General features: G+C 28.2%; 20 protein-coding genes across 32 annotated transcripts; 11 read left to right on the forward strand and 9 right to left on the reverse strand.

Annotated features, from left to right (window-relative positions):
- The first annotated feature begins 3601 nt into the window (after positions 1-3601).
- Positions 3602-4986, forward strand: LOC146721904 (uncharacterized). Its single transcript, XM_085486045.1, has 2 exons — positions 3602-3747; positions 4629-4986. The coding sequence occupies exon 2, from the start codon at positions 4629-4631 to the stop codon at positions 4839-4841; it is 213 nt and encodes a 70-aa protein (XP_085342171.1). The 5' UTR covers positions 3602-3747; the 3' UTR covers positions 4842-4986.
- A 638-nt stretch (positions 4987-5624) lies between these two features.
- Positions 5625-20681, forward strand: jef (major facilitator superfamily domain-containing protein 6 jef). Of its 2 annotated transcripts, none has more exons than XM_085486043.1 (11): positions 5625-6432; positions 7151-7718; positions 8143-8487; positions 8737-8858; positions 9040-9271; positions 9561-9692; positions 10660-10929; positions 11145-11403; positions 15090-15383; positions 15973-16038; positions 16340-16407. In XM_085486043.1, the coding sequence occupies exons 1-11, from the start codon at positions 6023-6025 to the stop codon at positions 16348-16350; spliced, it is 2709 nt and encodes a 902-aa protein (XP_085342169.1). In that variant the 5' UTR covers positions 5625-6022; the 3' UTR covers positions 16351-16407. The 2 variants fall into 2 exon arrangements, with proteins under 2 accessions (XP_085342169.1, XP_029167322.2); XM_029311489.2 differs by having other exon boundaries at positions 5626-6432; positions 15973-16085; positions 16340-20681.
- On the reverse strand, positions 13335-23188 carry LOC114937831 (uncharacterized). The gene is made up of 5 exons (XM_085486046.1): positions 23106-23188; positions 21396-21509; positions 14241-14489; positions 13922-14107; positions 13335-13792 (listed from the first exon to the last, which is right to left on the reverse strand). The coding sequence occupies exons 3-5, from the start codon at positions 14485-14487 to the stop codon at positions 13614-13616; spliced, it is 612 nt and encodes a 203-aa protein (XP_085342172.1). The 5' UTR covers positions 14488-14489; positions 21396-21509; positions 23106-23188; the 3' UTR covers positions 13335-13613.
- Adar (adenosine deaminase acting on RNA) lies at positions 20815-32916 on the forward strand. 3 transcript variants are annotated; one of them, XM_085486044.1, is made up of 8 exons: positions 20815-21539; positions 24895-24968; positions 25933-25993; positions 26128-26958; positions 27211-27596; positions 27688-27982; positions 28202-28392; positions 28522-32916. In XM_085486044.1, exons 1-8 carry the CDS (start codon positions 21218-21220, stop codon positions 28618-28620), a joined length of 2259 nt encoding a protein of 752 aa, XP_085342170.1. In that variant the 5' UTR covers positions 20815-21217; the 3' UTR covers positions 28621-32916. The 3 variants fall into 3 exon arrangements, with proteins under 3 accessions (XP_085342170.1, XP_029167321.1, XP_029167320.1); XM_029311488.2 differs by lacking the exon at positions 20815-21539 and adding an exon at positions 23931-24039; XM_029311487.2 differs by lacking the exon at positions 20815-21539 and adding an exon at positions 24319-24817.
- A 433-nt stretch (positions 32917-33349) lies between these two features.
- LOC114937791 (uncharacterized) lies at positions 33350-39590 on the reverse strand. Of its 2 annotated transcripts, XR_014925463.1 has the most exons (10): positions 39254-39590; positions 37151-38870; positions 36526-36796; positions 35856-36259; positions 35015-35550; positions 34484-34758; positions 34275-34304; positions 34002-34151; positions 33522-33688; positions 33350-33431 (listed from the first exon to the last, which is right to left on the reverse strand). XR_014925463.1 is itself a non-coding variant. In XM_085486042.1 (9 exons), the coding sequence occupies exons 1-9, from the start codon at positions 39348-39350 to the stop codon at positions 33626-33628; spliced, it is 3546 nt and encodes a 1181-aa protein (XP_085342168.1). In that variant the 5' UTR covers positions 39351-39590; the 3' UTR covers positions 33350-33625. The 2 variants fall into 2 exon arrangements, 1 of the variants encoding a protein (XP_085342168.1); XM_085486042.1 differs by having other exon boundaries at positions 33350-33688.
- Positions 39591-39820: 230 nt separating this feature from the next.
- Positions 39821-42821, forward strand: Pbp49 (proximal sequence element A Pbp49). The gene is made up of 5 exons (XM_029311394.2): positions 39821-40417; positions 41299-41476; positions 41722-41997; positions 42088-42329; positions 42459-42821. The coding sequence occupies exons 1-5, from the start codon at positions 40221-40223 to the stop codon at positions 42742-42744; spliced, it is 1179 nt and encodes a 392-aa protein (XP_029167227.2). The 5' UTR covers positions 39821-40220; the 3' UTR covers positions 42745-42821.
- LOC114937775 (protein O-mannosyl-transferase TMTC4) lies at positions 42807-46619 on the reverse strand. The gene is made up of 11 exons (XM_085485999.1): positions 46473-46619; positions 46159-46384; positions 45424-45607; positions 45150-45329; positions 44618-45075; positions 44165-44548; positions 43875-43982; positions 43597-43738; positions 43397-43511; positions 43071-43253; positions 42807-42955 (listed from the first exon to the last, which is right to left on the reverse strand). Exons 1-11 carry the CDS (start codon positions 46498-46500, stop codon positions 42819-42821), a joined length of 2145 nt encoding a protein of 714 aa, XP_085342125.1. The 5' UTR covers positions 46501-46619; the 3' UTR covers positions 42807-42818.
- Positions 46620-46700: 81 nt separating this feature from the next.
- On the forward strand, positions 46701-50181 carry LOC114937817 (nonsense-mediated mRNA decay factor SMG9). Its single transcript, XM_085486000.1, has 8 exons — positions 46701-46962; positions 47047-47093; positions 47372-47558; positions 47648-47947; positions 48056-48200; positions 48522-48639; positions 48708-48819; positions 49054-50181. Exons 1-8 carry the CDS (start codon positions 46817-46819, stop codon positions 49130-49132), a joined length of 1134 nt encoding a protein of 377 aa, XP_085342126.1. The 5' UTR covers positions 46701-46816; the 3' UTR covers positions 49133-50181.
- NC2beta (negative cofactor 2beta) lies at positions 49157-53967 on the reverse strand. Of its 2 annotated transcripts, XM_085486002.1 has the most exons (3): positions 53878-53967; positions 52378-52480; positions 49157-50050 (listed from the first exon to the last, which is right to left on the reverse strand). In XM_085486002.1, the coding sequence occupies exons 2-3, from the start codon at positions 52446-52448 to the stop codon at positions 49540-49542; spliced, it is 582 nt and encodes a 193-aa protein (XP_085342128.1). In that variant the 5' UTR covers positions 52449-52480; positions 53878-53967; the 3' UTR covers positions 49157-49539. The 2 variants fall into 2 exon arrangements, with proteins under 2 accessions (XP_085342128.1, XP_085342129.1); XM_085486003.1 differs by lacking the exon at positions 52378-52480.
- Positions 50496-52019, forward strand: LOC146721907 (uncharacterized). Its single transcript, XM_085486001.1, has 5 exons — positions 50496-50820; positions 50915-51137; positions 51211-51371; positions 51455-51701; positions 51777-52019. Exons 1-5 carry the CDS (start codon positions 50582-50584, stop codon positions 51885-51887), a joined length of 981 nt encoding a protein of 326 aa, XP_085342127.1. The 5' UTR covers positions 50496-50581; the 3' UTR covers positions 51888-52019.
- A 928-nt stretch (positions 53968-54895) lies between the features above and the next one.
- On the forward strand, positions 54896-62030 carry ova (ovaries absent). Its single transcript, XM_085486004.1, is given in 8 exon segments — positions 54896-55546; positions 56469-56737; positions 56899-57039; positions 57156-57353; positions 57480-57656; positions 57741-58239; positions 59859-59974; positions 59976-62030. Coding segments are annotated over 7 exon segments (1881 nt in total). The 5' UTR covers positions 54896-55546; positions 56469-56494; the 3' UTR covers positions 60483-62030.
- Positions 60561-64985, reverse strand: PIG-T (phosphatidylinositol glycan anchor biosynthesis class T). Its single transcript, XM_029311334.2, has 8 exons — positions 64479-64985; positions 64183-64360; positions 63674-63908; positions 63435-63602; positions 63053-63347; positions 62137-62289; positions 61681-61927; positions 60561-61536 (listed from the first exon to the last, which is right to left on the reverse strand). Exons 1-8 carry the CDS (start codon positions 64651-64653, stop codon positions 61281-61283), a joined length of 1707 nt encoding a protein of 568 aa, XP_029167167.2. The 5' UTR covers positions 64654-64985; the 3' UTR covers positions 60561-61280.
- A 287-nt stretch (positions 64986-65272) lies between these two features.
- Positions 65273-75608, reverse strand: eEF1delta (elongation factor 1-delta). Of its 2 annotated transcripts, XM_029311391.2 has the most exons (9): positions 75543-75608; positions 72188-72335; positions 70833-71276; positions 67871-67978; positions 66965-67058; positions 66154-66365; positions 65777-65846; positions 65570-65695; positions 65273-65488 (listed from the first exon to the last, which is right to left on the reverse strand). In XM_029311391.2, the coding sequence occupies exons 2-9, from the start codon at positions 72293-72295 to the stop codon at positions 65334-65336; spliced, it is 1317 nt and encodes a 438-aa protein (XP_029167224.1). In that variant the 5' UTR covers positions 72296-72335; positions 75543-75608; the 3' UTR covers positions 65273-65333. The 2 variants fall into 2 exon arrangements, with proteins under 2 accessions (XP_029167224.1, XP_029167226.1); XM_029311393.2 differs by lacking the exon at positions 70833-71276.
- On the reverse strand, positions 72558-75602 carry Snm1 (DNA cross-link repair protein snm1). Its single transcript, XM_029311392.2, has 2 exons — positions 75543-75602; positions 72558-74166 (listed from the first exon to the last, which is right to left on the reverse strand). The coding sequence occupies exon 2, from the start codon at positions 74143-74145 to the stop codon at positions 72955-72957; it is 1191 nt and encodes a 396-aa protein (XP_029167225.1). The 5' UTR covers positions 74146-74166; positions 75543-75602; the 3' UTR covers positions 72558-72954.
- A 314-nt stretch (positions 75609-75922) lies between the features above and the next one.
- kz (putative ATP-dependent RNA helicase kurz) lies at positions 75923-85750 on the forward strand. 2 transcript variants are annotated; one of them, XR_014925435.1, is made up of 18 exons: positions 75923-76292; positions 76938-77117; positions 77208-77492; positions 77570-77918; positions 78098-78333; positions 79095-79446; positions 79677-79920; positions 80002-80182; positions 80334-80566; positions 81460-81680; positions 81905-82150; positions 82215-82404; positions 82548-82685; positions 82759-82962; positions 83858-84076; positions 84145-84242; positions 84428-84570; positions 85527-85750. XR_014925435.1 is itself a non-coding variant. In XM_029311420.2 (17 exons), exons 1-17 carry the CDS (start codon positions 76227-76229, stop codon positions 84502-84504), a joined length of 3519 nt encoding a protein of 1172 aa, XP_029167253.2. In that variant the 5' UTR covers positions 75923-76226; the 3' UTR covers positions 84505-84631. The 2 variants fall into 2 exon arrangements, 1 of the variants encoding a protein (XP_029167253.2); XM_029311420.2 differs by lacking the exon at positions 85527-85750 and having other exon boundaries at positions 84428-84631.
- A 72-nt stretch (positions 85751-85822) lies between these two features.
- On the forward strand, positions 85823-97271 carry mas (trypsin-like serine protease domain-containing protein masquerade). 4 transcript variants are annotated; one of them, XM_029311403.2, is made up of 11 exons: positions 85823-86267; positions 90488-90801; positions 91046-91079; positions 91981-92477; positions 93266-93448; positions 93857-93977; positions 94054-94233; positions 94839-95094; positions 95402-95679; positions 96327-96481; positions 97053-97271. In XM_029311403.2, exons 1-11 carry the CDS (start codon positions 86165-86167, stop codon positions 97218-97220), a joined length of 2289 nt encoding a protein of 762 aa, XP_029167236.1. In that variant the 5' UTR covers positions 85823-86164; the 3' UTR covers positions 97221-97271. The 4 variants fall into 4 exon arrangements, with proteins under 4 accessions (XP_029167236.1, XP_029167239.1, XP_029167237.1 ...); XM_029311406.1 differs by lacking the exon at positions 85823-86267 and adding an exon at positions 88606-88851; XM_029311404.2 differs by lacking the exon at positions 85823-86267 and adding an exon at positions 89451-89796.
- A 711-nt stretch (positions 97272-97982) lies between these two features.
- Positions 97983-104812, forward strand: S1P (membrane-bound transcription factor site-1 protease). Its single transcript, XM_085485883.1, has 12 exons — positions 97983-98896; positions 98991-99332; positions 99499-99683; positions 99943-100237; positions 100817-100971; positions 101386-101666; positions 101734-101836; positions 102004-102262; positions 102351-102625; positions 103240-103538; positions 103733-104006; positions 104222-104812. The coding sequence occupies exons 1-12, from the start codon at positions 98366-98368 to the stop codon at positions 104589-104591; spliced, it is 3369 nt and encodes a 1122-aa protein (XP_085342009.1). The 5' UTR covers positions 97983-98365; the 3' UTR covers positions 104592-104812.
- On the reverse strand, positions 104127-106390 carry LOC114937779 (replication termination factor 2). Of its 2 annotated transcripts, none has more exons than XM_029311398.2 (4): positions 106309-106390; positions 106115-106191; positions 105445-105828; positions 104127-105359 (listed from the first exon to the last, which is right to left on the reverse strand). In XM_029311398.2, the coding sequence occupies exons 2-4, from the start codon at positions 106181-106183 to the stop codon at positions 104964-104966; spliced, it is 849 nt and encodes a 282-aa protein (XP_029167231.1). In that variant the 5' UTR covers positions 106184-106191; positions 106309-106390; the 3' UTR covers positions 104127-104963. The 2 variants fall into 2 exon arrangements, with proteins under 2 accessions (XP_029167231.1, XP_029167232.1); XM_029311399.2 differs by having other exon boundaries at positions 106265-106375.
- A 1222-nt stretch (positions 106391-107612) lies between these two features.
- Positions 107613-113717, forward strand: Vha44 (V-type proton ATPase subunit Vha44). Of its 2 annotated transcripts, none has more exons than XM_029311446.2 (8): positions 107613-107874; positions 108956-109272; positions 111466-111652; positions 111735-111833; positions 112004-112212; positions 112300-112444; positions 112527-112665; positions 112851-113717. In XM_029311446.2, the coding sequence occupies exons 2-8, from the start codon at positions 108987-108989 to the stop codon at positions 112944-112946; spliced, it is 1161 nt and encodes a 386-aa protein (XP_029167279.1). In that variant the 5' UTR covers positions 107613-107874; positions 108956-108986; the 3' UTR covers positions 112947-113717. The 2 variants fall into 2 exon arrangements, with proteins under 2 accessions (XP_029167279.1, XP_029167280.1); XM_029311447.2 differs by lacking the exon at positions 107613-107874 and adding an exon at positions 108299-108462.
- Positions 113718-114126: 409 nt separating this feature from the next.
- LOC114937772 (lanC-like protein 3 homolog) lies at positions 114127-119632 on the reverse strand. Its single transcript, XM_029311390.2, has 3 exons — positions 119169-119632; positions 117663-118039; positions 114127-117444 (listed from the first exon to the last, which is right to left on the reverse strand). The coding sequence occupies exons 1-3, from the start codon at positions 119596-119598 to the stop codon at positions 116896-116898; spliced, it is 1356 nt and encodes a 451-aa protein (XP_029167223.1). The 5' UTR covers positions 119599-119632; the 3' UTR covers positions 114127-116895.
- Positions 119633-122792: the final 3160 nt, after the last annotated feature.

Below are 122792 nucleotides of genomic sequence, written 5' to 3' on the forward strand. Positions count from 1 at the left end.
AATTTCACTGTGGTAAATGATGGTGCAGAGTCCCCATACACAGAATCCAACTCAACTTTGATTTGCGTAGGCGTATTGCCTTTCAAAAACAAATATTTAATGACAGCTCGATACTCGATTTTGTCCATTTTCACAAAAACACTCACATCAACTTACTCAAACGATTGTTACATAAAAACTGCGAGTCCAAAATAGCTGAAACTTCGGTGAGTAACTGTCAACAGATCAACAACAAAATTCACTAGCTTTTATTTACGAGTGTTGCCATCATCACGTTGAGGTCGGAAACTTTTCAGACCACCCTCGTACATTATACACTATACATTATATGTAATAATTACATTTTAAAAATTAGAGGTGTATCTTTTTGTTCGTAAATTCAACTTTATATAGATTTATATATTAGTTTTTTATTTATTGGTTTTCTTTTTTATTATACAGCAATTTTTTATATTATAGATTTAATTTAATATACATATAATTTAATATAATATACATATATATGTATAGTGTATAATGTAAAATAAAATCTATTAAATTAAATCTATAATATAAAAAATTGCTGTATAATAAAAAAAAACTAATATATAAATCTATATAAAGTTGAATTTACAAACAAAAAGATACATCTCTAATTTTTAAAATGTAATTATTATATTAGAAAAAATATAGTTGTATCTAAACAGAGAAATATATAAAGTTTCTGTTTCCGAAAATCAAAGCAAGCATGTGTCATTAAGAGAAACATTTTGAAAAAGTAAAGTTCAATGAAAAATTTTGTATAAAAAATTAAATTGCATATAAGTTGTATTGATCAAACTTCGTAATCTTTTTGATTTGAAGTAACATGGATTTCCCACAATTAATATTGATAATATATATCAAGTGATAAGTGGACATCTTGCCCCCCAGGAGTGATATATATCAAATTGAAAGATAATTGTAGTCATATAGACATTATCTTTTTAAGATCACAAATCTTAAATCTATCGAAACAAGATTTCTATTAATAATCATCTATATTGAGCAATCTCTTTACTTTGAAGTGGTTTTCTCTAAATGAGTAGATTTTTTAAACATCTTTTTTTTTAAGGAAACACGTGTTGGATTAAATTATAAAATTATATTTAATGAAAATTCTGTACTTGGATATGTATTGCAAAAATGCTTAGTTATATTGCAAAAATGCTAAAGTTATATCGCTCTGAATGCAAATATTTTTCTAGATCGCATATATAAAATCTATATTGTAATATAATATTATATATGACAAAATTATTATAATATTATTCAGCTCAAACGCAAATAATCTTTAGTCAGCAAATGTAAATTTTTAGTCCGTAGACGATATATTAAATCTTATTATCTCACATATCCATTTTATTCTTCTTTTTTCTTCATTTAATATATATATATGTATATAATATTTCTAATTTAATCATTTATAATATATTGTGTAAACATAACAGAGATTAACTACATTAAAATAAAAGTAAATAACTTGAAAAATATTATAAAAATATATTATATATATAATTTATAATATATTTTTTTAATTTTATATATATAAAGAAAATAGAAGATAATATGTAAAAAATGTTTTTGCTATAAATTTGATTGAATAATTTATTATGCGAATAAATTTAATATATTATATATTATACTCGCGTAAAGCTCATTTAAAAGTTGCATGCATCGTCTATTCTGAAAAACAACGTCTTGTATATCAATCTTATACTGCAATCTGTATCAGACCCCACGTGATCGGTACTGATTACTAATCGTCACTATACGACGCAATGTCTGTACATACGCGAGGGTTTTTTATCGGAATAATCAGCATATCACGATCACGACGTTCTAGCGTTCTTCTTATTTACAACGGCACGAGACTGTCACGTGAGTTCCAGCTGTGCAACTCTCTTATCAATATCATGGGATTTTTGAACTCCTGCTTACGACAGCATGCGCCATGCTGTCCTCGTGAACAAATTGAATCATTGCAAGACGACACAAATATCGGGCAAAGTTTCCGTTCGATGAGTAATCTTATGAAAGCATATCGCTTGAAATGTGTGTATATATATATATATATATGTTTAAGAAAATATGTAATAAAATTTCTTATATTTTCATGATATCTCTGTGGAGCTTTCGCTAAAATCTCAATATCCTTTTAATCACAAATTTTTGTTTATCAATGCAGAATTATTTTTTGATAAAACTTCCAGTTTTCACTAAAATCTGGATGTCCTTTTAATCCCAATTTTTGTTATCGATGCGGAATTTTTGTTGTTTTGATAAAATTGAAGAATAAGTACCACAGCACTCGAAAGCCTTTTATGCATTATAAGATGAATTGAAATATTAATTTTGTGACGCGTTATGTTTTTACGTTATACCTATAATGAGATACATCATGTATAGATAATAATCGTAGATGCGATATCTACAGACTTGCTGGATTTAACATGATCGTGAAAAAGATATGAGGATGTATTATCAGACTCCGTTTTATATTTTTAGACATTAAACTGACTTCACGTCGACTTGATTGATTAATAATAAACATTGAGATGGAAAGTTTTCTTTCTACTATTATTTGACTCTTTTACTTTTCACCCAGTATTAATTACGTAATTAAATAAGGTTGATTATCTGAAAAGAAAAAATATATTATGAACTAATATACTTTTACAATATTTTTCCACGTTTGCTTTTATTTTAATGATAGTTAATCTCTGTTATGCTTACACAACATATTACAAATGGTTAATTAAAAAGATTAAATGAGAAGAATAAAGAAGAATGTGGAATAATGCGAGATGATAAATTAATGATATCATCAATGGACTAAATTCACATTTGCCAGCTAAAGATTATTTGCGTTTAAACTAAATAATAGTGTCATCGTAATTTAATTAATTTATAAAACTTTATTCCAACTCAACATTTAATTCATAGTGTATGGTTATTCATTGTTTTATTTGTAATATTTTTTTATTGAGATTAATAATCATTTCCTATCCGTATAAATGAAACTTTACTCCTCGTTCTCTTATACTTTGCCCAGTTACATCATTAAACAAACTAATTAATATATAGCGATAAGTCGACGACCGATGCGGATACTAATAAGTGACGTACTTTGTTTATTGTTATTGTTCGTTTCCTCATGCTCACTGCATTCATTATCTCTGCATCGTTATCACATTATATCGTCTATGATTTTACGTCAAACTACTGTCGGACGTCAATTTTCCCAATCGTGCAATATTCTAGCAAGGCGTGTAATGTACATAGTTCATATTCCACGCTGCCTAGCTCTTTGCCCGTGAATGCGTCAGCGTGTTGCACTAGAGTTTATCAATATGTTGCTTAAAAGTTGATAAAAGAAAAACTAAATAAGACCCCTGAGACACATACGTCTCTCTCGCTTGCGCTTATCTCCCTACTTTTTTCTTCCTCTTCATCCTTGTACAGAACAAAAATTCCCTCCCAACGAGACGCAGCATAATGATTGTTGTGAATGACGCACGAATCTCTTATCTTAATAACTCGTGACGTTGTATTTGTCGTATAAAACACCCGTCGTGCGGCGATTTACCATCAGTACTAGTCTTTTACGTCTACACGAACAAATGAGGTAGAACAGAGTCTAATATCAATTCTTCGTCTTCCGATTAACTTTCAAAGTTACATCAACGTTCTAGTCAACAGCTGCAATTTATTAACACCGGACAAAAAGTAAGTCTATTTTTCTTTTATCTCATGTCAAATTTCGAGCAATTAAGTACAATGAAAAAATAAATTTGTTAACTTGACTAAATCTTTCAACTAAATATTATTATTTTGTTAATTAAAGATATAAAAATATTTAAATTAAATATAACATTAAATCTAACAAAACGCATATTTGATTTAAATACTAATATGTGTTCCATTAACAAAATAATAATTTAGTTGAAAGATTTAGTCAGTTAACAAATATTTTTTTCAGTGATAGACTGTGTGAATTTTTATAAATGCTTTGATATTCAAATATATATAAAAAATATATATTATTTAACAAACATAAATCGTACTCACAATCAGATTGTGAATATGCAGATTTTTTGTTCAGTCTTTTTTAAAAAAAATTTAGTATTATTAAAGATAGTCTCTAAAGATTCGGTGCTTTACAGACTAAAAAATTTTTAACTTGACTAAATCTTTCAGTTAAATATTATTTTGCTAATTGAACATATAAAAATATTTAAATTAAATATAACATATTAAATCTAACAAAACGTATATTTGACTTAAATACTAATATATGTGTAATTAATAAAATAGTACATAATTTTATTTTAATTAGTTGAAAAGTCAAATTAAACAAAATTTCTAGCGTAAAAACATAATCGTAAGCTTTTTTGCAAAAAAGATCTCTCTTCTTTTTCTCTCCCTCTTTACAATTAATAAAAAAATGTTTCGATAACGAAACGTCTATATATACATACAAGTAAAATCATTATTTTTCATTTCTTTGTATAAAGACACGCTTTCGTAAGATATATCTGTAACATATATAGTTATCATACCTTGTATTTCAAAGTTCAATCATCTAACAGATAATAATTACTCCACAGATGTTGGTTGGTGGTGCTGTTAGTTACGTCGCTGGAAAGCAGGCGGTTCGTACAGTTTATTGGCGAACCGCGAACAATGGCCGTCTTTTGAAGACAGCGAAAACCTGCATGTTTCAAGGGCCACCTAAGCCTGCACCATCGTCAACGGCCGCCTCTTCAGCGTGTCCCGCACAGTCGCACATGGGCCTGATACACATACCCAAAGTTGTCTGAAAATGAGATCATTATGGAAATTATTCATTGTATAAAACATTAATAATTATTATAAATTAATAATTATTTAATCTCAATGTATATATTTATATAAGATAATATGACGACGCAATAAAGCGATAATTATTTATTTTCTTTCGTTAAATATGGCTGTTTGTGTTTTTATCCACACATCACAAAATACTTTTATACATAATACTCTATATAGTTTGAAAAAAATTAATATTATAAAACAATGAATTTTTGCGACGTTAATGACAGATTTGTCAAATTTGGCATAGAATTTTTCAGTGGTAATAATTTCGAAGTTATAAACAATCAAAAGAACGGTGAACTTGAATTGAAGAAAATCTTGAGCTAATATCTTTAGTTAATCTCAATATTCTCAGCAATCGCGTATATCAAAATAATGAAAATATTTCTCTTCTAATGATTTCTGATTCCGAAGTGCAATAACAGAATTTGGAATCTAATCTGTGAGAGAAAAAAACTTGCTTCTTCGTCAGAAATGAAATTTTCCCTCATTTATCTTAATTATAATCAATTATAAAACTAATATATATATGTATCATAATTAGTTTTGAAAATACGTTTCAATTTTGATGTCTATAATTGTATACAAATATAAAATTCATTAAACGATACATCTGCAATGATTATCTGATATAAAATTTAATCTAATTTTGTCAAAATTAGATCAAATGCGACCAAATAAAATCTAATGTTGCTCTACTATCTTTCGAAGAAAAAGAAGAAAAAAGAATTTGATGCAAGTTGTAAGATGACAGATAAATTAGAGGAAAAGCAAAAATAGTATCCGCCGAAAGACTAGACGTCGATATGGCATTAAGGCACACATATCGCGTCGGTAGGGACAGTAAGAGGGTAAAAGTGTTACGCCGGCGCAGTGGCGTATTTATCGATTTTGGAAGCAAAGCTGCCCCAACATTGCAGCCCAACATTGATTTGACCACGAAGGGTACCGGTTTGGTACTTGATATATAATCGGCGAGTCCACGTAGAATTAAACGAGAAAAGGAAACAACCTGGTTGCTCCATGGTGAACTCCAGAGCTTGCGAGTTTGCATCTCGTCCGGTGAACGTGTTCCGCTGGTAGTCAGAATTAGCTCTCTATCCGCGGAGAGCGTTTCCGTATCGCAAAGGGCAAATAAGAAGAAATCATGCAGAACTATGGTCACGAGGATTACGGCTACGGAGCGTCGAACGATGCATCCAACGTGCAACCAGGAAGCAGAGTTCTCCCTCATGTTCCATCGGCTCGGCCGATGGTGGACCCTCAAGCCGAGGGTGAGGTCGACCCCAGCCAGTATCCTCAGCCAAAGGAAGCCACGCATAAGATACGCGGTAAGAGCGATATCTTGGAGTATCTCTTCGGCGCTGTCGATCAAGAACTCCTCACCGTGAAGACCTTTTACTTCTTCTTCTACTCGGCCTTCGGTTCCCTGTTTCCGCTCATGGGGGTGTACTTTAAGCAAATGGGGATGAACGCTGGACAGTGCGGTCTTCTCATCGGTCTCAGGCCGTTCATCGAGTTTCTCAGCGCTCCTTTTTGGGGATCCTTGGCCGACAGGTGAGTCCTTACATGGCGCTGTCATTTCAATCAAAATATATCCATTAGATCTCAACATTAAAAGATTGTCAATCGAAGAGCAAGATTACATAATTACCATATGGCTTCATCAAAAATGTAACTTGAAAATCGTCTTATAATCATTTTTTTTACTGAGATTGAAAATGTGTTTTCAAATATTAATTTAAAATTGCATAAATGTAAATTGAGGATTTAAGGTTCCATACATACACACATATTTAAGTATTTTAAAATGATGCCAGGTTTGCAAATAATGTTTATGAAGTCATGCGCAATCTTTGCTCAAGAGTAAATGTAGTATATATATAAGTTTATCGATATAACGATTATTTTTCTGAAAATACATAATTGTAATTTGCTTACTCAAGTTTTCTCATGTATCTTCAATAGTATTCTGTAATATTTAATAATCATAATTTCTGTAGTTATAATTTTTTTTAATAAATGCAGTGCTCAGTGCAAAATTAGCAAATATTTTTTTCTAATTGCCAGAAAAGCATTTTTAAATAATTACGTGTGCAATAACGAAACTGTAAACTTTACATGTAAGCCATTTACCTTATTTTTTCGTTTAGAATCATATTTTTTGGATTACATAATTTATTATAAAATACAACAATGTATAAAATTAAATTAAAAATTAGAACAAAAAATAAAAAATAATAAATAATGTATATCTCTCTTTGTTTATTCACAGATGGCAAAAAGGCAAACTTATTCTATTAGCTTCTCTTTCTTGCTGGATCATCTTCACTCTACCTTTGGGTTTCGTTCAACCACCGCCAACTTCTTGCATGGTTAGATCAAATGATACTTATTATCTGGAAGCGTCCAGCAGAGAGCAGAGAATTGTAAAGAGATCGACCGATTTAGATGAATTGTATTATCCCGAAAATAAAGAGGAGTATCTAGAGATCGCGTCTAATGTCGTCTTCGAAAGATTGCGACGAAGCACAGACGATAATGAAATATTAGATTACACGAGGAAACCAAATTCTTTGAAAGGAACTAATATGTTCGGTATACCTTTTGATATCGTGAAAAATGATATTACATCAAGTTTCGATAACGATGGCTCCATTGCGTACAATTTGGAAACCAACAGAGTCAAGAGACAAATATCTCGCACAGCCAGGAATGTCGGAAATCTTAGATATTTAAGACACGAGGACAATGCCGATTCGGATTCGGAGACCGTTGATTTGGAGACACTGCAGAAGAACAATCGTCCAGCTGATATCTTGGAGTATAAACAGTTCATGAAGGTATATCTTTTTTTCTATAATGTATAAAAGAAATATAAAAATTGTAATATCGATATACAACAGAATTAAGGATGTATTTTGCAACCAAACATAGTTATAAATTGAGCAAATATTGTATTTGTCTCGTATAATGAACAAACAATCGCAAGAATTTAATATCAATATCTAGATCAATAATATCAATATCTAGATAGCAAGCATACGTCATTTTGACATTTATTGACATTTATAAGTTCACTACTTGGGCAATTATAAGTGATTAAATTATTGCAATTGTTTGTTCGTTACACGAGACAAATATTGTGATAATAGCACATTCGTTTTGATTTTTTTAACTATTTTTCTTTAATTAATTATACAATTTTTATTAATATTATTATAATAAAAAAATTGTATAAAATAAATATATATATGTTTCATGTAGAATGAACAACCAGTTAATAGAGGAGTCCCAAAGAAAGCTCACGTTTATATCAAGACACGTGTGAAACCACCACCGGAGAAAATAATGGTAAAACGAGATGTAGAAAAGAAGCTGCCATTCTTGAATGAAAATGACATGAAACTTGATGACAATGAGGAAGAAACCGAAAGCAATATGGACGTGTCATTAATGAGAAGTCGCAGAAGTATAAGAATGCTTCACGGCCCTTTCATGGGACAGAATCAATTGTCTCCTCTATCGGTTACCTATGCTGCGAATTATAATGAAAAAGAGAATAAAGGATGGGTGAAACCACTCTTTAGTTCCATAGTCTATAGATTACCGGTAAGTTACAAACTTGATTCTCATTTTATGACGCAATCTCTTAAAAACAATAATAATTTATACCTATGTGTGTACAGAATAAAAATATAAATATAATTGTAATCGATTTACAATAGCATATTAAAAAAGATCTGCAGACGAAAGATCCCAAGTAGCAAAATGACGTCATTCGACGTCAAAATGACGTACGCTTGCTACTTGGGACATTAATAATTTAATAATGTGTTGATTATATAAATATGATTTTAGGATATTCAAAAAACCTTCTTTCTTCTGCTACTGTTGGTAGTAGTTGGAGAATTTTTCTCTGCACCTGCTATAACTTTAGCCGATTCAGCTGTTATCACTTTACTTGGTGAAGATGCTGACAGGTAATATCAATATATCCTTTCAGTTTAATGCTAAAGATATTTCTTTTTGAAATTTTCAACAATTAACTAATTATAATTTTCTCACAAATATACCTTCTTGCTATTTCCAGTTTGCAAATGACTATATTCGCACTCGCACATGTCTAATAATCTTAAGGTTAATAAATTATTTACTAACCAGATATGGTCATCAACGTATGTTTGGAAGTCTCGGATGGGGTTTGGCCATGTTTTTTGTTGGCATCGCTCTTGATCATAGCACCGCATTTCCGGATCATCCCTGTAAGCCTGATGAGAGAGAAAAAAATTATACAATTTGTTTTGCGATATTCAGCGTTTTAATGGGCGCCGCGTTAATAACAGCAACGCAAATTAATTTCAAATATGATTTTGCGTCTGCTGAGTATCCGCAAGTGAGTTCATTTTAATATCCGTTATAATAAAATATTGCTGCTTAAGAATTTTACTAAAAAGATGGATAAAATTAGATAATTTTCTTAATTTATATAAAGATAAGATTTTTCATCTAACATACATTAGAAATTTTTCATCGTTTATCTCTTTCCTTTTTCAAACAGTGAACGAAAAATGCTAATTTCTTTATAAAGAAATAAATCTTACATAAATCAGATTATAATTTTATGTATATTTGTTACTTAAAGTTTTACGTTTAAAATGATAACTTTATTAATTATATTTTAGGAAGTTGTGGGTCCAGCTGAGCAAACACAAGAAGAAAAACTTCAAAGTCAATTGTCTCAGCAGCTTAATCTTCCTGGACTTCAGGATTCTTCTGCTGCTATAGATCCTAAACCTCAACCTCCCGAAGGAAAGGTCTATATCTAGTTTTAATCAAAATAGATAAACATTAATAAGAATATTTTTAAGTCAGCTCTCCAATTTTTAAACCACCATATTCATCTCGACTAAAGAGCCAAACGCGATGTTATTGCGACAAATTAAGATAAGAAAATTTAGAAACTTTCGGACCAATATTTTTCTCGTCTATTTCTTTACAGGGGATGTTAAGAGAAGGAACAAGGGGAATTTCTGAGATCCCAACCATAGGATTCAAATTCCTTAGTTTCCAAATTTTCTTATCTTAATTTGTCGCAATAACATCGCGTTTGGCTCTTTAGTCGAGATGAATATGGTGGTTTCAAAATAGATAAGTTTATTCAAAATTACGAAAGCAAAGTACCTCATTAAGCTTACGTTGACAAATTATTATTCTCTCTTTCGTATTAATTTTAATTTTGTCAATTGTTTCATATTTCTTCTTTTAATTAAAAATTAATCTTTTCAAATTCGTGAAAATATTGTTGCATTAAATTTGTCAATTTTATAATTAAATTTTGTTACTAAAATTCTTCAAGAAAATAATTAATATAATTAAATTCCATCATTAAATTTCTCCCCATCTTAAATTATTGATCAAAGTAAATAGATATATATTTTATTTGCAACGTGATTTACGTATATAAATAAACTTAAGATTTATCTGGTCTAGATTAACCTGTATTAATTAACGAAACAAAATTTAAAAATATATAAATATATTATATTTACATATATATATATATAATTATATAAAAATATATATTATATATTTTTATAAAATTATACTATATATATTTTATATAAAAAACATATAAATGTTCTGTAAAATATATAAATATATTTTTCAAGTTTGTTTATTTTGACCGTGTTTTGTACGAAAAAATGTCTTGTACATTATATGTATTACAATTATTGTATAGATTTTCTGTGTCTTACAATCATGATCACTTTTTGATTTTAGACTAAAATGTTTGCACAAACCACAAAAGAAATACCAGAGTGGGTGACAGTATTGAAGCAATTCAAAGATCTGAAATGCGCCTCGTTCCTATTTGTCGCGTGGTTTATGGGATTTGGCATAGGATTGATCTTTACTTTCCTTTTCTGGCACCTTCAAGATTACGGTGGTTCGCCAACTTTATTCGGCGTTGCATCTGTCATCAATCACATTTCCGAAATCTTTGCATACTTCTTCAGTTTCAAACTTATTCGACAGATCGGACACGTTAAGGTACACAATAATATATTTACTATCACTTTTTAAAAATTAAATAATTTTTTAAATGTAAAATATTGAGAAATGACAAACTCAATTGAATTAGCTTCGATATTTTTAATTTGTCTAATAATTTTTATTTAAAATTTAAATATGTTTCTGCAAACGTCCCAACGTGAATTTCATCACACTTTTGCAAACTTGACTGATAATCATGCTTCGTATTTCAGGTATTGTGTCTGGGTCTAGGCGGAAATGTGCTTCGATTTCTTTATATATCTTGGCTGAGAAATCCATGGTGGGTATTACCGTTCGAGTTCATCCAGGGTATCACACATGCGGCTGTATGGGCCGCCTGCTGCAGTTACATCGCCCATAATACACCACCGCAATTACGTTCGAGCGCACAAGGTGTTCTTCAGGGACTCCACCATGGGCTTGGAAGAGGATGCGGTGCAGTAATTGGCGGCATGTTTGTTGCAGTTTATGGTAAGTTTTTAATATGCTTCTGAAAAATAAAATAATGTACAATCTTCTGCGAATAGTTGATTAGAAATCCAAGCTTACTTTATATTATATTTTTTACATCTATTTATCATTTACATATCTATCTAAAGCGCTTCATCATATGCGTATTTTTGATTTTTCTACTTGTTTTCATTTTATTGAATTTTAAAATTTAATTGCTGTCTTTTTGGTATTTTTAAATTTCTTTTTACATTTAATTCCTTAATTTAATTTGTTTTTCCATATTCTTTTGATCTGTTTGATTGACATGATTTGCAATGTTTGTTCTACCTTGCCACCAAAATCCACTTTCTTTCTCCTCATTACATCTTCTGTCGCATCTATGTGAGTATGTATGATGTATGTGTATATAAATGTATATAAATCTATAATAGCAAATTATGAATTTTTTTTATATAAAGAATCATTTAAAGAAACTACTTAAATTCAATTTATATTAAATTTAACTTAATGTGTATTAATTCACATAGAAACCCAAGTAGCAAAAAACTGATGTCATTAAACGTTAAAATAACGTAAACGTATACTTGCTACACTGAAAAAATAATTATTAAATTAATAAATATTTATTTCAATACTGCTTTAAAAATTGTTTATTTAAAACAAATAAATATTTATCTGTTTTGAGAAGAATTTTCTTATTCTTGAACACAAGACGTTAGACGTTATATACAATAAAAAAATTATTTGTACTTTCATATCGAATATTCAATATATATGTTAACATACATTAATAAATAATAAATATAGGAAAGTTAATAAATATAACATTAAGAAAGTCATAAGAATTTAATAACTCATAGCACCGAGTGCTATGGATTATTAAAAATAATTCTTTATGATTTATCTCTGTTATTTATTATATTAACTTTTATTCATTTTATTTCTATATTTTACATCAATCATATACTTATGAAAAAATTAATCATTACAAACCCATATATCCCGGTTGGTGTGTGTGGAGGTGAAATCTCCTCTAAAATGATTCTATGACTCCAACTGTCGTCAAAGTCGTACTCGAAATCCATGACGTTCTTCCCCATGGTCATCGAAAACTCTTTGGAGATTTTTAAAATCCTCGAATCTTTAGTATCCGCTGAAATACAAAGACACGCAATTTAATGAGTTCGACATGTGGCATGAGGTTCAGGTTTGAAACGGTTAGTGAGGAAAAAGCGGGCGATCACATTACATAATAAATACTTAATTATTTTATATGTGACATTCACCTTCCAAATCGTTATCGAAATGTTTATCCATGATACTGTATCCACCGAACAAATACAAGTGATAACCTTTCCATTCCATGACTCATAATTGGGTGACACAGTACACGGTGTTGTTACGGAGTCCATATCCTTTAAATCAATGATTTAGATTTGAAGCAAGCTGAGTTTAGAATTAGAACAAAACAGTCATCTTTAACAATACCCGCAAGCGATAGGTACAAAGATACAAGTACAATAATTATTAAATTAGGACTGCGATTGTAAATAAGATGATAAAATACCTGACCAAACAGGAGAACTAACTTGTGGCCTCACTATAAGCGGTTGTTAGCTTTCAGCAACGCAAGTCAATCAGCCGAAATAAAATGTTAGAAATAATGTCCAAAACGTATGTCACACTAAAATAGTCCAAAATCGAATCCGACGTTTTCGGAACATAATCGCTCCTCTCCCTCTCTCATCATACAATATACCTACGTACCGCAACCCCATGATGCATGCAAGATGAAATATTTTTGAATTATATGGCGCATTTTCTCGCAAGAAATAGCTTTTTGCTGACGCAAAACATTAAGCAATCTAAAACTATTCAGATACCTATACTACATCGTTTTCGTTTACAAATAATTAATCCAGTCAGAAAGTCAGGATTTCATTAACTCATTTAAGGGAGCAAATATTTATTTCGCCATATTACATTTGGTAATCTATGGAACAAATCCTAGCAGACAATCAAGTATGAATATTAAATGAAACACAAAGAAACCCTTGGGAATAAAATAAATTGAAAATTGATAAAATAAAATAAATTGAAACCGATATGGATATTACATTAAACAAAAATCAAAGTTATTAGGTCATCACCAATGCTTTGTTAACTTACAATAAAAATAAAATAAATGCCAGAAAATTAGAAAACTCCATTGTAATCAGATCTACACTTCAAAAAAAGTGCACTTCATCCTTATTGAACTTCTTTGGGTCAAAATTCTCATATCCACAGAAATCCAACCATTCTTTCATCTCCTTGTGCTCTCTGTGATTGGGATCCTTGATCGCCTCCAATAAATTAGCATAACCGCTTACACTGCCGCAATCTTCAGGTGGGCAAGCATTTCTCCCTATGTCAGATATGCACCATTAATGATGGTTTGTTAATATAAAATACTTTTAAACAGATTTCAGTCCAGAAAATTGTAAAAGTTATTCCATATAAAATTAGAGCGTAAGGGAATAAAGGAAAGAATTACCAGCAGTGCAAACAGGGTACTCCTGATCAGCCACAGCGGGAAAAACAGCCTCCAGAAGAACTTTGTGCTGCCAGTTATCTCCCATATCATATGTGAACTTCAAGGACTTCATGCCAGTCATTGAGAAAATGTCCGAAATGTTGATCTCCTTTGCATCTCGGTCATCACCGAATTCACCGAAATACGCTATCAGAAAAATATACCAAATCAATTTTCTTTACGCATGATTACAATTAAACAAAGTTGTCCTCTTATAATCGGCATTAATACAATTATTGCACTAACTCGTATAAAAGGGTGCAATTAAGGGTGAACTCACGGTCATTGGGATCTTTATTCAAGATTCGAAAGTGATTGTTATTGGAGAACTCGTGTAAATGACCACCATGCCAACCCATGGCTTGGATGATGACTTGGGCAAACTGAGAAAAATCAAAATATCCAGGAACTTCTACACGTCGCCAAATAGCTGGTTTAAAATGGTTCAATGTCACTTTAAATTTGTAGATAGCCGTCCCCTCATCAACAGTGGTAGGAAAAACTCCGCCGCTCATTTCAGCGCCCATTTCTGAAACAAATATTTAAGAAAATAATTAATTCGTCAATATATTACATCAAATGATCATATAATATTAGGAAAATGCTCATATTAGAGCCTCAAATACCCATAAATCCAAATATAATCACAACTCACAATACACCAGTAAAAAATAAAAAAATTTTAGTTAAAAAACTTGACGCGCTACTAAATAATATCCTAATGATATTAAAATTAAATGTTACTTGAAAACTTATTGCAGTTTAAATATATTTTGTAATTAAATTAATCAATATTACTTTAAAGTGCATTGTAATTTTGCAACTTAACAGCGCGCCAAGTTTGCAATGGTTTCTTTACATCAAATCAATATTATTACCCAAGTAGCAAACTGATGTCGTGAAACGTCAAAATGACATGTTTGCTATCTAGATAGTTTCAAATAAATGATTTATATATAAAGGAATATTGAAATATTTATTTGAATTCAATAAATTTTTGTTCAGTGTACTTGGGAATCTTTGCTATTACATTTTGTTATGACGTCATAATGATTTATTTAACAATATTTATAAATAAATTATTAAATAAGTAAATAATAAAATAATTATTAAAATATTTAATGTACAGGCACAACTGCAACTTTCCGAGCGTACGGTCTCATTTGCATCATCGTCCTAGCGGTCTTTATCTTCATCAACTTCTACAGAAAAGATACCGGTTTTGTATCCGAATTGCCACAAACAGAAGATCCGCATCAGGTAGCCGAAGCTACTCATTTGGCACCACATGGTGTACCGAGTAATGCTATACCGAGAGCCCTAAGTTCTACCCGCTTGCATGAACTAGCTAATCAAGATGCTGGTTACGGCGCTACTTATCAAACTGCTGGTGGAAATCTGGCCGTACCCGGTGCTAATGGAGGTAAGAAACTATTCTGTTTTGCGATTTTATTCGAAAATAGACAAGAATTCGCGGCTAATTATTTTCCTAAGTAATTATTCTCTCCTACTTTTAGTGTTGTGTTAGATGATTTTAAAACGAGCTAGATAAAAATGAAATAAAAATATGTAAATTCATCTTAGATAAGATGAAGATAATTTGGTTTTAAATATATCTAGATAAAAGATAAAATTATATGGCGATTCATCTAGATAATTTTTAAGATTGCTTATGTAAGCGCAGTTATAAAAAAAGTAAATTATAAAAGGGATATAAAAATATGTATTCATATTTTTATTTATAAATATTTATTGTTTACTGCTCAAGTTCTACTATTTAAGTATTTTTATGTGCTATGATTCTAAACCAAAATTATCTGAAAATTATTTTAGATAATTTAGTAAAGATAATACTTTCTTTCATCTAAAATGCAGATATAGATAATACATATTTTCATTATCTATATAAAAATAAGATGACGCCAAAGTTTCTAGATGATCATCTATATAATTTTATTTAGATAACAGCAAACACTGCCTACTTTATAATATTTTTTTTATTTTTACACCAGGTCCTGGCAATCCAACGAATCCATTCTTAAACGGCGGAGGCGGCAGCGAAGGTGGATATAATTACGGTATGACTGGCAAAGGAGAGGACGAGTATATTCGTAGGAGCTTCCAGGTTCAGTAAAACCATTCTAATTAAAAGACGTCCGAAGCAAGAGGATGCAATATTTCTAAAAAAAAATAAAAAAAAATAAAAGACACTTCTTTAGGTTTTATTGTCTGCATTTCTTCTACAAAAAGGCTTCTCCGAAACTCACTGAACAAGAAATCCTATCTATACTTTGCCACGAGAACATATATTGATAAATTCCAATAAGATATGCTATAACAGAGAAAACTGATAAGTCACTTTCCTGTTTGATATTGTAGATCTACAATGAAGTGGTGGGTAGGGAATTCGATGTCGTAAAACCAACTATTCAGCTACACGCCCAACAACCATGCACCAATCCTTTTCATCAACACGACTACGACTGGTAACGACTCAATTTATCGAGGTTTGTTACTTACGATCGAGACATTAAAAAATGTGGACGATTAAGAGAAAACATTATTGATAAATTATAACATAAATGATAAAACGTATATATGCATACACAAATTTAAATATATACGTACATGTGCGCACATACACACACGAATTCATATATGCAATGCACTCGCATTATATATACATATATATATAATATACATACATAAATACGTGCGCACGCAAAATACATAAATACAATAATTAAGACACATACAAAAAATGTTTTATAGCATTAAATTATAACATATTTCTCTCGATTAATTCGAGGATTGCAATTTTTCTTAGCAAAATGTTAATGAAAATCATCATTAAGATATTTCAATACCCAGGTAGCAAGTTTACGTCATTTTGACGTCGAATGTCGTCATTAAACGTCAAAATGACGTCATAAACATCGAAATTTACACGTTATTTTGATGTTTAATGATGTCAATTTGCTACTTGGGTATCTTTAATGATACAAAATATGTCATTTAATGTGCTTTTCTACATATATGCGCGTGTGCATATGTTGTATATGAAGATTTGCGAGTATATGCATACGTGCCTGTGTGTATCTATGTATGCGTATGTACGTATGAATGCGCGTATCTCGTCTTTATGCTGTTATAGGATATGTTGAGATACGATGTGATAAAATAACAAATATTGGTGGATGAGCGTAAATGAACCAATAATGTGTCAGTATAGATCTATGAAATCTTACAATCTTAATCATCGCGGCTCGTGTATTTTTTTTTTAATCAATACATTGCTTACTGCTTCCTCTTAACGTTCCAACAGATGTTCATGAGTTTTAGAGTATCAGGGAATTAATGGTAAGACTAAATTGATCCAATTAATCGAAAGTGCCTATCGAAAGTTTCCTGATGCCCTATGCAATACTTTTTTTTAACTATTACAATATTATTTATATTTATTTTTAAAACTGTCGTTCTTCTTATATCTCCCCATTTGGGATTCAGAAGAAAAAATAAGTTAAACTTGCGCGAATTAACATACAAGTTCTTAATTCGAATTAAATACATTAAATCTGAGACATGACAAAATACTTTTTATTATTCGCGCGAATGTTTTAATTTCTTATAGATATTCAGAATATTATTTTATAGGCTATATGATACTATACTATAAGTCAGATATATCATGAATACATGATAATATATTAAAGTTAATTTTCATTGTTAATTTTTCTAGAAATTTATATTATGTTGTAGTGAAATTCTCTCATCTTAAGATTGTTTTTAAAATATTCGATTTCTCTCCTTTAAGTATTATTCTATATTTTTAAAGGTATTTATATAATAATAGAAACAAAATAATCTTTACACATATAAAAATACTCTATATTATGTTATTGTATAATTATTTTATATTTGATTGTATATATAAATTATATACAAATTTATAAATATCAATACATTTTATTGAATGACTTTTAAGCAATTGACTTTAAATGATACTTTTTAAACGAACAAGAATTGGTACGAGCAATCAATATATTACAATTTAGCAAAATGGCTATATCAAATTTACTTTGAAAAAATTACTTAATATTTCGAAAACACATAAAATGATGAGAGTCATTAAAAAAATTAATATATGTAACAAATTTGTAGTATGAGATTTTATCCGATTAAAACCGCCTTTAGATCGATTAGAGAATAAACAAAAAAAAGTTGAATATGCGAGATTGCAACTGGAAGGCCTGAAAGATTTAAACTTGACGCAAATACGTGTAATTGATTCACTATCCTATTGGCGATAATTAAAAAGAGAACCGTGAATAAAAATTAAATTAAGAACAATTGTCACTTGTAAATATCCTAGGCATAGATATAAATTACATTTTGTTTTGTTTTTTTGAAAAAGATTGTTAATCGTCATTTCCAAATATCTAAACTTCTCTTTAGAATCTATTGAATAATATCTCAATATCATATACCTTTATTGTATGTATAAAATATATGTTGTGACAACTGTGTATATTGTTGAAAGAAGAAAATCGAATTAATAGTGAAACATACGCATACACACATATATATACATGTATATATATAAAAGATTGTAGCAACCAAGAAATTATTTATAAAACCGAATTTTATTTTCCACATAATTCCATATAATAGGCAACAAAAATACACAAATGGCTCCTTTTTAATAGAAATATTAATGTTCTCTATCAATTTATTTTAATTACATATAAAGGAATTATAAATATATATATATATATATATCATGTGTGTATATCTAGTATTTTATAAATCGTACATTAACCGATAATGAAAGGGTTCAACTAATTAAAAGAATATCAATTATTATAATCTAATTAAAAGAATATCAATTATTATAATCTAATTAAAAGAATATCAATTATTATAATCTAATTAAAAGAATATCAATTATTATAATCTAATTAAAAGAATAGCAATTTTATAATCATAACTCTATATTCGCAACTGATAAAACTTTATTCTTTATTGAAAAATAATTTTCCCAAATAGCAAGCATGTCATTTTAACGTCGAATGACGTTTAATAACATAGTTTGCTATTGGGGTGATTTCTATTATCTTTTTTTTATAAATCGTTGATGGGGTTAAAGTATACTTTATAAAATACTACAAGTGTGTAATGCCATAAGTGATCTTTCTTGTATCGGTCATCACACACACACACATCGATGTTTCATGGACAATTAAATTACACAATGTTATAAAGACTGAAACAAAATGTCTTATGCACGTAGCGACCGATCCAAGAAAACACTTTAGACACGCATATATGTGCGTATTTGTATTATAAATTATATATAGAATACCAATCTCTCGTATGATAATTATCGATTGTGTACCTATATACATATATATATATACATATATATATATATATATATATATATATATATATATCGTATATGTTAGCAGGGAATCCTATAATAATTAGACACATATAATGAAAATATAGAGTCAAAGTATATGGCTTTTACATACAGACTTCTGGATATTTTATGGGGTTCATTTTATGAATGTTACTTCATGTATGATTTTACACGTAACATGTTATTTTACATGTTTAACATATGTTACATTATTGTTAATAGCTCAATTTTGATGATATTTATAGGTCACACGTGTTACTGTTGTTGAATTTAAATATTATGTCTGTATTTAAATAATTAAACTTGACTGGATTGATATTTCAGTTGAAATAGACATTCTTAACTTATATTAAGTTGATGTAACATAAATATCCAATTAAACAATTTATTAAGAGTGAATATTCATTATATATGGCATTATATACAGATTTTGTGAATTGTTATAGGAATTGTTAAATATTTCAATAAGTATGCTCCTCTCAAAGCTCTCTTTTAAATATTTGTGGAGGATCAAAGTGTCATGTATTATATCAATTTTTACCCCACAATACATCCAAAGGTATAAATGCTATCTCTGGATGACATAAATCATATATATTATAATATATTAAAATAGATTTTCGAGAAGATGTCTCCAACGGAAAATCAGTTAAATGTAATTCATAGAAATTATACATATTATATAAGAGAAACACAAATATGTAAAAAAAGTTGTATCAATTGTAATCCCTTTTCTAGGGAACACAGTAAAAAAGACAGATGAATTTTCGAAAGGTATAAACACAGCAATGCATAAAAATTTATATATGTAACGACATATCATAAAACATCGTGCGTAGATTTAATGTAGCAAATATCACATATGCTTATAATTAAGAACAGTTCACTTGCACTTATAATCGGTATTTATTATTCCCATTTACCATCATATTTCTATGTTAATGTTTTTTTTAATTTTAACTGACATTTGCTGACCCCTCAAGCCATATAAAATATAATTAACAATATAGAATGCATGAGAATATAAGTATTGAAACAACTTAATATTTAAACATTTGTTTATTGTTCAAAACGAACTTCTCAGATTTGTGCATGTGTTATTTTAGAAGAGTTTATAAAAATAAAATAAAATGAATATAGACATGTACTCAGATAGCAAGCATACGTCATTTTGACGTTGAATGACGTCATTTTGCTACTTGGGTACAAATCAGTACGTTTCATCGGATAATTGTTATTTTATTTTATAACTATAGCAAAATTGTATTAGCCCAAAAATAAGATGTTTTAATGGATTAATTATTGTTTGGAAAATATATATCAATGTGCCCATTCCTACTCAACACACAATTGGGCCGTAAATTAAAGTATATATAAGCATACACACATATCGTATAGGACAACAACACGCAGGTAGTGTTCAGAAAAGAAGGTGGTAGGAGGTATGTTTACATTGCTCTGTCATGAGACTTGTATCTTGTATCACCTCTCTGGAGAGATATGTGCGTGTAATATCCACGCGCTCGCGAATACGGACTATGAACTGTGTTATTAATTAGGAAAAACCGAGTGTTTGCCATAACAATAGCGACAGATTGATGTGATTTTACACGTACTCTGGACATTACGCTGGCTACTGATACTAACAATAAATCGTATCAATTTGCCGTTATCGTTATCGAAGCGCACATTTTTATAAAGATATAAATTTAAGATACCGATATTAAACCGATATGTACTAAATAACACAAGCGCGAAGAATTTGTATATAAATTTCGTGGAGTTTATTTGTTTTGCCGAGGACGGTGATTATTTAATTTCGTTTCGAGTGTGAGATGAGTGTACAAAAAAAAGATTTATATGAAATTGTAATCACGGTAACACGTATATTAGTGCAACGTTCGCTGCGTCTCTATCGAGTTTGTAACGTCACGTGGCGTTCACGTCTACGGAATCTTTCGCGTAAGGGGTTGTTGAAGAAATTGCGATTCTTAATGAATCATTTGGACTTACGTATGATCGTCAAGTGCTTCAATCGAGGATTGTTTGACGATGATCCGGATATTATCTGTATCGGATACCACGAGATCGTGCGACGTGGTTTGCACAACACTGTGTATGTTGAAGCTATAGTCAACAAACACAGCCAGTTGTACGGTAAGTAAAAAGCAGGAATATATCTTATATTTATACAAAATGTGCGATGAATATATATTTATTTGTTATTCTCTGAGTTTGTCTTAATTACGTTGTGTTAATAAGTAAAAGCAAAAATATCCTATATTTATAAATTTTACAATGTACATATTTTATTATTTTCTGGGTTTGTTAATTACAATGATAAATTTAATTTTTTAATCATGTGTTTTTTTGTATATTTATTTTTTGTATGTATGTTAATAACAGTATTGTGCTTAGATAATTTTAAAATTAGTTAGATAAAGATGAGATAAAAATATGTAAATTTATCTTAGATAAAATAAAGATGATTTTATTTTAAATAGATCTAGATAAAAGATAAAATTATATGGCGATTCATCTGGATAATAATTTTTAAGACTGCTTATATGTAAACGCAGTTATAAAAAAATGTAAATTATAAAAGGGATATAATATATATATTCATATTTTTTATTTATAAATTTTTATTGCTTACTGCTCAAGTTCTATACTATTTAAGTATTTTTTTTCTAAAATATAATTCTAAACCAAAATTATCTGAAAATTATTCTAGATAATTTAGTAAAAGTAATACTTTTTTCATCCAAGAAATGCAGATATAGATAATACATATTTTTATTATCTATTATAAAGCTAAGATGACGTCAAGATTTATCTAAATGATCATCTATATAATTTTGTTTAGATATGACAACAAACTGGTTAAAAATATCACATAAAGTATATGTGTGTATGTACAAAGAGAGTGACAATTGAATAATTTTATCAAAATAACACTTTATATTAAAATTGCTTGCTATATATGAATAAATAAAATATGTACAAGTTAAAAATTAATTATAATTTACTGAAACACGTGAGTCAATATTTATTTTAAACGCACTACAAGTTTATATGTATATTATGTATAAAATTCAATTTGTATATACATAATACACATATATATACATATATGCACATATATGTATTATAATATTTTTATATATATGTATATATTTTTTTCTTAATTTTTCATTTGAATATAACAATTTAATTTGATAGAATAATTATTAATTATGAAAAATATGAACTTAGGTTATAAGGGCCGGTTGTTCCAACTCTTGGCAAGTTTTAGTCGACAAATAATATATCTTTATCTCCTTTTGTAGAACTTATTATCTGAAGACGAAAATGTTGTCTGTGAGATAAAAAAAAATACCGAGAAGTTGGAAAAATCGGCCCTAAAACTTGAATACCTGTGAAAAATGTGCGAGGTCGGCAAAGATCTCATAAAGTTTTTTTAGCGTTAACTCTGTGGGGTTTATTCTGTAACTTTTAACAAATATTGTTATGCATCACTGCGCAGATTTATTGTATCAAATAAAAGCTGCGCCATGATACATAACAAGACGCATTGATGAAGGTTACAAAATAGACCTCTATATCTCGAAAAGTAAATAAGAACAATATAATTTTGTCGATATAATTTTAAAGTTTAAAGCATACAAAATCTGCTAAGAAATAATTTGTGTATCGGTAAACTTTTAAAATTGACTTACTAACGAGAGAAAATTACCACAAAATCAGCCGCCAGGAAACATACGACTCTTCCTTGTAGCTGCGCAGTACATATGGCGCAGCAAATAAGGCGCGCAAATTAAACCTGGCTTTAACCATGGATAATAAATTCATCATAGATCGATTTCTCTCGAGTAGACTCGACTCGGCCCCATACTCGATTATGATTGGTTGGCACTCCGAATCGCGCCGAATCTACCCGATGCACTTCGAAGTTCTCAAGATCTTATCACAAAAAATAGACTATGTATTTTATATACTTTATATATATTATATAGTATATATTAATATTTAATATGTATTTTATATACATATATATATTATATATTTTATATATATATTATATATTTTATATATTTATATATATATATATATATATTTATATATACATTATATACATAATATATAAAAATCGAGCACAATGCAGTTTATTGCAAGCAGTAAACAAGAGAAAAGTGCATTTCACATATATACTCGCTCGAAATAATTAATATAATTGCATTGATGAAGTATATATATAATAATGAGAGAATATAAATAATAATCTGCATTACCAAAATAAGATTCTACTAAAACATTTGACAGCTGTCAAAAATCAGCTGTTCAACAAATCGATGACAGCTTCGTGTACTTGTATAAAAAATGCTTTCGAAAAATGTGAAACATCTCGGAATCTGACTTTATATCCACCAAATAATAAAATATAAATCGGTTTCTCTCGAGTAGACTCAACTCGGCTGCATCTCGATGGTGATTGGTTGGCTCTCCGAGTCGCGCCGAATCTACCCGATGCGCTCCGAAGTTCTCGGCACCTTGTCGCAAAATAGGCTATGTCATGTGTATTTTATATATATTATCCTGTATAATATATAGAAATCGAGCACAATGCAGTTTATTGCTCGCAACAAACAAGAGAAAGGTGCATTTCGACACACATATATTCGCTCAAAATAATTAACGCAGTTACATCGATAAAGTAACAAAAGAGACCAAAATAAGATTAAACTTGAACATTTGACAGCTGTCAAAAATCAGCTGTTCGATTAACCGCGACGACAGCTTCGTATTCTCGTGTCAAAAAATTCTGTTGCTCTTAGAAAAATGTTCAAACGTCCCATCTCGGGTGGTCGGCTCGAGTTTCCTTATTTTTTCTACCCTCTCCCCCTCCACACAAAATGCATCAACCCTCCGCCCACTGCAGGGGTGTCGCTTGCAGCGCCTCGAAGACGTTACTAACGCGAGCGATGTACGGAAGTACGGAGGGTTTCGCAGGTTTAAATTCACCCGAGTTAATCCAAATAACAATCGCGAACTCTCGTCGTGTCCCTTCGAACCTGCCCCGAAAAAATTGCGTGTCGGAAAAAGGACGAACGTAAAAACTGCAGCAATAACAGATCGAGCGCGTGCGGTAAAGTTATGCTCTCGAGTGCAGCGAGGGAGAGAGTGGGCCAGGCCGAGGATTAGGTTAGGTTGATTATGCGCGAAAAAACACGGCAATGGCGCTGCGGATTTTCGGGATACCAGAATAATTAAAATCGATGTATTAAATACGTAGCGGCTTCTCGCGGACGCGCGACTCATTTACCCATCCGCACGCTCGACGCACTTCTAAGTTCCCTTTTTTTAAGTGACCGAGACGCGCATCATGTCAACCGGACTAACATTTTTAAATAACAACCAACAATCGAGCCAGACAAGTACGAGAAACGGCTCTATTGATTTTCCGCATGGCACTCGCGTAATATCGGCGTCTCACGTATTTTCATCTTTTCAGAATGCAACGCATCTATGATTCCCACTAACGGTAACACATTGTTGGAAAATTCGCAGAGTGGTCATACAACCTTGGTAAGTTTGACATTGAATTAATAATTCTGCTGATTTGAAGAGAGAAACGAGTGTGTGTGTGTGTGTGTATGTATGTGTGAGATCTCCCTCCATCCACCATCCTATTAATAGATATTTTAAAATTGCATAGAAGAGATTTTATAAAATTTAACACGTAATCAGAGCGAAATATTATTTTATTGTTAATAAAAACTTGAGCGCACAGTATAATTTGTAATTCTTGTGAATTTTCACATGTTTCTTTTACTTTAAATATATTTCTGGATTTAACATTTGACTAAGATATCATGGATTTTAATGAAATACAAATTTATGAGGAATAATTTTAACTGTTCTTAGATAAGAGTCACTTCCACTCAAACCTGTTAATGTTTAATATAAAGAATTGTATACATAATGCAATTCCAAAGTTATAGAAATATGGATCATGATACATATTATTCTTGTGTCATTTGCTGATTTAACTTGTATGATGCAGATTTTTTATTTTTTTCCCTAATATGTATATCAATTATTTCTTCCAAAATGCTCTTATTAAATTCTTATTTATGTATTGCATTAATGTAGAACAAAATGAAAACGAAAAATATTTATCTAACAGAACTCATAGAGAATACTAAGCATTAAAATATTACTATATTATACAAATAATATGCTAATACTTTGATTATTCATTAAAGATTAAAAATGATTTTAAAGCCAACATGGAATCTACTTTAAATTAACAAATTTTATAAAATTATCACAATTGATTTTACAATAAAAAGAAACTACTTTACAAATTAGATAAACTTAAAATGTTAGAAATTTTTAAAATTTATTACAAAGTTCTGTTAATTTGTATCTCTGATTTTTTTATGCTGATATAAAACTGAAAATAAAATTTAAAATTTATAGTGAAGAATTATTAATTTACTTATGTGAAATAAAATATACATCACAATTTCATAGAATTGTTTTGCAGATGGGGCAAGGAAATTCACCAAAAGCTATTCTTAAAAGATCATCGGAAGTAGATCTAGAAGGTCAGTAATAAATAATACATATTGTGTAACTTGTTTTAAAAGAATCAATTGGATTTATATGTACTCAATGTTATTTAACATTTATTTTTACAATATTGCAATTATAAATTTTTATTTTTTTTTCTTTTTATTAGATGTTACCAGTGCGAAGAAACGTCACAAAAATCCACAACCAAAAAATGCAGTATGCGCATTAAACGAGCTAAAAACTGGAGCTACGTACAAAGTGGTGGGACAGACTGGACCTACTCATGCTCCAATATTTACAATTGCGGTACAGATCGATGGACAGACGTACGAAGGGAAAGGACGTACTAAGAAAATGGCAAAGCACGCAGCCGCTGAACTCGCATTGCGGAATATTATTCAGTTTAGGAATACGCCTGAGGTTCATCAAGCCATTAATACTTGCCAGCCTGTTGTGCCTGTCGAGCCGGATTTTACGAGCGACGTGACAGAACGTGATAATCATCTTGTCAATGCATTTAAGACGTTAACGCAGGAGCCAAAGAATACGAATAAGTTTTTAGATAAAGGTCCAGTTGCGTTGATCAATGAATTATATCCAGGAGTTATATATAATTGCATATCCGATAACGGAGAGAGTTACGCCAAGTTCACGATATCCGTGACTATTGATGGAGAGACATTCGAGGGAACTGGCCCGAGTAAGAAACTGGCAAAAGCGGCGGCAAGTAAAGCTGCTCTAGCGAAATTGCGAAATGTTCATAGTTCTTCGTTTTGTATACCGCTACCCGTTCGCATTCTACCGAGTTATTCAAATTCAGCGCACTGGCAGGAACAAATGAGCTTGCCGCAAATGCTGGCTGACAGAATTGGCAAGATGGTAAATCAGAAGTTCAGCGAGCTCATTCAAAGCAAACCGCAACACGCAAGGCGTAAAGTTTTGGCCGGTATTGTACAAACCAAAGGACAAGACGCGGAATTGATATGTGTCACCACTGGTAAAGCATTGTTTCAAATTTATAATACTCAAGGCTTCTGGATTTTCGCTATGTTAGATTGCGAGATTGTGATCAGAGGCGAGAAAGCTATATTTTTTATATTTCGAAATGGCATCTGAGAATTTTTAATGTATATTTTCTCGCCTCTGACGTCATAATCTGACATGGTCAGTGAGGAACCAGGAATCTTAAATAAAACATTATTAGAATATATTCCTCTTTATTTATTTAAAATATATTTTCTGGCAAAAGGTACGAAATGCGTTTCGGGCGAGCATTTGAGCGTCAGTGGTGGTGCTGTGAACGATTGTCACGCGGAAGTGGTAGCACGGCGATGTCTCTGTGAATATCTGTACAAACAATTAGAATTGCATACCGAAGATAAAAGTGTGGAATCTATTCTCGAGCCAGTCAAGAAAGGATTCAAATTAAAACAAGGCATCCAGTTTCACTTATATATAAACACCGCGCCCTGTGGTGACGCGAGAATTTTCTCGCCTCACGAAGAAAACGAATCTGTAGATAAGCATCCCAACAGACGAGCTAGGGGTCAATTACGCACCAAGATAGAATCTGGCGAAGGAACTATTCCTGTGAAGAGTAACGAGGGTATTCAAACTTGGGATGGCGTACTAATGGTATGTATTACTTGCGTGAAAATTAAATGTCAATGTATTTTTATAAAAGATTCGATTATACTTACCAGCCTATTTTTGTTCAATTTTTCAGGGTCAAAGACTGCTGACGATGTCGTGTTCGGACAAAATAGCTCGATGGAACGTACTTGGTGTGCAGGGTGCACTTCTAAGCCACTTCATCGAGCCAATTTACTTCCACAGCATTGTTCTCGGCAGTCTTTTGAACCCGAGTCACATGTACAGGGCAGTTTGCGGTCGTATTGAAAACACTATCCAGGGTTTGCCACCGCCATACAGACTCAATAAACCGTTAATGAGTTTAATCACATCTTCCGAAGTCAGACAACCGGGAAAAGCACCTAATTACAGCGTCAATTGGACGATCGGTTCGTATTAAATATATATTTTCGATTTTATCAAGTTAAAATATATAAGATTCTTTAACAAACATTCCAGGTAGCAAGTGTACGTCATTTTGATGTCCAATGACGTCATTAAATGTCAAAATGATATAATTTAACAAATGATGTCATTTTGACATTTAATGACGTCAGTTTGCTGTTTGAGATTTCCTAAATTTTATTTTTTTCTATTACACACTTTAGGACAGAATGAAGCTGAAGTCATAAATTGCACAACTGGTAAAGATGAATTGGGGAAACCATCTAGAATATCTAAACAAGCATTCTTTAGAAGATTCTTTAATCTTTTAAGTAAACTTCCAACCATAGATGATGTTGATGAGAATCGTTGTCGTCATTATTTTGATGCAAAATCTTCAGTACAAGACTATTCGGTAAGTCATTATTACATCATCATGTTTATATGTATAATATAATAATAATATGTGTGTAAGATGTATGTTAATGCATGGTACACATGATATTTCGTCTGTTTTTTTCTTTTTCTTTTTTTTCTCAAATAGCTTGCCAAGCGTCAGTTGAAGGATGCTTTCCTGAGGGCGCAACTAGGAAGTTGGGTGAAAAAGCCGATTGAGCAAGACATGTTTGAAGTCGATATCTGACTAAATCGTAATAGTATTAATATCAGGCGAAACAATGCAAAGAATCAAGTCATGGAATATGTAGTTCCTAGTGCAAAATAGATAGCTCGTTCGGCGTGTCATAATATGGCAGAATTTGGTATCAGTAAAGCATAAATCGTAGGATTTCGCGCATGTATTCTTAATCTTGCGCCTTATGATCTCAATATATTTATCGTGTTCAAAGTATATTACGAAAAATATTTATAATTATTAACAGCTTTGTTCTCTACAGTATAGTCGATAGACAAGAATGCACCAGAAGTTTCTATTATTTTGACGTATCAATAGCGATAGTTGATAAAAAAAGTTGATTCATTCATTATATCACATATCCGTATAAAATTTCTTAGATTAGATATTAATATATAGTTTGTAATGTGTATGTATGTGTGCTCGCGTGCATGTAGCGTGTTATTGCTTCTCATCATTAAAATTTTTCTTTTTTGATGCGCTATTTACATTGAACATTTAAAATTAGTAAGAAAAAAAATTTACATTTAAATCATTCTTTTTTATTCAGAATAGTTTGTTATTTTGTAAACGTTTTTCTATATTTTTTAATTTATTTATTTTTCATCAAATAGATATTTTTGTCCATTTCCATAATATAGGCGACTAATCCTGGGAGAACAATTTCATAAATATAGTTTCGAATTAAAATATAGTTTAAAAGGCAACACTAGTGTTTTATATATGAATGTATTGTACCTACAACACATTTCCAGATAATATTCCTCAGATACGCAAATTTTACAATTGCAATTTTTTTTAATAGGATTGCAGTTTGTCAACTGTTAATGCATTTAATAATATATACTTATAAGTGTAAAACATGAACATCGTATATCATGCACAAACATATCTTTGAATAAGTGTGTATGAAAACTCGTTTTTTTTTCAAACGGTCTTAACAAGCTTAAGTCTGCATTTTTGTTTCAAAATATCTAAAGTTTAAAACTTTGTTTTTTTTCATAAATGGGAATGCTATCTGGGATCTTTTAGTAGGGCATTAGATATTATAGCAACAAATTAAGTTGCGATACACCTTGCATCCTCAACGGCTGTGATTGGATTCAGATCTGAAAAATGGATCTTAATCGTACAAGATACCAACTTCGTCGCAAAGCTTAGGCGAAAGAGGCGGGACAGAATTTCCTATCGTCAGTTTGAATAATAATTTCAATTTTCCATTATATGATAGCGATGTAAGCGTTTTCTCGTTTATCTATTTTACTCTCGCTTAGAATTAGTATTACATTCAGAAATACATCTAATTGTTAGCTTTCAATGCATATGTTTGTTATCAAAAAATATTGCGTTTTAAAGATGTATTGCATACAAAAAAAATCTCTTTGACAGCGAATTAAGAACGAATCGCACGTGAGAGTATAAATTAGAATTGTATACCAACTGTCCACAGCCGATTTAATGTAGTAATTGATTGTTATTACTTTCAATGCATTCAAATAAATACGTAGGAATTAAGTAAATATGTGGAAGTGGATGGTATATTTAAAAAAAAAATATGATAATAATTACGCGACGTGTATGATTACAACATAGTTTTTCAGATTATTAAGTATTAATAGAGTATATTTAGAGAATCCTAAGGTCATTGCCTCACTGTGCCAGTATTATGATTAATGCAATTCTGCCGTAATGACACACTGCCCGGTGCTGGTCCAGTTTTGCATAAAGAACTTGTTTGATTTAATTTAATATAATGGAAGAACACCAAATATATTTTTTTCCATTAGAATTATTGTATATAGATTATTATTAAAGCAAAATATTATAAGTATGATTTTCTCGGATAGGTATGTCCTCTGCGTTTGGATAATAAAAGAGACTTAATTACAAATATATGTTACATATATAATTGTTTTTACGATAAACATTACATGCAAACGTTTTTTTGTTTTGTACATTTTATATTTAATCGATGTAATAATTTAATTATACGTTTAATTTAAAAGTTCTTTGCGGTTAAATTATCGAATTATACACGACATCCGAGCTAGCTTATTTTATTTCTATATAAATATAGATAGGATGTATTCGAATTGTTTCTCTTCTCTCGTGCGCATATCTGACAAATTGCGAAATAAGATAATGAATAATTTAGCTCGCGTATGTTGAAGTAATATGTGATATCAGTATTGTATTTATGCCAACCACACCAACGAATTTTGCTTTATTCTTCTGTCTATATTTTAGTAAATATATTTAGTCAAAAGAAAAAAGAATGACAACAGAGATTTCGATACATGGCGGCAGCGAAATTAAATGTACATCTGCACTAAATCACGCGTGTAACAAGCTATAATGTAACAAGCTGGTAATCAAAAGAGTTATCGTACCATCTATAGAAAGAGTGTTTTAACGCTGCATTTAGCAATACTACACACATATATATTTTAATCTAATCATTAATGAATTTAATCATTTTTCACAATATGCAAGTGTATTATTTACACAACATATATACATGAAAAACAAAAAAAGTGATATAATACTGAAAAATATTCTTTCTCCATAAATAGTACGATGCCTTTTCTTACCATACATGTTTACCATAATTCGTATAATTATGCATTTGTTGCTTAGTGTAAATTGATACTCCGGAATTTTACGTTTGTATTTTTTTGTTTTGTTTATCCAAAATCTAAAAATAATCTTATACAATTAATAAAATATTTATGTTTATTGCATTCTGTAAAATAGTATATTTATTTTGCAATTAGTTGAAATGTGTTATTTATTTGAAAATGTATTTGCAGAATACTAAAACAATTATTTTTACACGTTCTCTATTCCTTATGTTTTATTCAATGATGAAAAAAAGACATTCTCCGTAATTTTAATGTAACAACTTATTTTTATCATATTTTCGTAGTTCTCAATTATTAATTGAATATACCGTTTAATCGCGTTGAAACTCTTTAATAAGAATAAAATATTAAAATATTGTCAATCTCACGAATAGAATGTACAGAAATAATTAATTAAGAAGGCTTTCCATACAGTAAATAGATTGGAGTTTTTTGAAGGTGTATATGCCTGTTTGAAACTAGTGATAATAATAATAATAATAATCTTGCTTTCTCAGAAAGGATGCACATAAAATAAAAAAAAAGTAGAGAAATTGTTTAATACATTTATGTATCTAAATAGTGCTTGTTTAGAAAGAAGGAATAACATATATAATATGAAAAATGTCATAATTATAGGACACCAAGTATGAAGTGAAAATGTTCTCTCTAAATTTTTATTTCAGTTTCCATTTGTAAGTTATTATTTGCACAGAGAATTGTACTTGTAAAACATGGTTTAAAATTTAAGAATGATATGCATATTTTATCACACATATATAAATACAATCATAGAATATAGCTGCAATATTCTATATTATAAAAATTATATGAAATGATATAAAATTTCAAACAGGCAATAATTTACTTCTATAGCAATTCTTTTATCATATACATACATATATATATGACACTTTAAACACATAAGTAAAAATGTATGAAACTCAAGCGTTCTTATTATATTTATTGCGGGTATTAGATTATCAGTATATTGAAATATTTATAGCGTATGCTCTCTTCATTATAACTTTATCGCGATTATTTAAAGAACAGAATTTTAGCTAGGTATAGATGATTGTAGATATCGAAATATTGCTCTGTCGAAAAATATATAGATGATATTTTAGCGTTAAATGCGCAATACAAAGAACAAGTCCAGTTTTTATAGCGGTAATCTCTCATTTAATAATAATAATAATAATAATAATAATAATCTTAATAATCTAGAAGAAAACTATATTTATTGGTTTTCTTGATCTCTTCTTCCATCACGTAACGCAAGTATTTGCGAGTATTTTACGTACAGAAGACATGCATTATTGCATTTTATTATCGCACTATATAATATCGCGATAACAATGCAATACGTATAAAACACATCATAGTGATAATATATAGCTCATTAAAAAAATTCAAAGTGTATAAAAAAAATACTCAAAGTAAACTTAGCGATTATTAATCATAGTTTTAGTCGATTTTACTTCGATTACAATCTTTCATCCGTTTATGCTCAAGTATTATGTATTTATGATCGAGATTCCCTGAGCATATAAATCAAGTATTAACTGTCGAGCGAATTCGTAGTCAGCTAGATTTTAAGCTTGACTAGTGCCTCTAGATATAAGTACTTTAAAAAATTAAAACAATCTAGTTGAACTTGCAAAATAAACTTTTATTTACCAGATACCAAAAACCGTTATTCTATAATATCTTGATATAGATATAGACACACCTTTCTTCCTTGATGATAATTTATTATATTTTCCTTCTAAACATCTAAAACTAGACATTCAAAGGCTGACTTTAAGAATATATTACAATATTGTAATGTCTGACAATATTATAGCGATTTATATTAAGCTTATGATTAGTTATTTTTATTTTTCAAATATATATTTTATTATTCATAATTATATTCTCTAATAATTTGAATTAAAAATCCTCCAAATATAAATAAAATGGAAACGATTAGTTTCTTTTATCTTAGCTATTTATTTTGAAAACACTAAACTTTGTATAATAAAATCTTTTTCCATATTTTTACATGAAAAATTATTTTTGTTAGCTAAATAAATTATATCACATCTTAAGTAAGGACATATGATAATACAAATTGATTCTCTATTAGTGATTTTTATTCCTATTTTATAAATATATTATGTGATATATTTTTTAAATACATTAAGTCAGAAGTATACACTGTTAAGTAAAGGAATATTTACATGTATTACAGAATTATATAATATTAGATAACAGAAAATGTAATTTAAAAAATAAGAATATAAATACCATTAACTCTCTTTCCTCTCTCGCACCAATATATAACATATGATGATATTTGTGGATGTAAGTATCTATATACATGTAACAACTATTAATTATTAATTGTCAATTTATTTTTGTTGATGCTTCATTGTTAATTTTGCTATCTCGTTACCTAATGTATCAATATTGTCCTGTAAAGTATAAAAATAAGAAATATTGATAAATTAGCAACGTTATATTTCTTTTAAAAACAATGAATGCTATTCTATGACAGAACTCACTTTCTGGAGCAGAAAAAATTCATTTAGATTTTTTAATCAAATATATTGTAATACAAGAATAATTATATTCAAAATATCTAAGAGGTTCAAACAATTTTGAATTTATGTTGATATGCACATATATATAAAAATATTATGAATTTTTCTTTCACAATTTTAATCAATTCGAGAAACGAATTTTTAAACTTTGTATTTCTATATAATTTATATTTGATATACTTACTTTCAGAGTAATGTTTTTTAATAGTACATCTTCTAGAACCGCTTGTAATTTCTGATTTATTTCTAAAGAAAGTTCTAAAGTCATATTCTCATCTGAAACTTGATGATTATAAACGGATGCCATTATACCTCCATGTCGTGCCAATTCCGCCTGTACATAAAAAAATTAAAAAAAAAATATATATATATACATAACATATATATGTGTATGCAAATTATATATAATTGTTTAACCTAAACTTGTTAATTTATTTTTAAAAATCCATTTTCTTACCCTTACTGTATCTCTTCTTCTTTTGATATGCTTGGATACAAAAAAAGACTCTATTATTATAACTAATTTTTTATATTTTTTAAAATAATTTTATTAAAAAAAATTAAATTTAAACTATTCAACTATTTTTGCCATATATCGATATTCATAAAATATATTTTACTGTAAGACAGAATAAAACCAATTTAAAAAAAAGTATTTCCTTTTACCTTATATTTATCTCTTTCATTGCATGCCAGAGCTCCAAAATCTTCATGTAAGATATAGTTTTGTATTATTTTTGTTTTTTTCTGTAATTCTTCGAGCAATGTTTGTGTGTGTTCTTCCAAAAAATCTAATTTTTCAGCTCTTTTTACATTTATTTTTTGCAGCTTCATAATGCGATTTATTAGTGCTTGCTTATTAGGTTCCATAGAGTGAATGTGATCATCAGCATTGTGATCATTAGCATTGTTATCCGATAAGGCACCATTTAATGTATCGCCTAAAAAGAGACAAAATTTCTTATATCAAAATCCTATACAGCTCAAATCTACTTGTTAAGGCTTCTGGGTTCTCGTCATGTTAGATTGTGACGTCAGAGACAAGAAAACACACGCTGAAAATTCTTAGATGCCACTTTTAAAATGAAAAAATATTTCAAAATGGCATCTAAGAATTTTTTAAGCGTATTTTCTCGCTTCTGACGTCACAATTCCAATATGATCAGTGAGGAGCCAAATATTGTAAATCTGTCAAACCTGCTAAAGAAGCGTTAGATCCAGTTCTGGATGTAATGTCCAATGAATTACTGGGAGATGCAGCTTCTAACATCTCTAATTTTCTACGACATTGTTGTAATTCTCGTGTCATCTCCTTTATGGAAATTTGATGTTTCCTTTTTAATACTGCATTTTCACCTTGACTATCCTCCAATTTCTGGACAAAGTTTTGTGCACATTGAGTTTGTTCAGCAACATGCTTAGCCAAAATTTCGCATTCTTCTTTTCGTTTCTTTCGTTCTTGTGTCAAATCTTCCTCCAGCACTTTGATTTTATTAGTCAATTCGTTGATACAATCGTGTAGTGGACCGTGTTCGGATTCGAGATCACTCGCCTTTGTTTGAATCGTAATGAACTCGGATTGAAGACGTACATTTTTGTCTGTCAGTTTTTGCGTAAAATCTAACATATTCGCTTCCTTTTGACGACACGCTTGCATATCAAATCGCAACTCCTCGTTGGCCGATCGTAATTGTAGTATTTGAGCTTCAGCCGATACTATACACTCTTCTTTGCTACAAATATAAAATAGATTGTAATTATGCATAAGTATTATTCAATAACGTTAGGATTTCATTCAATGTTACAAATTTCAGTTATAATAATAATCTAAGATTTAAGTCAAATTCATTAAAGAGATAATTTTGTAAATAAAAGATATCTGAATAAAATGAAGGCTTATATTTTGAATATCATAATTTTTACCATATTTTCTGCAAAATTTGTTAATTTTTTACATTTTTTCTTTTTTATTATATTTATTTCTACTAATAACATATATGTATTATATAATATTATATTCTCTATGTAATATACTTACTGTTGCAACTGAAGTTTTAATGCCTCTAACTGAGAAACTTTGTTTAATAATTCAGTAATTTGTTCCTGACGTTGATTTGCAACAATTTTCAAATCACTTAAATTATTTTCATTGTTCAATCGAGCTTTCTCAGACTCTTGTACTTTTAGGCTGAGTCTATTATTTTCTTCTATTAAATTTTGTTGTTTAGATTTCAATGTTTCCAGTTCCTTTTGCAATTGGAGCCTCAACGTTTCTTTATCTTCTGTAACATGTCTTTCTAAAATCAAACGTGCCTGATGTTCTTTTAACTGCTGATCCAATGTCACAGCTTTATTCTCTTCAGATTGTTGAAATTTCCGAAATGATTCCTGCGTTTCGCGACGTATCTGTTCGCATTCTTCTCTCATATCATTTATTTTCGTCTGCAACACAAATAATTTAAATTATAAAATATATAATATATAATAAATATATATATATATATATATATGTATAATTATAATAAATAATATAATAATTTAAATTATATTATAATTATATATAATAAAATATATTATAAAATAGGAATGTTATAAATAAATAAAATATAAAAATAAAATTATAAAAAAATAATGAATATATTATAGTTTTTTTTTTATTACATATAATATATATATATATATATATATATATATATATATATATTTACCAAGGCTTTATCTAATTTCTGTTGAGTTTCCTTCTGTAAGTCCATTTCAATTTTAACTTTGTTTTGTGTCCACTTCAGTTTGATTTCCTTAGATTTAGTCTCTTCCTTTAATTTATCTATTTCCTTCTGAAGATCAACAATCTCACGACATTTTCCATCCATGATGTTACATATTCTTATTCGTTCACCCTGAGTTTGACGCAACTTGTTTTGCAATAATTCTTGATCTTTTAAAAGTTCTTTAACTTTACGTTCCGCGCAATCTATCGCTCTGTTACATACATTACAAATATTTGTTTATGGATGTGATTTAATATACAAATGATTAATCAATTGATTTATGATCATTAAGTTTAAATATATTTATGACAAGTCTGATTTTTTTCCTCAAAATTTATATATATGTGATCGATAAAGTAACAATATTCAAAAATATGAAAAGTACTTGAAAAAAATTTATTCAATTTATTTAAAAAAAATGTCCTTTTTTAATTTATTTGAAATATACAATTGCTTCTAATTAATTTATTTTCAAAAAATTTTTAAGATTTTACTTTTCTCAATCATGTTTAAGAAGTAAATAATATAAATATCAAATTATACAGTTGTTTTTTCTTATACATACCTTTGTGAATCAATTAACTGTTTCTCGCTAGTTACATATTTCATAATCATGTCTTCTTTTTCCTTATTAAATGCAAGACATTCTTTTTTAAGAGCTTCTTGCATATTTAGCGATGTATTCAAATCAACTGTTAATTTACTTATGGTTTTTTTCATGTTCTCCATTTCTAAAGTAAAAGTATCTGTGTTTGTTGGAGTTTCACAAAATAATTGGTTTAATTGATTTGACTTTTCTAAATGCTGCATTCTTTCTAACAATTTTGCATTCTCGTCTTTCAAACTAGTATAGTCCTCCAATAATTTAAGATATAATGGATGTTCCAAGAAGGCTAATGATGAAATATTTGATTCTACCAAATTATTAAGCTCAGATGAATTTTCTTCGTGCTTATCATTTTCTTTGTACAGAAAATGACTTTCATGTTTACTTATTTCTGATAATAACACATCTTGTGCTTTTTCACTAATAATATCGCAATCTAATCTATCTACATCATCTTTTTGGAAAATAAATTCTTTTTCGTTTGATGCTTTCTCAAAATTTTCATGTAATTGTGATTCTGCATTTTTCAAATTATCGTATATTTTATTCTCCTTTAAATATGTAGATTGATTTATTTCAATTTCACTATTTTTCATACTATTTAACTTATCTTTGTTCTTGTCACAATTTGGTTCTACAGTACAATTTGTCGTATTACTCGAATTCATTGTTAAATCTGTATTCAATCTAGTCTCTCCGATTATATCTTTCAAAGAAGATTTGTTATTAATATAAAATCCCATCATAGCATTTGTTTCAATGGATTTTGATATGTGGTTGTATTTCATTGCCAAATGCTGCGGCAGTAGAGCTTTTTCCATAATGTTTGTCGATTTCTCTGTGATAAAATTGAAAAAATTACGACTTTTATTCAAAAGTTGAACATTTGATTGTATTAAAATTTTCGGATTTGTTAGGAGCGACATTTTAACAAGTTTACTGTCGTCAGCTAATGTTGGTCGAGATGTCAAACTATTTTGCACATGGGCATTTAACGCCAAAGTTGAATTTGAACCATTTTTCTTGCATAAATCTTTTTCATCATCTCGATTTTTCTCATTTATTTCGTTATTTATCTGTGATTGTAAATCTATGATTTCATTGCAAGATTGTTCTGTTTTAAGTGTACTAATATCTGCAGTCTGTTCTTTAAAATCATTTTCTTCCTGTTTGTCTTTTACTATATTATCTTCACACAAATTGATGACCTCTTCATTTGTAGAAGATAAAATATGTTTCAACTTGCTCGGTTGATTAAATAATGTCTCTTCTTCATCTGTGCATGTTCCTGCTATATCTCTATATGCACATACATCATTTTCAGATTTATTAACTTTATTTCTGACTAGGAATAAATCTAAAGATGATACTGGTATTCTGGATAAAGAAATACTTGTATTATTGAAAAATGAATCACGAAGAGATCCATCATCACGTAAAAGATGACTTTCACTGGTAGATAAATGATATGTTCGAAGCTTTTCATTAGGAATGTTAAGAATAGATTTGTCAACGTTAAATCCAGTCAATAAATTAACATCTGCCATTGGATGATCTAATTTTAATCTTCCACCACTTCTTCTAGATAATGCTGAGTCGCTTTCACTTCTGAATATATTACTTCCACAATAATTATTTTTAATTTGCAAGACATCGAGATTTTGGGTTGCCGAACCTGCTTGAATATAAAAATAATTATTATGGTTGATATACCTCTTAAGTACAAGTTTTGATATTAATAAATTATACATATTAAATGTATTACTACATCATATTTAAAGAAAATATTCGATATACACAGGGTCAATTTCCTTTTAAAAACAACATCAAAAAGAGTAAAAAAGCAGCATTACAAATATATTTACACATGTATATGTATAAATTACTTTATGTATAATCTTATATATAATCATTTTTCCACTACAATAATGTATTATATTATTAATAAATATCATATATTCTAATTAAAGTAAGTACATGAATTTTTATATATAACTGTACAACAATCTGGTATAATATTGAAGACAATAATAAATCATATGTTCCTATATTTAATATTACCTTCGATTAATTGAACATCTCGCTTTGCAATAAAATTAATGCCATCACATCGTTCTGTAAAATTCATTTCATCAAGAGACTCTGATTTTTCGCCCATGTCAAATGATATTTAAGCAGCACATAAGATTAATAATGTATAAAATTTTTATCTCATTGTTTCGCAGTTTGCAAACGTAAATCAACGGTATCAAGGATATTCATTCATTTCTAATATAATAAAAAACAAACTGCCACATTTCAAAGTTTTCTATAAAATTGAAAAAGTAACCTATAAATAAAGAATTGATTATAAATTGTATCCGCAGCTGTCAAACGATTGAAAACTACAATCAATATAGGTCTGTTCGTGTCGCATGCATTTTTTAAGGGTCATTTCACAACAGCAAATTTGCAAATGTGAAGTTGACAGATGACAGTTGCGGCTCGACTAATCAGAGCGAAGCAACTTGTCAGTTGATTGGTCAATCTTCAACTGACAACTGATGAATCGACCAATCAGTTGATAAGTCGCTGCGCTCTGATTGGTCGATCCGCAGCTGTCACCTATCGGCTTGACATGTGCAGTTTCGCTGTTATTAAAGTGACCGTAAAGCGAAGCGTGTACGACCACTTTTCTGGTAGATATGAAGAGTTTGTTGTCCTTTGACGTGTTTCGTATAAAAACATTTTTTTTCCTTTGTCATTACAAAGTATATCCGGTGATCGTGTCTCTTTATCAATTCAATCTTTAAATATCAATTATAACCCGCTGATGGCCGAAAGTCGTATTTGAGACTGGGTCAAAAAGAATTTAAAAAGAAGAAGATGGTTTCGAAAATTAGCGGGACGTCACACAGGTTGTGAGAGCGCTTGACTGTAATTGACAGTCGATTAATTAACGGTCTAATAATTACGATTAACTTTTTTCACGTGCAATGACATTTATTACTTGCTTTGATCATAAGTGATTATTTACCAAGATAGCAATATGGATCAAGTATATAAGCTTTATGATCGTCAGGCATCACCAAAGATTAGTCTAAAGGAATATTTTCAGCAATACGGTGAATTAGTCAAGTCCTCTTTATGTCATGGTACAAGCGAAGACAGTGAAGAAAAGATTTTTCAACTTATGGATGTTCCCTTGCCACAAGGGACAATTTCCTTAATCAAACATTATTGCAGGTATCTCATTATGATACATAATAAACATTACTTCATTAAATTGCATCAAAATTGAGTTAATTTTATGATTATTAATATATTTTTGCTTTGTTTAATATGTGATTGAAATAAAATATATGATTTTTATAAACCTATTTTTTCAGTAGTATATGAAGATAATTTTTTTCTCTTAGAACATTATTATATTACACTCAAATAATGAAATAAAAAATATTGTATATAAATATATAATAAATATATATATAAATATATAAAATAAAAAATATATATAAATATACTTGGCAAAATTGATTTTGACGTAACTAGCAATTTTATTCAATACTTTCACGACGTTTCGACCATTTGGTTGTGGTCCTTATCAAGTGAGAATTCTATAACACAATATTGAAACATACAAGAACATATTTAAATGTTAAGTTATGACCACAAACACAAACATACCCATCAATTAAAATGAGATTAACGCAACATAAAACTGATCTTATTTAAAATTAATAGTTAAAAGAGGAACACGTCCCATCACTATGATGTTTCATCAACGACTACATTTGAAACGCATCACTAAACAATCTTTATTATTTTGTCGTAAATATTTGTCAAATTCTCAGTGTTTCTGTAGGTTAACAGTATTATCATGCTTCTTTATGAAGAACATTTCAGCAATCTCTCTTTTTCTTACATGTTTCTCATTGTATTATAGAATTCTCACTTGATAAGGACCAAATGGTCGAAACGTCGTGAAAGTATTGAATAAAATTGCTAGTTACGTCGAAATCAATTTTGCCAAGTTTATTTTCATCACTAGCGTCCAATATTAATTTTGATTGATATATAAATATATTATATAATAATTTTATATATTAAATCAATTAATTTTACAGCATTGAGAATTTATCATTAGCAATAGAAACTGCCAATAGAAAAGAAGAAAAAAAACAAGAATATGCTAACATATCTGAAAAAGTATTAGATAATGCTTCGTTGGAAACAATTAAAATGTTAAAGACATTATCTAAGGAACCTATAATAAAATCAAGGATTCAAAATGGATTTCCACTTGTGAGTAATTAATTATTTACAGAAAATATAAAAAGATCAAAATTAATAAAATGAATGAGAAAGAAAAACATATAAAAATTTAGATACTTAAGAAAATATTTAAAATTGTTTCAAAATTGAGTTAATTTTATGCTTATTAATATATTTTTGCTTTGTTTAATATGTGATTGCTATAAAATATATGATTTCTATAAACCTATTTTTTGTCAGTAATATATGAAGATGATTCGTTTGTTTTTTTCTAGAAATATGATGAATCAAGCTGGCCCAATAATGATTCTGTAACACCATATGAAGAATTTTTGGTTTATTGTAGAGTGTATGAGCCATTTGAAAGCCAATCTCGTTTTTATAAGTATAAGATAAATAATATCCCATTTCTTAAACTTAAAAGTGTCATATCGATCCTAGGATGTCAAACTCTTTATGATCTACGTGAAAAGATAATGTGTCAATCCGATCTATCAATTATGGTAGAAACTAGTAAATATCCAAATAAAAAGCCTCAAACAATGGCAAAAGTAATTATTTAATTTTGAACTTTATCTTTCACAATATTCTATATGCAAATTACATATAAAAAATAACTATATTTTTCTGTCTAATTACAGGATGTCTATAAATCAGGATTCTTTTACATTGAAGATACATTTTATAATGATATTAGTGCATCAACCAACGTTGATTATAGTGCTGTTATATTACAATGGGCAGAAACTCGGCAGGATTTAGGTCCATTTAAAGTTGCAACCATGGATGCTCAAATAAATTCTCTTTGTGCAAGATTTGGTTTTCCATGGGTATATCAACATCAGGGTTGTTGTGAACATTTAATTGTGCTGACTGATGCTAGGTAATTTTTAATATATATTGTATAAATATTTTTAATATATTAAAAATAAATAGGGACTAATATAATAAAAACTAAAATTGAGTATATTTTTGATACTATTTTATTTAATAATCTAATTATTTTTGCAAGGTTGGTGACCACAAATGATGCATTATCATTGTCTGCCTACCCAAGAATAGAAAGATTAAGACCTATCTCTGGGAAAAATTGTATTTATTGTGGATTACTTAATGTACACTGGGTTATAACAGAACACAATAGAATACCACATGGTATAAGTTATTTCTGTAATAAGTGTTTTATATCTTATAATTATGTTAATGGTCATAAAATCGGAAATTTTAAAGCATATCATTATCCTTGTATACCAAGCCTATTGTGTAAAAAACCTACTGGACCTAAACGTCATAAATAAAGTTTTTATCAGTTTCTTAATTATTTATATTACAAGTGTATTTAAAAAAATATAACAAGCAATTACATTAAAAATTATTTTATTGATGTTTTTAATGTGTACAGTTTTAGTAAATTATCCTTTGCACTAGATAAATCTGGTTTTAATTGCAATGCTTTTTTATACATTTCTTCTGCTGCATTTAATTTATTCCAACGATGATATAAAACACCTAAAAAAACCATTAAAAAATTAACTTAAATTTTAATCTACTTATTTACCTTTATTAACCAAATAATATTGATTTTATATATTTTATTTTTGAATAATAAATTTTCTTGTTATACCTAAATTTGCATAAATCATAGGATCTATTGGATTTTTTGATATTGCCAACTTAAATTGAATTTCTGCTTCTTCATATTTTCCCTTTTTTCCCAAAATATTAGCAATGTTAAAATAGATAGCAGAATGATCAGAGATAAATTGCAAAGCTTTATTTGCCATTCTTAATGCTTCTTCAGTCTTATCTGAAATTATACACATTAGTCCTTAGAATGTACTATATATTTCAGCACATTTAATGAATATTGTACATATGAAAAAATTAATTTAATCTAAATTAATTTAAAATTTAATTTATTTAATTAATTTAAAAATATATATTACAAACCTAAATCATCTAATAGTAATATCATATTTGTCCATGCTCGTTTATGTGTAGGTTTTTGTCTGGTTGCATTTATCCAAGCTTTCAGCGCCTTATCATATTGTTTTTGTTCCAGATACTATAAAAAAATTTTTTTTATTTATAACTCAATAATCAAAGATACCTTAAAATATATTTTGCTATCACATTTTCATTTTACTCACTAATATGCCTAGATTGTAGTAACAATCTGGATATTTTGATCGATGCTGTAGAGCTGTAAAATAGCTGCTTTCTGATTCCTTGTATTGTTTCAATGATGATTGAATTATTCCTAAATTCATCCATGCTGTAGCAAAATCTTTCCTAAAATTCAGAGTCTCTATGTGTGCACTATCTATATACATATAAAATCTTTATAATACAAATAAATACAAACAAAATATTTATAATTGGATACATTAATCTTAAAATTCAAATAATGTAACGTAATCAAACTTACTGCAAACTGATAGCTTGTTTAAATAAACTTATAGCTTTTGAAAATTGTCCGTCGTCTCTGAGTATATTACCGAGATTGTTCATAGCTTGAGTATAATTTGGATTTAATCTGTAGCATAAATAATATTATATTTTGCATATTTTTAAAAATTTTTATATATAATGTACATTATATAAACATGTATGTATAATTTTTATATAATTTATATTATTAATATTATATATAATTAATTTTTATATAGAATTTTCTAAAAAAAATTTATTTTAACTTTATTTATTCTATATACATACCGCAAGGCTTCTTGATACTCTAGTTTAGCAAGATTAATGTTTCCTGCATCTGCAGCATTTTTTGCAATATTATAATGTACTTTTGCATTCAGAGGACATACATCTAATGCTGATTGGAAAAGTAGTTTTTCATTTCTCCATTGTTCACTTCTCATCCAGGAACGTGTGAACAATAATAAAATAAGCATTATATAAGCTAATAATACCGCTTTAGATGAAAAAAAACGAGTAGAAAATTTGTGTAGGCCAACTGTAACCAATAAACAGTATCCTGCTGAAGGAATGTACAATATTCTTTCTGCCAAAACGAAGCCAACATTGAAGAAAATATTACTAGCTGGCAGAAATGGAAAAATTAGCATTGCAAGTCCCATAATTATATATCTGTAAAAGTTACATTTTTTATAGTTTATATATATATATATATATATATATTAAAAATTTTGCAATCACCTCAGAGTTTGATCCTTATGAAGAATAAATGTGCACATAATTAATGCTACAAATATTAACCAAAAAACAATAACTACAAAAATTCTGTAGTCATAGCTAGTAATTAACGATACACAACCCATTGACCAATCAAAACAGAGCCATATAGGACATATAAGTAACCATATATTCAAGCAATAGATATAGTTGTAATTGAGTATGCGAAAAAATACACTATCCATAAAAGATGCTGGATTATCTACTGGTTGAAATTTAGGAGCAGAAAAACCCATAATACTAAATCTTAGAAATAAAAGTATTATTGCAACAAAAACAAGTATAATAAGTCGTAATACTGTATTTCTGTAATTAATAAAATTATTTAAATTTATATTTGAATGTTTAAATAAAAGTAAATTAATTATATCAATTGGATATATTTTGTTCACTACAACTATATCATATACTGCACAAATACCCTGAAATAATAAAGATATTTGTTTTATATAGTTATATAAAAAAATTCAACTACAAAAATATAGTTTTAACTCACAATGGCAGTGATTCCAGTTTCTTTACATAGCATTGCTATAGTTATACAAATAATTGAACCAGACATAGCAGTGCATGTATAAAATGCATTTTTTGCATATATTACACAGTTGTATAATAAAATTGATAACCATGTAAATAAGGTGCACAATAATTCAGCCCGTCCTACAATTCCAGATACCTGACATAAAAAAACACATGCAAATTAGAATATATGATACACACACACACATTTAAATATAAATAAGTTATAATAATATATGTGAATTTCTTACAGCTTCTGTATGAATTGGATGAACTGCAAATAAGGCTGCAGCATAAAATGAGATATTTTGTCTTTTTGGTCCCAAAATTAGATTATATACAAATAAAGTTAACAGACTATTTACACTATGTAACATTATGTTTATTATGTGATAGTCCTGTGAAATTAAATCTTGTCGTACCCAGAAATGAAATCTATAAAGATAAAGAAAACATAAAATTAATATTTGTATATTTTTAATAAAATATTATTACACATATTACAAAAGTATTTAAAATTTCTGTTTCCTCATTGCAGCAATATTAATTTAAAATATCAAAAGAAAAAATCACATGTAATTCTTTTCGCAAAAAATACAGTAAAATAAATAAATTTTCCTAATATCCTACAACATAAATTGATAAATATATTAGTTTATTTTTTTGTTATATGCATGAGTAATCTCAGTCAATATAAATTCTATATTTCAAAAATAAAATCTTATAAATAATGTAGTAAAAAAATTTACAGCTATTTGTTATTTTGTAAATAGATTTTGAAAAAATTGTTTATCTATACTTTTAAATATGAATGGCAGCAAATGAAGAAAACAATTTATTTGGACATATTTGTAAGAGATTCCAAAATTCCCTCCATATAATCATATTGTAAAATTTATATGATTTTTTATATGTAATTTCTGACTTCTTCTATCATAATATAACTGCAACGAAAGACTAAATAATATATAATAATATTATTTTACCTGAAACTCAGGATGGTAAGAGGTCTATACGACTTATGGCTTTGCTTGTGGGATAACTTAGTGCCCCAAAAGTCATTTTTAAATATTTCCCAAATCACTGTATCGTACACATCATTGTTATTAACAATAGCTTCAACATCGTCAAAAACAAAATCTCCATCATAACTGTTAACAAAACAAAGTGACAAAATCACAATGATCCAATAAGAAAGAAATGATGGTACAGCTGAAAATTTATAAAAAAATGTTTCATCAAAAAAAAGTTCTTTTATTTCATATATAAAATCTATAAATATAATTATATAGGAACTCACCAGGCAGATGAGTTATTTTATTTTTCATAATATTCTCAATAAAAATAAAATTTATACAGCATTGTTTTTTTATTTAACAACAATAATTACAGTTACCGGTACATGTAAACATCTATAAAATATAAAAATGTATAGATGAACCTTCGACTATTAAATGACTGTCAGCCGTAGACAAAAAAATAAACATAGATTTCCAACTCGCGATTGGTTGCGTTATTTCGCTTCATGAAATCGCACCCTTAAAAATTAGGCAGCTTGTTTATGTTTGTGCTTAAATGATTTTTTGACTTTTCAAGCAATTTTGCAATTTTAATAGCTATTTAGCTATTAAAAGGAGAAGAAAAATGTTGCCGACGACGTCGAAGGATTCGGAGATTAAGGATGGAGAAAACAGGACTCTAATTAAAATCGTAGAGCGACCAACATTTATATTGAAGACTCGAGAGGGTGAAAGTAGAGCTGTTTCCCCAAGTCAACGTAATGGGCACAAGTATATTTATTAATTGCAATAATTAATTTATACCTTTTGTTATGTTACAATATAGATAATAATATAGCAAAATTAATTTTCTAGGAAGGATACTGATATCACTTCAGGAGCATCGACAAAAATACCAGATTGTAATTATCAATATACAATTTATATGTTACAAGGCCTATAATATTATAAATTAAAACTTTGTATTACTTAAAAGACAAACTGTAGGTAAAAAATAGGGACTTTGGAAAAGTAGTTCAAAGTATGAGGATTCAGATGTTAATGTTTTTTAAATAATAAGAAGTTTTTATTTAGAAAAAAATTGTTACTCATTTTTTATATGATATCATATATATACAAGATATATTAATATTTATTCAGAAAACTTATATAACAAAATATATATAAACATATATTTCAGCAATCCGTATGTTTTCAATATCTCCTGAGATGAGTACTTGTATCAAATTTATGGATGAGAATATGCAACTATGTGAGAGTCCACTAGATTATCTATGTGACCAACAAGATTTTCTAGTTGTTGGATGTTTAGGTACCCAAGGTGTTGGCAAATCAACAATTATGTCACTACTAACATCAAATTACTCGTATGTAATGCATTTGCTTCAATTACTTTACTTTTAGTTTTTTCATCAAAATTATAATATGCTATTTTAATCATTTTTAACATAATTAGATCCAACATTTTTCAAGAACAAGATTTATCACATTACGAAAGTAATGCAACAAATTGCACTACTGGAATAGATTTCTTCATAAGTAAAAATAGGGTAATATATCTAGATACACAACCAATTCTTTCTGGACTTGTAACTGACTACTCTGTATGTTTTGATCAAAAAAAAGCGACAACTGATTATGTAAATACTGATTCTAATTTGGAGTTACAATCTCTCCAATTTGCAGCATTTCTGTTTTCAGTATGTCATGTTATTATATTTGTGCAAGATTGGTTTATCGATCCAAATTTAGTAAGGTAATTATAAAATAAAAAGATATTTATTAATTTCTTGAAAGTATAACAGCTGTGTTTTTGTTATAAAATTTATAATGATTAATTAACATGTCTATTTCTCTTTTATAGATTTTTACAAACCGCAGAAATGTTAAAACCATCTTCAACAACTATTATGGATCAAGATTATGTAGAATATTATCCACATGTTGTATTTTTGCATAATAAAGTGGGAGTGCAAGATTTTATGCCAACTATTAGTGACCAAATAAAGGTGTTGTTCTATTATATACATTATAGATATTATATTTTATTTTTCATAATACAGCACAAATCAGTATTTTCTCAGTCCTTATCTTTTTCACTGCTTTACTCTTAATTAGTTAAAATTTTTTAAACTTAATTCGTTTTTTACATTTTTTTCACTCATGAATTTTTCATTAATAAGGTTATAGATTTATTTTTCAATTGTTTTTTTTACTCTAAATTGATTTTATATATATATATATATATATATATAAAAATCCATTAATATTCTAAAAATTTAATTATTTAAGTGTGCTTACATTTTCAACATTTCTGAATTTTTTTCTAGGAATTTTATAATAAAATATTTTCAAGTTCTCGGTTACAAACTCATAGTGGTATAAATATGAGCCATTGTTCAACAGAAAATGGTTTAAATTTATTTTTAATACCATCAAAAAAAGAAGGTAAAAATTTACTCTTTAAATCATTTATAGAAGATTGTATTAATTGATTTTTGATATATTTGTTATAGAAGATTTGATATTTTGTGAAAAAGGAAAATCTCTCATAGACAAATTACGAACTAAGATACATGGAGTTACCAGGAATCCAATGACGCCGACTGTATTAACAGAAAAAAGCTGGTAATATTGCTTTATATTTATTATTTTAATTTTAATCAAATAATTAAATTCATAAGAATGAATTTTCTTATCTATTCATGATATCTTTTTTGATTTCCTGAATATTGATGCAACAATTTAAAATATGGATAAAAAAGTGAAGAATAGAATTAATTTCATCTTGATAAGAGATAAGAGTAAATTTTTATAATTAATTATATATAAGATATAAAATAATGCAAGTGTTATTGATAGGTACCATTACGTTTCAAAAGTCATGGAAGCAATAAAGAAAAGCCATCTATCTTCGGAATATGGAAGACTAATGCCTTAGGAAAAGCTGTTTATATAGAAGAAATAAAAGTTTAATTCACTTTATTATATGATACATTGCTTTTATCAATTATGATAAATAAAATTAAAGCGTAAGCGCTTTAATTTACTCTACTAATTATATTTTAAGAAATATAATTATGATAACATAGAATTAACTTTTTTATGAATGATTGAATTTGTATTTAATATTTTTTGTTTTTCTGTGTTCAATACTTTTTAATTGCTATTATTTTCATCTTGATTGATTTTTTCAGTATGTATTTGCATTATTTTGTTCGATATATTAAATACTTTACTCTTGAAGTACAAAACTTTGTGTCTGTGTATACATGTGTGTGTGCGAAATTGTCTTTAAATATACATCTTATCTGAATTTTAAATATACATATACATCTTATTTGAATTTTATGAATAATCTTCCTGTTCACTGTCAACTTGTTGCATGGATGCCATTTGTGCAACAGCCTGCAATTGCTGCCATTGTTGTTGCTCTGCAACTGCTTGTTCCTCTCTTGCTTTAGCAAACAGTTCTTGCTGTTGTCGCAATAATTCCTCTTCTGGGATTCCTAAATTCTCTAATCTAGTACTTTGACGCCTTCTTTTAGCCGCTACCGCCTTGCAATCTCGTAATACAGCTTCTGCTTCCGCATTATAATCGCCAAAACCTAGTTTTTCAAGTGCCTGCAGAACGTGTTCTGCATTTATAGTTTTCTTCTGCTGTTGATTACAGATTTCATTCGCCTCAGAGGACAATAAATGAATGAATTCTGTACAACAGTTCAGGATGAGCTCTCTAGATTCGTTTGCGACTCGCACGTGGGGTAAAATTTCTTTGATTATTTTATTAATCGATGCACGAGGGAGAGTGAGCTCGTCATCATCAGTTGGTGACATCGTAGCCGAGGCCATTTGGTTCCTGGAATATTAAATAAGACCTTTTATCAAAATAATGCACATTAAATTATATTATGTAAATTTATGTGTGATGTGTATTAATTTTTTAAATTATTAATAGGAATAAATCTGATACATCAGCTTTTGTTAGTATATTGTAGTTATTATTTAATTTCGTTAAATATTTTTTTACAATTAAAATTCCTCACACTGTATTTATCACTTTATCATCCGGAAATGATGCGATTCTTAAGTACATAAAATAAAATTGTCAGATAAGTATTATCCAGATAAGTTTTGCTGAAGATAATTTTATTTAGACTTTGAATTAAAGTAAAGCATAGTATTCTTTTCAAATAAAATATAGATTACTTGTTCAATAAAGAACTAAGTATAATATATATATATATATATATATATATATATATATATATATATATATATATATATAAATCTTATTTTGAAAACAAAGTGTACATATGTAGATAACAAAATAAAATGTATGGCATTTAATTGTTTGTTTATAGTGATTTCTATTATATAATAAAATGAAATGCCTATACAATGCAAAAGAATTTTAATATATAATATAGTTATTATATTGTTTGTATGTTTTGATACAATATGTGTAATCAATGCAAAGAATACAATGAGATTTGCTGGCACCGTAGAAAATATTACAGTATTTGCTTTAAGAGATGGAGGTCTTGAAAATGACAATATGTTTAAGCCATTAAAATTAAACATATCCTGGATGCCACCAAAAGAGGGGAGACAACCTTCTTCGTACAGGTAAATTATAATAATTTTTTCAATAAGTGTTATTATCTATAAGGCTCACTTAAATATTTAACTTATTATATATACATATATTTGCATGTTACAGTATTATAATTACAAGCATTCCAAGAGAACCTAATCAAAATGAGACAGAATGTGTAGAAAGTTCTGCATTCTATCATGTGCAAAATAAAAGTTTATTTAGCTTATTAGTACCACAACATAAATTACTAAATAATATACCAGAGATACAAATACATCCAAATTGTACATATAAGGTACAAGTGTACGCCAATCCAAGAACTAAACTTGTAGGAAAATTGCCCGAGGTAAAATTAAAACCACATATATAAATACATATAAATTTTAAAAATATATTACATAAGTTGTATTATTACACAGGTCATCTACACAGTTCCAAAATGTATAAAGCCATGCAGTTGCGTAGATGCAAAATTAATGTTGCCAATTCCAAAAATAGAAGTAATTCAAATGAAAAAAAATGTTGTTATAAATTGGAATATCACGTCAAATAGTTCTTACATTCATTCCTACATTATCAGGTATAAGCTCTCATTTAATTGTTTGATTCTCATATTATTTGTTGCGCATGTTAAAATATATATATGTGACAATATAATTCCAGTATTGGCGTGCCATTAGCAACATCAAAAGCAGGACATTTTATATACAATATTACAAAAATAAGTAACATAACTGCTACAAAAAATACTTTTAATTGGGATTTAAAGATTAACAATCAGCATGTAAAAATAAAAAATGGATACAAAATATTAGTGGAGGCATTAGATCACCGAGATTGTCCAGGAACTCCAGGCAGTTTCACTATAATTAATATAGATAAAATTGGAACATTAGTTGGCTATATTGTTGTATATATCATTTAAAAAAAACATTGATAATTACTTTGCAAGTATGAAATTAATATAATTATAATTATGTTGCAGTGGCTGTTATTTGCTGGTGTTGCTGCTATTTGTATTATATTAGGATTTATCATCATTGTGTTAATACGTAATAAAACTAGGCGTCAATTCATGTGGCTATTTAAACAGTAAAGTAGCGAGTTGTCAAAATCATTTTTTCTTTATTTTATCAATATATATGCTCAAAATTTATATTTTTGACAGGAAACAAATTATGTCTGGATTTTCTGCTTATAAATTGGCCCAATGGCCAAATTTAATTTCCCAGAGCAATACTGGTATATACACATATGTCAAACAAGGCTCAGAGGTATATGAAAAAAATATCAAATCATTATAGATAAATTTAAAATTTTAAATGTACTTATGAAGTTTATTGCAGGAAATAACAAATGGTTGCAAAATGCAAATTAATGAATTTGAAGTGCCATACAAATGTATAAATTTTATAAATGAATTAGGAAAAGGACAGTTTGGCAGAGTACATTTGGGCAGTTTGAACAATAATGAAGGAACATTAGTAGCTGTTAAAATGTTGCAATGCTCTGATACATCCGTTGAGCCCGAAGCAAGACATCAATTATTGGAAGAAATCAAAATAATGAAAGCAGCTGGTTCTCACCCGCATTTAGTGAGCCTTATAGGTTGTTGCACTTTACCAGATAATCCTACATGTATACTTTTAGAATACATGGAAGGTGGAGATTTGCTCGCATATCTGCATTCTAGAAGAGAGACCGAATTAGAAGATATATCTTGGTACTGTTTTGAAAAGACCGTACCTAGATATGCAAATATTATTGAAAAGAGCAAAAAGAAAGATAAAGATTTGTATGGTGAAATTAACACGCAACAATTTATAAAATTTGCACTTGATATTGCAAAAGGAATGGAGCATTTAGAAAGTAAAGGAATCACACACAGGGATTTGGCAGCAAGAAACATCCTCCTCACTTCAGATCTAACACTTAAGGTAATGGATCCTGTATTATAAATTATTATTTAAAACTATTAATTTGAAGAACTATATAGAAGAATTGATTGGATGTAGGTTTCTGATTTTGGTTTGTCTCGAAATGGAATATATGTCATAAATAATGTAGAGGGAAAAGTTCGTCAACTCCCAATACGCTGGATGTCACCAGAAGCTGTACGCGATCGTGCTTTTTCTTCCAAAAGTGATGTTTGGTCATTCAGCGTTGTTCTTTGGGAGATCGGAACTCTAGGTTCTCTCCCATATGCTAATATACAAGATGATGATTTGCTGCGTCATTTAACTCAGGATAAATGTCACTTAGCCTGTCCTACCACTGTTTCTCACAATATGTATAAAATTATGTGCTCTTGTTGGAATGCAGCGCCACATAAGAGGCCTACTTTTGCACAACTTGTTTTAGATTTACAGACATTAAAAGAACTTTCATGTTTTACACATGAAATAAGTAATCCTTGTTATACATTATTATCGGACTAATATATGTTGAAATCATTTTTCAAATATATATATACATATAATATACATACAAATATATAAATAAAATATAAAATACTAAAGATACAGAATATTAATATTAAAATATCATAAATTATTTTATATATCTCCCAAGAAGATATTATATATCTAGTTCATAAAAATCTGTGCAGTTAAACTATCAAGTTTTTATTCTATAGATATTAAGAAAATGTGTATTTATTGTATATAAATATTAATATTAAAAAATATGTATTATATTCTACTGTGTTAAAAATAATCAATTTTTAAATACAACATATTAAAATAACAACTAAGAATGAAAAGTAAACTGTAAACATTTTAACAAGGTTATGTTCAAAGAGAATTATTTTAGCTAAATCTCTGAAAACATGTTAAGGAATAATCATATTAGAAACTTCGATATAAAGTTATAAAAAAATGCAAGAAAAAATACAATTAAATTTGTGCCCTTCTCTAAAAATTGTTAATATATACTTTTTGTTCCCCCATGTATTAAATCACTCAATAAAATGTATCAAACCGATTTATACTAATATTATGATATATATATGTTATAATAATTTCAAAGCAATTTTTTCTATATGCAAAAATAGCAAATTAGATCAATTTTTATACTAATTTACTCACTTATTCTTTGACTTCGTTATTGATGTAAAACAATTAATAAGAATCGACAAAAAAACATGATAGAGACCTCTATCGGTAGGTCATGAATTATGGATTCGTTTATCTCTCATTATACAGGGTGTTCCATTTTAATTAACCACCATCGAAAACTTTTTTATTTGTAATTTTAGAAAAAAATGTTTTAAACAAAAGTTGTAGAGTTTCAAAAGATTTATTTATTGATCAATTAATTTTTTTACACGGAAAGCTCTATTTTTATTGCATATATTTCTTATCTCGAGAGCTTTTCAAAACATTATAATAAAATATTTTTTATTAAGTATTTTTGGAGTTATGAGATGCGATGAAGCTTTCTGTTTAAAAAAATTAAGTTGACCTTGACCTGACCTTAGCAACGCTATCCAAGGTCAAACAAGGCCAATAAATAAATCTTTTGAAACCCTACAATTTTTGTTTGAAACATTTTTTCCAAAATTACAAATATAAAAAAAGATTTTGGGAGTAATCAATTAAAATAGGACATCCTGTATATATAAAAATTATAATACAATCGGTAAAATAGTTCGCAAATCGTTACAGAACGATTTTCTGAAAAAAGGTCAAAATAAAATTAATAAATGTAAAAAACGTACAGCAATAGATCTGTCCTATAATACGTCATACGACGCTATCAAAACCAGCCAATGAGAGAATTTCTCTCTCGACGGATCTCCTCATTGGCTGGCGTCAGACATCCAATAGCAACGAAATACGTATTACTTTCATTTCGACATTTTTCTAGTGATTTTAAAAAATTCCTTATTACAAAAATAAGCGAATATGGCCGCTTTTCTTCGTTCTTTTTATTCGGAAATCTTCCCAGCTTCGCATTTCTCAACCTGTCAAAGTCAGAATTTGACAGATGAGAAAAAAGCGAAAAATAATTGCAAAAGAAGCACAAATTTATCTTCACTTGACAATTTTTTGAAGTACAGCGCATGCGCACTAGCAAGTATATGCGAAGTTGCTTTTTGACATCACGCCATTTTTTCTGTTTTTTTTCGATGTCCGTTGGGAAAACTTCATTTACAAAAGATAGCGCATTAGAATTATCCGATAGAATTTTCCGTTCGAAAATTCCTTCGAAAACTTCGATCGCAGGCAATAATGTCGGGATAATCTCGTAGTGACTCGAAATAAATTTCTCGGGACGCGGGAAAGGAACGAGGAGTCGACGGGGTCGACGTGACGTGTCGCCATCTCAGGTTCATCGTGTTTGGCAGCAGCGGCGGCAACAGCGGAGTGCCAGGAGCGAAGGAACTGTCAAAAAAGTGTGAGGGACTCAAGGACGTTCGCGCGAAAAATTCCAAGAATTTTTCGAGGCACCGAGGACCGCTGGATCCTCGCGATCGGGATCTATTCCCGATAGAAACGCGGGCGCCCGTCAATCGATCTCCCCACTGCAGAGAAAAACTTCTCCCGCGCTGCTTGGGTGGCGACCAATTGTGTTCAGGAGTCGCGACGACGTACTTCTGTGTGCAGCGATGTGCGGTACGCATCGGGGTGTCACGAAAGAGTGACTTCCTCGTCGGGGACGGGAGGAGATTTGTCGAGAAAAAATAAATAGGATACGCGAAGGAGTCGCTGAGAGCAGGAATAAACTCGAGAAAAAAATTTAGTTTGATAGAACGTGTGTATATATATTATATATATATAAATATATATATATAATATATATATATATATATATATATATATTGACTGTTGAGTTTATATTCTGATGGCAAAGATGTGCGCAAAAATCTTACATACTTAACAATTGTCACGTATGAAGTCTTTTTTGTGTGTATCAAAATTAGGAATTTAATTTGATTAATTTTAAGTTTTTTTAGTCTTTTTGATTAAAAAAAAGGTTTTAAAGTAGGCACCAGGTTAAGAAGGAAGGAAGAACAGAAATATTGTATGTATTTTTAACAAACAATGTGAGTTTAAGGGTCAAAGCTTACAATTAGATTATGTATATTATCACATTCTTAAATGACATTGAGTTTTGCACAATTTGTTGGTAGTAAAGGATAGGAAAAATATATATATATGTATGTATATATACACAAAAGGTGGAGTATTGCTCAATAATTTTATATATGTATATATATGTATATTTTATATATAATTATATATAATTTTAATATATGTATATATACATAAAAAAGATATTGCTCAAATTGCTCAAAATTTGTAATTGGTTTCATGGATATTATGCTTCGCATTTAACATGCATTAGCTGTACGACATATATTTTTAGTTTTAAATAGAAAAGCACTTTCACACAAATGAGATACAGATTACATGATAAAGTGTCACTTGTTAATTGTTTATTCATAAAATTTCTAATCTATAAAGGATAATTTTGATTATATATATATATATATATATATTTTTTTTTTAGGAAATCAGACGAATTTTTGCAAAACATTTAACATTGATGAAATAGTTAAAAACATTTTTTTCACATTACACTTGTTACATTTTTATATGATTGAGACAAATTCTTTATAAATTTAGAGAAGCTTTAACAGAATAAAAAAAATAACATGTACAAAACATTGCAGGACCTTTTGCGCAACAGATATCTTAAATGGGAAATAAAATTGATGATTTTGGAAATATGAGACTATCAGGTATGCAAGAGAGAGATAGAAATTATGTAAAAAAACTGCCTCAAAACCAAGTCTCCAATGACGAGATGACAATGAACGATACTACAAATGATAAATATTCAGAAGATAACACTTTAACAAGAGAAGAGGGTTCCATGGTATCCAATCTTCCTCTTTTATTTGCCAATGGATATCCTACATCTTTGGAGAAAATCACAATGGTATGTACAATTTAATTTTTTATCCTTCTTTCTTTTCTGATATAAATTTGAATTATTTTACAATAATTTGTAATTGAATAGTTAAAAAATAAATAATGCATGATGACTTAAATTCTGTTTATGGATCCATACACAATATACTGATGAACACTATCCTGCAGGTACAACTGGAACGCTTTATATTGTTTATGGTTCACTGTTCATTAGGCCATGATACCACTAAGGTCATTAATAGACCTACGTGGTGGCCTCAGGATATTAAGTTTTCAAGTCCGTTAACAAGACCTAAAAAGATAAATGATGTAAATAGTCAATTATTATTTAATAATAACATCTATATCTTTAAAAGACTATGAAATATAAAATCATATACAAGGTATTTTTTTTCAAAAGTACTGATCCAAGAATGTCATTTTAGACCTGGATGGCGAATCTGAAGAAATTGGTTTTTCGATGTTACACATATCACAGAAGCGACTATTTGTTACGTTTTTGCTCCTATTTAGCGCAATATCCTCATGAGGAATTAGAATATGTTAATAATTGGGATTCGACAACTAGTCTATATCACAAAAGTACAGGAAAGCTACTAGTGACCTTTCGCAATGAAAATATGGTGTGTATATGTCTGTTTTAAATTCTAAAATTTAAAACAATACTAAGAGATTCTAGAAATCTTTACTGTATTTTTATACGTCATTTTTTTCTATTCAATAAATAAGAAAATTTTCTGCATCCACAGTATTATGACAAAAAAAACGATAGTCCTCGAAGAACATTGTTATCTCATAATGCGTCTTCGTCGGGCTACGGAAACAAGACTAAACAACAAGTCCCCATGATGGTTCAACCACCATGTGATGATATTTATTTGTGCGACAATTGTGATGCTGAATTCATCGGTCTTGCGAAAATGAAGGTATCATATTTATCATGACTTTTTTAAATTGAACGTTATATGATGTTATAAAATGTTTAATATACTTTTTTATTTATTAAATAGGAACATGAAAAAATATGTTGCGAACAAGGTGGCAGTGGTTCGCGCGCATCCACACCAGATCTATCTATAGTCGAGCCTGAATTGCAACAGGATCAATTTTTGGAATATTTCCAATTATCTTCAAATAAGACTGAAGCTAAATCGGCTTGTGCAAATGATACGAGTGTTCCTGATAATAGTATTGTTAGACGAACTTCTCGGCGTGTTAGGAGTTCCTTTAGCTTCGCAAGATACGCCACCATCCCATTCTCATCGCCTGCCGGCATAATGCTAACGAAAAAATCGAAAGCGATGACCGAGGATACGCAACAGGAACGATTGGATAGAATCGAGAGGCACGTCATCGCGCCTGTACTGAACGATTCGTGCAGACCAAAATGGTTAGACACAACAGTGGATTGTGATAGATGGATAGTGACGTACAAACAAAATCGGGATAAATCGGCAAACGATTATGTGCATCAATATAAATTTGTGAATACTTTTAAAAACAAGCCAAGTATGTATTTTACTGTACTAGATACTATATGTTTTAATATTCACTAGGCATTATATCTTTTTTGCTATTTATTGAAGTGAAGTGCAGAAACTTCCATATACTCTGTCCTTTGTCCTGCTTTTTTCTGCTTTGTCCTGCTCTTCTATTATTTTATATTTGCATGGCCACACGACCATATATTAAATTAAAAGAAGGAATGAAACAAATAATCATGCATGTCTATAACTTGTTACTGTTGATTCTTTGTTGATTATTTTGTATATTTGGTATATAAAATATTATGTTTAACTAACCAATTGATCTCACAAACAATCGATATTTTTAATATTTTAGAGTAGTAATGATGCACATTGATTTTTTTATTCAATCAAATATATATGTTGGTTTTCAAATAAATATGAATATGAAAACTAGAGAATTGAATAAACGAGTTACACAATTATAAAACAATTGTAAATGATAACAATTGATTAAGAAAAAATGAAAGAAAAAATCAAAATGGCATCATCACTAAATTGTTATACATTATTAGAGTTTTGCTATACATTAGAGACAGATTATTCTAAATTAATCGTAATTTGATACACTAAATGTACACAAAATGTGATGAATAGAAGGAATAGATGGTATAAATAATCTACATTTACAAATAAAGTTATGGACATGTATTATTGTATAGTAATGCAAAGAAAATAGTGGGAAAGCAACATAGAATGAAAAATAATTAATTTAGGAAAAAAGTTTATATATATATATATATATATATGTATGTATATGCAAAGGTGATAACTAGTTACTTAGGTATAAGTTAAATAAGAAGTTAAAAACTGAGCTTAATTAATTTAAAATGAGTTGATTTTTAACTTAAACTAGTTATTTTTAAACTTATTAACTTTTTCTCCTAACTTAAAATATTTTTTTCTTTCTAAATGTCATTATTTTTTTCTATAAAATTTTAAACATTGGACAATTCAATTTTTAATAACATTAAAATTTATATAAGAAAGAATCATTTTATGATGTATGTAATTTTTTCAAGAATTATGATATTAATAAAGAATTATTAATTTTATTTTTTTTCATAATTCTAATTACAAAGAAAAAATACCTGTATAAAAACATTTTTGTTATTTCTTTATTTCTTATTTTAGAAATGTTAAAAAATGGACAAATAAAATATTAAATTTGATAAAACATTAAATGAATTTTAAAGTTACGATATTTTAATTTAATATAAATAATATTTAAAAAATTGAACTTTTTATTTAACTTAATTCAATCTTAACTTTTAACTGAGCTAGTTTTTTGTTCATGTAACTTTTAACGAAAGTAAAATAATTTTATCAGCCATTAACTTCAACTAAAACTTAGTTTAAAAACTAATTAACTTCCCTTGTATATATGTATATTTATGAATTTATTTGTACTTTAATCTATATATATATATATATATATATAGAGATAGAGAGAAATATAGTAGAATATTAAAAGTTACAATAGTTATAGTATTAAATCTATCAGAGAATTTTTTTTAGTATAAATATTAAATTAATAAGTATAATATTAAATCTATCAGAGAATTTTTTTGAGAAAGCTTATACAATTTATGTTCTCTTTAGTGCTGAGCATACGATCACAACTGCTGTATGCCACATGTCGACCTATTTATGTAGTTCTTACTCGTCTGAGTGAAAAACAAATCGATGAACTAAAAAAGGATTCCTCAAAGTATCAAGTGTCCTCAGAAGAACATTAATGTGCGAAAAGTTTTCTTAATGAGAAGAGTGGGACCAGCTTGCAAGACAAAACCGAAGAAGGCAAGTTGCGAACAAAATGCGTTTATGTCATTGAAACGTAAAGCGTTGGGAAATGAATTGGATCCGATTGTTGTGGAAGATAAGGATGCTGGTATTAGTGTGACAGCAGCTAAAGAGACTCTAATCGCGTTTACTGCCGTGAAATCACCTTCCGATAATGTGGAGAGTGCAAAATCAATCAAGGAAAGAAAATGTCCAAGTACAATAATGTTGGTTGACCTCTGTTCATCGGATGAGGAAGAGATTGATCCAAGTAATCGGGCACCTCGCGACGAAAACACAGATCCCTTGACCACTGCGGACTCTCCAATCGCAAAGTCTCTCCTGCGTAAATTGACATCGAAACAGACTTTACGTGAAACCTTGCATTTACCACGTACCCTTGTCAATAGATTGGTTATCGAGCAACGTATGGAGCAAAGATAAGAATGAAAATAAACATCATCCGTTAATAAACGGATGCACTTTTTTTTCTTCGATTATAGCACTTTAAATAAATCCATATACAATAATAAGTTATTATTGAATTAAACTTAATAGTTCTCATCCGGCTTTTGTACATGTGTTACAGTTCTTACACATTTAATTAATTACTAATTGTATTATTCATGCTAAATTTTTACATGGCTATTCTAATTTCGCTATATTCTTTGAGGAGTAAAAATTGAATTACACATCATGAAATTAAATGGATTAATTGATCAAGAATTATATAAAGTTAAAGAATATACAATATAAAATTGCAAAATATATAGAAATTTGTCACATATACATAATGTACGAAAATATAAATACATATATTAATTATATATAAGTTTATACATTATAAATATAAACTTATATATATAAATTATATACATATAAGTACATATAATTTTTAATATAAAATAAGTTTCCATTTTTTAAAGTAGATGTATTTTCATTCAAAGCTTGTATATATAAAGTTCAGAACAGTATGCGCTTTTTTAATAGTTTTCATAGTAAATATTACGGAAACTTTCTAATTATTACAAGATTATTATTTGGAACTTAATTAGCAATTTTATATAGTATGTAAAGCAATATTTCTCGCTAGGCAAAGGGTTCAAAGATTACTCTTAATTTGTGAAATCACATACAAGGAAAATTTTTGCACATTCTGTATTGTAAAACTTATTTAATAAACAAAGAACTCATGAATATTTATTTAAACGAGAAATATAATACACTTCACATTTATAGTCTTTATTCTTGTTTTCTTTTCATTCTAAATACTTTTTCTACGAAGAAGGCAAACAATTTACTTTTCCAATCCTTCTCGATGCGTTTTAAGACCAATCTTTTCGTGGAAATATTGTGAAGCGGGCCAAATGCCAATGCGACCGCCGTACATGCAAGACATATGACATTGTAAGGCATACTGAAATCTGGAGTCGGAAGACTGATGAGCAAGGACTCTGTTCGCAATTGTACTAAATAGTCGTCTCTCGAAGCGTTGAAGCTGCAAGTTTAATTATAAGAGTTATTATATAACTATGAATTATGAGAGTATTTATACAATTTATCCTGCTTATAACGAAAGCAAATATTTTGTAATTAATTATCGACAGGCAGAGAAATTGTTAAAAAAAAAAAACAGGCGAACCTTGAAGTGATTGTACTTCCATCGAGCGGCAGAGCGGTGTAATTTCTAGCTGTGGGTAACAAAGCCGTAATTATGGCTGGTCCCATGTAAAAACCGTGATTAGCGTCTGGTGGATATTCCTGCCATTTAAGAAATAAGTAATCTATATCGATAGTGATTTTCATCACCGAATACGGAGGTAGGCGCAACATCAATTCTAAATAATATGGGCTTTTTCTTTCCTTTCCAGGTAAATAACGCTGCGCCACTGTAATGTACAATATTATGAATAATGCTACAAAATGTATGTATCGATATTTAACTAATGTTGTAGAGTTTTCATATATAATAAAGTTTCTTTTGTACTTGTATTTGTATTTTTACTGAATTGTATATATTGTATATATATGTTATAGACTATGAATAGATAATAGTCAACTTTATTTAGATTATATTTTTTATTTTATGTATACTTACATGGACGAACTTGTTGTCCTTTTTGAGTTATTGTAACAGAATGAAAGTAAACTAATAAGTACCATGGAATATTTTCCAATAAGATCACGTCTAATGTCTGCCAGTGATTGTTATATAATTTAGTCACTAAACTGCCTCTTTCTTGACCATACCCTACAAAATTATAAAAATTTATTAATATGTATGTGAATGTTTCTTGTACAAATTTATTAAGCTTTTTAAAATAGATTTTCCTATTGTAATAGTCTAGGGAATATTAATATAAATTCAACAATCACACATTGAAAATATCACTTATTCATAAAAAGAAAGACTAATGCAACTTATGAATATCTATTGTATACTAAATTGATTGATATTTCAAATTTTTAAGAAAAAATAATTAGAATTTGTACAACTTTCGATGTTTCAATGAGAAATTCAAATTAGTATAAGATATAATTTGTAACAGTTCTTTAAAAATTAATATACATATAAAAGGCAATAAGAGCTAATTAAGTTCTTTCATTAATATTTATTTGTGGAAAAAGATAAAAAAATTAAATTTATTAATTAACTGTTATATACATAAATACATTAATAATACAGATTGCTTACTATTATGTGAAATACTATATATATATATATATATATATATATATATATATATATATATATATATATATATAACTCTGAAATAAAATCTTGTTTTATGGCATTTTTGTTATTTTTCATTCTATATCTCCCATTATAGTATTTCACATAATAGTAAGCAATCTGTATTATTAATGTATTCATGTATATAACAGTTAATTAATAAATTTAATTTTTCAAAATTATTATTTTTAAATTATGCATAATAAATACATGAATGGAAAATATTTAGGTGTAAATATAAATTTAATTATAAAATTATTTAAAAAAATGAAATACATACCAATAATATATCTATTTGCATAGAGAATTGAAGGATAATTTATAGTATTAGTTGGCACATTATGCCTAGCAGCAATATTAAAAATTCCTGTACTAGTATGAATTCTGACATCATATACTGCTATTTTGCTCTGCTGTCCTCCACGTAAGCTAGTAATTTTTGCACTCGGTGGTGGTGTTAATTCATATACATGATTCGTATTATTACTCGATATATCGACATATATATTACTTGATGTTGCAAGTGGACATGCACCTTGAAGCCCCATTCCGAAAAATTTTCGTATCGACCAATCCTATATGTAAATTAAAAAACCATTAATTATAATCGAGAAAAATAATATATAATTAATAATGATTTTGTATACGTAAATTTTATTTACTTGATTCATGTCTGTCATTATGTCATATATTAAAGAGACAGTCTGTCGCAGTTCTAAAGAAGTACTTGTGCAACTTGTATCACCACATATTGATCGAAAATGTATACCAATAGAATGATAATTTGTATTATGAATATGTGCAGAATTTAGCAATGTTGCTAGACCTCTCTAGAGAAAAAGTTAATTAGTGGTTACAATGTAAATATAATAATATATATGACTTACAAATTTGTGAATACCTTGGAATCACATGGTAACAATTTTTTAAATGGTGTTAGATTTTCAGTACAAACTATTTCCTTTGGTAGCGATGAATAACGTAAATAACTAGCATTTGTTAGTTCATTCATAACTAATCCAGTAGGACGGAAGGTAAACTCTGGTGACATACTATTAGATATGTCAATAAAATTTAGAGATGCGCAAAGTAATCCAGCTAAAGCATTTGTCAGACCTTTCCATTCTTTGTCTATGCTGTAAAATATTTAAATATTATATGCTTTAATTTTTTCTATATAATTAATTTCTACATAATTCAATTAAGTCAAACTTTTAGTAAAATTGTTATTCTGTATATGCATTAAAAATTAGTTGCAACAATTCAAAAAATTCAATTTCTGGATTCAAAAATTCAATTCCTCTATTATATGATGTACATATAGATGTTAATATATGGTATTTGATATTTTATATATAATTGTTAATTTCTAAATATAAAAAAAATTATAAAATATAAACTGTTTCTTACTTTGTTACATTTTTATTAAACCAGGCAGTAATTTCAGCACCAGGTCCAGCGTCATGAAATGGATATCCCCATTTTTGATAATTCCATAAGCCTTCTGTCAAAGTAACATGTAACTCATCGATATTATGACGAGCTATGATTTCACCCAATCCTCTTGGAAATAGATGCGAATGTTGAACTAAAAAAAATTGTTTTTATGTATTTATTCTATTTATTTATGTATAAAATATAAATACTTTATTTATTCATTTATGTAAATACTTTAAATTTAAACTGCTCAAGAATTAATAACTTACGTGTTTCTATATGCTTATCTGTGTTCCATATCGTGGTGAATTGAAAATAAGCATAAATGTGATTGCTTGGTAAAGGTTTTAACATTAATTCCTCGTCGAAGAAATCATTGTATGAATTATTACATGTTATGATGCCAATCAAACCGGCAAACAATAATATATACGAAGTAATCATATTATTTTAAGATAAGTTACACTGTGATTAGATAATTTCCTTAATTAATTATTTTAATATAACTATATATATATATATATATATATAAAAGATAAATAACTATTATTTATCTTTAATAAACTGCATTGTTGACATGTACAAATCTATACGATATATGAAGTCATGAAGCATTCGCGGATTCTGCTTAGTCCATGGACTTTTATATTACTAGATGGCTAACTCTTACGAAATGCATGGTCCTTTTTATTCACGCATGTGCAGCTAATAATCAAGTATGATTGGTTAATGTCTCACGGTTTACATCTATTGAAAACTCGACTTAAAAAATATACACTTTTTAATTTAATTAATTTTTCAATATATAAAAAAATTAGCAATTTAGAACAGAGGATATATATATATATATATATTTATATAATACATATAATGTAATATGCAATGTTTATTTTTTTTGCTTTATTTATTGAATTAAATCTGTTGTATCTTGTTTAACTTTTAAATAGCTAAATAGCTGTAATATCAAGTTTTCTTAGAATATAAATAGATTATCTTTCCAACAATATAGCGAGATACGAATGTAAAATAATTTTCAATAAATACTACAAATGGAATGCAGAAATGGCACATAAACTTATGCTTATTTTCAATATTGCCATACACTTTTATAAATTAATCATTTTTTACACTTTATTAAATGCCGCAATATCGACGCTTTGCACATAATCTTCCAATTCTTGGATTTGTTCCACCAACCAGTCCACCGACACTTTCTCATCTTCCACAACACAAGAAATTTGTAGCTTATGAATTCCGAAGGCGAGTGGCACGAGTTTAGCTAAAAAAAGACGAGTTGGTATCAAATACAAAAATTCGTGGACATAAACGCGATATTAAAAAAAACTATAAAACAACTTACAAGCACCCCAGAGGAGACCATCAGTTTCAATCTTCCGCACTGCAATTTCCATTTCTTTCATGTCCGTCTCATCATCCCATGGTTTGACATCCAAAATAATATTTGATTTGGCTATTAAAGCTGGTTCTGCAATATACAAATCAATAATGTATTTCCTCTTATTAATTTATATACTGATCATACTATTTTATATACTGATTTATATACTTTTGGATTTCTTAGCAGTGTATTCGGCAAGTCGCTCTTCTCTAATTTTAGCAGCTTCTGTATCTTCTCCCTATAAAAATACAATTAACATTTTTTGTCCACAACAATAATTATACATTAATAAAAGACGAATAAATTACGGAGAAAAATTGCATTGAATTTATACAATAAATGTGAAAATACACTCACAAATATTGAAAAAAAGTTTTAATATTTTTATTTAAGTATAATATTAAATATAATAATAGTGTTAAATAAAATATCAACATTAATCAAGGCAATGTTCAATTATTTATATGTATCAAAATTAAATTTAAAATATTCGTCTTAAATAAAGAAATCATTTAGCACTGTTGTTATACTATTTTTGTCCATACCTCTGAATCTGAACCAAATAGATCAACATCATCGTCATCATCTTCTTTGCTTTGCTTCTGATGTTTGTCATGCTCTGGTTCCTGGGGTTTCGCAGGACAAACTGCTAAGTAAGGCATGCGTACCTCAAGTCTTTCCACACGTTGCTCCAATGTTTCAAAACTTTTTACATGTTGCATCAATTTTTCAAAAGAATTCTTCAGATCTTGAATAGCTATTAAAAATATATATTTAAAGATTTTTCAAGTCTTAACACATACACATATATTCTTTCAATTATATATCTACAATTATCTATATTTAAAATTGTTTATTGATTAGGAAATGATGGCAATTTATTGGAACATTTTGCATTAATTTATCTTATATACATCTATTTACATCTATCTAATGTAACTATGCAATGTAATGTAATTTAAAATGTGTAACATGAACAATAACAGTTTAAGATTCACATTAATATTTGAAAATGTGTTTTTATAATACACATACTTATGAAAATAATTTAGAATAATTTTATTAATAAATAAAAATATTTTTGGATATAGAATTACATAAGTTTTTATTTGTAATTATAAATATATTTTAAATAAACAATGTTTAACTACTTATTTTTGGATATATCCTCTATAGAAGTAAAACATGAATGTAGAAGTATTATGAAAAAAAATAAAAAAACTCTAATAAATATAATAAATATTAATAAATTATGTTAAATTGTAAACTTATTGCACTTTTCGTTATTTTTAGTATTTATATAGTTCATATTATTTTATAACTTTTTGAATAATTACAATATTATAGTATACATACTATTTCGCAGATCCTGATTTTCTTTTTCAAGTTTGACAACACGAGGTGTAACATCCTGATTTGCAATATGAGCAAGCACTGCAATATCGTCCATCTAAAAAATATAATTTAATATTTTTAAAATTAATGCACCATGTGTAATATAATAACTATAATTTAATTAGCATAACAAAACACAGACACACACAAGTTAAATGTAATGTTTTTGTTATTAATTTTAGCTATTGATTTGTTATATATAATGAAATGAAATATATATGTATAATATATTTCTGCTACATGTTTTTGCCAGCAGAAAGATTACAGATTGTACACAAAATTTGTTATTACCAGATAATGATAGCAGTATGTGTTAGTAGAAATATTACAAAATCTGACATAATTTGATAGTAGGTCAGTAGCAGAAACAGTATTTGCACAGAATTATTATGAGTGGCTGCAGAAAGCAAGCAAGGTTGCGCATGCATAATCTTATGGCAAATTGGATGGACAGCAAGCACCACTTGGACAGGATCTGCATGTTTCAATTCTTTAAATAAAAATATTTATTATGCGATGTACTTTCTCACACATCTCTGTAAGAAATAAATATAAAGTCTGCAATCTAGCGAGTACTTCTAAAATTTGGTACCATCATTTATATATACATATATGTATATAATTATAATGTACAAGAGATTTTCACATAACTAAAATATTTAACACCGTAATTATTTTATGTAATCTTTTACATAAGATCTTTCTTCATTTAATTAACAGCATTCATTTAATTAACAGTTTTATATTTTAAAATGTTTAAAAAGCGATGAAGGGCATGTGTAAAAATGGATTTTTATAATAACACCAAATATTAATTTTATAAGCTATAAAAATTACACAAGTAAGCAAGAACAGTGCAGTACTCACACACTGTAAAGACTGTTTAATATGCTGCCGAGCCTTGGCGACCTCATTGGCCAAACTTCCAACAGCAGGCAAGATTGGGCAAGTAGATTGTTGAACTCCCTGCGTCCACTGAGATTAAAGAATAAGCTCTAACACCACAGATTGATTACATCAAAATAATCACATGCTATATCTGTACTGATGTTTAACATTAACATTAACAAAACGGCAGATGCAAATATATAAATGCATTTACGCAAATAAAATATTGAAATATCTCTTGCTTTTTCAAAAAATGTTCCTTTATTTTTCTTTTTAAATAATATTTAGAATAATGTAATCAAAAAATGAATAATAGTATATAATTGATATTATAATAATAATTAATAATTGATATAAAAAAGCATTCCGTTCATCATCAAAATATTTATTAATTTTATCACATACGTAAAAGAATGAATGCTCGTTTAAATAACGAAGCTAATTGGGTGATTTTTATTTGATAATTAATCTTTCGTTAAGCATCACAAAAAAAATGCTTCAGGACTCTTCGATTCGTGATTTATTCAAGAATAGCGTTGTAATTGGTGAGTATATAAATTATAATACATTCTGCGTATAAATTAAGTTTGTTTTCATATTTTTTAAATATTAATTTTATATTTTTAATTTATTCTTAATAGTAATAACATTTTAAAGCTTGAAAGAGTGATGACAAATTTCGTCCATTTTTGGGACCTCGAATTTCAAACTTTTTTTCATGGCAAATAGTATTATTAGATGAAACATTAATCCCAGTAAAATTTTAAGATGAGCATAGGCACGGTTCCGGAGATATAAGAAGGAAAGTGATGATTTTTAGTCAGTTCTATGAAAAATTATCACTTTCATCTCTTCATATCTACGAAATCGTGCCTATGCTCATCTTGAAATTTCTCTGAGATTAATGTCTCTTCATAGAGTACTATTTGGCATAAAACAGTTTGAACTTTGAGGTTCCCAAATTCGACCTTATAAAATAGGCGAAAAAACAGATCTTTTTGCCATCACTCTTTGTATTTTAACGTATTTTTAAATATTTTTTATCTTCAAGTTTTTCTAAAAATGGAATAATTTCAACAAAAAAAAAAGAACATTTTGTAAGTAAAATATAGTTTTTGCGAATTGTTAAAAAGTTTTCGAAATAAATGTTTTATAGAATTGCAGTGTCAAAAGTAGTTTTAAAAAACAAAACAATGTATATTTTAAAGCACAGAAATGGAAAATTAAAAATTTTTTAAAAATAGTTGAAAGAAATACTTAAAGTATAAATTTCAATTTCAAGATGCTCTTTAAATTTTTTGTTTATGATCATTCGAATGGCAACGATTTAAAAATATACAAAATATACAATTTTAAGCGTTTGAAGTGTTTCCAATTTTTTGTTTAGTGTACATGTATAATTTTATATTTCATTATAAGTGTATTTATCATTTTATCTTTTTCTTGCAATTACATAGCAATGCATAGAAAATAATTATACTATATATACTATATTGTCTATTCACTAAGTATATGTAAGTATTTTAAATAATTACACATAGTTGTATATTTAATATTTTATAAAATTAAAAAATAAATAATAGTTGTCTCAAAGGTCGCTAGTAAAATATAAATAAATAAATAATAACTGAATAAGTCGACCAGACTGGCAATGATTTATTCGATGATTAAATTACATACGACGTTTCGACCATCAATTCGGTCCTTCTCAAGTAAATCTACAAATATTAATCACAATAAAAATTAATATTAAAGATTGTGTTCATATATGCGTGTAATTATATTTATTTAAAAAAATTTTTTAATTTTATATTTTTTAATCTTTAATATTAATTTTTATTGTGATTAATATTCGTAGATTTACTTGAGAAGGACCGCATTGATGGTCGAAACGTCGTATGTAATTTAATCATCGAATAAATCATTGCCAGTCTGGTCGACTTATTCAGTTATTATTTATTTCTTTATAAAATTAAATACTTTAATATATATGAGACAATAAGGGATTACATGTCTCTTGTTACATTCTTTCTAAATATTTCAGAATATTATATCATGCAACATATATAAATATGTACATGCCAATGTTCATCTATGTACACGTATTCTATTGTCTCGAGTGATGCAAATGCAACTTAAGGAACAAAATCACTTTATATGTGTATATTGGCATACGTGCAAAACTGAAAGATGATTAAATTAAATAAAAAATGTTACTTTTTATGGAATAAATTTTGAAATTTCTATATTAACTGCACCGATGTTTGATTTGAACTGATTAATCAAAGCTTGCATAGATATTAGGTATTTTTCAGCAACGAGTCACATATTATGAGTGTTGCACAATGTTGTTGATATAGTAAAATTATAAATTTTTTTTAATGTAACTACTCATCGTATTCGATAATATGGATTAATAAAAAAATAGTATAATTATTTTATATTATTTTGTATTTAAATAAGAACTTTCTATATTATTTCTATATCAATCTAATTATTATCATAAGACGAAGTCAATATATAGCTCATTAAAAATCATTAAGAATCATTTAAATTTGAAAAAAAAATATTATCAATTTTACAGTTCTTATAATCGATTTTTTTTACAACAAAACATCGTACGAGAATAATTTATTATATATTTTTGACTATTTTTTATTATATTACGTTTTTCAATCTACTATGCATATAAGGATATATTATTATATAAAGAACCCTCAATACAAAATAAAAAATATAGATATAAATAGAATATAAATAGAACAAAGAAACAAAAATGCCATTCTTTTGATTGAAAAATATAATAAATATTTTTTCTGCGAGAAAGAAAAAAAGAACAGGCGAAAAATAGAAAAATTAAATTAACATCAGCCGAAACACACAGTTATCTCTATATCGATATACTAATTAATAATCAGCAAAAATTATGCAAAACATGTACCTGATCGGAAAATTGTTCTTTATTCCTTGTGAATGGCATTGCAGTTTCTTTATTTCCCCCGACATCATTTTCTTTACCTCCCCTATTTTTATTTTTCGTATCTTCTTTGTTCTTTTTTTCTTTAGCTTCTTTCGCATTATACTTTATAGAATTCTCGTTCGAAGAAATTCTCTCTTTTTCTTTCGCGTTATCGGATTTCTCGCTCGTTTTTATGTTTTCCTTATTCTGCATATTACATACATCTATAGTTTGTTTATTAGTTTTAATATTTCTTCTTTGACACATAGAACGTTTCACGTTAAACTCGTTCTCGACAACCAGCTTGTTGTCTTTGTATTTTTCCTTAGACTTCAATGTGTTAATATTGTTTAAATCTTGGCACTTATCAGTTATAGAATTGTCAACCTTAAGTGTGCAGGCTCCCGCAATCTTATGAAACATTACCTTGAAATATATTTCAAGCTATGCAGATATCTAGACTAATATATCAAATAAAAGATATAAGGAATAAAAATAAAATCTTTTCTTATGATGTTTTTCAATATATATTTTTTAAAAATACTTATTATGTAATTATATTATAATTAAGTATTAATATATGTAATATTTAAATAAGTTGTCATATAAGTATTATATATTATATAATTTTATAATTGTGAACTGTTTGATCAAAAAAGAAATATGAAATAATCATGTATATAAAAAAAAACGCTATCATTATCTATTATTATTTTATCATCTGATTTTATATTAGAAACATGTAGAAGTTTGAGATATAGAACCAGGGAAGCATTTAACATTCTCACTGTATAAAATTTCTGCTGACAAGCATGAATGAAAGCATGAATAGGCGAAAAAGATAATTTTGTTAATACCAGATATTCCCGCGTGTGTTAGAAATGTGAATATGTTAGATAGAAAGACAAATATGCTGCAAATGTAAGAGAATGACAAATGCTATAATACTAGTTATAAGTGCTGTATTTGGACTAGTAAATTCTAAAAGTAAATTTACTTGATAAATTATATAAGTGTACTTAAAAAAAATAATAAAATAAAAAGTGTCATTTTAAATTTGTAATTATCGAAGAATTTAAAAATTATATTAATTTTACTACATAATATATATATATGTGTGTACATGCATATATAACAATTAATAAATTCAGTGATTCTTCAAATTTATCTTTAATATGTAATTACAATTTCAGATAATGTACTAAGATTTTGTATTTATATCTTTTGTGAATGTGTATACATATACAAACATTTAAATATGTTCACTTCATCTAACCCTTTATAATAAATCTATTTAATTGAGTGATAGATAATGAGTATAACATTTTTTTTCTTACCTTACTCATTTTTTCAAAATGTAGCCGTTCTGCTTTGTCGTAAGATGGCTTATCAAACCATATATTTTCCTTAGCGAGTGCAGCAGTTGCCAATGTAACAGTTGCCATTGTTTTGGTTTAGTTTTATCAAGTAAAATATTATAATTTTCTGAAAAAGAGATGCAAAACTCATTAAAAAAAGAATCCAATTTGCGTAACAAAAATATTCGTTAATCTACATTCTCTTTACATTGTATTTAAGAATCAATTTAAAAGAATAAAAACATAAATTATTAAAATGTTCATATATATTTATTGTATAAAAATACAAATTTAAATATAATAAAACGATCAATGTTTGCTGTTATCTAAATAAAATTATATACATGATCATCTAGATAAAACTTTGTGGCGTCATCTTATCTTATCTTTAAATCGATAATAAAAATATGAATACATATATTTTTATATCCCTTTTATAATTTAATTTTTTTTATACCTGTATTTACATAAGCAATCTTAAAAATTATTATCTAAAAAATTATCTAACTAGATAAATTGTCATATAATTTTAACTTTTATATCTACATACATTTAAAACAAAATCATCTTTATCTTATCTAACAATAAGATAAATTTATATATTTTTATCTCATCTTTATTTAGCTAATTAAAAAAATTTTAAATATATTTTAATTTTAAAAATTATTTAAATACAACACTGAAAACAATATATGTATCACCTTATGATAATACTGATAATATAAAAACATTAAAAATTAACACAATTAGAGAAAATTATTAGAATAATAATCATTAAGCCACGGTTTATTTATATCGTCACGTTTAAGTACTTGTAATGAATATGTTTCACGATTTCTAATTGCATCGTTCTCGTTTGTTTCAATTTCTTTTTTAATATCATCTAATAAACGATATGTTACATGTTTCAATTCTTCTGAGCAAACACAAGCATGTATTTCTTTTGGCTTAAAGTATTGTATAAATTTCTTAAGCTCGTCATAAGATGCATGTGTAGAATAACATACATTAAATGTTCTTTCCTTAATATCATCCCACTCTCCAATTACACTTGTATCTTTTTTCCTCCATTTTAATACAGACGGTACAATAGTTAAAATGTTCTCATCTAAAACTTCACTACGACACTTCAAACCTGAACGATCAAACTTATTCATACAAGCATGTATAGATGTAGCCTGTGCATCACACGTAATATGATGTTCCATGGCTTGGATACGACAATAGGTTTTGTACACACAATCCTTAATATGAATAGGTGTTTTCAATAATTTTGATAATTCTATATAGAGAAACTCTGAGCCATACAGAGCGGAACATTCTAAAACAACAACATTTATTGGATTTTTTTCTAGCCAATTCTTGACAACTTTACACATCACATTTATGGACTCCTCTCTTGTTGGAAAATAAGCAAAATTAGTATCCAAAAATGTTGTATCTAAATACATTTTTGTTAGCTCCTTCGGAAGCTTATTAAAATTTTGATATGAATGTAATGGCGCTATCTTTTTATAATCTATTGGATTAATTCTGAAATCTCCAGTGTATAATACTACTTTATCCATCTGTTCAAAGAGAAACATTACAGAGCCAGGACAATGTCCAGCAGAAATACATGTTACAAAAAGAATGTCAGTCTTTTCATCATTATCTCTGCTTTTATTAACTAGGACTTTCTTATCAACAGCAAGATCTTTTACACAGCTTTCAATTATATTGGAATATTTAGTTTTTAAAATAACTTTACTAATGTGACTGCAATAAAGATATTTATGGCATTGTTGCAAATGTTCGAAAAATTCATAATCTAAGCCTCGCATATGATCGGTGTGACAATGACTAAGAAAATATGCAGAAGAGTTCAAATTCTTTCCGTCAAAACGATCCACCGAGATGCCTGGTATTTCTTCGACAAGTCCGAGAAATGTTGACATTCTGATGAATAAAATGAATTCCTGTAATGAAGAATCCAGGCATCAACCAATCTTATGCAAGCATGTTATATGAATTTGTTATATTTAATTATTTATATCTTTATAAGATATTTCTTTAAAAGAAACTATTTATTCCTATTTGTTTTTACATTTTAGTATGTATTAAAATACGAGTCTTTCCTCAATGGTAAAAGTCGACCAAACTGGCAATCATTTATTATAAATAATTAGTTAAAATATGTTTCGGCTGTCATTGCAGCCCTTTTCACAAGTAAATCTATAAAAAGTTACATAAAAATAATTATAATTTTAATACATTTCATCGCAACAAGTAATTATAAATTCATATACAAAAATATGTTACATACCAAACGTAAATGCATAATAAATTAATAAAGTAAATCAAATTCACTGCATACCACCGACAATATTCACCATTGTTTTAATGAACAATGTAGAATTGACAGAAGTAAGCAAGAAATAAATAGATGTTAACAGTTAGCAAAAATCTTAGTCACTACGCATTAAGAAAATCAAGACAAAATTTTGACTTTGTTATGAGGTTTTAAATTGCGAAAGACACATTAGTTTTGTCTCGATTTTCTTAACGCATAGTGACTAAGATTCTTGCTAACTGTTAACATCTATTTATTTCTTGCTTACTTCTGTCAATTCTACATTGTTCATTAAAACAATGGTGAATATTGTCGGTGGTATGCAGTAAATTTGATTTACTGTATTAATTTATTATGCATTTACGTTTGGTATGTAACATATTTTTGTATATGAATTTATAATTATTTGTTGCAATAAAATGTATTAAAATTATAATTATTTTTTTGTAACTTTTTATAGATTTACTTGTGTGAAAAAGGCTGCAATGACAGCCGAAACGTTGTATTTTAACTAATTATTTATAATAAATGATTGCCAGTTTGGCCGACTTTTACCATTGAGGAAAGATTTTTATTAATTATTACTGGCGAACCTTAAGGATTATTATCTGTTAAAATACGAGATTAAAAATTGGAATCCTTCTGAATAAAAGAAGCAAAGATTCATTTTTCCTAAGCTCACAAAGAAATAGATAATGATGATAAGAATCTGATCACTGATTTTGTTATAGAAAAACTGACTTTTTCTTAAAAGAGAATAAAATTTAGACAATTATAATTTAAAAATAATTAAAATTAAAATACACAAAAAATAATAGTAAACTGATAACCGAGATTTAAAAAATCATACATTATATTTCAATTTGTGCCACGTGCAGCATATCGATCGGCAAATTCATATTTGTGATATACAAATATTTCTTGTGTAGATATTAGATATTTGCAGCAGGACGTTAGCACAAACTGAAGTAAAATTGGATAATTAAATATCTTCAGATATACCTCAAATGACGTCAAAACGACGAAATAATCGTCTGTTCGTCGATGATGTTGAATTTTGTAAGGAAAATGTCGCCAAGTGTACAGACGGAAATCGGAAAGGTGCTTCTAGTCCTAGATGGCCATAAACCATTTCAATCAAGATAAAAAACACAGATCCCTTTTTCACACCTTGGCAGGAAAGCAGAAAACAGAGAAGCCGAAAGTAGCCAATCAGAACTCGCGTTGACAGTAAGTTTACTACCACCGAGTTTACTATCTAGTAAACGTAAAAAGGCGTCGAAAAGTGCACAGTGTTGCCACTTGTAGGAATTTTTCCATATTTGTAGGAATTTTTATTTTTATTTTTGTTTTTTGTGCGTGTACTAATGCGCCCTTTATTTTATTATTATATCTGTCATTGTCAATGTCAATACGGATGAATGTTTATTTTCCCAAAAAATTTGTTTTTATTTAACAAAAATCTACAATATACTATGTAAAAAATAAAAATTAGGATTTTTTTTATTAGATTAGTAAAGACAAGATCTTTTAGATCGGTGGCAACACTGAGGATGCACTTTTTGACATACACTCCGAACCTCGTGGTTCGACAAACACGTTGTGTATTTATCTTTTTTCACGAAGTTTTGTTTGCTACATTCATTCGAGATTTGTGGATGCTATTAAATTATTAAATTTGAAAAAATGGAGAAGAAAGAAACGTCAAAAGTTGTTGCAAATGTTAAAGTTGAGAATTCAACTATGAAGGAGGTAAATTTATTTTTTTTTTAATTATATTTTTTGGTAAATATATATCGAATTTTTTCTATATTTGATAATGTTATTATTTTGACAGATGTGTAGGTGAATAAAGCATCAATTATAAAAGTAATAATTAAGATTATCTCTTGAGGTTATATGAAAAAGATTATCATTATTATTAAAAATTATGCTAATAAATATTCAGTTAATCTGTTTCTGAAATTTAATGAAAATACATTTATTTAAAATACATTGATTTTTTTGCAAATACAAAAATTTAAAAAGTTGAAATCGTCAATAAAGTGAATAAAAATAACAACTGTATTTATATAAAATGTTTGAATAATGGAATATAAGCATACGTTTTGATGGAAATAATGTACAAAAAATTGAAATAATCTGTGAGGCCTTGGTTTGTAAAGAATTTATGCACAAATTTTGTTATAAAAAATTATAAATCTATATAGAAAGATTTTTTTTATAAAATTGGGATGTAATTGTTTAATTATTTTGATGATTGTAGCAAACATGGAACTTTGCTCTTTTTATATAAAAGTTATAAATATATATATATATATATTTTATACTGTACACAAGAGTTTCAAAGTTATTTATTTGATGTTGTCTTAAATATAAAATTTAAATATATTACAGGTTGTAATAGATATTGAGCATCGCGCTGACAATTATGACAGTTGCAATACACTTGTCTTACCTGCGAAGAAAAAGAAAGGAAAAAATGAGAAGAAAGAGAAGAAAGCAAGGATTCAGTTATTACCAAAGAAACGGAAACAACTGGAAAAAATAGTAGAGAAAAAAAAGAAAAAAGAACAGGTCTATTTATTTTCTTCTATATGAAAAAAGAAGGAAAATAAAATATTATTTATTCTAAAATATGTTATTTATTTTATATGCACAACACAGAGAGCAACATTGTTAGAAGATTTGGCAAAATTGCAAGCATCTTCAGATGAGTTACAGCAATATGTAAGTTTAACATCTATGCAAAACAAAGGTTTAAAACGCCATTTTCGAGAATTAGAGATGCCTGTTTCAAAACTGAAAAAAAATGAAGCTGAGAAAAGTGATACATCAAAGACAACTTCCTGTACAAATTCTATCAAAGGCAGCAAAAAGAGAAGATTAACTATTTTGGACCATGCAAAACAAGATAAAACTAAATATGATCCAAATATAATTGGATTTGAGGTACGTTTAGAGCAATTATGATAAAAATTATACATGTGTAAAATTGTGTTACAAATAATAAAACAATATTTTTTTAGTCTAGTGATGATAGTGATGATGAAAGTGATAGTAATAATGAAGATGAAAATGAATCATGTGTTCCTGATAATATTGCTGTTTCCACGATAAATGAAAAAAGTAATGAAACTCTTGTAGAAGAGCCACAAAAGAAAATCGTCCCAACTAAATCTCCGGTACCTAAAAAGTCAGTAGAAAAACAAACTGCTGTCTCTAAAGTTTCCACACCTACTGTCTTTGTGCCTGTAAGTAGAATGCCAGAGATACAAGCAATTAGAATGAAACTACCTATTGTTGCGGAAGAACAAGTAATAATTGAAACAATAAATGAAAATCCAATAGTCATAATAACTGGAGAAACAGGAAGTGGTGAGTAAAATTAGAATTTATAAGAATAATAGTATATGTATGAGAATTATTATTTATAATTTCTTAAATTGTTAATACTATCTAATATTGTTAATATTAGATAACATTATTAGGCTAAACAATTATATACTTTTTAGTTGCACATCTTTTTTTTACTTAATTGATTATATTTCTCATAGGCAAAACAACACAAGTCCCTCAGTTTTTATACGAAGCTGGATATGCTCAAAATAAATTAATTGGAATAACTGAACCAAGAAGAGTAGCAGCGATGTCAATGAGCAAACGAGTAGCTCAAGAAATGAATCTTACTGAAAAACAAGTTTCATATCTAATTCGTTTTGAGGGAAATGTTACTGAGGAAACAAAGATCAAATATATGACTGATGGTGTTTTATTGAAGGAAATTCAAAGTGTAAGTAATAACATATTTTTTATTTTTATAATGTTTTACATTTAATATTTAATTAATTTTAATTTTTCATTAAAATAATTCTAATTTTTTATAAATTTTAATTAAAATAACACTAATTTTAAAATTTTTATTTAATTAATTTATTATATTCTATTATAAATAAAAACTCATAAAATTTGTTTATTATTTAAATACTTTATTTTTTAATTTTTGACTATTAACTCTGAAATTAAATTTCTCTGAATAAATGGCTGTAATTGGTCAAACCTGCTTTATTCAAATACGTTATTATTTTAAACAATCTATCGTGATAAAATTCGGGAGAGAGTTTTATACACATACAAAATATACAGGATGTTCTATTTTATCTATTCGAATATCGTTAAAATTATAGCTGTAATGAGATTTTGTTTAAAGTTGAAAGATTTTGAAGTAAAAGAGTTGATAATCTTGAATTCTAAGATAATTTTTCAAAATTATTTGAAGATCAACCTAACTTTTTTGTAATAGAATCTCTCCAATTTTATTATCTAAATCGAATCCTCGCAATTTGGCATAAAACATTTATAACAGTGTGGACCAAAGAAATAAAACATTGTATATATTAGACTAAATAGAATTCTGTCTTGAATTTTGTTGCAAATTTGAAATTTTTTAAAGTGAGTTTAAAAGACTTTAAATATAGTAATATATATTAAATATTATTTTAAATATTATAGTATTATATAATAAATTAATTTGCATAATTTCTTTGTTTATAGGACTTTTTATTAAAAAAATATTCTGTGATTATACTTGATGAAGCACATGAACGTAGTGCACATACTGATATTTTGATCGGTCTACTATCCAGGATTGTTCCACTTCGTAACAAACGCAATAATCCCTTAAAATTAATAATTATGTCGGCTACATTACGTGTAGAGGAATTTGTAGAAAATACAAAGTTGTTTAAAGTAAAGCCGCCAGTAATTACAGTTGATGCACGACAATTTCCTGTAACAATGCATTTCAACAAAAGAACAAGCGAAAATTATGTCAACGAAGCATTACGTAAAGCAATAAAAATACATACTCGCCTTCCAGAAGGAGGAATATTAATTTTTTTAACAGGTAGGAAATTTATAATTTTATAATCTAATAATATAATTTTAAACTCTTATTTTTTTATAATATATTATAGAATAATAACTATCTTTAACTTTATTCACAGTTTTTTTACTTTTATATTTCTCATAAACGTGGAATGAAAATATTGTATCAATATTACGTACATGTGTTTATTATATATAGATATATATGTATATCTTTAAATATAATTTTTTTAACTTTTTTTATTGCAGGTCAACAGGAAGTACATACAGTTGTGTATAAATTACGCAAGTTATTTCCATTGAAGAAAAATAAATATCAAGTTAAACGAGTAAATTTGGAAGAAAAAGAAACAATGGAAGCAACAGAGAATAATGATCACAGTAATAATGATGAGTTCGATGATGATGATGATTTTGATGCCAAGCAAGCATTACACCATTACAAACAGAGGAGAAAGAAACAGATTATACTTCCAATTATTAATCTCGATGAGTATGTATAGTCATGGTTTGTAATTATTCTAATCTTTGTAATATTACTCTGAAATTGATCTTAAAAATTGTTTATATATAGTTATTCAACAACTCTCACTGATGACACGCACGAAGAATTAATCAATGCACGAAATGATGAAGATAGTTTGGACGAAGATGAAGATGAGGATGAAATTGTTGATTTCAAATCATGGTCAGATGCACAACCATTGTGGGTTCTACCTCTTTATTCTCTTTTACCTAGTAATCAACAAGCTAAGGTAAATACATGTTCTATTTATTATGTATGTGATAAATTAAATTCATTGAAGCATTCTTTTTTAATTAGCAATTATAATTGAATTAATAATGGATTAATTTCCTAATAAAGTATAAATTTCATGGAAAATTGATTTTTTAATGTGAATTTAGGTGTTTGAACCTCCGCCAGAAGGATATCGTCTATGCATAGTAGCCACTAATGTTGCAGAAACATCGCTAACGATTCCCAACATCAGATATGTTATAGATAGCGGGCGTCGTAAAACAAGATTATACGATAAAGTGACTGGTGTGAGCACTTACCATATTTGTTATACGAGCAAAGCAGCAGCTACGCAACGCGCTGGCAGAGCCGGTAGAACTCGACCTGGTCATTGTTACAGGTATCTGATGACCACTAAATTCTGTACATCTATATTTAAAAAATCTTCAAATATGAAAATTCTTTGATCTAAAAAAGATAGCTAACATTAAACCTCTTATTTTTTTCAATACAATTCAATCGAGAAGTTTAGTTTACAGGAAATATGCTTAGTTGATTTATAATTAGTCTTATAAGTTTTCAATATACATGAAAATAAAAGATAGATAAGATCTAAAAAAATGTTCACTAAGAATGAACTTCATGACAAGTTATAAAGATTTATAGTTTGCAAAAGAAAGCATTTGGGGTATATTTTATTAATTCATTTTATTGAATACGAGTAGTTGCATTAAATAATGAAATTTATTTGCAAGAAACAAAATTCATGATTTTTCTTCTGATGTCATAATTTAGTATAATGCCAATAAAGGATCAGGAACTGTAAGACTATGTGTCCTCACTGTAGCTAAATTATTATATCAGAAGCGAGAAATCGTGAATTTTTTTACTTGAAAATCAGGAAATATATAAGTTTTTTGTAAATGCAACCACTCATTTGACAATATAGATTAATAAAAAATACAATCTGTTTTTTTTATTTATGAATAACTATAAATCTTGAACAATTGTCACGAAGTCTATTTTCATTGAAAATGTAGAACAAATATAAATTAATTATAAAAAAATAAATTATATTTAAAAATTTTTTTGGCGAATTATTAATTATTTATTAATGCAGGATAATAAAAAAGAGAATTTTCAATGTATTTTACTAATCCATATAATCAATGAAGGACTGCGATTCTGTAATTTTAATGATAATATTGCTATATATATACACATATATATATATATATATATATATATATATATATATATATATATATATATATATATATGACTCTTGCGCAGATTATATTCATCGGCTGTTTACAATGACCAATTTGAGGAATATAGTCTACCGGAAATTCAAAAGAGGCCAATAGATGATCTATTATTGCAAATGAAGACAATGAATATAAATAAAGTAGTGAATTTCCCATTTCCTACGCCACCGGATGTCATACAATTACAGTCCGCGGAAAGACGGCTTATAATACTAGGAGCATTGGAATCACTTCCGAAGACACAAGGTAATCAGACATGGATATTTGTTATCATTTAGATACTGTTATAAAATGTCTGTAAATCTGTAATTGCAAAATATAAATTGAAGCACTTGGAATTATATGAAAAACACGTGCACGCACATTATATGTATATTTATGTGTGTGTGTGTGTGTGCGTGTATTTTTTTATTTTTATTAAATATTTTGTCTAAATGTATTTACATAAACTCAATGGTTCATTTGTTTAGAATTGTTTTGTGCGAAAGTGACACCGCTTGGACGAAGTATTGCTGCGTTTCCGGTTATTCCGCGTTATGGCAAAATGTTAGCACTGTCACATCAACATAACTTAATGAAATACACAATATGTATGGTAGCAGCTCTCAGTATTCAAGAAGTGCTGATAGAAGCATCTGGCACAGAAGGTTCAGCTAAACATAAATGGCTGTCAATGCGTCGTGGCTGGGCCGGCAATGGCAATAGTTTATTTCTTGGTATGTCATTTCAAGATTATTTTTATTTATAACAAATACAAGAACATTCTTTTGTTATGTACAGGTGATCCAATGGTTTTGATAAAAGCTATCAGTTTGGCTGAGTACGAGGGATCTCAAGGAAAACTGCTGCCCTTCTGTGAAGAGACTGGTTTAAGACACAAAGCTGTGGTTGAGATTAGAAAACTAAGACAGCAACTCACCAATGAAATCAATTTAATTATACCAGATTTAAACCTAATTATTGAGCCAAAGTATGTATATCATATATAAAATTTTTCTATTCTGGAGTTTTTGTATATTCTTTTGAAAATTTTTTATTCTATATCAATTTTTGTTAGATTAAGTTTCTCTTTTTTCTCTGCTTTCCTATTATTTATATTTATTTCCTATACAGAATGTCGCCACCAACTAATATGGAAGCTAAATTACTCCGTCAAATAATTCTCGCAGGCATGGCGGATCAAATTGCAAAAAAGGTTTCACCTGACGAAATAATAGATGAAGACAAGATGAAGTGGAAGCACGCTTATAGGTATGTTGTTAACTATTATCAATGATTTAATTAATTGAAAGCAATTTCTAATTTGTTTTGATATATTTCTTAGGACACCAGAAATGGAAGAGCCAGTATTCATGCATTCCTCAAGTGTCTTGCGAAAGACTAGTCCAGAATGGGTGGTTTACCAAGAGCTTTATGAAACAACTAAGGTGTACATGCGAAATATCACAGCAATACAGCCTGAATGGTTACCAATATTCGCACCTACATTGTGCAATCTCAGCGAACCATTGAAAGATCCACCACCAAGGTATTCTTATAACACAATTGTTATTTTATTTTTCTCTCTTTCATCTTTCTCTCAACTAGACATAAAAATTTATTAATTTATCTTATTGTCAAGTATTATATATGTTTTACTTAATTTCTTTATTTATTTTTATTATGTGATTTTTATAATAGAATCCTTCTATTTTAAACTCGTTCAGACGTTTATTCTAGAATTTGGTTTACTTATTCTATTTTAAATAATATAATATTATGTGTGCATGTGTATATGTGTACATGTATATGCATGTGTTAAAAATAAAATCATGCTTTGCTTCTGTCGTATTTTAATTGTAAACATATAGCAAATCTATTATAAGAAAGTGCAAGAATGGAATTTTAATTCTTTACACTCGAGATTTTTTAATATGAGCAACTAGCAACTTTAAGACATTTTTATTGTACCGTTTTTAAAAACTAAAAATGTTTTTTTTAACAAAAATTATAATTAAAATGCTTATAATTAAAATTTATTTTGTTAATTTAATTCTTTGTGCAATATTTTTTAGGGATGTGCCGGATATCCGATAAATATCCGGTATCCGGCCTATCCGGCTCTATTTTTACTATCCGGCCGGATAGCCGGATATCATTACTATCCGGCAATTTATCCGGCCAAAATTTTATATTAAGTATTAACTGTTTAAATTTTAAATTATAACTATTAAATTTTAACATTTTAAAATTTTAACTGTCTAATAAGCAAATATATAATAATAAATAAATATTTAAATTTAAATATGTTTGATTCTTATGTTCCTAAATATTTTCTAGAAATTATTGCCAGATATCCGGCCGGATAATTAGAAAACCGGATATTCGGTATCCGGCAAATTTAACATCCGGCACATTCCTAATATTTTTTATGTCATGTGCAGATATGAACGAGGAACTGGAAAAATAATCTGCCGCGTATGCGGCACATTCGGAAGAAGCGGATTGAAACTTCCGCCGATGGATATAGAGCATCCGTTGACGTTAGACGGTATCAAGTGGTTCGCATGCTTCTTCTTACAGGGTGAAATATGTCCTAAATTGAAACAATTTGTGCCATCATTACTGTCGACACCAGAAAGCATCATAAAATCCTGGGCCAAGTAATTTATTGTTTTCTGTCTTGATTTTATTTGTTAAATAGATTATGTTAATTTTATGATTTCTCCAGGTTAATACCACGTACTCAAGTGGTATTACAAGCACTACTATCGCACGAAATCATGTCTAAGGATAAACTATTGGAAATATGGAGTTCAGATAAGACATGTGAGATTAATTCACAATATAGTATAATTCATTTATATATAGTAATATTGGTTCTAGTATATATATATATATATATATATATATATATAATAAAATTTTAAATGTATAATCTTATAATTGTATTTACATAACAAATTTGCATACATAATATGTATTTGATTAAGTGTGAAATTTTTTAATTTTAGTTTTACTATCACAATATCAAAAATGGCTACCGGAAAACAGACACTCGGAAGTAGCTCTTTTATGGCCACCTGTATAATACGATTTATAACGTTATTACGGAAGAAAAAACATTGAATTAATATACACATTTAACATATATAGTGTATGTGTATAGTGCATATATATAGTGTGTATATATACTGTATAAAATCTTTCATTTTTAATTTTTTATTATTTCCAAAATTACTAATTATTTTTAAAAAATATTTTTAATTGAAAAATGTTTTGAAGGCGAAAATTGTTTTAAGATGACATTATTTAGTCAATATGATTTTGTTCTAAGTGAAGATACACTTTCAAAATTTTAAGATTATTTTTATTTTTTATGTAACGAGAGAGAAGAGATTATATATTTTTTCTTAAAGTTTTTTATTCTCTTTATCATTTTACATATAAAAATATTGAAATATGTTCGAGAAAATATATATCCGTTTATTTCAGTTTCTCGAATATTTTCATATATATATATATATATGTGTGTGTGTGTGTGTGTGTATGTATATATATATATATATATATATAAACAAAGATTATTTGCTTCTTTTATAAATACAAAATACCATATATTAAGAATCTATCGTTTATATGGATAGAGTGTACATAGAATAATGTATATACTCAATATTTATATCTACTCTAGTCAATCTATCTCACCTAGGATTCTAGGAAGATGTTTTTTCTTTTTTTAATGTTTTGAGAAAAAATAAAATAGTCGCACTTCTCTCTTTATCACAACATTTTTTTAATTTTCATCTTCATCAGTAGCATATGATTACAGACAATTAATGTTTAAAGAGTGAATTTACTTGTCATAAAGTTCATATTCATTAGTTTAATAGCCATTATGGAATTTTTGTGTAACTTCATAAGAAATGCAATCTCGTAAAACGAAATGCTTGTACAAAAAGCGATCAATTCCGAAGAAAAATATATCGTACGGTATCTCGTACATTTACGGATAAAGTACCGCTAGTCGCACATGTATATATATTTGCGCCTGTATGTGTACGCGGGTTTATGTATATCGGTATACACATGTATTCATCGGTTCGTGCACAGGAAGAGGATGGAACGATGGAAGGGCTAGAGAAAGAAGACAAAAAAAGGATGGAGAAGAGCGTAAATCTGGAGGAAAATAAGGAAAAAGTGAGAGAGATTCGAGCAAGAAGATGAAGAGGAATCGGAAAAAGCAATGAACTATAAATTGAAACTATGTCATGTATAAGTATAAGAACAGCGCTTCAAGAAAAGTATTTACAATTAGATGATCAGTTATCAAGGAAGGAATGAAGAATGCATATCGAAGAGACAGAGAGGGAGAAAGAAAGAAAGAGAGAAGAGAGAGAGAGAGAGAGAAAAGAGATAGATAGACCTGTACACCTCAAACACCGCTATCATGCGAAGGTGGGGATCCGCATACCCTGACCCACAAGTGGCTTTGATCTCTACCCAGTCAGTCCCCTGTCAAACAAGATGAGGAAAGCAATGTGGGTCCGCGCGACGCAACATTGTGAGCATCGCTAAACTCTCTCGGTAAAGAGAGGCCGTTTGACCCGAAACCGCGCGAAAAAAAATAGTGCTTCATCGATCTTGGTGTCTTGCAAATAATTTCTCTCTCTCTCTATCTCTTTCTCTTTTTTTGTTACTTTTTTTTAATTGAAGAAATAGGAGTGAAAACAACTGGAGGCAGATTAAAAATGATACTAAGAACCGCTTCTGGAGGCATCTTTCTTTTAGTCGTGCTCGTCGGATCAGTCGTAGGGCAGGATGAGGATTCCTTGGCTAATACCTTCCTATCAGGTAACAAAATAATTCTGCAATTAATTATTGAAAATTATATTATATGGAGAGAAGACAAGAATGTTTTTTCATTAAAATTTATAAGCTAGGTGATTTAAAATTTTATAAGAAGATGATAGAGTTTAATACAAATTTTTGAACAATCTAATTTTTACAAATCAATATTTTTTAAATGTATTGCATTCAAAAATGTTATAATGAGATATTTTGGATATACGTTAAATATTACTGGTTTTATATATAATATACTATATGTGTTTTAATATAATAAAAGTAATATTCAAAATATTGAAACATAATACTAACCAATTAAAAGGATAACATTATTGATAAAGAAAGTTTTTTTTTTATATTACGAAAGTTTTTTCATATAAAGAGAGAAAGAGAAAAAGTTTATAATTGCATGCAAAATTTACAATCATATACTTTGAGTTATTAAAAAGATTATATTTATAAAAATGATAGTGATAATTAAAATAAAATGCAACATGTTATCTGACAAAAAGTAAAATGTTATAATAGCTCAATTTTTTTATAAATCACTATGTTTCTATAACGTAATATCTTCATTATTACACTTACATAAAAGTATTTATTTATTATTATTATGTAATTTATATAATAACTCAAGTAGCAAACATATTATTTTGACATCGAATGATGTCATTAGACGTTAAAATGACGTCAGTTTGCTACTTGAATTATATATATATATATATATAATTTAAATAAGTTTTAATTACATAATAATTTCATTAAAATGTCACATACTTAAAATAATCTAGATATGTGCACAGTTGATTAAAACTAATGTTACTACACACACAGACACACACATGTACATACAGATAATTAAAAAAGATTTAATAAAGATGAGGTATACGTAGAAAGAGCAAAAGTATTCGTGAAATTGTATGAAACTGATTTTGTTTCTCAGTATATTCTCTAGAAGAAAACTTTGGCATGCAATTCACATGCTGAAAACTGAAAAAAAGTCGTCTGATGATAGTAACTATTTCAAGAAATAGAAATTCGCAAGCGCGGAGATATGCGGCACACACTTTTACAGGTATAGAATCTGTAAGGATGCGACTGTTCCACTTTTAAGAGTTGTTGCGCTATGCGGATGATGGTCGATTTACTGGCGGTAACACGATGGTCAATTCACCATTGCTATATACTTAGGAAGTATAACCCACTCGTACTTAGTCCGTGTAATGAGCTAATTTTATTTTTATTTAATTTATTTAATATTTTATTTAAGTATTTTATTTAATTTATTTTTTGCTTACAATATCAATATCAGAGATTTTATAATATGACGATTCTAATATTGAAATTCAGATTTTTAAGTGTAATTGAATTGCATATTGACTTAAATGAAAATTGTCTGATGAAAAACTGGATACATTACATTGGGAAAGTCTTTAAATGATATAATTTCAAATATTTATTGCTTTCTAGAAATTATGAAATTAAAAAATTGTGATTATACTTAATGTGAACTTTTTCAACCATATATAAACTTAATTATATATATGTATATATATATATATAGGATGTTAAAAAAGGATCAAGTATTTTGAAAGAAGGTAATATTTATCAAAACAAGAAAAAGGTCTAATTTTGGGTTCTATATAATTAATATCTTCAAGATGCAGACTACCCAAGTAACAAACATACGTCACTTTGACGTTTAATGACGTCAATTTGCTATTTGGATATCTTTCTATTTGAGTTTTTTGTCTTTTTCTTATTGTATCAGTTAAATAAAAAAATAGTTTGTATCTTTAAAGACATTAATTGGTGTAGAATTCATGTTAATTAGACTTTTCTTCTTGGTTTGATCAATATTGCCTGCTCTCAAAATATGTGGCTCCTTTTTTAACACTCTGTATATATTATGTATGTATATGTGTAAATATATACAATCGTACACAAATTTTGCATATCATTTGTACGTAATATTTACATTTTTGCACATTATACAGTGAGCGCCAAAAGTTTCTGTACCCCATAAATGATTCAGTTGGATTTACAAATTATTTGCGTATGTGAGAGAGAAAGACAAGGTAGAAATCAACATCCTGTAATTCGTCATTCTTTATATAGTATTCAAACCCTTTATTTGGGTGTATGAATGTGACGGAGAAGTCCATAAAGATTTTAAACACTGCTAATTATTTCATCAGATGTTCAAATTGGTGTCCCGCTATTTTTTTAAATATCCTGCTATAGTGCTAAGTGACTGTAAAAAGTATTTAATTTGTTTTCAAAAATTTCCGATTGAATTTGAAATCTTAGATATTCCTGTCTTTCATATCATCGATGTTTGCAGGTTTCGCCTTATAGATCTTACACTCTTCAAATATTCCCAATAAAAGATGTCTAGAGGGTTCATGTCAGGAGGCCATTCGATCCCGCTTCTTCTATCAGTCCATTGAACCATTATGGAACATTTTATTTAAGAAATTACGAACATTTAAATTGAAGTGAGTTGGAGCCCCGTACTGAAATCAAACATTTTCATAAGCATCTTCGAGCACATTTCGAATAGCTGGTACTACTCTGTTTCTTAATAGATGTAAGTAATTTTCCGCAGTCAAATTTATCCTCACTTTATCCATTTAAAACTTGAAAATTGATCTTGACAATCAGCTTTTCAAGATCACTTTAGGATCATACGACCTTAATTTGCCAATACATTTGTTAAATTTTGAAATTTGTTTAAAATATTTTTACTATCACGTATTTTTCAAGATATTTGACCGGAACTTCTGGTGCTAACTGTATATATTCGTAGATACATTAAAATTTCTAAATACATACACAATTTACATCTTTTGTATGCACACATACACATACAATATATAATTATATATAAATTTATATATGGTTATATATAAAACCACTTCTTTACGTTAGGAAAATAGGAAATTATTTTTTTATTATATATTATATTAAATTATTTTTTTATTATCCTTATATAGATTATCAAGAAAAAAAACGTATAAAATATATTTATATATATAATTATATATATTTTTGTATTTTATATGTAATTATATATTTTTGTGTTTTATATGTAATTATATATATACATATTTATATTTAATTATACATTTATAGATTTTTTCCCCGGATGTGTTTATATGTGTTTAATTAGCGGAGTATAATTATCAGTTACAATTTTACACACACATATTTACAGATAATATATATATATATAAACGAGAATAGCTTTACATAATTGCTCGTCATCGAAATTGAATCACTAGTTAGTCGAAATATATATGACTCCAAAGACGGTTATATATACGCAGTTCGAGTCGAGGCATTCATTAACTATACCGTTATGTTTGTTTGGTCCCCGTTATAACTGCCAAACCAGCCGGGTATTACCTGCGCGAATTTCTTCTTCGAGCCTATATTATATATGACGAACCGTGATAGCATTTATCATTTTTGCGCTTAACTTTCATTTAAAAGTGACATTGATTTTATTACCGTGTTTAAGTTTCATTCAGAGGTGACGTCTCTTATTAACATGTTGCGGTGCGCAGACGTTCACACACGATTCAATCGCCACATATTCACTTTTACTTGATAAATAAATGTTCAGCAATTACAGATGTCATTTCGAAAATGGATTTAATATTATAAAATTATATAAAAATTAAAATAAGTCGATAAATTATGTAATAGAAATTTATATTCACACAAGACATATACGTACATATTTAAACAATCTAAAGATCAAAGAATGAAAAAAAATCTAATTTTTAAAAATCTAATCTTTAAAAATAAATAGGAAAAAATATAATGTAAAAATCAATCTATTTTTCAATTGCATTAATGCAAATTTTTAAATCTTAGGGGAGAAATATTTAAGTTTTAAATATTGAAATAAAAACATTTTAACGTTATCTCTTTCTCTTTGTTAATATTTGTTATATAAACAGATTAATATTATATTTAATTTTTATATATTAATAAATATATTTATATATATATATATATATATATATATATATATATATATAAAGTTGATAAAATTAGGAATTTTGTAATATATATATTTTTCTAACTATAATCAAAATTTAGGAATGTTAAGAGAAATAAGGAACTTTCGAATACTTCTATTCTCCTTACTTTGATAAAGCATCTTTGTAAGAAATAAATAATAATATAATGTATTTAAATATTTTGTATGTGCGCAGGATTTTTAAATTCTTTAACAAGCACGGCGAAAATCGCCGAGTGTCCGGGAGTATGTGTACACGCATTGGCAACTTTAATGTGCGACGATGTTCTCGAAGACGTCCAATGTCCCACGAGCAGTATGCGATGCTGCCTTCAGGATCCGATAAATGGCACAGAATCGTCTTCCGAAAATGTCATCGATTACGAAGGGCCGATCTCGGCCGTATCCACGACAATCAAGAACACTATGATTCCTTCTACGACGACACCCACGACGACCACCACGATGCTCGACACGTCGACCTCGTCTACTTCAGTAAAAACTATGATGGTATAGTCAACAGATTTGATGTTTGAAAATAATTGGGTTGACATGCTGAAAACTCTGCTGTAGAAAGTTATTGCTAAAAAGTAAGATATATTGTTGCTAATATAAAAACAAGGATAATTTCATTATTTCACTCTTTTATCAAATTAAAGCTTTTAATACGCTTTATTAATAACGATATATTTTCTGTGTTCAAAATTGCTATGTGTTATATAATTTATATTTATACATTTTTGTCGGTTTACAGGAAAATCATAATGGGACGAATGAGAAGTCATCAGGTACGGAAATGTTTTGTAAATTATATCTCTTTATTGTGAGATAATTTTTATATCTCTCTTCTAGAGTTGTATAGCATCTAACTTATTTTATTGTAATTTAATTTAGTAGTCTTTGCGTTAATATTTAATTTAAATGTCTTTGATTTTTCTCTATTTTTCTTGTCAATGAAAATTACAAGTTTGCCAAACAAAATATTTGAAAAGTAAATATTTTATTGGACAAACTAATGTAAAATCAATTAAATTAATAATTAAAGAAAAATTTATTGATAGATAGTAATTATTTCTTTTAATAAACACAGCTTGGATGATTTTTATTTTATCTTAATATTGATTTTGATCTTTAGAAAGATCAATGATTTTTAAGCGCTCTTTTAAGAAATTATGAAATCATAAAAATATCAAGTCAAATAGACAATTATCTTTTAATAAATTCTGCAAGTTTTAAAATAATATTTTATAAGTTTATCATTAGTTTTCAAAAGTATGCAGTATACTATATACTAATTTTCCTTAAAAAATTAAATTATATTTTTAATTATATTTTATTTTGAAAATTTTGATTTATATTGAAATATAGTTTCAGCAATTATTTTTATTTAAATTTTTAATTAAAACAAATATAATTGCATATTTTTATACAATATATAAACATAAGAAAAAGAATGTTTCTTTCTGTTATTATCTATATGTATTAACTTATAATTATAAAAGATATATATTTATCATTATTTAATATTATATTTAATTTTTATATTTATTAATATATTTAATATTACATTAAATATTAATTATTTATATCAATATATTTGATATTATATTTATATAATATATTTATCATTATTTAATATTATATTTTATAAAAAAAGTTATACATTGACAATCATTAATTCATTTTCAGTGAAAACTTGTTCGGGTATCTGTATGGCAGAGAGAATCGCGGATTATTGTGACGCTGTCTTGATAATAGAGACCCTTTGCAAGCCGGGCTACAAGTGCTGCGTGTCGAGGGATGCCTTCGGGGATTCTCCACCGCCCGAACTACTGGTGATCGATCGCACAAATTCCTCTCGTTACAACGAGAAAAACGGTAGCGGAGTTTACAGCGAAATTTCATCTCCATCGACGACGATGCGATCAAACGTCTCGACTGATGTCTCTGCAACCGTTAGCATCACAACGATGACACCGATGATGACGACAGCGACGACGATGATGACTACCAAACAGCCGTCGACAACAACGAGGCCGAAACCGGTGCTGCTGAAACCGTGCAAAGGAAAGTGCACGAGTGGTTTGTCCGCGCTCTTTTGCGATAACATTGATGGAGATGCTGATTGTCCTGCTGATGGATCCGTCTTGACAGTTTGTTGCATCGAATTGCCACAACAAAAAATAGTAATAACATTTAATATTTAACGAAACTTCACTCGTTCTAATGGCCGCTAAATTATCGCGGGTGCCCACAGGGAGGATCCCTTGGAATCAGTAAAAAGAATTAAGCATTTGCTCTCCTTGTGAAGAAACACTGGAATTTATTTGCAATCTTATTTAATATAATAATATTAAAACAATAAGATAAAAAAATTAAGAAGGAATAACAATAGGAAACAAAAAAAATTTAATTATGCCTCTCCCTGGAAAAAATCTTGCGGACACCCATGGTCCGAGGAGAGAAAACACACGCTAAAAATTCTTAGATGTTATTTTGAAATAAAGAGTTATTTTGATGAAGCAGTACTTCAGGTAGCTTTAGCACACTCTTAAAATACCTCGAAAACTAGTCTTTTCCCTTTATAATCAAACAACAACTGTAAAATGACCATAATATGAGTCCAATCTGTCTAGTATATCATGATCATTTAACGGTTGTTTGATTAACTGTCAAGGAAAAAGTAATTTTCGAGTTATTTAAAAGTGTATTAAAGTCACCTGAAGTAGTGTTTCATCGAAATATCTTTTTATTTAAATATGGCATATATGTATATCTAAGAATTTGCAGAGTGCTCTCTCGTCTCTGACATCACAATCTAACATGAACGCAGGAGTCTTAATAACTTGCATTAAATAATCAATATTAGTTTTAAAAACACTTTATGAAATTATTTTAGAACATATTAATTAATATAGCTTAGTTATTTTAAACTCGTAGCAGTATAATATATGAAATATACTATTTTCTTTAGGAAACAACAACGACAATTCGACCGTCTACAAAGAGTCCTCAACCGAAGTTACCGCCATGCCCTGGCTTTTGCCTGATGATAATTATGGCAGCTTTTTGCGAGCGGCCAAATGTGATCATAGCTAAAACATCGACCTGTCAGTCTGGTTCCATCTGTTGCGATAATACAAAAAGTCCACCACAGGTGATTCACTTTCTGCAGATTAAAATCATCCATATGAGTGATTATACAATTCAATAAAAAGCTCAACAAAACATAGTTCAACAACACACAAGACGAAGAATAATCACTTTCTGCAGTGAATTTTCTCAAGTTCTAATGCAGTTGAATTTTTATTTTTGACGAACGAACCATCCACAAAAGGTTCTCAATTGTCCATTTTTTTATATATACAAGATGTTTATTTAAAATTTTGACCCTATTTTGACAAGTGATTAATCTTATTCTCGTATTAAAATAAATATAAAAATAATATAAAAATAATACAAAAATAAAAATATAAAAATAATAATAAAAATAAATAATATAAAAATAATAGGAACATGTTATATAAATAATATAATGAAATATATTGGTTTTTTCATTATTTAGACGTCGAAACCAAAGCCGAGACCTGTTTCGCGACCACCGACAACTATATCGTTACCACCAGATCCACGCTCGGAATGTCCTGGTTCCTGTATTGTATCTTATTTATCATTCACTTGCTTCAGTGAGTAGTAATCACACGTGAATAAAATGTGAATTTTGTATTTTTCATAAAATATACATCTTATATATATTTACAGGAAATGCCGAGCTAACAAGTTTATTTAAGTGCAAAAAACAGGGATATCAGTGCTGTGCGCCGAAATCTTTAATAAAGGAATTACACGATGGAAATTCCACGGAACCGATTCTGACTAATAGGAATGATACATCCTACGTAACTTCCCGACCGTACACCACTCCGTTTACTACGTCAATCTGTAAGTAATTCTTTTGATCTAGTTTTCTAGTTTATAATTATTTTAAGACTCCTGGCTCCTTGCCGATTATGTTGGAATTGTGACGTCAGAGACCGAAGAATCACACGAAAATTCTTAGATATTATTTCGAAATAAAAAGATATTCTGTACTTCAAATGGTTTTAGCACATTCTTAAAATACCTCGTAAACTACTCCATTTTCCTTTATAATCAATCAGCTGTAAAATGACTGTAATACGAGGCCCAGTTTATCTGGTCTTTGCACATGTGCAGTTATTCCGCATGACAAAGTCTGACATCACATCATTTATGGTTGTTGATTGATTGTCAAGAGAAAAGAATAGTTTTCGAGGTATTTTAAAAGTGTGCTAAAGCCATCGACATGTCTTTTCATTTAAAAATAGTATCTAAGAATTTTTAGCGTGTGTTTTCTCGCCTCTGACGTCACAATTTAACATCGCGGCGAAACTCAAGGAGTCTTAAAAAATGATAAAATGATAAAACTTAAAAATTATAAGGGAATATGATTAGTTTTTAAAAATTAACTATTACCTAATCATGATGAATTAAAATCTAAATATATTAAAAAATCATCAATTTTGTAGATGAAACAACAACGATTACCACTACTACCAAAAATCCAGTGTACAGTAAATATGTTTGCGGCGTGAAGGGAACCTCTCGTGGCCCGATTCAAGCACGAAGTTCCGAAAGAGTCGCGCGTGTTGTAGGCGGTGAAGACGCGGACGCTAATGAATGGTGCTGGCAGGTTGCATTGATAAATTCTCTCAACCAATATTTATGCGGAGGAGCACTGATAGGGACGCAGTGGGTCCTCACTGCAGCGCATTGCGTCACGAAGTAAGTAGCTACACCCTACACAGCATATAATATTGCAATAATATTACAATATTTCAGTAATATTAAAATGAGAATAAAATATTACTAAAATATTACATTGTGATATATGATTTTAAATATGCAGTGTAACATATGATTTTTAAATATTAATACAATATTTTACAAATATTAACTTGTGATATATTATTTTTAATATTACTATTAATTATACATATGTCTATCGCATATATAATGTTTATACAATATCTTTCACACGCGAAAGACGAATTAACAATTGAGAAAAGTATGAAAAAGTGTTCGTTTTCAGTATCGTGAGATCCGGCGATGCGATTTATGTGAGGGTAGGTGATCATGATCTAACTCGCAAATACGGAAGCCCAGGCGCTCAAACTTTGCGCGTCGCAACGACCTATATTCATCACAATCATAATAGTCAAACGCTCGACAACGATATTGCTCTACTGAAACTTCACGGTCAGACAGAATTGAAGGATGGAGTTTGCTTGGTTTGTTTGCCGGCACGAGGTGTTAGTCACACAGCTGGCAAAAGATGTACAGTTACTGGTTACGGATATATGGGAGAAGGTAAATTATGCATATGCAGGGTGTCCCATAGAAAATTGCTGAAACAATCAGCTGTCATTTTTTAATGCATGCAGTTATTGAGAAAACAGAAATTGTCTTGGAAAGAGGAAAGTCTGCAGTTTTTAATGGATATAAATAAAATGTTTGTATACCAGTTTATTTTATTGAAAAAAAGTAACGGAAAAAGTGCTAATAATCACATATGTAAACTAATGTCAAATATTTTCGAAATGCGCACCATTTGAATTTGTACAAAATTCTATTCTTTTACAAAAATTCGTAAAAACTTTTTCTAACATGCCATTTTTAATGTTATTGACGAACCTTTTAATAGCTGCTATTAAATCTGGCACTGTTGAAAATATTTATATTTAGTTTATGTGATTATTAGTATTTTTTCATTACTTTTTATCAATAAAATAAACTGGTATATAAACATTTTATTTATATCCATTAAAAACTGCAGATTTTCCTCTTTCCAGGACAATTTTTATTTTCTTAATAACTGCATGCATTAAAAAATAACAGCTGATTAGTTTCAGTAATTTCCTATGAGACACCCTGTATGTATGTGATAATGTATTTTTTCTAAAGAATGAATATCATCTGTATGTTACTGTTGTGCAACATATACATTGATTTTATAGCTGGTCCTATACCTCTTCGAGTTCGCGAGGCGGAGATACCTATTGTAAGTGATGCTGAATGCATAAGAAAAGTAAACGCCGTAACCGAGAAGATCTTTATTTTACCGGCCAGCAGTTTTTGCGCTGGTGGCGAGCAGGGAAATGATGCATGTCAGGTATATGATCATCATAATTTTATAATATCGAAAAGAGAGAATATTCAATATACAGGCTGTTGAAGAAAAAGAAAATATTTTAAGAGGATTTAGTACATCTCAAAATAAGTTAAAGTCTTAATAAATATGAGTAAATGAGCCATTTTTTAGATATTTGCACATTTACCCATATTCACATGAATAAAATAATAAAAAATAAAAAAAAATAATATAAAAATAAAAATTTTCTAAACAAAATAAAAATTATACAATAAAAAAGAATCTAAAAAATAACATATTAAATCTCCTTAAAATATTTTACCCTTTTTTCAAAACACCCTGTATATACTATATATATATATATATATATATATATATATATATATATATATATTTATTTATTTATTTATTTATTTATTTTTTTATTTTAATATTATTAAATTATTATTTTAATTAATATGAGATTAATATGATGATTATATGAAATTAATGTGAAAATATACTTGCAATTATAAATATTGTTTTGACGCAAGAATGTTTTGCAAAAACTACTCTTTGAGATAAAGAATTAATTATACTTGTCAATATTCAGGGCGATGGTGGTGGTCCTTTGGTATGTCAAGATGATGGCTTCTACGAGCTTGTTGGACTGGTGTCTTGGGGATTCGGTTGTGGTCGCCAAAATGTACCTGGCGTGTATGTAAAGGTCTCCTCGTACATCGGTTGGATAAATCAGATTATATCAGTGAATAATCTGTAACTATATTTTGTAAGACGATCGCATCGAATACATTTGATTTACATATTTTTATTTATTGATGGAAGATTTACCTTCAACACTATGCACGTATATGCACGATAAAAACATAGCAAGACAATAATCCGTAGACATTTAGAGATAGACCCAGCATTAGCTGTATATATCTCTATCTGGCATTACAAACATAATATATACTTGTTGATATATTATTTTGTCCATTGACAAAATTTATTTTTGTATTGCTATATATTCCAAAGAGAGATATATTTTGACAGACGAGGAAAGAGAGAAAGAAATAAAACAAGAGAAAGAAAATTAGATTATTTTATTTTTTTTATCTGCGCAAATCGAATATATACAAGTTATCAATTGATATTTATAATATTTCCTATCCATATAAGTTTGACTTTTGTTTCAATTGTAAAAATCATATATTTATTTGATATATAATATGTATTATAAATATATAATATATATTTTTTATATTATAATATAAATATATGATACTCGCGTATATATTTTATATCATAAATATATATTACATTATAATATAATATTATATATATATATATATATATATATATATATATATAAAATTTTATTTTGCACAATTTTTATATATTTTTTCGCGCTTCTAGATTTGAAAATATTACTAATTAAAATCACTAGAAAACAAGCTCTGCTATTGGATATCGAATGTGCAATGTGAATCCTGCATCAGGTCATTAGACGCGAATTGAAGACTTTGATGGAAACTGGACCATAGATACTACATTTGGATGTATAAGCGCGAAAAAGAGAGTTTATGTCTATTATCAGGTTAGAATGTGAGAAATTATATACACGAAAAAACTGAAAAGGAATGAAGTGTGAATGTACATGACTTTTCAGAACTATTTTGGATTGGATGATTATTTCCAAGCCTTAATTTGAAGTGCAATACAAATTGAATATAGAAACTACTATTGATATTTTGCACATGAATATTGAAAATGGAAAGGATGATGTTATTCTGTAATTGACAGAGAGATATTATTTTCATTCTCCTTGGACTGATAAATATATATTTTCACGAAATTTTACTGAGTACACTATGATAATTTGCAAAATATGACATGTAGTACTCTGTCAATATTAATGATAGTATGAAGCTGCATATATGTTTACTCCCTTTGTTATTATTATTTCATATATTGTGTGTATCAAGTCATTTAAACAGCAACTTTATAAAATATGATAACGTTACCGCCAAATCTCCACTGTATGATGTACCTATATCTTCAAGCACTTCTTGTTGCAATGAGCAAGAAGTGAAAGTCACATTTTCTTCTAGCATAGTTGAGAATGAGTATATAGTTAAATTTAAGGATTATTACAAGGCAGATGTACGGGAGAATTACATAAGAACTGTGCTAAGCTCATTTGGCATTAAAAACTGGAAAATTATACCTCGTAACAATGCAGCATCTAAATATCCCAGTGACTTTGATATCGTGCTTTTGAAAGAAATAGATCAAGACCAAGCATTAAAAGTACTAATCGATCATCCACTTATTAAAACTGTGACACCTCAAAGACTTATACAAAGAACATTAAAGTTTGTTAATACAAATGATTCTTATGTCTTAGAACATAAAAACTTCAAAAGAAGAATCAATGATCATTCTTTTTCTCATGTAAGTTGTGTATTATAAATGTTTTGAAGTACTATGTCTAATTGAGAACTTTTGTATATATAAATTTCAATATTAAATATTGAAAAAATTTCAGAAAATTCAATCTAGACAATCAACGAATCGACATACAGCTAGAAGATTGTTAAGAGTTATACCGAGACAAATTACAACTATACTTGAAGCTGATAAATTATGGAAGAAGGGCATTACTGGAAAAAACGTAAAAGTAGCAATATTTGACACTGGACTTGCTGCTAGTCATTCACATTTTAAAAACATTAAAGAAAGAATAAATTGGACAAATGAAAATACTCAGGAGGATGGTCTGGGTCATGGCACATTTGTAGCAGGTGTTATTGCATCGTCTTCCGATGATTGTCCAGGTTTTGCTCCAGATGCAGAGCTTTACATTTTTCGTGTTTTTACAAATACTCAGGTATTTCTTTCTTTTATACATTTTGTTAATACTTTTTTCATTGACAGGATTATTTAAAGTATATAAGCACATAATATATGACAATATAATAATATGACATACAAAGAATGATTATCATAACGCTGTTATAATATATGTATATTAATATTATCTACAAATATGGCAGGTATCTTATACTTCGTGGTTCTTGGATGCATTTAATCATGCTATATTTCGTAAAGTAACAGTGTTAAATCTAAGCATTGGTGGTCCAGACTTTATGGACCAACCATTTGTTGATAAAGTATGGGAAGTTACAGCTAATGGTATCATTATGGTATCAGCAATTGGCAATGATGGACCTCTATATGGGTAAATAAATTAATATTACAGTTTTTATATATATCAAAATATTAAAAAAAAAATAATTTAAAAATTAGACGTTTATATCAAAAGAGGAAAATTGCTTTTGTCTCCAAAGTAACTTCGACTTTATTAACTAAACATTTTTTAAATTCAGTTTAGTGAATATTATATATATATATATATTTTCTAAAGCTCTGATGAATATGCCCTCTTTTTTTATTGCTCTATATATTTAAAAATATATCATGCTATTTTCTTTATGTAGCACCTTAAATAACCCTGCCGATCAAATGGATGTTATTGGCATTGGAGGCATTAATTGGGATGATCAATTAGCAAGATTTTCTTCGCGCGGTATGACTACATGGGAATTGCCATATGGATATGGTAGAGTTAAACCTGATCTTGTCACATATGGGTCTGGGGTAAGAGGATCCGCTTTACAGAATGGATGTAGACTCCTTTCTGGTACTTCTGTTGCTAGTCCTGTTGTTGCTGGTGCGGTTGCTCTATTAGCTAGTGCATTTGTACAAACAAATGAATCTGGATTCATTAAGAAGGTAATTAAGAAGGAGATGCAATAGTTTTTCATATTTATAATTGAACATACAGGGTGTTCCATAGAAAATTGTTGAAATTAATCAGCTGTCATTTTTTAATGCATACAGTTATTGGGGAAACAAAAAGCAGCTTTTGTGTTGAAAAGAGGAAAATCTGCAGTTTTTAATGGATATAAATAAAATGTTTGTATACCAGTTTGTTTTATTGAAAAAAAGTAATGAAAAAAGTGCTAATAATCACATATGTAAGCTAATATTAAAGATTTTCGAAGTGCATACCATTTGAATTTGTACAAAATTCTATTCTTTTATGAAAACTCGTAAAACCTTTTTTAACGTGTCGTTTTTAATGTTATTGACGATGCTTTTAATAACTGCTATTAAATCTGGTACTGTTGGAAATATTTATCATTAGTTTATGTTATTTTATGTGATTATTAGCACTTTTTTCATTACTTTTTATCAATAAAATAATGACAACTGATTGGTTTCAGCAATTTCCTATGGAACACCATGTATAATTATAAAATAAAACTATTGTGTGCCCTATGCTTATATGTAATTATGAATGTTTCTAAGATAACACCAGCGAGTATGAAGCAAACCTTGATAAATTCAGCTTTCCGCTTACCTGGAATTAGTATGTTCGAGCAAGGCGCGGGAAAATTAGATCTCCTGCGAGCATATAATTATTTGCAATCATCCGTATCTCCTGTTGTTACACTCTATCCAAGGTAAACTTTTTTTTAAATATAGAAAATATAGAAATATTTTATCTTCTTAATTATTTGATTTACTCTAAATGTTAATTTTCTCTTTAAAATCAAGTAATTTTTATTTAAAACTTTTGATAAGATCTATATAAAATAAATATAATAGTTAATAATATAATAATTAATTAAAATAAATAATATTAAGCAACTTTTCGTTAAATATAGAAAATATGTATTTCGTCTTGTTAATTACTTGATTTACTCTAAATGTTGAATCTCTTTAAAATCAGTAGTTTTTATTTAAAACTTCTTGATAAGATCTATATAAAATAAATATAATAATTAAGTAAAATAAGTAATATTAAGCAATAATGTAAAACCATGATTATATCAACAATGCAATAATTAATTTCTTGTTTTCTATTAAATGACTAGTTACATAGATTTGACGGAGTGTCAATATATGTGGCCGTACTGTACTCAAGCTATGTACTATACTGGTATGCCAACGATAATCAATGTGACTATAATAAACAGTTTGGGTGTAGCTGGAAATGTGGTAAATCTTACGTGGCATCCGTATGCCGGCAACGGCAATGGTGAACGTATTGATGTAGCGATAACGTATAGTGATGTTTTATGGCCATGGACAGGCTGGTTAGCAGTTGCTATAACAGTTCCATCGACGTCTCACGACTGGCAGGGCATCGTAAAAGGTTTATAATCTGATTGTAATTTTCTAGCAATTCAATGTTTGTATATTACAGCAGATTGTTTTTACAGGCCATATTTCACTCACTGTTGAGAGCGATGGAGCAGGTAAACCACAACAATCGACGGTAGAGCTTCCATTACAAGCAAAAATTATACCTACCCCTCCTAGATAGTAAGTACATATAATATGTATGATTTATATATATATATATATATATATATATATATATATATATATATATAATTGAATTATATTGCTACTTTTGAACATATTTCATAACATGTTCTATATGTTTAATTAATTATTCATACTTTTTTCTCTCTCTGCCTTTTTTTCAGTAAACGCATTTTATGGGATCAGTATCATAATTTGCGGTATCCAGCTGGATATTTCCCCAGAGATGATTTACGTGTAAAGAATGATCCGCTTGACTGGAATGCAGATCATATACATACAAATTTTAAGGATATGTATCAACATTTGCGTAACGCCGGATATTATCTCGAAGTGCTAGGCCATCCATTTACTTGTTTTGATGCAAAGAATTATGGTACTCTACTTATTGTAGATACAGAAGAAGAATTTTTTCCTGAAGAAGTATACATTATTACCATAAAATATCATATATATTTTTGTGCTGTTTACATATATACATATTAGCATAATAAACTGTTTTCAATTGCAGGTGGCTAAATTAAAGCGAGACGTGGAAGATGATGGTCTGTCGGTAATCATTTTTGCAGACTGGTATAATACAGCAGTCATGCAAAAGATCAAGTTTTACGATGAAAATACTCATCGGTGGTGGATACCTGAAACGGGAGGTGCTAATATTCCAGCGTTAAATGATCTTCTTTATCCTAATTGGGGTGTGGCATTTGGCGATCAAGTACGAAGTGGTCAGTTCACTCTTGGTCAACATACGCCAGTTATATTCGCGTCAGGGACTACAATAACTAGGTAAAGAATATAATTTTGAAACAAAAAACAACCAGGGTTGGGTAAGTTAATGATTTTTTAAAACTAAGTTAAGTTAAAGTTATATGTATAGTTGCTTATAAAATTAATTTAGTTAAATTAAAAGTTACATGAACAAAAAATTAGCTCAGTTAATGTTAAGATTAAATTAACTGAAGTTCAATCAAAAGTTAATTTTTAAAAACATTTATATTAAATTAGAATTTTGTATATTAATTCTTTTAAAATTTATAATAACATAACAAAGAAATTTTGATTTTTATATAGAAATATATTTTTTAATCATTACAATTGATGACGACATACAATTGAACATAAAAATTAATAATACTTTAATTTAAAAATAATACACTTATAACTTATAAAAAACAATAATACGGTATTCAGAGATTTAAAAAATTTAACTTAGGAAAAAAATTAATAAGTTTAAGGGCAAAAATAACTAGTTGAAGTTAAAAATTAATAGATTTTAAATTAACTAAGCTAAGTTAAAAGTTATTAATTTTTTAACTTTTTTTGAAACTTTTAACTAGTTATTATCCAACCCTGAAAACAGCTTTCAAAAATGTCTATACAGCAAGATTTTATATACCCAGATTTCCAAAGGACGGAATCGTTTTATATGCGGAGTTACATGATCAAGGCCAGGAATTCCTGGAGAAAGAATCGGGGACATCTACACTTGTACCAATTCTTGGACTTTTACAAATTATCAATGAAAAATTTACTGCATCATTATATGATATTGAAGAAGTAGACAATGATCAAACTAATAATGAACCAGCTAATAATAATGATAAAGAGAATTACGTCAAAAAACAGACGAATACTATGCCCGGCAGACTTGTCGTTTATGGAGATTCAAATTGCATTGATGACAGTCATTTACAAAAATGTATGTATAAGAACAAAATATTAACACTATAAAAAATCAATATTTAAAAAATATTAATATTAAATAATATTACATTAGAGATAATATCTCGTTTTAATTCTTTTAAATATTTTATAAGTCTTAAGTATTTTTTTGCAATTTTATATATGTATAGTCTGGATATTTCTTACTAAAATATTGTTATCCATATTTAGCTTGTTTTTGGATGCTTGATGCTATCTTAGAATATACAACAACAAGTTACATACCTAATATTTTTATGAACGAAAATCAAAGAAATCACAAGACTGTTAAAATCACTAGTAATATAGAGATTGGAAAGTTACCACTTCGAATGGAAGGAAATCATTTTAGTCATCATAGTAAAGTGTTGATGACCAATAGGCCAGCAGGCACTTTCAACCCTCTTCCGTCATGCCCCATCCCTATTTATGCTGTACCAGTGTTAGTCAATGAATCTGTGCCAATGTAAGTTATTTCATATTTTCACACATATACGTATAATATTCATTTTTTCAATTGTTCTATAGTTATATAATGTAACATAAATAAAATAGTCAGAGTAAAAAAAAATGAACTCGTGCAAAGTATTCGAGCAAAGATTATGTATTTATTTTATTAATATTAATCGTCCTAAGGTTTTTGCAGGTTTTGTACATGTTTTTTCTTTATCTTTTTTATAGAGATCGTTACAAGCCTCAGAAAATGTTGTCTGTAGGAGATGCTATAAGTGCAGCAAATTCAGTACTACAAGATACAGAGACCTTGTGGCTTAAAAGAAGAGTCGGCGGTGCTAGTATTCCTACATTACAACATCTTGACATTGACATTATGGCTTATGATGTGACAGAAAATGATGGAGATGATCAAACGGTTGAATATCAATGGAATTATATAGTAATAATTATTATTATAGTGATATTTATTGTATATTTATTAAATCGATGGAAATGTTTGGGGACAAAGAGACATTCGTGCAGAAAACGTACAATTGTCAGAATACGTAGAGCCATTCAAACTATTGCTATGCCTAGAATACCTGCACAAATGTAATTTCATATAATTTTACAAGATCTATCACTATGTTATAATATACAATACAATTGATACTAAACACATAATATAAATTTTTTAGACATTTATATGAATATTAAAAACTATGCAGTTATTAAAATTTATATTATGTGCCTTTAAAATGTACAATATTCTATGTAAATTTGTAAATAATATCAATTATTTTGACAGAGATCGTACATTTACTTTGCCTTCATTAACCTCTACAAAAATAATATAATCTATATTAATTATAATTTTTAAACTTATAAATCTTGAAGCTATTGTTTTCACAAATATGCTTTTTTTTTATTAAAATTTTAAACTACAATAAATAACTTTAGATTTATATATATATATATATATATATAATCAGTTATAAAATGGATTATAAGTAACCCAATGTGCTCTGTCTTGTTTTGCAGCAGATGTATGAGAGGTAAAGATGCTTTTGAAAACTTCTGATGCCTTAGGATCTTTCGCAATGCTGTAATCGCCTTTAGCTTTTCTATAAGCAGGATCATTAGCTTCAGCTTGATCAGTACTGAGCTTAGGAATTACTTTGCCTTCCTTCTTTATCTTCTTTTTAACTACTTCGTCCACTTTCTTCTCTTCTGTTGGTTCCTCATTGCTTAATTTCCTCTTCTCTTTCTTCTGATTAACTTTCCTAGTTGCTGCACGCTCCTTCATGAGTTCCAGATCATCATTTTCAGCATTTAATATAACTATGTCTGCTTCTTTAAAGGGTTGTTGACATTTGTGACACGACTGCAAGAAATTTAATATCTCGTAAATCTTGTTACACTTTGAACTCACATTTAATTAATGTTTCTCTATTTGATTTTTTACTTACCATACTTTTGATTTCTTTGAGAGCACGTTCGCTCATCACGCAACCGCATGACCATAAGAAACAAAATTTGTATTTTCCATTCATTTCCAAACCAATAACGGGACAAATGTATGGACTTTTGCCTCCATCTGTATAACCATCTCCTTTCTCAGCTTTATTACTCTCAAATGCTGGGTTTGGGGTCAAATTCAAGTTCCTTACATCTTTCAAATTTTTAATATGTACAGCTGATTCTGGAAGGGTATTGCGATCCAAAAGACCCTCTAATACAGACTCTTTACTATATAAACGACCCAAAGTGCAACCCACAATTGGTGGTTGCAGTGGCAATTGTCGTATCGTGCAATGGTTCCATTTGAAAGCCAGCTCCGCTTGTTTGTCTTTCTGAAATAATTATATACACATCAATTCAATATTACTTTCTTGTAGATGTAGATCATAATAATACACTATGCAATATGTAAATATATACATATATATATATATAAATAAACAAAAAGAGAGACATCAGGAAAATATGTTTAAATAAGTGATATTAATTTTTATTAATTCACAATTTTTAAATATCCAAAATGTCAACAATTTCATAAAATTCGATATTAACTTTAAATTACATAAAATTCAAAGCTTTTTGTATAAGTGAAATTATACCAATTCTTTTTATTCTTACCTGTTCAGGTTTCTTTTTTATTCTAACGAGCTCGTCTCTGCGAGGAATAGTACCACCATCGCAACCCATGACAGTTTCTATAATTTAGATGAATATATATATATTTACAATATATTTTATATTGTGTAAATATTGCAAAAATCAACACACAACCAATATTATAAAAATATTGCAAAAATTGACAATATTCATACAATGATTTTTCCTCCTAATTTCTCCGAACTCTGACAATAAATTACTGCGAGCCACAGACTACATAAATACTAGATTGCTAATGCGGGATTTACAATAGAGTCCCAAAATTGTAAGTCATAAGAAATTGACCAATCACAGTCGAGTTTGAGGAGAATAATTGATTCTGGTTGGTTCATTCCTTATAACTTTTTATATTTATATTTTATTATATTATTTATTTATATTTTATTACATTTTATTATTTTTTACTATTATATTTTCTTACATTATATATTATTATTATTTTTTATATTACATTTAACATTTTTTATTTTATTTTTTATCATTATATTTAACTTTTTTTACAGACATTTTTGCCAATTATTACTTCAAATTTTCACGACTCTCCACGAGAGGGCCTCACTATATTATTATTATTTATATTATTATTATTATTATTATTATTATATTATTATATATTTATATTATTATTATATTATTATTATTATATTATATATTTATATTATTATTATATTATTATTATTATTATTATTTATATTATTATTTGTATTATTATTATTATTATTACATTTAACATTATTTTATTTTATTTTATTTAGATCATTCTATAAACGTCAGAGTTTTGAGAGAGTTTAAAATGAGCTGTCTTTCTGTATTGTTGTTTGTTAAGTGTCATCCTTAATAACTGTTAATAAGTAGCAAAATTGTCAAGAAGAACGATGATAGCGCCTACGGTACGGGTTAATTTCTCGCATATTAACGATGAAATCATCCAAGATCTGAACAAAATCAGAGATCATATCGAGGCGAACATTGTTGGACAGGACGGATTGAAACACGCGTTAATTGCTCAAAAACTCTCGATTCTGAATAACTATAATTAAATTTCGATATCATATGAATTGTAAGAATTTATTTTTCAATAATTATACTGAAGAAGACCGCGTGCGGTCGAAACGTTTATAGAATGATTGTAATTTGCGTTAATTTGCGTTAGTTTTAATATAATATAATGACTGTAGTTTATAATTTATACATGTAATAAATGGTAGTTGACTGAACATCTCGAATATTCAGCTCGATAAGTTGGCCTTATATTTATCACTTTGTTTTCAATACACGAGCGACAATTTGTATTAATTTATTTTTTATTTAGTATTATTACATTTTTTTATTTTTTTTATACAGACATTTTTGCCAATTATTACTTCAAAATTGCACGACTCTCCGCGAGAGGGCCTCTCCGTCGAAAACTCAATCCGTCAATGAACTGTCATTTCTATATACACTTTATGCAACACGCCGCTGGCGTAGTTCGCGAGTCAGCTGACAGCGTTATTTAGTTCCACGGTTTCGTTATCGAATGAGGCGCAACAGCAGCACATAATTGTCATCACGTGAGAGGTCACAATGTTTTCTGCTGATTTTCTCGTCGGGGAGCAGTTTCGTCCAGCCAGCGAGATTTTTTAAAAATCCTCCGCGGCCAGCATCGAGATCCTGGCGATTCGATCCGCTTCTTTTCACGATCGACGACGTCAACCAAGGACTCTCCAACTTCCATTTTCGTACGTTACACTTTTACGTCCATCCTCGCGTAATATATGTAATATTATACACTGTTGTACGTCGCTCGTTATATATTTTTTTCTCGCCGACATGTGTCTTATTATTGATTTCGAAAGCGAGGCCCTTCGACGCCATTGAATTGACATGAGAAAAAGGGCTGGTTTTCCTTCTGATGCGACGTTTCCTGCCCGCCGAATTCGCATGTCAGTCAGAAAAAAATTCAGTCAAGGACATTGACCACTTGCCGCCCGTTGCACCGTGGATTATGGATTGTTTTTTGGTTTTTCTTTCTTCTTTTAAACGCTTATTGGCGCCAGATCGTTCAGCCCGCCATTCGTCGTGCATATAGTCACGTGGAAAATTTGTATTCTAATTATATAACATTTATAGGCAGATGATGTTCGTCGTGCCACACCCCCTTTTGCCGTATATTCGCCCCACGTTCAATAATTCGCGTAAATTTATAATTACAACTTGTATTTTTTTATTTAATAATTATTATGCATGTCATTTCTTCAAACCAAAATTGCGCAACTGTATGCTTGCGCATTTGATGCCTTGATAGATGACAAACGTGATATTAGCAGGTGGTTGGGAAAGTTAATTTTGCATTTATTGAGACTAATTATATGTATTTATAATGATTTTTTTGTTTAATGTACTATCGTAGTCTACGAAATGGTTTTTAAGGTCCGCAGTTGCAAACACACATAGATAATTTTAAATCTTAAAATATACTTATATGAAATTAACATATATGTTTATAAATATCTGAGAATTATATTAAATACCATAAAGTATTACGACAATTAAAAGTAATTAACAGTTACATGTAAATAATATTGTTACACTTATTTCTTCTGTCGTGTGTAATATTTAAATAATTTAATATTACACTTTTACACACAGATATTTCAATTATTTTTTCAAAGAAATATTGTTTTTATTAAATTTTTTAAAAATATTTATAAGCAAAAAAAATTATGTATAATTGATAAAATTTATTTTTTTATAATTATTCTTTGATGTAGTTTATATTATTTATAGATAAGAATCACTGATACTATAATATTGTTTTAGGTAGTAAAAAGTTATTTACAAAGGAGATAAAATGACAGAATACTGGTTGATATCAGCACCAGGAGACAAAACCTGTCAGCAAACATGGGAAACTATGAACAACCTGACATCCAAGCAACATTCTTTATCAGTAAATTATAAATTTCACATTCCGGATCTAAAAGTTGGAACATTGGATCAATTGGTCGGGTTGTCGGATGACCTTGGCAAACTTGATGCATATGTGGAGCAAGTAACACGTAAAGTGGCAACTTATCTAGGGGAGGTTTTGGAAGATCAGAGGGATAAGTTGCATGAAAACTTGTTGGCTAATAACAGTAAGTGAAAATTATTTCTTGCTTTGTTACCTTTTGGACCTTTGTATTTTTTCAACAACAGTGAAAAAGGAATCAGTTATTATCTAAAGTAAAAATAATTTGTTATATACATTATGGTGTTTCACAATTATCAGTATAATACTTTAATGTTTATTTTAAAAGTAAAATAAAATAAAACTAATAATGAGAGAGATTCCATATAATTCAAAACAAGAAAAGAGACAGGCAATAGGAAGTAGCAGAAAGTAGAAATAGGATAGCATCTTTGATTAGTAAATCAAAGAGCTCATTTCTAAAGTCCCATTCTAAAATTTCTCTACTCCTGAATAGAGAAATCAGTACAATTGCAATTAACAGATATTAAATAAAGAGTTATTCACTATGTAATATAAAAGGTACTTACAACTAACAAACAGCAAATATGTATTAAGATTATATTGAGAGAATGACTTATCACAATCAAGTCTCATGAAGTATAGAACAATAATATTTGTTGTTTGTTGCATGTACCCTAAAAAGAAAGGATGATGAAGCACGTTTTTAAACCTTAAATAGTCTATTGATTACATCTAAATATTTCTGTGGAAGAATATCAGTATTAGTTTGCATATTTAAACTGTTATGTTGTCTTTTTATAAAAGGTTCTCTATCAAGTATTTGTACTTCATCCTAATTAAAATCATGATTATAACTAATTCTATCATCTGTAATTACCGAACGAGTTGTACTATTCCATCTGATATGATTCTGATGTTCATTAATTTTTGTACCAAGTATGCGACTTGTTTGGCCAACATAAGAAGAATTACAATCATTGCAATTGATCTTATATATAACATTATTTGTACAAGATAACGGTAAAACGTCTTTATGGACTCTAATCAATCTGTTAAGCTTATTCATGCTTGCATATAATATTTTCACGTCAAGGTCTCTAACTAATGGTCTAAATCTTTCTGATATCGACGAGACATATAGAACAGTAAAATATTTGTTATTATTATTCTCAGGATTTAAACAGTCGTTGTGTGTTATACTATAATTTTTTGATTTATAAATGATCATTTTAATTCTTTCATTCATAATTTTAAAAATAAACTCAATAGGGTAACCATTATCCAATAAAATATTTATTGCCAAGTCAAAGCTTTTCTTGTGAAACTTAGGATGTGACAATTGTAAGATCCTGTCAACCAATCCAATTATAGTATCTCTTTTTTGCATCAAGGGAAGTTGAGAGTAAAAATTCAAAATATTAAATTCAACAATAATTAAAGTATCAAGAAAATTCAATCGATTATTATTACCAATATCTAAAGTGAATTGTAAACGTGGGTGTATAGAGTTAAAAACTTTTAAAATGTGGTCAATTAAATGCAATGGAGACACTAAGACGATATCATCTACATATCTAATATTATATTAGATATGTGGATGACATCGCCTTAGTGTCTCCATTGCATTTAATTGACCGCACTTTAAAAGTTTTTAACTCTATACACCTACGTGTACAATTCACTTCAGAAATTAGTAATAATAATCGATTGAATTTTCTTGATACTTTGAATATTATAGTAGATACGTGGATGACATCGCCTTAGTGTCTCCATTGCATTTAATTGACTACACTTTAAAAGTTTTTAACTCTATACACCCACGTTTACAATTCACTTTAAAAATTAGTAATAATAATCGATTGATTTTTCTTGATACCTCGATTATTATTGACAATGGAAGATGTATTTTCGATTGGTTTCATAAGCCGACTTTTTCTGACTTTACTTTGACTTGGCAATACATATGTATTTTATTGGATAATGGTTACCCTATTGAGTTTATTTTTAAAGTCATGAACGAAAGAATTAAAACGATCATGTCTCTTTTCTTGTTTTAAAAATAAAATAAAATTAATTTAATACAAAAATGTCGAAAAATATAGTTTTGAATTACGAATTTTTAAAATTGATTAATTATATAATATAGCAATTTTAAGCTTAGTAATTATGTTTACATGCAATACAGTATTCATTATTAATTTTTACATCAATTAGTACTATTAATAATTAACTTAATTAATATCAATTGTTACAGTTCTACATAATATTCTGAATTAATTCTGAAACTTTACAATGACATATCATCATTGCTTACCTAAAACAAAAATGGATTAATGTGAATTCAAAAATTTACTAGGTGATCTACCATCATATATAACTCGATTCCAGTGGGATATGGCTAAATATCCCATCAAACAATCTTTGAGAAACATAGCGGATATTATTAGTAAACAAGTGGGACAGATTGATGCTGATCTGAAAACTAAGTCTACAATATACAATAATTTGAAAGGCAGCTTACAAAATCTTGAAAAAAAACAGACGTAAGTTTGATTTTTCATGTTTTGAAGAATTTAATTAACAAATTATGAAGTAAAAGGATATAATTATATATATTTTTAATAGGGGAAGCTTATTAACACGTAATTTAGCAGATTTAGTGAAAAAGGAACATTTTATCTTGGACAGCGAATATTTAACTACTTTGCTTGTGATTGTACCAAGGTGAGTAAATACATCCACAGCACAAATCAAGGCTGCCATATAAGAATTAATATTAATTATTATATAAGATAATTATTCATAACAAAAAATAAATATTTATATTAATAAGAATATTTGTAAGTCAGCTCTCCGTTTTCAGTTTTTAAAATATTTATATCTTATATGTTTAGATCCAATTTCCAGGATTGGTACGGTTGTTATGAAAAACTGACAGATATGATTGTACCACGTAGTACCCAACTTATTACTCAAGACTCAGAATATGGATTATTTACAATCACTTTATTTAAGAAAGTAATTGACGAATTTAAGTTGCATGCTCGTGAGAAGAAGTTTATTGTACGAGATTTTATATACAATGAAGAAGAACTAGCAGCAGGTTTGTTTAAACATTAAATCTCTTTCAATAAATTAAGATGAATATATCTATATTGTGTAAAGAGTGAGATTTTTATTTATATTATAGGAAAGAATGAAATTACAAAGCTGGTTACTGATAAAAAGAAACAATTCGGACCACTCGTTCGCTGGCTAAAAGTGAATTTCAGTGAATGTTTCTGTGCTTGGATCCATGTCAAAGCTTTACGTGTATTTGTTGAATCTGTTCTTAGGTACTATTAAACTCTATAAAAATATAGTAATAAGGTATAGTTAATAGAGTGGTATTGTAACATATTGTAATATAATTTGTAGATATGGCTTACCTGTCAATTTCCAAGCAATATTATTGCATCCACATAAGAAATGCGCAAGGAGATTACGTGATGTCTTGAATCAGCTTTATGCTCACTTAGATTCATCTGCTACATCTTCAACAGTGCATAATCAAGATGTAAGTTAATGCAAAATATGTTATATTATTTATTAAAATTAAATAAATTTAATTATAATTTTAAAACATTTCTTAAGCTTTTTATCATTAATATTATAAGTAAATGTTTATTTCGAAAACAAATTTTTGATATAAATTTTTTGTGAAACAAATTTATACTTACAAAGATATTTTAATTTTAACAGAATGTGGATATACCAGGATTAGGTTTTGGCCAAAGCGATTATTTCCCGTATGTTTATTATAAGATCAATGTGGATATGGTTGATAGCAAGGTCTAATTACTAGAATTTACTTTCCTTCTTCCGCATATATTTCCTTTTACTTGCGAAGACACGTCTATTACATCAATCTATGGCGGTGAGGTCAAATTTCTCGTCCGTATTAATAAATAAAAAGATATAATGCATTTTCAAAAATTTCTTTGAATTTTTAAAAAATTCATGTATCTAAGATTATAAATGATTTATTACAAAATTAGAGAAAATCATCGCATAGCCTTTCTGAGAAAGGAATCTTTTTTTTAATTAATAAAATATTGGGAGTACTACATTGCGCATTTCCCGATATATATTTCCGTTCAAGTGTCAAAATATAAAGAAAATTATTATATGAAATTATATAAATATATAACATAATGATTAAATTCTCAAATAATTTTTATCAAAATTACATCTGAATTATATTTACAAATTTCATGTATCTATAATAATATAAATTGTTTCTGATAATTCACTTGATTTTATTAATTAACTTAGTTTTTATAATACTTGGAGCGCAATTTTACACATTTTACACGCGACAAAGGAAATTCATACCACTTTTAAATAGTATTGCTACAATGTATAATTATGTGCATCGATCTGTCATATACAGAGTTAAAAATGTTGATCTTTTCATATGTAAGGAATATCAAGACTTACAGAAATATAGGCCTTGTTATATAGCTATAAAGAACATTCATAAGTGTATCATATGAATATATTTAATGAAAATGAATGTTATCTGCAATTTAGAAAATAAATATCTTATTGTTGAATATATTAAAACAAGTTTTATGTGTCATGTGTATTCTTAGTATTTTATTGTTTTAAATATATTTAATAATTATGAATAAATAATTTTCATATATACATATATACAAATTAGTTACATATGACATAGAAAAGTGATCACATTATTGTTAAAGTCTATAAATTTCAATATATTATATATTGTTTAATTGAAATATATATTACAATTGCCGATTATAGCGGCCAAATATCTTAACAGATTGAAGGTATCTAATGATGATAGCAAATTTATGAAATAACAATTATATTAACGTTTTTCAAAGTTTTTTTATTTTATAAAATTAATTAATTTTCAGGAACAATATTCATTTTATATAATATAAAGTGTGAAAAAATTATAATTTGTTGATTGTAATTACTCATAAGTCAATAGTAATTTTTTTGCCAATTATTCTACATTTATAAATTTGTAATTTATATATTCCTAAATTGGCACTGTTACACTTTGCACAAAATAAATATTTTTAAAATATATTACATTATAATATAAACTTATGTATTTCCTGAAAACATTTTGTTAAAGAAATCCAATTTCCTATATTAATTACAATGTAAATTACATAAAAAACAGTGTAAAATACATAAAAAGTTTATGTATAGTATGGTTTCATGTTATAAAGTTGAGTATTATGTCACTGAATTGCACGATTGTGTAACATGCAAACCAATGTACAATGCTTTAATTGTATTAGAGTAGAAATCAATGACAATATCAATAAAACTTTGTCCTTTAAGCCTATGTGAAGAAGTGAAATCAGGTGTAAAAGTAAAAAAAAAAAAAAAAAAAAAAAAAAAAAAAAAAAACAGAACTCAATTATGTAAATATGATTATAATATAATATCATATAGTCAATTAATTGTTGTGCGTTATGTACAAATAAATGTAACTGTACAAATAATAAATACTTTAACTTTAATTGATGATATCTTTTAACTAAATTTTTTATATTTTGCTCCTGTGATTTCTTGAATTTAATTATATTGTATAAGCACAGTTATGTTAATCACATGCATGAGCACGCAATAAAATATGCTTACAATCAGACAAAGTAATTCTTTAATATGCTTGCATTTGTTTCAGATGTTTATGTATATATATAAACTCATATACAATAATACAATATATATGTACAAACTTATGTCATCATATAATTACATATATGATAAACTGGTTTTTACAATTTCTCTACTATGTTATTATGTTTATGCCATATTATCCTGATATGGTTCACAATGAGCTAAATGTTTAATAACAGGAGGATGTTGCTTAACTCTTCATTATTTATAAAAATATGTTCTCATAAATTAACATTTTCTCATGTAGATTTATTTTTCCTATTTAGAAAAATTTTGTAAAATTTAAGAAATATTTTTAAATTAATTATAAAGAAGCTCAAATAATAAAATAAAGAATAAGAATAAATTTGAGGAGTAAAAGATCGGTTAGATGTATTAATGTTTAACACTAGTAAATTTACATATTACGATTCGCTTGTGACAAGAATTAATATATCGCATAATTAAAAATCCTTTATTACGTATTTCATTTTTTAACGTAAAAATACGAGTATAAATATTTCGATTCTCAATTGAACTATTTTTAGTAATATAAAAATGTAGAAATTGTCAAATATCTTCAGTCAACAAACTAAATTAAAAAAGTATAATTCTGCTAGTAGATATTTCCATAAATTCACGGAGATTGCTCACAAATTATCATCAATCACAAAGTTTTTTCCATAATATTATGGGAGGGCACGATAAATCAGACAAAAAAATCGTCTAAAAATTCAATACTGATGGAAGATAAGCAGAATAAAAATATCGAAATGTAAACTATCCATAACTGACCAGCGAAGAATCTATGACAGGAATTTAATATTACTTGAGACAACAGAGATATAATTCACATTAAAATTTTAAATTGTATATTATATAAACAATAACGATAAACACAAAAATAAATGAGATGCCATAAACAAATAAGAATACAAAATTCAACATTAAATGCGATCAATACAGATAATAACGATGAACATGAAAACAAATAGAAGCAACAAGAATGTCAGAAACAAATATAAAATTATAAATATAATATAAAATTCAAAACAAAATGCAGCCAATTTAAATCTTATTAAACTTATCAATAATCAGCAAATAAGGATAAATAATTTCCTGCTAGATTAAGACTAGATTTTTGTTTTTAAATGTATAGTTATAATCTTCTCTAGATGAAGAACTCTTTTCTTGCATTGAAATAAATAATTCTTCAGCTAGAATTCGTATACTATTTCAATGGAATTTGTGATTTAATTGTAGTTTGTATCATAAAACTCTCTGACAACATTCTAATGTATTAATATCCTAAGGTAAAAATTTTTAATCTATTAAAATTGGCCTGTATCACAGTTACAATTAATTTTATAAACAATTTGTTACTGTGATATGATTAAGAAAATGAATTTTCATAAACTTTAATAAGACTAGTGGTTCTTTACCAACATTATACTAAATTATGACAAAAGGGAAAAATCATAAGCTTTCTGTTGCAAAATACTTTGAAATAAATAAGTTTTTTAAATGAATTATTTATGTTTAATAATATAAATTAGTCAAATACATAAAAACTTTTTTGATTCGTAAATTAATAAATAATTGTAAATTGTAGTCAATCATTGAAACGTCCATTTTCGTGAAAATATTGGACAAATGCAAATAAGTTATACAATCAGTTATTAATGCAGAATAAAAAAGAAAATTTTTAGTGCATTTTACTACTTTATAATATTGAAAACAAGTGATCACAAAAAACTTATTTATTTCTATGTCTTTTGCAAGAAAAAATTCATAAGTTTTTGATTCTAATGTCATAATTCAATATATGGCTGCACAGGAATCTTAATAAAACGTTTTAATATGTCGTTATATATACACACATACTATTAAAAACAATGTTTACATTTACTTAATTCAATATTCCAAAAATAATCTGTAAAAGATAAATGCAATAATAAATATTTATACTGAAATAGAATAAAATCATAACAAATAAAATCATAATATTGAAAAATATATAGATTAAAATCAAAATATAATAGATTGATTCGAACAAAACTGCAAAAAATAAAGAAAAATTTTGATTTGATATTGCATAATTTTAGAACACATCTTGGAATGGGAAATGAGCTTTGTCCGGTTCGATAAGGTCAGAGAGAAAACAGGCAGTTCCGGCGATACCTTCGTAAAGTGAATACGGTGAATCAGGTGTGCGTGCATCAGACTGAAATTGTGGTGAGTTCATAAAATCTGCAAATTTGGCAGCTCGATAAAGGTGAAGTTCATTGCCAGTGAGTCTATATAGAAGAAGGAAGACATAGCCATTGCCAGCCACACCGTGACAAATCCCAGGCCCTTTCTTCAGAAGGCCTTTGCGCCAGACAAGGTCACCAGCGAGTACGCATGAGTTTAGATAACGCTGATCCTTCCAACGCAGATACGCTGCTGCCATCAGGTAAATGGCACCAGGAGCACCGTGACACCAGTGCACTAATTCACTGTTGCTATCTCTGACACTTCGTCCAGAATAATCTATTTCATCCGTAGCGCATGGAAAATTACCAGAGGTCATTTGTAAGCTCAAGAAATAATCTACACAAGTTCGCGTAGTGTTATTAATATCTTCATTGTCGTCTAAGAATGATGGCACCTAGACATAAAGGAAAATACAATTAAATATATATTATATAATAATAATATTAATTAAAAATTACAATACTGAAGCAAGTATAGATAAAAATATATTAAATTTAACAATAAAAGAATAAATAAATTCTTATTATTATGCTTAATTATAATTAATTTTTCTTTAGAGTTTTCGTATAGTCTCTTTAATTATTTTAGATTATGCATGTTTATCATAATCACCTGTATAAGGATTTGCAAGATTGCACAGAGTCCATGCGCTGCGCCTAGATATTCTGTGCCATAGTAGGCATACATTAATGGACACGGACTGTTATGTACTCGCGCATACATCTGGCCCGAGGCAACGATCGTTCGTGCGATTTCGTGCATCATGTCGAGTGGCACCACGGTATTTTTCATCATGCGATTCAGCCACAACGCGCCGTACAAGAAGCCAGCGCGGCCGACAAAAAACTCGTCCGATCCGCATTTGAGAAAATTTACTTCCTTGCAACGTGCTCCCGTCGTTACATAGCGTTTCACGAGCTCACTGGCGGTTTTTTCGTCACCCTGGACGGTTGCGAGGACTGCGCCCACTGCCAGAATACCCCAATCCCCTAAAATACATAATCGAATCAATTATTTCATTAGATCACTTTCACATTTCAATCTAGCTTAGCTTCTATTGAGAAATATAAAATTATAATAATATAATATAAAATATAATGTAAAAATATAGGAAAAAATTGTTATTATTTTATTTCATTATATTATTTCTATACTTAATGTATTGGTCACTATATATCACAGATATTTAGCAATAAAAATGCAAGAGCGGTACACAGCTTCCAAAAAATGTTCACCAATGAATTTCAAATATTGATTCATCAATAAAAAATTTTCTGGGAGCTGTGTACTGCTGTAGCATTTCTATTGCTAAATATATATATATATATATATATATAAATGTTAAATGATTTTTCTTTCAATTCATAAAGAATAAATATGAAGTCAATATTTTTGACTTGTGATATTAGAACAGCATCAATCTCAATCAGTGAATCCCTAACAAATAAGGATCCACTCAGCATTTACATATTCTTTTCCACAACTTATCATTCTTCTACTCCTTGAAAAAGCTTATACCAGTATATTATAGTTCCCCATTTTTATCACTACTTTGCTCATATGCTATCCTATAATAAAATTGGATCAAAATTAGAAAGATACATATTTTTTTAAATGAAAAACCTCTATGTTTCTTTTTATATTAATTATGTGAACTAAAAACATTTACCATCATATACTTACAATAAAAAAGCAGTACACAACTTTCAGAAAATATTTATGAATTTGAAATTGAAAATAACTGTAAATTATTTTTCTTTTATACCGTAAGTATATTTCTTTCAATTTGTAAAGAGTATATATGAAGTCAATATTTTTGACCTATTATAATATTCAAATAGCATCAAGCTCAACGACACCCTGAGCCATAACAATCCTCCAGAATTTATATATATATATATATTTTTTTTTTCTAATTGTTATTCTCCCACTTTTGAAAGAGAGCTCGTCCTAATATATTAAAAAGCTCGTCCTAATATATTCAAATATTATGTAATATTATATAGTTAATATATATTAAATATTATAGAGCTCGTTGTAGTATATTATAGAGCTTGCGCTAGTACATTAAAGAGCTCGTACTAATAAATTATATAGAGCTCCATGACAAATACAAACCCAAGAGAAAGCCGGTGCCGGATCGTCCCTCGTGACGTTGCACTGTCGTCAGGGACGAGCGCAAATAACGTTCAGCTAATGACAGGTGCTTGTCAGCATCATCTTTCAACAGAGGATGCTCAGCTAGTCGCAGAAACGTGTAGGAGATGCCGGATGCACCGACATACAGACCACCATCCGTCTCCGCGCGCTCGGGCGGCTCCTTGTCAACGATACGTTGCAGAATCTTACGTAGATTGGTTTTAGCGGCAGATTGACTGTCGTGGATGTCACGTTGTAGCGACGTCGCGGAACCGGCGATCTTCTCCTCCTGCGCGCAGTATTCGTTCACAAAGTACCTGGATCGCTGCGACATCGTGTCTGAAAAATTTCTTATATTTACTTTCCAACGCAATAAATATTGATACACGCAGCGAACTGCGTTTAACATTTATATATATATATAGCTACTCTGTATTCAAAACATAAATACGATTAGACATCGAGCTTGTATATTTATATAGAGAAGCACTCTATGACTAAAATCGAGCAACCAACCACAAATAGATATTGTAAAGATTCGGCCAATCATGTTGCTTGATTTGTCTATCCGTCACTCAAATCAAGCAACGCAATTGGTTACAGAAAATATGGCGGATTTACAATTTTAGTCAAAAATTTTGATAATTTAAGGGTCGGCAGGCGACATGGTGGAGACGCCTATCGGCCGGCCGGGAATTAGAGATTCTTATATTCCAGATATTAGCGAAACTACTGAATGAATCTTATTAAATTTATGATATTCTTAATCAGTAAGCTCAAATGCAGTCCGCCAAAGAGTTATTTATTGAAAAAAAGATGAAAATAAAATTTATAATATAACTTGGGGGAATGCGCAGCTAGTAACGGGTAAGGTTGGGTTAGCCAGGAGTCCGTATTTTATTTATTATAAATTTTTCAGAGCAAAAATGCAAAATCCGACTCTTTGGCGGACTACTTTATTATATCAAGAATATATTAAAAAAAAAAAACCAAAGTTATGTCACTTATTTTATGAAATATCTGGACTATAAGATTCTCACTAGATTCATAAGGAGCAGGGGAAATTTCCGTGGTAACATACTGACAGCTAACAGCTTGACAAGGAGAGACTATCATTCTGTCCTTGTCTCTCTTACATCGCATATGTAGTAACATCCATGTAGACACAAACACTAATGCGTTGAACGAATGCGATTATTGGGAGATATCAGCAAGAACCGGTTTTCGTATTATCATTGTTTCTCTGTATATGTATATTATATGTAAAAGAACAATAAGAATAGCAATAATTCTTGCCTAACATTATCTTCCAATTATCGTTTCGTGTACGCAATATATATTTCACATTATGCATCCCATACAGCACAGATTATTGCAATTATATTGCAGCAACGTTGCAATGTTGCAAGTTGCAATGCAACATTATAAAGACATTGCAGAGATATAGGTGCACAAAATTCCAGCACACTTGTAGCAACATGACATTAATATTTCGGAAATATTGCATGTAATCCAAATTCTATAATTTATATATTGTAATATATATAAATTAACTACAACGTATTTTCATTAATGATTTATTTACATTTATATACCTGTATATGCAATATTAGTTTATGGTTGCAATAACAATGCATTATTGCAAATTCATAACATTGCAATATTGTTGTAATATTTTGTTGCAATCTTTCAAAAAGCGGACATTTTAACATTGCTGCAATTCAACAGCAATGATGTAGCAACATTTTGCAGTAAATTTGCAATATTGCAATATTGCGGTGAAAGATTGTTGTAATGTTTTTGCAATCTATCGGTGCTGTATGGGATCTGTAACAAATAATCGAATGATTTATTTAAATATTTGCATATAATCTATATAAATCTATATAATAAATAAAATGTGTAATAAATTATCGAATGATTTATTTAAATATTTGCATATAATCTATGTAAATAAAATATGTACAAATAAAATAATATTTATGCAAATATTATTTTATTTGTGTACATATTTTATTTATATACCCAAACAACACCAAGTCCAAAATTGGCGCGTAAGATATCTTTAAGATGTCTTTTTGATATCATATCATAAAATAGCTGTCTTAAAGATTTCTTAATGCTATCTTATGCGTCAATTTTAGACTTGGTGCTGTCTGGGTAGATAATATGCAAATTAATATGCAAATAATAAATCATTCGATATAATTTGTTACAGATGCATAATGCGAAATACATATATTGCGTACACGAAACGATAATTGAAAGATAATGTTAGGCAAGAATTATTGCTATTCTTGTTCTTTTACATATGTGTGTGTGGGTGTGTGTGTGTTTACAAAAATGTAGATTATTTCACATAATGTGTTTCAAATTATTATGATTTATATAATTGTAAATAAATCTATATAAATAATTAAATATTTATGTACAAATAAAATAATATTTATAAATATTTTATCTATCGAACCTCTAAAGACTTTGTATTAGTAGTATAAGGAAACGTGCAAAAAATATTTTCAATTTTTTAATTTAGTTTTTTCAATAAACTGTTTATAGGTTCGACCTTTTATATATTTTTTATATAAACTACAAGAAGTTTTATTTTGAGCCGTCGTAGCACTTTTTATCACATCCCAATTTAAAGCTATATATTTTACGGAAAAGTATCTAAAATGCCCTTTTTTGCATCTTTAGATCAAGATATCTAAAAAACGTGACGTGATACGCAATTTTTGCGGCCGAATTTGTAATCGGCATGAAAAAAATCTACAAAAATACGCTTTGGAAATCTTCGAACCTGAAAAAAGTCATTTTTTGTCGACCAGTGTTATTGATTGAAGCATAGCACAAACTGAACATTTTATATTGTATACATTGTCTGCATAATATTTTACTTATTTATAAAATATATAATATATAAGTTTATATATATGCACACACATAGATATGACAATAGCGTTATCGTGATTTTTTTCGATTATTGAAGTTGTATTGTATAATCTCTCTCTTATCTCTTTCTCTCTGCTACATAAATACTATTATAACGTAAAAGAACTTACGAGTAACGTATGATGGCTCAATGCAATAATATTCAATCACGTAAAAAACTTGAGTTTAAATATATCAATATCAATTTTTTTACAATATATTAGAATATAGAAAAATTATAGAAATATAAGGCGATAAACTTGAAAATTTTTAAATATTGAAAATATTTTAATCATTTTTACAATTACATACACTATATATATATATAAATGCAAAATAAGTCCGTAAATAAATTTATCAAGTAATAAATCCGTTGCATGCTTGCAGCTACATATGCATACACAAATAGCTGGTATGTTGATTTTTATTAAAAATTTATTTTCTGTATTATTTTGCATTTATATAGTGTGTATGTGGGTGTGTGTGTGTGTGTGTGTGCGCGCGCGCGCGCGCGTGTAGTAAAAATATTTTCAATATATTTATAAAATTTTTATTGCCGAAATATATTTTTTTATCATTTCTCTGTATTCCAATATATTATTAAAAAATTGATATTGATATATTTGAACTCTAATAATTTACTGGGTGATACATACTGAACATCCTTTGCAT

This window comes from Nylanderia fulva, unplaced genomic scaffold (assembly GCF_048542155.1).
Source record: "Nylanderia fulva isolate GAGA-0341 unplaced genomic scaffold, ASM4854215v1 Scaffold4, whole genome shotgun sequence".
NCBI classification, from domain to species: Eukaryota; Metazoa; Arthropoda; class Insecta; order Hymenoptera; family Formicidae; genus Nylanderia; species Nylanderia fulva.

What these genes read in the sequence shown, in the direction of transcription:
- LOC114937831 (XM_085486046.1), bottom strand. Translation starts at nt 14,487, where the DNA reads ATGGGCGCTGAAATGAGCGGCGGAGTTTTTCCTACCACTGTTGATGAG. An exon ending in GAATAAAGATCCCAATGACC is followed by an intron (nt 14,108 to 14,240) that starts GTGAGTTCACCC and finishes TTTTTCTGATAG; the next exon opens with CGTATTTCGGTGAATTCGGT. An exon ending in GTACCCTGTTTGCACTGCTG is followed by an intron (nt 13,793 to 13,921) that starts GTAATTCTTTCC and finishes TATCTGACATAG; the next exon opens with GGAGAAATGCTTGCCCACCT.
- Pbp49 (XM_029311394.2), top strand. Translation starts at nt 40,221, where the DNA reads ATGGATCAAGTATATAAGCTTTATGATCGTCAGGCATCACCAAAGATT. An exon ending in TTCAAAATGGATTTCCACTT is followed by an intron (nt 41,477 to 41,721) that starts GTGAGTAATTAA and finishes GTTTTTTTCTAG; the next exon opens with AAATATGATGAATCAAGCTG. An exon ending in AGCCTCAAACAATGGCAAAA is followed by an intron (nt 41,998 to 42,087) that starts GTAATTATTTAA and finishes GTCTAATTACAG; the next exon opens with GATGTCTATAAATCAGGATT.
- Adar (XM_085486044.1), top strand. Translation starts at nt 21,218, where the DNA reads ATGAGTGTACAAAAAAAAGATTTATATGAAATTGTAATCACGGTAACA. An exon ending in CAAACACAGCCAGTTGTACG is followed by an intron (nt 21,540 to 24,894) that starts GTAAGTAAAAAG and finishes TCATCTTTTCAG; the next exon opens with AATGCAACGCATCTATGATT. An exon ending in AGAGTGGTCATACAACCTTG is followed by an intron (nt 24,969 to 25,932) that starts GTAAGTTTGACA and finishes ATTGTTTTGCAG; the next exon opens with ATGGGGCAAGGAAATTCACC.
- LOC114937817 (XM_085486000.1), top strand. Translation starts at nt 46,817, where the DNA reads ATGTTGCCGACGACGTCGAAGGATTCGGAGATTAAGGATGGAGAAAAC. An exon ending in ATCGACAAAAATACCAGATT is followed by an intron (nt 47,094 to 47,371) that starts GTAATTATCAAT and finishes CATATATTTCAG; the next exon opens with CAATCCGTATGTTTTCAATA. An exon ending in GTATTAACAGAAAAAAGCTG is followed by an intron (nt 48,820 to 49,053) that starts GTAATATTGCTT and finishes TGTTATTGATAG; the next exon opens with GTACCATTACGTTTCAAAAG.
- Snm1 (XM_029311392.2), bottom strand. Translation starts at nt 74,145, where the DNA reads ATGTCAACATTTCTCGGACTTGTCGAAGAAATACCAGGCATCTCGGTG.
- PIG-T (XM_029311334.2), bottom strand. Translation starts at nt 64,653, where the DNA reads ATGATTACTTCGTATATATTATTGTTTGCCGGTTTGATTGGCATCATA. An exon ending in TTTAATAAAAATGTAACAAA is followed by an intron (nt 63,909 to 64,182) that starts GTAAGAAACAGT and finishes AATATTTTACAG; the next exon opens with CATAGACAAAGAATGGAAAG. An exon ending in TAATGACAGACATGAATCAA is followed by an intron (nt 63,348 to 63,434) that starts GTAAATAAAATT and finishes ATTTACATATAG; the next exon opens with GATTGGTCGATACGAAAATT.
- jef (XM_029311489.2), top strand. Translation starts at nt 6,023, where the DNA reads ATGCAGAACTATGGTCACGAGGATTACGGCTACGGAGCGTCGAACGAT. An exon ending in AGTATAAACAGTTCATGAAG is followed by an intron (nt 7,719 to 8,142) that starts GTATATCTTTTT and finishes TGTTTCATGTAG; the next exon opens with AATGAACAACCAGTTAATAG. An exon ending in CGTACCCGGTGCTAATGGAG is followed by an intron (nt 15,384 to 15,972) that starts GTAAGAAACTAT and finishes TTTTTACACCAG; the next exon opens with GTCCTGGCAATCCAACGAAT.
- LOC114937791 (XM_085486042.1), bottom strand. Translation starts at nt 39,350, where the DNA reads ATGGGCGAAAAATCAGAGTCTCTTGATGAAATGAATTTTACAGAACGA. An exon ending in AGATGTTCAATTAATCGAAG is followed by an intron (nt 38,871 to 39,253) that starts GTAATATTAAAT and finishes TTTATATTCAAG; the next exon opens with CAGGTTCGGCAACCCAAAAT. An exon ending in GAAGAAGAGATACAGTAAGG is followed by an intron (nt 34,152 to 34,274) that starts GTAAGAAAATGG and finishes TTTTATGTACAG; the next exon opens with GCGGAATTGGCACGACATGG.
- kz (XM_029311420.2), top strand. Translation starts at nt 76,227, where the DNA reads ATGGAGAAGAAAGAAACGTCAAAAGTTGTTGCAAATGTTAAAGTTGAG. An exon ending in TTGAAAGATCCACCACCAAG is followed by an intron (nt 82,963 to 83,857) that starts GTATTCTTATAA and finishes TGTCATGTGCAG; the next exon opens with ATATGAACGAGGAACTGGAA. An exon ending in ATGGAGTTCAGATAAGACAT is followed by an intron (nt 84,243 to 84,427) that starts GTGAGATTAATT and finishes TTTTAATTTTAG; the next exon opens with TTTTACTATCACAATATCAA.
- LOC114937772 (XM_029311390.2), bottom strand. Translation starts at nt 119,598, where the DNA reads ATGTTAAACGCAGTTCGCTGCGTGTATCAATATTTATTGCGTTGGAAA. An exon ending in CGGCACCGGCTTTCTCTTGG is followed by an intron (nt 118,040 to 119,168) that starts GTTTGTATTTGT and finishes TATGTATTTTAG; the next exon opens with GGGATTGGGGTATTCTGGCA. An exon ending in TCTTGCAAATCCTTATACAG is followed by an intron (nt 117,445 to 117,662) that starts GTGATTATGATA and finishes CTTTATGTCTAG; the next exon opens with GTGCCATCATTCTTAGACGA.
- Vha44 (XM_029311446.2), top strand. Translation starts at nt 108,987, where the DNA reads ATGACAGAATACTGGTTGATATCAGCACCAGGAGACAAAACCTGTCAG. An exon ending in TGAAGAAGAACTAGCAGCAG is followed by an intron (nt 112,213 to 112,299) that starts GTTTGTTTAAAC and finishes TTTATATTATAG; the next exon opens with GAAAGAATGAAATTACAAAG. An exon ending in CAACAGTGCATAATCAAGAT is followed by an intron (nt 112,666 to 112,850) that starts GTAAGTTAATGC and finishes TAATTTTAACAG; the next exon opens with AATGTGGATATACCAGGATT.
- mas (XM_029311403.2), top strand. Translation starts at nt 86,165, where the DNA reads ATGATACTAAGAACCGCTTCTGGAGGCATCTTTCTTTTAGTCGTGCTC. An exon ending in GACGAATGAGAAGTCATCAG is followed by an intron (nt 91,080 to 91,980) that starts GTACGGAAATGT and finishes ATTCATTTTCAG; the next exon opens with TGAAAACTTGTTCGGGTATC. An exon ending in TTTATCATTCACTTGCTTCA is followed by an intron (nt 93,978 to 94,053) that starts GTGAGTAGTAAT and finishes ATATATTTACAG; the next exon opens with GAAATGCCGAGCTAACAAGT.
- LOC146721904 (XM_085486045.1), top strand. Translation starts at nt 4,629, where the DNA reads ATGTTGGTTGGTGGTGCTGTTAGTTACGTCGCTGGAAAGCAGGCGGTT.
- LOC114937779 (XM_029311398.2), bottom strand. Translation starts at nt 106,183, where the DNA reads ATGGGTTGCGATGGTGGTACTATTCCTCGCAGAGACGAGCTCGTTAGA. An exon ending in TAAAAAAGAAACCTGAACAG is followed by an intron (nt 105,829 to 106,114) that starts GTAAGAATAAAA and finishes TAATTATTTCAG; the next exon opens with AAAGACAAACAAGCGGAGCT. An exon ending in TCAAAGAAATCAAAAGTATG is followed by an intron (nt 105,360 to 105,444) that starts GTAAGTAAAAAA and finishes AATTTCTTGCAG; the next exon opens with TCGTGTCACAAATGTCAACA.
- eEF1delta (XM_029311391.2), bottom strand. Translation starts at nt 72,295, where the DNA reads ATGGCAACTGTTACATTGGCAACTGCTGCACTCGCTAAGGAAAATATA. An exon ending in ATTTTGAAAAAATGAGTAAG is followed by an intron (nt 71,277 to 72,187) that starts GTAAGAAAAAAA and finishes ATATATTTCAAG; the next exon opens with GTAATGTTTCATAAGATTGC. An exon ending in AAATCAGGATCTGCGAAATA is followed by an intron (nt 66,366 to 66,964) that starts GTATGTATACTA and finishes TATTTTTAATAG; the next exon opens with CTATTCAAGATCTGAAGAAT.
- S1P (XM_085485883.1), top strand. Translation starts at nt 98,366, where the DNA reads ATGAAGCTGCATATATGTTTACTCCCTTTGTTATTATTATTTCATATA. An exon ending in ATACCTACCCCTCCTAGATA is followed by an intron (nt 101,837 to 102,003) that starts GTAAGTACATAT and finishes CCTTTTTTTCAG; the next exon opens with TAAACGCATTTTATGGGATC. An exon ending in TGACAGTCATTTACAAAAAT is followed by an intron (nt 103,539 to 103,732) that starts GTATGTATAAGA and finishes ATCCATATTTAG; the next exon opens with CTTGTTTTTGGATGCTTGAT.
- LOC114937775 (XM_085485999.1), bottom strand. Translation starts at nt 46,500, where the DNA reads ATGAAAAATAAAATAACTCATCTGCCTG. An exon ending in CATAAGGATCAAACTCTGAG is followed by an intron (nt 44,549 to 44,617) that starts GTGATTGCAAAA and finishes TAACTTTTACAG; the next exon opens with ATATATAATTATGGGACTTG. An exon ending in AAACAAGCTATCAGTTTGCA is followed by an intron (nt 43,739 to 43,874) that starts GTAAGTTTGATT and finishes TCTGAATTTTAG; the next exon opens with GAAAGATTTTGCTACAGCAT.
- LOC146721907 (XM_085486001.1), top strand. Translation starts at nt 50,582, where the DNA reads ATGCCTATACAATGCAAAAGAATTTTAATATATAATATAGTTATTATA. An exon ending in TTGTAGGAAAATTGCCCGAG is followed by an intron (nt 51,138 to 51,210) that starts GTAAAATTAAAA and finishes ATTATTACACAG; the next exon opens with GTCATCTACACAGTTCCAAA. An exon ending in CATTAGTTGGCTATATTGTT is followed by an intron (nt 51,702 to 51,776) that starts GTATATATCATT and finishes ATTATGTTGCAG; the next exon opens with TGGCTGTTATTTGCTGGTGT.
- NC2beta (XM_085486002.1), bottom strand. Translation starts at nt 52,448, where the DNA reads ATGTATTCTAAAAGTATACATGTAGGATTATCTGGTAAAGTGCAACAA. An exon ending in ATAAGGCTCACTAAATGCGG is followed by an intron (nt 50,051 to 52,377) that starts GTGAGAACCAGC and finishes TTAATATTCCAG; the next exon opens with GAACCAAATGGCCTCGGCTA.